Source organism: Schistocerca nitens, chromosome 1 (assembly GCF_023898315.1).
Source record: "Schistocerca nitens isolate TAMUIC-IGC-003100 chromosome 1, iqSchNite1.1, whole genome shotgun sequence".
Lineage (NCBI taxonomy): Eukaryota > Metazoa > Arthropoda > Insecta > Orthoptera > Acrididae > Schistocerca > Schistocerca nitens.
This window is the reverse complement of record NC_064614.1, coordinates 18,091,886-18,236,064: the sequence shown is the minus strand read 5'-3', so window position 1 is coordinate 18,236,064 and position 144,179 is coordinate 18,091,886. Positions and strand designations below refer to the sequence as shown.

At 40.0% G+C, this 144,179-nt stretch overlaps 2 protein-coding genes across 2 annotated transcripts; one reads left to right on the top strand and one right to left on the bottom strand.

The window, feature by feature from the left end:
- The first annotated feature begins 38,070 nt into the window (after positions 1–38,070).
- LOC126234469 (28S ribosomal protein S2, mitochondrial) lies at positions 38,071–40,343 on the top strand. The gene is made up of 2 exons (XM_049943163.1): positions 38,071–38,176; positions 39,434–40,343. Exons 1-2 carry the CDS (start codon positions 38,143–38,145, stop codon positions 40,144–40,146), a joined length of 747 nt encoding a protein of 248 aa, XP_049799120.1. The 5' UTR covers positions 38,071–38,142; the 3' UTR covers positions 40,147–40,343.
- Positions 40,344–52,382: 12,039 nt separating this feature from the next.
- LOC126240685 (alpha-(1,3)-fucosyltransferase 10-like) lies at positions 52,383–112,962 on the bottom strand. Its single transcript, XM_049947944.1, has 7 exons — positions 112,512–112,962; positions 112,355–112,433; positions 106,887–107,014; positions 99,463–99,685; positions 68,923–69,106; positions 63,186–63,360; positions 52,383–54,516 (listed from the first exon to the last, which is right to left on the bottom strand). The coding sequence occupies exons 1-7, from the start codon at positions 112,593–112,595 to the stop codon at positions 54,025–54,027; spliced, it is 1,365 nt and encodes a 454-aa protein (XP_049803901.1). The 5' UTR covers positions 112,596–112,962; the 3' UTR covers positions 52,383–54,024.
- Positions 112,963–144,179: the final 31,217 nt, after the last annotated feature.

Here is a 144,179-nt window from a genome sequence, read left to right as displayed (position 1 = left end):
TATCTCGTAAGTGCGGTATCTAGGCTTGTATGCATTTACGAGCATGAGTAACTATGCCCTGGTTTGTGACGCTGAGTGAGAAATTCCATTAGACGACAACCATGAAATAATTACATCCTTCCTGGTATTTGAAGTAGGAGCCTTATTAACTTGTACAGAGTGCACGCTTGCGTTGTCCATGACAATAACAGAATTCTCTGCAATGTACGGAAGTAGCTGTTGCACAAACCACCGCTTGAAGACAGCATAGGTCATTTCAGAGCGAGAGTCATCTGATTCCTTCGTCTTCGATGCTTTAAATATTAATTTACTCTCTGGTATGAAAGCTGTCTGTGCAGAACCAGTGTGAAGCACAATAAGGCGTCTCCCTTTTCCCACAGGAACCTTCAGGCCACCAACATCGTCACTTGTCTTCCAACACATTGGTCTTGAATGGTTCTGGTGAACGTATGTTTCATTGAGATAATAAATACGTGCTTTTCCGGCTTGTTTTATCTCGTGCATTTCTCTCAAGAATAAAGTTCTTGCTGCTACAATATCTCTTCTCTCTAAGAGCAGTTTTCTTCCGACAATGCTCTTTTTGTATTTAAATCCCATCTCCCTTAATATTCTGAGGATGGTAGATTTGCTGCCGTTGAAACTTTCAGCTTCTTTCATGTAGGAACATAATTTATCTGCCATAGGACATTCACCTTAGCTATACATGTCGAATATCTTGCGCCATAGCACATTCTTTCCGAAATTGTCGGCTCACTTACGAATTTCTTTCGATTTCGGCACTTACCAGGCGACTTAAAAATAGGTGATTCGTTCTCTTCAGTCGATGCTTTGGCTTCGCTGGCGATCCGTTGTACAGTTCTCAAACCGATACCACACGCCTCAGCTGTTCGTTCTAGGCACTTGGCAAGACTAGGCGACGCTTTTTTGTCAGCTGTGGCTGCCGCTTCCAGCTCCCGTCTAAATAACTGATACACGCGAAATATTATTTCTCTCGCCTGCCTGTGTAATACTGGGTGAGATTTGCTGTCGCCACTCATATTACTACAATGCCTTGCAATAACTTCCGAAAGTCGCAGGTTCGAATCCTGCCTCGGGCATGGCTGTGTGTGATGTCCTTAGGTTAGTTAGGTTTAAGTAGTTCTAAGTTCTAGGGGACTGATGACCACAGCAGTTGAGTCCCATAGTGCTCAGAGCCATTTGAACCATTTAACTTCCGAAAAAGCACGACACACAATGCTAAAACCAGCCGTAAACTTGCTCCACACAGAACGACATTAAATCGGTCGCTCGCTACGGCTGACTGACTCCTATTGGTCGGCAGGTCACGTGACTTCAATGCTACTGCGCATCCAGTTCTCACCCGCCAAGTTACATGGCGTCCGCCCTAACAAATAATATGGCTTTTAGGATGTACATGTGTACTACAGTTAGTACACCAGATTTTGGGAACAAGTCAAGGCATGATTCCTTATATTTTGCTCCATAGATGATTCTTATAGCCCTTTTTTGAAGTAGCAATAGGTTATTTAGATTTGCTTTGGTTGTTGCTCACCAAATTTCTAATCTGTAATTTAGGTGAGAGGGAAACAGAGCATGGTATGAAGTCCTTAGGACAACAGTGTCGTTGCAGAACTTGCTAATCACATTTATTGCAAATATATTCTTAGACAACTTACATACTAGAGTGTTTACATGTGTGTCCCATTTTAGACTGCTTTGATTTGTCAGACCAAGGAATTTTACACTAAACTCCGTTTTTACTAATTCATTGCCTATGTATAACTTCATTTCATCATTAAAACTACTGTTGTTAAACTCCATGAGACATGTTTTACCACAGCTAACATTTAAGTGGCTCTCACCAAAGTACTGAGCAATTTCATTTGTCATGTTATTACAGTGGGTCTCTACCTCATTAAATGATTCCTTTTTACAAACAATGGATGTATCATCCATATAAAGAACTATTTTGGAACTCTGAGTGCAATATCGTAGGTCACTTACATAAATCATAAACCCCCCCCCCCCACACACACACACAAGTACATACAACATTTTCAACAAAACAATCAAATATTGACAAAATTATGTAATTGGATTCTTCAAGCAGAAGGGTTGAAGGGGAAGGAAGAAGGGTGAAGGGGAAGGATTGGGGACATCTTGGAAAAGGGGTAGATTTCAGGAAAGTCACTCAAAATCACAGGTCAGGGGAGACTTACCATATGGGATGAGAAGGAAAGACTGATTGTTGAGGACTGCAACAGGCAAGATTCGAAAACCTGAGAGCTTAAATGTGGAAGGCAGGGTAATATGCATCAGAGATTGCTGCTTAACCGTCATGCATGAGTTAATAAGAGTGAAAAGCTAAGTGCATTGTACGTAACAGACGTTGGAGGATGGGGGGGGGGGGGGCATGAAAAATAGATGGAAAAGACAATGAAAGATGTAGAAACCTAAAATGGAATGAAGCAAACAGTAGTTACAGTGAAGAAATGCTGGGACAGAAGAAATTAACATAAATTAAGGCCAGGGGGGTGGCAAGAACCAAGGACATGTTGTAGTGCGGGTTCCCACCTGCAGAGTTCTGAGAAACTGGTGTCTGGGGTAAGAACCCGGATGGTTCCTGTGGTGAAACAGACGCCAAGGTCTTGAATGTCATTTTGTAAAGCATGCTGTGCAACAGGATATTGCGAGTTGCCACTATACACCCTCTGCCTATGCCCATTCATCCTAATTGATAACTTGGTGGCAGTTATACCAACGTAGAAGGACAAACAGTGTTTACATAATAACTGGTATATGACCTGTGTCATTTTGCAGGTGGCTCTCCCTTTGATAGTATATATTATGCCTGCTACAGGGCTGGTATAGGTGGTGGTAGGAGAGTGCATAGGGCAAGTCTTGCGGTGGAGGTGATCACAGGGGTAGGAGCCATAGGGAGATAGGTGCAGAAGGAGCATAGGGTCTGACACGAATATTGCAGAGATTGGGAGGGCGACGGTAAGCTATTCTAATGTGTGGTGGGCAAAATTTCAAACAATGGATCTCATTTCAGGGCATGATTTTAGGAAGTCATGGCCCTGTCGAAGTAGCTGATTAACACATTCCAGACCAGGATAATACTGCGTCACAAATAGTGTGCTCCGAAGCTGTTTTTTGGAGGGATCAGCAGTACCAAGACTGGGTGTGATGGCCTGGGAAATATAATTTTTAACTCGGCTGCTGGGGTAATTATGTGCCGTGAAGGTTGGGGTGAGAATGGTGGTGTACTGCTGTAAAGAGTCTGCATCTGAACAAATATGTTTGTGTCGGATGCCAGGTCGTATGGGAGGCAACATTTGACATGGAAAGGATGGCAACTGTCAAAATGTAGCTACTGTTGTTTGTTGGTAATTGATGTGGACAGGAGTGTGTAGCTGGTCTTCAGTGAGGACGAGATCAACATAGAGGAAAGTGGCATGGGATTCGGAAATGGACCATGTGAAATTTAATTGGGAGAATGTATTCAGAGATTCCAGGAATTTTAGCAGATCAGCTTCACCCTGAGTCCATATGGTAAAGATGTAATCAAGATCTTCTACCTTTAAGCTCTCAGGTTTTCAAATCTTGTCCAATGCAGTCCCCAACAATCAGTCTCTCCTTCTCATCCCGTATGATAAGTCTCCCGTGACCTGTGATTTTGAATGACTTTCATGAAATCTACCACTTTTCCTAGATCTCTGCAGTCCTTTTCCTTCATCCTTCTTCCTTCCCCTTCAACCCTTCTGCTGGAAGAGGGAGCCAATGGCTCCAAAGCTTGACAATTACAACCATCTTTTATGCGTGTGCTCTGCCGCCACTTGGTGAGTAGATATTTTATGTACCCAATACAATATTTTCACAAGCATATAACTTGCAATTGTGATACCCACACAGTGTGCAGTCATTTACACATACTCACACATACAACCATAACAAGAGGTTCATCCAACTATGTTGCACAAGCATCCACTATTTAAAAATAAATTTGCCAGCCACACACTCAATTACTCAATGAATAGCGTGAGTATGGGAGGATACCTGTTCTATTCTGTGTTGTAGTGCAAACATGATTTAAAAACTAGCTTTCAGTTTTTACAAATGTTGTACAATTTTCTGAAGTATGGAATACATTTATAACTTTCTCTACTTTCCTTATGTCTGCGAGACCATTGTGTAAATTAAAGCAGGCTGTTTATCATTATTATTATATATCACTAAAAAAATGTTTCTCTATGTTTTTTTGCTGTATCTACAATGCTACTAGTACTACTATTGATTATCTGTTATCATTGTTATTATGTAAAAATATTTTTTATTTGATGAATTTGTAAGACATTTGTCTATTGTGCATATAACTTTCAAAATGACATGTCTAACATCATTGTAAAACATGTTTTATGGACTAAATAAACTAAGCAATCTATCTTCAGTAATCAAATGGGAACAAAACCTAGAACTTGAACTAAATGCAAAGAAATTTTAGATCTCATCAAAAATTAATTAGTTCTGAGTCACTGAAAAACTGCATCCTATTCTTCTTGATGGAAACCAAGCACCATTCAGAAAATGGGGAAGAACATGAGTGTCATTTTTAATAAGAAGCTAAGCTGGCCAGAAAATACAGTTGTTACAGTTAGAAAAATTTCTACTTGCCCCTATGCCCTCCAAAAGTTTCAGAATGTATTTCCAGAGAGTACGAAACATACAATTGTGCACTCACCTATTCTGTGTTAAGTTTCATTTATCTTGACCTCAAAAATAAATTCTGTGTTTGCCTGCTGATTCTTAATATAATATGTTTGACGAGCGAATGCCATATGTATTATAACTTAAGATTAATTGTAATTCTCTGTATAGAGTTTTACAATTGACTAGTCACCTATGTCACAAACTTTGGTTGTGTGAGTCATGTTATATGATAGTAAAGATCTGGTTTGATATATTTAGGTCTGGCACTTAAATAAAAGTGGAAATCATCATCAGCAAAGAAATGATATTACAATATGACAAAGTAGATGACATCTGATTGACTTATAAGGAGAAGTGGGCACAGGACTGAACACTGTGGCCCTCCAGAGAGAATACTAAAAGCTAAACTGAAGTTTGACAGTTTCAATATTGTGGCCTTACAGTTGTGGATGACATTTCAAGTCACCATATACCTTAATTAGTGCAGTGATTGTGTTATGGAACTTACAAAACTATACAGATATTTGTCGCACAAGTTTAGTTTGTGTAGGTGTTCAGTAATTTGGTCATAAACTACCCTGATGTCCAAAATTAAAGCAACATACTGCTATTTCCCCTTCTTATGTGTAAATCACGATATAATCATACAAACTGTCAACAGATGTCTGTGCAATCGTGTTCTGCACACAAGATGGCATTTTGGTCAATGGAAAACCACACTGATGTCAGGGCATTTATCAAACAGAGTAGTGTTTGCTGGGTAGTACCACATCTACAATTTCTTCGTACACAGTCACAGACAATGCAGTATGGCACAGAGAAGAGCCTACCAGACCCTCTGTGGTGGTGGGCCATAGGAATAATGGAAGTGGGTCAGTCGCAAACTCATATGGCCCGATGGCCTAACCTGAATCCTTCTGTTGTTTTTGGAATGTGGTGACAGTTTATAGAGACCAAAACTGTATCACAAATACCAGGGCAGACCCAACCACTTGTGACATCAGAAAGAGACAACCATTATGCGGCTGTAAGGGCACGACTCTACTGCCTTAGTACTGTGCAGTGACTGGAATCTGCCCTCACAGCATCCACTTGGAGGCAAAGGTGTAGAGAAGACGTTGACAGAGTGGCAGTTATTGTTGGACATGTGTTGTATGTGTGCCTCTGATGCATTTTCAACAAAAAGGAACATCTAGAGTGGAATCATCAACATGCCACCTGTACAGTTGAACAGTGAACCAATGTTGTTTTCACTGATGAGTCACGATTTGGTCTGGAGGGTGGTTCTCGATAGATTCACATCTGAAGAGAATGTGGAACACAATTCTGAGAGCTGAACATTGCGGAAAAAAGGCCAAAATCTAGGAGGATCGTTAATTGTGTGGGCAGGGATTATGTTGATCACTCAAACATCTTTTCATGAAATTGTACGGGTGGATTGGAAAGGTTTAACTAATAACAGGTATCATGATGAGGTATTGGGGCCTCATGTACAGTTGTTGCAAAGTGCTGTGCATGCAGACTTGGTACTGATGGACGAATTGCTCGACCTCATAGAGCACGTGTTGTTGATGTTTTCTTGGAAACGGAAGATACTGCTCATATGATGTGGCCTGTTCACTCTCCCAACTTGAATACCGAGTATTTCTGGGATGTTTCAGGGAGATGGTTTGCATCACAACAGCATCCACCAATGACTCTCTAAGACTTGCGAGCAGTTCTGCGGGAAGAACAGACATTAAGGCCTCAAAATGTTGTTGATGATGTTACTCACAGCATGCTCCATTGTTGTCTGGCCTATATTGTTGCCAGAGGTGGTCACATCCCACAGTGACCACATTAACCAGTTATCGGAATGTGTGTGCAAATCTGTTAAGCTGGAAAAAACGAAAAACAGTTTTTTCTGTTTGTTGCTTTAATTTTGGACACCAGTGTATATGTTTCAGATCAATAGAAACAGCAGATAAGATACTAATTGACCAGCAATCAAAAGGTAATTATGGGTTTTCATTCTTAGGAATAGATTAACTATGTTTCTTTTCCATTGAGTAGAACAAAAGTCATGAAAGAAAAGCCTTTCAACACTAATATCTGCAACTTTCCCTGTCATGCTTATGCTGATACCATCATTGCCTGTCTCTCCAAGAGATTCTCATTATTACTTCTATTGTAACGTTTTTTTTAATAAAAAGTGGAAAACATCATGGTTAGGTATATAATGCAGGTATTCTTGTGCATGCTAGTTCTTTGTAGCATTGGATCTGACCGGTGCTGAAAGAAACTGATGCGATTGATGCACTAACAATTGAATAAAAGTTCCTGATTTTTTTCTTTTCTACAAGCAAGCTACGGTGATTCTTTCATAGAATGGCATGACACAAATCGCTGCACGCAATGAACCGAGAATGCCTGATTTTGGCATTGCATTGCAGATGGCACCGATATAAGAGTGCTGTAACACATCTTAGTCCTCAAAAAAAGGTTAAATTAAATAGTTCATCGTGTCGGAAATGTTCGAAACGCGTCATGAAAGGCGTCTTGTGAGTGAAATGTAACTACTGGCTTCACGAAAAATATGCGAAAGTGAATTTAAAACTCATAAAAGACGATTTTCCGTGGTCGTGTTCACATTGTTTATGTTTTGAGACAGCTTAACCCGTAAGTTTTGTGAACTCAAAAGAAGAAATCATTACTTCAAAGTGACACTGAAGCGCTGAAGGCGGAAATTTTAGCATTGAAATAAAAAAATTCTGAACTAGTTACTCAAAGAAAATCCTGCGTGTGTAGAAATCAACCCATTACTGAACAAAGTGGCAAAAATCCGTTTATGTGTAATACGGCGAATAATGCCACAGACTACAGAGAACTCCGTCAGTGAAATAAGTGATAAGCATACAATTTTCTGTTAATAGGTGATCCTAACTTTAAAATGTTATTGTGCCGGACTGTAAGATCGATGTTCGACCTGGAATTCTATCACATCAACTCAGCAAACATTTTTAAGAGTGTATTGTGCATGAAAAGAAACATGGGCGAAACTGGTAACAAAACTTTAAGTACCGACGATTAGAGAGGTGTCTTAATCCACATGGGCACAAACTCCATGCGCAGTAACAGTGAGGAAGAAATCGTGAATGAAACACAGAATCTGATTATATAGGTGAAAACTGTACACCCAACATCCAGGCTGGTAATTAGTGGAATTATTCACTGAAGATTGGTAAGTGATACGTACATCAACAGGATAAATCCTGGCATTAGGGAACAGTGCAACAGACTTGGTGCAGTATTCATTGACCCAAACAAGTTCTTAAACGATAAGTGTCTGGGAAAAGACGGCCTGCACTTGAATAGATTAGGCTCCGTAAACCTTAGTAAAATGTTCATAGAAGTGTGTAAAATCGTAAGAAGTAAGGGAAACTAATTCATTGTGATAGGGGTGATAAAAAAAGTACTCAAACTGAAAATAATAAGTTTAGGTACCCAACAAAGGATGCACGTTTTTATTTATTTATTTAGCCAGCCATGGACATTTTAAAATGTATGGATGTTGTCAGTTGCATATATTCATATATTTATACAGTTTGTTGTTACATGTAGTTAAACACTGTGACATATCAATCATTTTTGCTACTTATCAAAATATTGTGAAACAAAAGCTATTTACAATCATTTTGTACTAAGGAATTCACTTATAGTGTAAAAGCAGTGTTCCTGCAAAAACAATTTAAGATTTTTTCCTAAAGCGGTACATGTTATCTGCTTCTTTTATTTTCTACGGCAGTTTATTATACAGTTTTACACGTTCATACAAGAAGCTATTTTAAGACATATGTTTATTCTTCCTGTCTAGGTGAAGACAGTGACTTGTTCTTGTAATATAGTTATGAAAACTGCTACTTGTGCTATAATTTTCTGTATTTTTCTTGATGTACACTATGGTTTGAAATATAAATTCACAAGGAACAGGTAGAATTTCTAACACTTTGAAAAGTTCTCTGCAGTGGGCCCACTTGCTGCTTTTTGTTATAATTCTTACTGCTCTCTTTTGCATTTTAAATACTGTTTGTAAATTCTGAGCACTCTTTCCCCAGAAAATAATACCGTAACTGATTACTGAATGAACATAACTAAAGTATACAGTTCTCAAACATTCACTACTGCACGCTGATACAAGTACTCTAAGTGCATAACATGTTGTGGATATTTTTTCGAAAGTTTCATAGCATGTTCATTCGACTTCATTTGGCTGTCAATGTGCAACCCTAAAAATTTTGTTGTGGGTACATCATCTATGGAGATGGTATCTAGTTTTAAATTTAAGGGACTCTGTTTTCTGTTCTTTCTAAAGCATATTGTGTTTGTTTTCTTTACGTTGAGAGTTACTTTGTTTTCCTGAGGCCATTTGTGAACATCCCTCAGCACTTCAGTAGAATTGTCCAACATTTGTGCTTGTGCCTTACTGATGATTACTATGTTGCTGTCATCCGGAAACAGTATCTTCTCTCCATGGCTGATATGTTGCGGGAAATCATTTATATACACCAGAAATAATACAGGGCCTAGTACACTTCCTTGAGGGACCCCAATATTGATATATTGTGGATCAGATATATGTTTCTCAATGTACTTTGATCCACTGGAGACATGTGTGATCTCTAATGACTGTACTCTGTTTTCTAAATATGAACGAAACCATTTGAGAACCACTCCCCTTACTCCTAGTGCCTCTAATTTATGTGACACCTTCTGGTGGTCAACTGTATCAAATGCCTTAGACAGGTCTAGGAAAAGGCCAGTTACATAGCTGTTCTCATCTAGTACTTCTAAAACTGTTTTTGTAAATTGTTCTATTGCAGATGCTGTACCTCTACCAGGCCTGAAACCATGCCGGTCATTGCAGAGGAGGTTGAATTTACTTAGATAGCTCAAAAGCCTGTTTTTCATTATTGTTTCTATCACTTTGGAAAAGCATGACAATAGGGCTATTGGTCTGTAGTTCTCAACGTTTTCTAAGTCACCTTTCTTATGAACTGGTAAAATTTTGGCATGCTTCAGACAGTCAGGGATGCAACCAGTTTTGGAGTATTCATTTATGATTTCTGTTAGTGGAGCTTCGATACCATTTATGCATTTTTTCAGCACACACATTGGGATTTCATCTAAACCTGCCGAGTTTTTATTCTTTAATTGCCTTACAACATTGCATACTTCCTCCTCAGTAGTTGGAAGCAATACCATTGAGTTTGCTATATGCTTCTGTGTTGGTTGATTAGCACCTTTTGGAAAAATTTTCTGTAAGTTCGTTGTAATACTGCTAAAGTAGGTATTCACATAATTTGCTAATTCTTTTGGGTTACTTTCTAAGTTTTCTTTGTTCCTGATTTGTGTGTTTGTACCTCTCTGCTTCACAGATCCTGTTTCTTGTTTCACTACAGCCCATGTAGCTTTACTTTTATTATTGGATAAATTTATGAACCTATCGTTGGCTGATTTTTTTGCAGTGTTGAGTACCTTCCTGTAGATCCTTTTGTAGTTTTTGTATTAGTGCAAGAAAACTGGATCACTATTGTCCTTTTTAATGGAGTTTAGGTATTTACAAGTTTGGGCACTTTTTCTAATTCCTTTAGTAATTCATTTATTGTTGGTGGGTGTTCCAATGGGAATTAATGCTTTGGTGAATGTTTCTTCAAATTTTAATTTAAACTCAGACATAAAATTGGAGAACTTGCTATTCACTTTAGTTTCTATGTATACTCCATCCCAACTTCCATGTGCTAACTTTAAGGAAAACTCTTGCAAAGCTGATGGAGAGTAGACTCTTTTATATACATGCAGTTTTGATTCTTTTTTTACACAATATTTTACTTTTATAATCTGACATAGATGGTCAGACAGTCCCAGATTTTTGACAAGTACATCACAGTTTTCTCTGCCTACATCTGTAGCTACATGGTCAATGGTAGATGATGAATGTGTGGTTATTCTTGTTGCACAGTTGACTATTGATGATAGACCAAAACTATGTAGGATATTCATAAATGTGTTACTGGTGTCATCTGTTTTATTTGTATTTATGTTGAAGTCCCCACACAAAAGGATATTATGTTTCAGAGTCAACGCAAGTTCTACGCTTTGTATAAGTTTTGAAAAGAATATCTCTAAATTACCACTGGGAGAACGATATACACATAATATAGTTAGTTTCTTAGGCATATTTATAGCAACTATCTCTATTGCTGACACTTCAAAGTCTTTCTCTACACTTAGCATGATAATATCATTTCTGTCTTTAAATTCAATGCCATTCTTAACATAAATACATGATCCTCAACCTTTCATTGTGTTTCTGAAATAAGAACATGCTTGAACACATGAGAGTGAATTTATATATAAGTTTTCACTTTCTTTACGCCAGTGCTATGTAATACAGATAACAGTGCTGTCTAAGATTTGTAACTTGACTTCCAGCTGTTGCACTTTGTTTTTTACACACTGAATATTTTGGTGGAGTACTGTTAGACATTTAATGTTGCTTATCTTGGTGGCTTCTTTGTCGTCGTGTCTGAAATTACAAAATCCTTCAGATGGGAAGGAGGTGTCCTTTTCCATCTACTTGCTGCCCCATGGATGGTTGTTTCCATGTCTGCTGCTGCTGCTCCTGCTATTGCTGGGATTTCTGTTGTTACTGCTGTCTGTGATACTGCTGTTGATGGTGATGCTGTTGTTGGCATTTTTGCTTCGATTATTGTTTGTACTGCTGCATTTTGTGTAACTGCTATTGGTTGTGCCTGTTCTGCTGCTTTTTTTGTTGCTGGTATCATCTGCGATGAGATGGCTTCTCCATTTTGAGTTGATACAATAATAGGCATGATGTTGTTTTTGTGTACATCATCTCAGCCATCTCATTTATTCTAGAACCTATGAACTTTTTCCCATTAATATTTAAATGCATAACATGCCTGATGAAATGTTTCCTTTCCAAGAATTTCACATCTAGGAAGTTTGTGTTTCTGTATGCTTTGCATATTTTGGGAAATTTCCTCCTGGCCTTAATAATTTTCTGGTTGGCACATGACGTTTCTATTAGGTCATATCTGTGTGGTATTCCAGTCACTATTACACTTTCATTTTTCACTGTGTCTAGGGTTTTCCGGAGGTCACGTGCGGCACTTTTTAGTTCATTGCAATAAACATCGTTGCACCACCATTTATAACTAAAACCCGATTTTCTTGTGTAGTGTTATCACGCTGTATGTTCCTTATAACTTCGTTCGTAGGGGCCCCAGGTTTTACATAGCTGGTAGCTCTAAGATTGTGTTCATTTTGCAAGAGTTTTGCGAGGTCGCGACCATGACTGTCTGAGTATACAACTAACTTTTGGGGCAATGCTATTTCTATATTTTAGTATATCAGCATCGTCTGTTAGATGGCAATCAGTATCATTAAAGTCTTCGTTGTTTGCTTTCACACCATGTAGAATGGCGAAATTGTTCTGTAGTTTTTTAGACCTAGGCCTGCTGTAAGCACTTCCTGATTCACAGTTTTTGTTTTCAAGAGAATTCCTCAATGCTTGCTTTAGATTTTCCAGAACTTCTACGTATTTTCTAGCTGCATTTATATCACAATAAAGCTCATGTAACACATTTAGTTCAATTCTGCCACTGCACATTTATGTTGCTACTTGGTGACCGTTACACAGTTGACCACAATCGCATGAGATTTTATCAGAGTTTAATTTCACAAAACAACTTGAGTTGTACCATTTTTGCGTCACTGAGCATGCTCTAATACCGTTTTCCACTATAATATCACATGCACAACACCTTACTGATGATAATAAATCAGAATGTACAGAGCAATGTACCACAGTTTGTATATGCGCCGCCATCTTGCTAGTACGTGAAATAACCAAAAACAAAAATGATCTGTTGTTGTACAGGAATATTAATGGCTTAGGGGCAGAACTACTAAATCGTAAATATTCAAAAATCGACTAACTAAAAATTCTGCTTTCAGAATCCGTAAATATTAAAATAATCTGCCTAAACGAAAACTGGTTAACGGAAGATTGTATAAATGTATGGTATTGAATAGTATTAATAATTTTAAGGTAGCTGCTAGTTTTTGTAGAATAAGCAAATCTCGTGCCGGCTCCTGCATTCTTTCCAATACTTCTGTAAGTTATAAAGTAAGAGACAGTTTTAATTATTTAAATAAAGAGACTATGTTTGAAAGTTGCTCTGTAGAACTAAGTGATCTGAACACACTTGTTATAACAATTTATAGAATTCGTGGATGTGTGGTAACAGAAGTGTTCTTAGCAAAATTCGAATGCCTCCTAGAAAAACTCCAGAAAGAAAGTAAGAAAAATGTTCTTATAGCAGTGGACTTCAACTTAAATGTCTTAATTGAAAGCAATGATTCCATAAAATTTCGTAATTTAATTCATAAATCTGGTTTCAAGCTAAACTTTTCTGAAGGCACTAGGGGAAACAGCAGATCAGTGACCTGCAATGATAATATTATTACCAACTACAAATTTGACAATGGAAATAAGCACAAATACTGCCTAGACTTGAGTATTTAAGATCACTCAGCTCTGTCTATTGAGCTCCCAAATGCAAATAACCTAAAGCTTCGAGAAGTGCATATAAAAAGGGATCTCAGTAAAAGTAAAATGGATTTATTCTGCAGTAAATTAAGTATAATACCCTGGGCTGTAGACCACAATAGTTCATATTGATAAACTATGACAAATTCTTAAATTGTTTCTTAGAGGTATTTAATGAATCATTTCCTCATATATCTAAGCAAAAGAAACACGAATAAAAATTTATAGTACCAGAAAGAGAGAGGTCCACAATGAGTTAAAATCTAACAGAAATCCAGATTTTGTTACTTACATCAAACAGTATAAAGCTGTATTTAGAAAAGTTGTAGTGGCAGCTAAAAGAAAGGCAAATAATAAATACATACGAGAAGACAGAAAATAATATGTGAAAATGAAATTACAGTAAACGCAGTTCAGATGTCAAGTTGTTTCATTGAATTCTTCCTAAATGTTGTAAGATCAGATGTGGATATGACATTCCACCAAAGCATCACAAATTTGGAAAACAGCCAGCACACATCTTTTAAACAATTTGAAAAAATCACCCAAAGGGATGTGAAAAAGGAAATATTGTCTCCAAAAAACAAAACCTCACATGGTTGAGATGAAATTACCACATCTGTAATCAAGTCTGTGTAAGATATTATTTCTCAACCACTGTCAATTATTACAAATCAATCTTTCAAACTGGGATGCTTTCCAAATGTGCTGAAATATGCTGAGATCAAGACTCTATTCAGAAAAGGATCGACAGAAGACATGGGAAATTACCACCCTATCTCTCTTTTGCCAGTCTTCTCTAAATTGTTTGGAAAGATTGCAACAAAACAAATTAATAAATTTCTTACTGTAAATGATATAATTTTTAAAAACCAGTTTGGATACCAACAGGGTAAAAGCACTGTGAATGCTATAAATGAGTTTATCCAAAAAATATGCTCCACATTAGATAAGGGTAGAAAGGTCACAGGAATATTCTGTGATCTAACTAAACCTTTCGATTTAGTGAACCATGGATTACTCCTCCACAAATTACAGATGTGTGGAATCGGGGACACTGCTTTAAAATGTTTTAGCTCTTACCTGTCAGATAGCAAACAAAGAGTAATTTTAACTTCAAATTGAACCAGTTATTCCTCAGACTGGAAAACAGTTCCCCCAGGGGTGCCACAAGGTTCGATATTGGGTCCCGGTCTGTTTCGTTTTTACATAAATGACCTACCTCTTGCTGTTGATGTTCATTCAGTCTTATTTGCTGATGATACATCAGTTCTAATTGAAAATGTGGTATCTGAAAGTATTCCAGAAAAAGCCAAAAATATTTTAGAAAAACTTGAATCTTGTTTCTATCAAAACGGACTAAAATTAAAAGTAACTAAAACCAAAATGGTGCAGTTTGAAGCTAAATCAGTAGAAAGGACTGAAATAAAGATAACTTTCAATGACCATGATATCACAGAAGCAAACCACGTGAAGTTCTTAGTCCTAAATCTTGATAAAAATTTAAATTGGAAGGTACACATAGATTACTTAGCAAATAAACTGAACAGCTTGGCGTTTGCAATGTGTATATTTTCAGGTGCCACAAACATGGATACCAGAAAGATTGTTTATCACTGCTACTTTGAGTCAGTTATTCGTTATGGCATTATCTCCTGGGGAAATTCATCAAATGTCACTATTCTCCTAGTATTACAAAAGAAAGTAATTAGAAACATGTGCTGAAAAAAACGGGATCCTGTCGACCACTGTTAAAAAATTTAAAAGTACTATCTATCTCTTCACTTTACATATATGAGGTGGTGGTGTTCTTACATAAAAATCAACATACGCTAGACACTTCCCGTTTTGACCACAGCTACACTACTCACCACAGAGATAATTTCAAACTTCCAACACATCATTTAAAACTTTATGCCCAAACGCCAGAGTACCGGGAGATCAAAAAGTCGGTATAAATTTGAAAACTTAATAAACCATGGAATAACGTAGATAGAGAGGTAAAAATTGACACACATGCTTTGAATGACATGGGGTTTTATTAGAAACAAAAAAACAAAGTTCACAAAATGTCCAACAAATGGCGCTGGACAGAAAAACGTCAGTGACTGAGCATGACAATCGTGTATAAAAGGAGTTATAATGAGAGAGAATCCGATGCGCTAGCAGTCGCAGCATGTTGACATTAGGCGCTTTTAGTGAAGCTGTATTATCAGAATGGGGAATGTGCTAGTTCAGCGTTACGATCCTATCGCTATAGGAAGGGGATTCGAACGGGTAAACGCCCGTTGACAAATGTAGCTGTGGCAAGAATGATTTCGAAGTTCGAAGCCACGGGTTGTTTAGATGATAGACCCCTTAGTGGCCGACCGAGCAAAAGGAGTAATACTGCTGAGAGAGTTCAGGAAGAAATGGAAACTGTAGCGGGTTCGTCTATGCACGGGGAAGTCAGCGCTCGTGCTGTCGCATGTCGCACCGGCATTCCATACACTACTGTTTGGTTGGCACTTAGACTTACCCTCCGATGCTATCCGTACAAAATCCATCGGCATCATGAACTGTTACCTGGCGATTTAGTGAAGCAGAGGGCATTTGCGGTGTGGGCGTTTCAAAAGATGGCGGAAGATTATGATTGGTTGAGTAACGTGTTGTGGACTGACGAAGCTCATTCTGTCAACACCCACAACTGCAGAATTTGGGCTACCGAAAATCCTAGAACTGTCGTGGAAACTCTATAGCAGATTAGATTAGATTAGATTAGATTAATACTAGTTCCATGGATCATGAATACGATATTTCGTAATGATGTGGAACGAGTCGAATTTTCCAATACATGACATAATTAGGTTAATTTAACAACATACTTAAGTTAATATAACAACTTTATTTTATTGTGTTTTTTTTGTTTTTCTTTATTTATTTTTATTTTTTAATTTTTTTTTATTTTTTTTATATTTTTTTGTTTTTTTTCTTAATTTATATCTAAAAATTCCTCTATGGAGTAGAAGGAGTTGTCATTCAGAAATTCTTTTAATTTCTTCTTAAATACTTGTTGGTTATCTGTCAGACTTTTGATACTATTTGGTAAGTGACCAAAGACTTTAGTGCCAGTATAATTCACCCCTCTCTGTGCCAAAGTTAGATTTAATCTTGAATAGTGAAGATCATCCTTTCTCCTAGTATTGTACTTATGCACACTGCTATTACTTTTGAATTGGGTTTGGTTGTTAATAACAAATTTCATAAGCGAGTATATATACTGAGAAGCTACTGTGAATATCCCTAGATCCTTAAATAAATGTCTGCAGGATGATCTTGGGTGGACTCCAGCTATTATTCTGATTACACGCTTTTGTGCAATAAATACTTTATTCCTCAGTGATGAATTACCCCAAAATATGATGCCATATGAAAGCAATGAGTGAAAATAGGCGTAGTAAGCTAATTTACTAAGATGTTTATCACCAAAATTTGCAATGACCCTTATTGCATAAGTAGCTGAACTCAAACGTTTCAGCAGATCATCAATGTGTTTCTTCCAATTTAATCTCTCATCAATGGACACACCTAAAAATTTGCAATATTCTACCTTAGCTATATGCTTCTGATTAAGGTCTATATTTATTAATGGCGTCATACCATTCACTGTACGGAACTGTATGTACTGTGTCTTATCAAAATTCAGTGAGAGTCCGTTTACAAGGAACCACTTAGTAATTTTCTGAAAGACAGTATTGACAATTTCATCAGTTAATTCTTGTTTGTCAGGTGTGATTACTATACTTGTATCATCAGCAAAGAGAACTAACTTTGCCTCTTCATGAATATAGAATGGCAAGTCATTAATATATAATAAGAACAACAAAGGACCCAAGACTGACCCTTGTGGAACCCCATTCTTGATAGTTCCCCAGTTTGAGGAATGTGCTGATCTTTGCATGTTACGAGAACTACTTATTTCTACTTTCTGCACTCTTCCAGTTAGGTACGAATTAAACCATTTGTGCACTGCCCCACTCATGCCACAATACTTGAGCTTGTCTAGCAGAATTTCATGATTTACACAATCAAAAGCCTTTGAGAGATCACAAAAAATCCCAATGGGTGGTGTTCGGTTATTCAGATCATTCAAAATTTGACTGGTGAAAGCATATATGGCATTTTCTGTTGAAAAACCTTTCTGGAAACCAAACTGACATTTTGTTAGTACTTCATTTTTACAGATATGTGAAGCTACTCTTGAATACATTACTTTCTCAAAAATTTTGGATAAAGCTGTTAGAAGGGAGATTGGACGGTAATTGTTGACATCAGATCTATCCCCCTTTTTATGCAAAGGTATAACAATAGCATATTTCAGCCTATCAGGGAAAATGCCCTGTTCCAGAGAGCTATTACACAGGTGGCTGAGAATCTTACTTATCTGTTGAGAACAAGCTTTTAGTATTTTGCTGGAAATGCCATCAATTCCATGTGAGTTTTTGCTTTTAAGCAAGTTTATTATTTTCCTAATTTCAGAGGGAGAAGTGGGTGAGATTTCAATTGTATCAAATTGCATAGGTATGGCCTCTTCCATTAACAGCCTAGCATCTTCTAATGAACACCTGGATCCTACTATATCCACAACATTTAGAAAGTCACGGTATGGGTTGGATTTACCACATCTACCGTTATCGGGCCTTTTTTCTTCGAGGAAATGCGTGATTCTGGTTTTGTAACTGCTACCGTGACAGATGAGAGGTATGCCGATATCTTACAGAATCGCATCATCCCCAGCCTGGCTGATAAACACCTGCTGGAACGTACGATGTTTACGCAGGATGGCGCTCCACCCCATATTGCTAGACACATGAAAGATCTCTTGCGCGCGTCGTTTGGTGATGATTGTGTGCTCAACCGCCACTTTCGTCATGCTTGGTCTCCCAGGTCCCCAGACCTTAGTCTGTGCAATTATTGGCTTGGGGTTACTTGAAGTGGCAAGTATATCGTGATCAACTGACATCTCTAGGATGCTGAAAGACAACATCCGACGCCAATGCCTCACCATAACTCCGGATGTACTTCACAATGCTGTTCACAACATTATTCCTCGACTACAGCTATTGTTGAGGCATGATGGTGGACATACCTGTATTGATCATTTCCTCTAAAGAACATCATCTTCGCTTTGTCTTACTTTGTTATGCTAATTATTGCTATTCTGATCGGATGAAGCGCCATCTGTGGGATGTTTTTTGAACTTTTGTATTTTTTTGGTTCTAATAAAACCCCATGTCATTCCAAGCATGTGTGTCAATTTGTACCTCTCTATCTACATTATTCTATGATTTATTCAGTTTTCACGTTTATACTGACTTTTTGATCACCTGGTACATGGGGTTAAAAATTTTCAATAAAATAAAAGGCAGTAATATATTTAAGATGGAGCTTGGTTCACTGAAAAGATTGCTCTTTAATCTTCTGGTGGAAAAGTGTTATTGTTCTGTCGAAGAATTCATTGAGGACAGTTTCACAGTCTGAACACAGGGATTGTATTACATGTGTTATTTTATGTACTTGTGTAGCTGTAACTTAGAAATGTAAAATATAATGTAAAATTTTCTTTTTATAAACCTTGACATGTCTCCTGTGCATCAAATCAAATGAGATGAATAAATCATATATCACATACATATTTCTTTAGCCTATTTTGTAGTTTTCTATATTCTTCATAACATCTGGTTTCAGATTTGCCTTGAAATATCTGTGAGCAGTATCCCTATCACTCATCACTCAACATAAATCCGTTGATCATCAAGGAGCAGGAGTTTTTCTTACTCATTCTAAATACATAGGGCCTGTTTTTCATAGAAAGCTGTGATATTAACAGTAAATTTATTAATTTTGTCATCTATTGTAGCTCACAGATTATTTGAAGTCATTAGGTTTCAGAGTAATCAGCTATTACAGCATACAGCCCATATGTTTAATGTTCCTACAAATTACTGGAAATGGCCATATCCATGACATTTTCAACACATTAACAGCAATGGGGAGTGGGAAAATACAGTCAGTCTGTATAGGAGACAGTTTGCAAAATATTTGTGCAACCCATGTAACGATATTGTTGAAGTGTTTGGGACCCATACCAAAACGTATTAATGGAGGATTTTGATATTATTCATATCATTTCAGTTTCCATGAATGTAGTGGAAGTTTTTGTCGAACACACTTCCAAACATATTCAAATAAGTCTTTACAAAGATAGTAATCATCTTAATTGTCTGATTGTTGGTTTTATGCAGTCTTCCTAGTACTGAAATGAAAAATAGTGGGGGTATATTACCATTGTCGACACTGCTACTTGTTTAGTAAGGAGAGCACAGGAGAGCACTACTGGTGGAGCAGATATCGTGACAAACAATCCTGCTTGGCTGCTGAAAGTGGGAGATCAGTTCATCATTCAGCTGAGCAGGATTACATCAATCATTTCCCGACAGACAAGTTGTAAATATGGTTCTCGCATGATACATCGGATGTCATTGTGGAAGCTCCACAATATTTCGTTGGTTTACTGACTGACATCTTCAGGTGTGGCGAACACACTACTTGGGCCGTGACTGAAGCCTCATATTTATGGCAATCGCAGAAGAAACTGTGTAGGCGTGAATGCGCCAAATTTTGGTGACCAGTAGTATAGATATGAAGGTTGCTAGCGAGAGAGACAAGTACAATGAATGCAAGGACAGAGGCTGCCAGTCATAGTGTGCATTGCTGATGGCTGCCCCAGCACCCTCTGTTGGGAGCCGCCTGGCGAAATGTGTGTCCATGCTGGCATGTGCCTGTCCTTGCCATTGTCAACCAAATATCTATGTCACCACCTCAGAGTCGTCCATTGTATGACCAAAAGTTCTTTTTTGTGTTTGCTGTGATTTTAATGTGGCCAGCGCTGGATCCCAGGCTCTGCTGAGTTGGTATCCTGTGTCCTTGTTAAGCAAATTAGTTGAGATGCAGATTTCCACTGCTTCTTTAATAATGGTGCCGTGGTTCGAAGACATCGACAAAAGAATTTCGATGTTTTGTATTCCACACAACATCCTATATGCAATGCTTGGTCACTGCAGATTTCTCCAGGTGGTGTAGACATGTGTCTTGTTGACGTTTGACACTTATGTCCACTACGGTGTGACAAGTTTGTCCAGTGTATGACATCACACAGCTACAGGAAATATCATGGCCACCAGGCCTTCTTAAACTAAGATCATCTTTCATTGAGGCTAAAAGAGCTCTGAGTTTTGTTGGCAGACAAAAGACACATTTAACTTTGTGTTTCTCCAGAAATCAATCTTGTTACTTTTTTAAGAAACACCACTGACAATGGCAAAACAACCATTCCGTTCTGTTCATCACTTTCTTCCAGCTCCTCACTTTCTCCAGCACGTGCTGGACGTAAGGCACAGCGAATCTCCTGTGCAGAATATCCATTCTCTAAAAATATGGTATGGGGGTGGCATAGTTCATCAGACAAGCTGTGAGAACCCTATATGACTCAAGCTCTATGTACCAGTATCCTAAGTACAGTTAACGCTGCTTTTGGGTCAGCCTGGAATTGTCGTCCGATGAGGACCCATATGTGCTCAGTTGGAGACAGATATGAAGATCGATCAGCCCAAGGCAACATGTCGAAACCCTCTAGAGCATGTTGGGTTACAACAGTGGTACGTGGGCGAGCATTGTCCTGCTGGAAAACACATCCTGGTATGCTGGTCATGAATGGTAGCACAACAGTTCAAATCACTAGACTGACGTACAAATTTGCAGTCAGAGTGCATGGGGTAACCACAAGAGTGCTCCTGCTGTCATACGAAACTGCACCCCAGGCCATAACTCCAGGTGTAGCTCCAGTGTGTAGGTCCAATGTGTCCAGCCTCCTTGTAACCAAACATGACCATCACTGGCACCGAGAAAACACAACAGACCTCTACCCTACCTTCTGAGCTCCCACTAGACCCCACTGAAGTCATAATTGGTGTCATTGGAACACATACTATACAGCATATGGCTCAGAGATGTCCCTAAAGTATCTGATTTGTAACAGTTCATTGTGTCAATGTCATGCCAACTCTTGTTCATATTGGTGCTGCAGATGCAATAAGATGCACTAGAGTCAGATACCAAACATGGTGGCCCTCTCCCTCGATGATGCCACATGGTCCTCTGGAGTCCAGTCATCTTGTGACCACACGTACCATCACCGCCAGAAATCATTTACAGTGGCTACATACCTGCCATGTCTTTCAACAATATCACAGAAAGAACATCCAGCTTCTCATAGCTCTATTACATGACCACGTTCAAACTGAATGAGGTTAGTTAGGTTTAGGTAGTTCTAAGTCGAGGGGACTGATGACCTCAGATGTTAAGTCTCAGTGCTTAGAGCCATTTGAACCATTTGAACCATTTGAAGCTATGTGATCCTTCCACTTCATACCTCTACAAAGTGTTACACCAGGTATTTGTACGATTTAGCTGATTCCAACAGTGACTCATTAATATTACAGTCATAGGATACTATGTTTTTTTCATTTTATGGTGTGCACAGTGTTACATTTTTGAACATTTAATACTAGTTGCCAATCTTTGCACAGCTTTGAAATCTTATCAAGATCTGACAGAATATTTATGTAGATTCTATCACATAGTGCTTCATTATAGATAACTGCATCACCTGCAAAAAGCCTTATGTTACCATTAATATTGTCTGCGAAGTCGTTAACCTACAACATGAACACCATGGGTCCCAACACACTTCCCTGGGGCACACCCAACGTTACTTCTACATGTGACAATGGCAGTCCATCCAAGATAACATGCTGTGTCCTCCCTATGAAAAGTCCCAGAATCACGTCAAAAATTTCACTTGATACCCCATATGATCATACTTTTGACAGTAAATCATGATGCATTACTCAGTCAAATGCTTTTCGGAAATCAAGAAATAAAACATCTACCTCTTTGCCTTGATGCAAAGCTTTCAGTGTGTTTGAGGAATGTGCAAGTTGGGTTTCACATGATCAGTGTTTCCAGAATCCATGCTGGTAGACATTGAGGAGGTTTTTCTGTTCAAAATACCTCAGTATGTTTGAGATCAGAATATGTTCTAAGATTTTACAACAAATCTGTGTCAAGGATATTGGACAGTAGTTGTGTGGATCACTTCTACTGACCTTCATACAGACAGGTGTGACCTGTGCTCTTTTTAAGGAACTGGCTATGTCTTTTGTTTGAGAGATCTAAAACAGATTATAGGTAGAAAAAAGGCTACATTAGCTGCAAATTCAGTACAGAATCTGACAGAGATTCCATTGGGCCCTGGAGCTTTGTTCAATTTTAATGTTTTCAGATGTTTCTCAACACCGCTGACACTTATACTGATTTCACTCGTTTTTTAGTGGTATGATGATTAAATTGGGTCAATTCTCCTGGGTTTTCCATTGTAAAGGAACATTTGAAAGTGGAGTACCCACATTTATTTTCAATTCCGGTCTCATTCACTAGGAACTGGGCTCTAACATTAGTGCCACTAAAAGCCTTGATTTGCATCCTAACAGTGGCACTACTGTGTTTAAAGCAATACGTAAACTTTGCTTGCAAATCTGCAATAGCTACTTCTTTTTTGAAATTGCAGTTTATACCCTCCTGCAGGGACATAGAACCACTAGTTCTACCATCCCCCTCCTCCCGTAATGTTGCTGCCCAACCACAGCAAGAGCAACTGTATCTTTGCCAGATCAAATGAGTCCTCAGTCCCCAATAGTATGTGCTCTACACTACACCCATTGTGTATACACTGCGTGAATAAAAGTATTCATATTAAATGATGGGAGTGCGATTTATTATTTATTGTAACAATTACCATGCCCGCTCTCCATTACCTACAGTGGTGACCCCGAATTCTCCATCCTGAAGGGCCGTTTCCAATATGTCCACATAGACCTTGGGGGGCCACTCCCAGATTCAAACAGATACAAGTACATCTTGTCAGCCATAGACACGACAACTTGATGGGTGTAGGCCATACCTCTGACTGATATCTCGGTCAACACCAGCTTTCATCACACTATGGATTGCATGCTTCAGCTGCCCCAAGTCCCTGGCAATGGACCATGGCCGGCAGTTATAGTCGTGCCTGTTCTCTGAGCTGTGCCACCTCTGTGGGTGCCAGCGGTTCTATGCGACAGCCTACCATCCTCAATACAACGGACTTGTGGAACGGTGGCACCGCACCCTCAAGACAGTATGCCACAACCAGGAGTAGATGTAGGCCCTCCCCTGGGTGCTGCTGGGCATACATGCTGCCTACAAAGAAGATCTGGACCCCTCACTGGCAGATATGCTCCAAGAGGAACCAATCACCCTCCTAACAGAGTTTGTATCAGAAACCACTGGCCCATAGACGTCAACCTGCCGGATCTAGTAAAATGTGTCAGGGACCACATCTCCCACGTCCACGTCCCACTGCCATTCCACCACGCCAAACTGACCATCTTTGTGCACAAGGACCTCCAATCATGTACACACATCATGCTAAGGACTGACGCTGTCAAACCCACCCTCCATCCTGTGTACAGGGGCCCGTACAATTTGATGAAACAAGGGCCAAACACTTTTGATATCTTGCAAGCTGGAAAAACGAGAAGTGTCACTGAGCCACCTAAAACTGGTGTGGACTACAGCGGACACACCCAGTGTTTACCCTCAATCGGTCCCAGCTCCAGGTCCCTCAAGCCAATTTACAGTCTGTGAGACTACCTGCCAGAAGACATTTCTGTAACACTGCAGGATTCACTACTCTTCACTACTCACAGGCCAGCCACCCTTTACAGCAACCCAGGCACATCATGACGTAAACCACTTGTGGGGGGGGGAGGTGCAGCTCTGTGGGAATGGAGAACCACTGGCTCTACCTCCCAATAATATCGCTGCCCTACCACAGCAAGAACAGCTATATCTTTGCCAGATCATACCTCTGTAGTACACACTCTACGCTACACTCATTGTGTAAACATTGAGAGAATGAAAATATTCATAGTAAGTGATGGGAGTGCAAGTTATTACTTATCACTGTAATTACAATGCCTGCTCTCCGCTACTTACACTCTCTTTATGGTATTCGTCTCTTCCATATACTCCAGTTTTTGTTTCTTGACTTCAAAGTTCTCTTATTCTACAACTGGAGCGCACCCAGTTTGAACAGTCACTTGCAACCATCCTACCATTGTCCCCAGTCACAAAGCAGCTCTCCTGGCAGTCTATTGGCAAAGTTCTGCGTTATGTCCAAGTCTGAAAGGTAATAGTTGTCAACATTAAGCTGTTGCAATATTCCAGGCAGCTCTTGTGTCAGAATACCTGTTCTTATTTTGGCCATTTCCCCTTTATATGGTATAGCCACAGGATTTTTATATTTCTTCAAAATGATTTCCAGTGTCTCCTTACTAATACTGATTTTTCCCAATATTCCTCTTGCTGTTAACTGTCATGTTCATGTAGGAGAAAAGGAGATTTGCCTTAACATTATGTCTTGTAGTGACGAAGTTGGAGAAATTGCTACATAGACAATAATTAAATGATCCACACACATTCTTCTTTAACATTGCTGACCGCCCCATCTCTAATTGCTTCTGACAGTCCACTTGATCACAGATTTTGACAACCGATTGGTTCTGTAATGGGTCTAAGCATATTTAAATTCTTCTTGCTAAGGAACACGCAATTTTTGGCATAATTTATACTACTAATGTCAGTAACAAGATTGTCCAGATATATGTTTGTAGACTTTCATGATCAGTATCATTTTGGATAAAATAATTTTGGGTACTGGGTCACATCATTGCAAACTACTAACTTGCCAACATTTCGATCACCCTGAAGAGGACCACAGCAAGTCGGTCGAAATGTCAGTAGTTTCAGTAGTTTACAATGACACAGCCCAGTACCCACAATTATTTTATCCAAGATAGTCGAAGTTCTCCAGTAATAATGGTTGGTCAGTTTTTCTCTCTAATAGGGATGTTTAGCACTTTGGAGGAATGCAAGGTGTACAAATAAATTATAATTTTTTTTTGAAAGCTTACATTACTGGTGGAACTATAGCTATAAAGACCCATCCACATGCAATGATTGGTTTGTGCAGATATCCATGCTTACTGTAAATCGTTGAAAATGTGGAGAATTCACACAACTCAAGTTCCAATCTCTCCTTGTCCACTTAGGGTTGTGTTAGGATTCCTGACAATAGGAGTACTACGATCTAGAATTCGCTACTGCAATTTTGGAACAAGCACTGAGTGAAACCGTACCTATCACATGCAAATCTTACAATGTGCTGAAAGATGATTTCATCAAAGTAAGTAACGTACTGTATCTCAATATTCTGCCAAATTTCAGATAATATTTTTACAGTTTTAGGGTGTTTGAGATACAGTATATTCTTAGAAGCTATAAGGGATGTTTCAAAATGAATGACCTGATTTCAAAACTCCGTATCTATTGATAAAAACATAGTACAAATACGTGATACATTGCAAAATACTTGAAGTTTTAGATATGCTATTGCATATATTCTGTGTTTTCTCTAGCAGCTTGATCAACTTCTAGACAAAGCTAAATTCGTTTGTTGTCCTTGGTGTCGACATACTGGCTGAAAAATATAGGGGTTAGATGTGCAACTACTGTAAATGATTTAGCCAACAGATGCACAGTTGCGTTTCACAGTGTTTTGCTTTCACTTTTCACAACCGCCCAATAGCATATAGTTATACATGTATACGGCCAATGCATTATTGTTCTAGCTTCCCATAAGCCTCATTAATAGTTAGCAAGCAAACATCCACTTACTGCTATAATAGTTTCCTGTTGAACACCTATGAGCAGTAAAAGCCTAACCACAAAGTTCACAGTTCTTGAAGAATAGAATCTGAAACTCAGCCATGGATTGACTGTCTCTTGACCAAAAATCGGGCCCTTATATATCCTAACAATAATAGGTGCAGAAACTACACTGTGTTCAAAGCTAAATTTACAGAAATTACAATTAAAACTTAACTCATTTAATTAATTGAATACATCGAAAAATTGGTTCCTTTTAACAGTTTCTTCTACTACAAGGGTTAGGCCGAATTATTTGTTTAAATCATGAAATTAATAAATGAAAGTATACAACCAAAATTTTGGACAAAACTGTTAATTACTTTGAAATTAATTAAGGGTGGCTTTGCTAACATGTTTCCGACTTGAGCAAAATATATACTTTAAGATTACTAGTATTTTGTCTTCCAAATGTTTATACTGTACAGAATTTATATTTGTTTATAAGTCAACAATAGAATTTAAGTTATGAAACAATTATTAATTTCAGCTGTAACAAGAGATACTAACTAGGAATAGTCAATTACATACATACAATTAAAAACAAAAGTAGATCTGGTGTTAAATTCTTTAAAACTGAGGGTCAAACTTTCTCACTTATGCTACTAGTAAATAGCTAACAGTAACAAAACGAATTTAAGGAGGCAGATGGCAAAACGAGAGAGGAAGTAAAATTATCCTAGCTGGCTTCATCACACAGTGTCTCAAGGTTCCATGTGCTCTATCCAGGGTGGAGAAAGTGTTTTTGAGAAATTGAGATATATTTTTGTGCCAGTATTGTGGAGTTCCACCATATTGGAAAATGAAGTCATCAGAGTCCCCAGAAAAAGCCAATCCTGTAACATTTGAAGACAGATTAGTAGTTATCTGTCCACACGTTCCTACTTGTCTGCACAGATGTGATTTGAACACACAAATTTGAGTAGTTTCAATGAAACCTGCAGTTTCAATGAAACCTTCAACTCCAAGGTTTGCACACATATCACATAGACCAATTCCCACCGCCTGGCAAGTCAAGTCAATCCAAGTCACATGATCTCAATTCACAGTGCTATCCTCAGTTGTTCTTTCCATGGGAATTGCTATCTTTGCAAGATGATTCTCAACTGTTTTTACACGTGAAATGTGCATACACAATGTGGTATGTAATATACGTGGATGCTGGCATCCATATTTCTACGAAAATGACATTAATTGGAAATTAAATGGTTTGCAGCTTGCAGGGATAGTTTGTATATTAGAGAAAGAAGATACAAGTGGAAAACAACATGAGAAAAATGCTTGGGTCCGAAAAAATTTCGTTAAGTGATACAGAAGGGGAATTTCATACACCAAACAAGGAGCTTGCGGAAGAGGAATCTGCATTCTATACTTTGGAAAGTCAAAGCATCAGTTTTTTTTTTCATTTTTTATGTCAAACTGCATCCAGAACTACTATAAGGAACACAGGCTTACGATCTGCTGTCACATACCATGAAAATTTGTTTTAAGGTTAATAGTTGTTAATCCAGTGCAATTTTTTTTCAATAGTCGTATCTCCCTAAATACATTTCCCTTCCAAGATATATAGGTTTTCTTTACACACAGTATTTGCCATTTAATAGTTCAATTGCCATGTTTTTACTGGGGCTAGATCACATAAATATTGACCACTGGCGCTTGAAAAACTGTTCCATACACACTTCAGATAGATACTTAACAATAAACAGGCCTGCCACAAATACATATTTAAAATAAACAATTTGCAGTGTCTGAAGGTTTTCAGTGCATTTGTTCATGTAACAATGAAAATGCCTGATGACGTAAAAATAAATTCCACTGACTAATCAATCTGATTCTACGCAGCACTTTTGTCACTTGAAGTTGCAACCGTGTTGCAAACCATTTCACTGTAAAATATTAAATACAGTACTGACATGTATCATACTCTGAGCTGAAACATACTGAGGTATTTTGAACAGAATAACCTCCTCAATGACAACCAGCAAGGATTCTGAAAACATTGTTCATGTAAATGTAGTAGAGGGCAAGCAATTTACTATGCTCATATCATACAACTGTCTCACTGCTTCAGTTAATCTGCCATCATTTATTGCCCATTTTAACAAAAGAAATAAAAAAACGAAACAATTTCTAGCAAATAACGAGCAACAATTACTGATATCAACCACGAAAACTAGGACGAAACGAAATATGGAGATCCACACATGACCGTTGTAATGGTCGCCTAGTCGTAGATATTGCTAATTGCTGTAATCGCACTATTTCACTCCCATTTAGGGAGCTTGTTAGCACTTGATGTTAGGTTGGCGCCATTAAAATGCATTGTAGTAATCGCTGCTGCTTGCTGGATCGCTGCTGTGTCTCGATGTTGATGCTGGCTCTAAATCTGGTTGTCTAGGGGTAAAAAGATGAGGTCCCGTGTTTTTTATGTGCTTTTGATGATAAAGAACGAGCGAAACCAACAAATATGTAAACTTCAAATATTTATTACTCTAGTGGCCATCTTAATTCCACTGTCCATCAAAGTAGTACTTCCTTTACATGTTCTTTGCATTGTTTATCCACCTCAAACAATAACACACAAACACACTTTACCTAAATGACATTCCGACTGTGCCCCGACCCTTCTTGCTGCTTGTATTTATAACATTGTCAAAGAACTACTAAAAAGAGATATAGTTTATAAGTCACATGTACATCTGTTATCATAATTTGTGCAGAAACGTTATTAATTTGCATCGAGTGACATAATTTAACATGTTATTAAAATGACAGACAGATTTGTTGACTTGACAGAATAATTCTTTGTTACAAAAAGGCCTTTTTTAGAAGTTTGTCAATTGACTTCTCTAATTTGCATAAATAAGTAAATAACATGAATTATTAAGAATTACATTGGTTTTTGTCTAAAATAGGATTGATTACGTGAATACTGAGTGAAAACGCTCCTAGTGAACAAATAGGTTTCACTGGGTGATTTTTATTTAAGGAGATCCCAAATACCTAAGTTGGCCACTATTTTTCGTACTTCATATTAATTATTTAAGATGAACTTAGTGTTTTTACATGATGACATTTGCTGTATCAGTGATCAAGTGATATTAACTTTTGTGTGGGTCAGTTATTCAGTATAATTTAATGGGTTGACTGTTTATGGAGACATGTTATGCAATCATTGTTAACATACACAATAACTTTTCTATAATCATAAATACTCGTTAAACTGGTTGAATTTGGAGGGTATCGCATACTTCGGTAAAGTAAAGCCTTTAATATGTTCCGTTACACCGTGTATTGGGAGGAAATGAGCTTGTGGATCCTGTGTTCAGCAACAGACGGATGACGTTAGCCGTCAAAACCTTTTCCTCCAGAGAAACCTTGACCATTACAAGACCTCAAGTGACGGGGCAGAATGGCCAATGTGGATGCCACCACTTGATATGAATTGCAGAATGTTTTGACGGGGTGGGATGTGATGTGAGATGACAGCCAGTGTTAAAAGGCTATCAAGACACATCCCGTCCTATCAAAATATTCCGCAGTGCATCCATCCTGGCCATCCCATCACTTCAAGTCTCGTCACATTACAGAACCATCAAAGTTTCTCTAGAGAAAAGTTTTAATGGCTGACGTCATCCGTCTGTTGCTGAATATGTGATCAACAAGCTCATTTCCTCACAATACACGGTCATGTGTGGATCTCCATATTTCGTTTAGTCCCATTTTTCATAGTTGATATCATATATTTGTTGTTCATTATTTGCTATAAATAGTTTTGTTTTGTTATTTCTTTTGTTAAAATTGGCAATAAATGATGACAGTTTAATTGAAGTTGTGAGACAGCAGTCCAAATTTTTAATGACACGAGTGTACTAAATTACTTGCTCTCTACTACATTCATAAAGTTGATTTTTATAGATATTGGTGCCAGACTTAATATTTTACAATGAAATGGACTGCAACTTAGCTGCAACTTCAAGTGAAAAAAGTACTGTGGGTAGGATCAGATTTATTAGTAGGTGGAATTTATTTTTATGTTGTCAGGCATTTTTAGTGTTACATGAACAAATGCACTGGAAACCTTCAGACACTGCAAATTGTTTGTTTAAATATGTGTATGTTGTTAAGTAGATCTCTGAACTGTGTATGGAAAGTTTTGCAAGCAACAGTGGTCAATATTTATGTGGTCTGACTAATGTAACCCCAGTACAAATAAAGCACTTGACCTATGAAAGGCCAAACACAGCATGTAAAGAAAACCTATATATCTTCAAGGGAAAGGTATTAAGGGAAATATGACTGTCACAAAAAAAATTGCATTGGGCCAGCAACTAAAGCTAACCTTTAAAAAGAAATGTACATGGGATGTGGCGGCAGCTCGTAACACTGTGTTCCTTTCAGTAGTTCTGGGTGCAGTTTGACGTAATCCAAAGATAAAGGTAATAACTCAAACAAATGAAAGGATAATGTACCTATATCTTTTAACACCCAAAGATATACGGCTATCAGTAAACTAAAGAGTAAAATGACCTGCGGATTTGATGGTATCCCTGGCAAAATTATTAAATATAGTACTGATAATGTTGTCTCTCAACTTGTGGGCATAATCAATGACTCCTTTGAAACTGGTGTGTTTCCAAGTAAATTTAAACAGTCAACAGTAATACCAGTGGTGACAAGTTTGACATTAAAAATTTCAGACCACTATCATTATTATCGGTATTTTTGAAAATAATTGAATGAATAATGAACGACAGATTGCTACACTTCCTAAAAAAAATAAAAGTCTTGTAAATGCTCAGAATGATTTCACAAAAAAAAACAAATCTACACAAACAGTTGTCTTCAGTTTCCTAAAACTTGTTTACAAAGCTACTGAGGTCAAAGAACTGATGTGTGGGTTGTTTTTGGACCTTCCCAAAGCATTCAAGCTTGTAAATCATAAACTCCTACCGTTAAAACTATAAAATTATGGTGTTCATGGTGTTTCCTACGAGTGGTTCAAGTCATATTTAACTGATAGGAAACAAAGAGAGGAAATTTCTCAGGATGTAAACGTGCACCAGTCTGAATATAAATGAATCAATTATGGAGTGCACCAGTGCTCAGTATTGGAACCAATGTTATTCTTGGTTTTTATTAATGACCTATCATAACAGTTTTCAAAAGCTGATACTATATTATTTGCTGATTATACCAGCTTCATTATAAAAGAAAAGAATGATTATGATTTACAGCAAAAAATCAACAAAACAGCAGAAGTGGCAGAAAAATGGTTTAAAGATAACTGTCTAGTTGTCTATGATAAGAAAACAGTAGGATGAACTTCAGCCATATAAGGAACAAAAATAGGACCAAAGCAAAATTCACATTATCAAATAGCCAAATTCAGCAAAAGCATCACATATGGGAGGATGAGCATCTAAGATGGGAAAAACATGTGGAAATGCTTAACAAAAAAATTAAGCAAGTACTGTTACATATTAAGAATGCTTAAAGATTGCTGCAATACTGAAATAGTGTTAAATGCTAATTACGCATACATGCATAGTCTACTGAGGTATGGTATAGTATTCTGGGAAAATACCTCTTTTGCAAAGTAGTCTTTTAAGCTTCAAAAGAAAGCTGTAAGATTAATAAGTGATGTTGCTTACAGAGTATCATGAAGAGGTATCTTTAAAGAATTAAAATATCATGACCTTACCATCTTTATTTATATTTGAAAGTATTTGCTTCATTAAAAACCATGAAGTTTGAGCTTTGAACAGTGAGATCCACAATTATCAAACAAGGGACAGAGATGACTATCACAGGGATGTACTCAGAAAATCAATATATAAGGGCAGTGCTGCTCACCAACCAAAAATTCTTTACAGTGTGTTTCCAGATAACATAAAAAAATACCAAACACTAATACATTTAAAAGAACTAAAACAAATCTACTAAAAACCAGTAGCTTCTAAAGCATTAATGAGTACCTGGAATTTTGCTCAACTCTGTAGGTCTGATTCATTGCTCTCTAAACAAAAATTCATAATTATTAATCCATTTCTAGATGAAACTAAACTTCTTTTATAATCTAATAAAGCAGAATTATTTTTTTGTTATGATGATGTGTTGATATAAATGATGAGATTTTGTACATGATGTAAATATATAATATTTTATACTGTTTTGTACTTTGACAAGTCCAGTCTCATGATGTGAGAATACGTGCGCTAAATAAATAACAAAAGAAAAAATTAATGCTTTGACTTTACAAAGTATAAAATGCAGATTCCTCTTCCTCAAGATCCTTAGTGCTTGAAATTCCCCTTCTGTACCACGTAATGACATTTTTTTCGGGCCCAAGCATTTTCTTTATGTTGTTTTGCACTTCTGTCTCCCTTCTCTAATATACAAGCTATCCCTGCACGATGCAAACCATTTGATTCCAATAAATGTCATTTTCATACAAATGTGGACTCCAGCATCCTTCTTCTTCTTCTTCGCAGATGGATCACTTAGGACCATGCGTAATCAACATTTGTTGGCCTTCCTTTTCACCCAGTATTCCTTCATAAGCAACGAACGGGCTAGCCTTCATTGCATAGACCACGTATGTCAGTTAGTTTTTCTCTCTTCTTCCTCAAAACCCCGTGTATTTGTGAATTTTCTAATTTCATTCCTGTCATGTGGATTTGGAAACCCTAATTCTCTCAGATCTTTGTAGTTTTGTTCTTTAAAAATGTATGGATTTTTTGCGTTAACTTGTTTGAGTCCATTCTTTCTAAATGCCCCATGAATTGGATTCTTCTAATGCGCATTGTGTTTGTTGTTTTGGAGATATTTTTATATATTTGTACATTGGGTTTTGGATAATGTACACCATCTTTAGTTCTTGGTCCTAGGATTTTCCCCATTACTTTACATTCTTTCACTTATAATTCCCCTTTTAGTGTTCTGTGTTGAAGATTTAGTGTCTTGGATGCGTAGAGAGCTTCGGGTTTAATTACTGTTGTGTAGTGTCGTATTTTGCAGTTCCACGGGAGACTCTTTTTGTTGTAAACGATTTTTGTTAACTGAAACGCTGTCCCCATATTCTGGACTGTTGATCTGACAGGTTTCTTTTCATTACAATTTTCTGCAATCTATTCCCCTAAATATTTAAAATCTTTTACTCAAGGGATGTAGTTATTACCAATTTTGAGATCAGAAGGTGCATCTCTGATGCCAGTCATAAATTTTGTTTTTTAAAATGAAATTTGTAATCCTATGTTTGCTGCCTTCTCATGTAATAATTCTAACTGTTTCTGTGCATCGGTAATGTCTTGGGCGATCAGTGCCATGTTCTCAGCAAATGCTTAACAATCTAATTCTATGCCCTTACGTTTTGGTCCCAGTCTGTGTGCTGGTGCACCTGCTTTTCTCCATTCTTGAACAAATTCCTCCATGATCCCCTATTCAGTGCTTTTGCTCTGATTGTTGCCAGCATCATATTTAAAGCACCAGGGAAGCAGGTTGCTAGCCTTACTTGCCCTGAGTCCCATTGATTTTTACCCCTAACGGTTGAGGGACTAACCGGTGAATTTGGTAGTCTTTGCTGTATGGGTACAAAGGTGACCACGACTCAGAATATGTCCGAGATGCCCAGCCTTATTCCAAAGTAACTGGTATCCCGACTGTCGGGACCACTTACTTGGCCACTCATACATTGCCCGTGGTTCATGAACTAGGACATGACTACAGGAACCCACACCATGAACGACTCTGTGTTCAATTCTCCCATAAATTTTACTTTGGATTTGGTCTCCGCGAGTGTTTCTTTTATGATGTTTGTTGTCTTTTGATCTAGTCCAAAATCTGCTAACACTTCAAAAAGGGATCCTCGGTCTATACTGTTATATGCTTTTTTTTAAAGTCAACAAACGTGATGACATAACTTTTGTTTGAAGTACTATGCAAATATTTCATCGAGTTTTTCAAGCTAAAGATTAGTTCTACACATGATCGACCTTTTCTGAATCCCCCTTGGTGTTCGACTAGTTTTGAATCCAGCTGAGGTTCTGCTCAGTTTAGTAGGGCTTTAGACAGAATTTTGTATGTTATTGACAATAAGGAGATTTCACGATAGTTGTTGGGGTCTGTTTTACTTCCTTTTTTGTACAGAGGATGTATGATTGCTGTCTTCCAATCTGTGGTAATTTTTTCAGATTTCCAGATTTCACCTATAATTTCTTTGAGTTTTGCAATAAGATTTCCTCCTGCATTTTGCCATAATTCTGCGATGATTTGGTCTTCTCCTGATGCTTTGGTATTTTTCAGTGACTGAATTATCTCTTTAATCTACTGCAAACTTGGAGGCTTTGAGTCTGGGTTTCGTTGTGTATGACAGAACTCAAATTTTTCTGCAGCCTTTCCACAATTCAGAAATTTAGAAAACTATTTTGCAAGTATTTCACAGTTTTTAGTGTTGGTAAGGGCAAATTTTCCATGTTAATTTTTGAATTGGAGTGATGGAGGAGAGTACTTTGTTAATTTTTGTTTGAATACTCTGTAGAAATTTCGGGAATTATCTTGAAATCATTTTCCATGTCTTGCAATTTTTTGTCTTCGTGTTGTTTACGGACTGTTCGTATTGTTTTTCTGACTGTTTTCCTGGTATCTTTGAGATCTTCCAGGGTATTTTGTTTTTTGTTGCACAACCAATTTTGCCATGCCTGTTGTCTGAGATTTATCAGTTGGTCACACTCATCTGTCCACCTTGGGTGTTCACGTGTTCTTGTTTGCGATGCTACAGTTTCAGCTGCTTTTAAAAGTCCCGCTTGCAGTTGTTCCCAATTTTGTGGTTTTAAATTTAGTGTTTCTTTTGTAAATTGTTCATTACCATTTATCTTTTGTACATCATATTTACGGTGTGGAGATTTGTTAGTGAATTTTCTTTTTTCTGGAATGACATCTAGGGAGAATTTAAATGGGTAATGGTCGGAATCTAGGTCTAGTCCGTTAAGGACATTAAGTATCATTATTTCTACTGTATTTGTGCGGGAGATCATTACATGATCCAACTGATATTCACCTAGTAATGGATTAGGTGAGATCCTAGTTTTGGTTTTCGAGGCTCTTTTCTTGAAAAACGTTGATTTGAAACATAGGTCGTGATTTTTGCAGATTTCAATGAGTCACATGCCATTCCAGTTGGTCTGTGTATGCCTTGACCATTTACCTACCAAATATCGATATTTCTTTTCTTTACCAATTTGTGCATTGAAATCACCCATAAGGATTTTGACATGCTTATTTGGGATTTTTTGGAGAATATTATCTGATATGAAACTTCCTGGCAGATTAAAACTGTGTGCCCGACCGAGACTTGAACTCGGGACCTTTGCCTTTCGCGGGCAAGTGCTCTACCATCTGAGCTACCGAAGCATGACTTCCGACTACCGAGTTCGAGTCTCGGTCGGGCACACAGTTTTAATCTGCCAGGAAGTTTCATATCAGCGCACACTCCGCTGCAGAGTGAAAATCTCATTCTGGAAACATCCCCCAGGCTGTGGCTAAGCCATGTCTCCGCAATATCCTTTCTTTCAGGACTGCTAGTTCTGCAAGGTTCGCAGGAGAGCTTCTGTAAAGTTTGGAAGGTAGGAAACGAGGTACTGGCAGTAGTAAAGCTGTGAGTACTGGGCGTGAGTCGTGCTTCGGTAGCTCAGATGGTAGAGCACTTACCCGCGAAAGGCAAAGGTCCCGAGTTCGAGTCTCGGTCGGGCACAGTTTTAATCTGCCAGGAAGTTTCATATCAGCGCACACTCCGCTGCAGAGTGAAAATCTCATTCTGGAGATGAAAACCAAATTTCGGTAACCGTTCTTAATACATGTTAATGTCAGAAGGGGATTTGCAAGCCCAGTTAGATACGGCACCTGAAAAACGGCTGTTACAGTTTATGACTTAGTCAGCACAATCACTATTTCTCTTCAATTAGGGGAGGTATAAATAGCTTCAGTCTAATATTTCTGCGTATCCTTCACTGTACAAAAAGCCAGTCCGTTCATATTAGCCGAAAATTTCAAATAGCAAGACGAAATCTGACATCCTATCACGTTTCAAAACCGCTTGCGTTTAAATGGGAGCGTAACTCGATTTTGGGATTGGAAAACCGGCAACCAGAAACAGATTTGAAAAATAGATTTTGATATATTTGCATGGCCAACCCAAGAAGCAGTACTGGGAAATCGGTTTGCGAGATCCAGTTTCGGAAGCCCCATGTAAATGGGTTGAGTGTGAATACACCTTCACGTAACGAAGAGTTTGAGCTGGCCTTTGTCTACGCAAATCTGCCGTTCACTTGCAATGATTTGTCTGTGCAGTTGTGATGTGAGCAGGCAGATAATTGCGTAGGCCTTAAGGCCCGTCCACACGCTACGATCTGTCTGCGCAAATGTCTGCGCACATCACATCTGCGCAGACAGATCGTTGCGTGTGGACAGAAGATTTGCACCAACCTGAGGTGTGTGCAAACCTGGAAGTTGGAGTTGGAGGTTTGAGCGAAATCTCTCAAATCTGTGGGTTCAAACCACATCTGCGCAGACAAGTTGGAGCGTGTGGACAGGAGATCGCCGCAAATCTGGCGCGAAACAGCTGTTTGCTCAGTCTAGTGTTTGTATTTGAGTGCATAGGGCATTAAAATGACTGATACTCGTCAGTGTTCTCGAGAGTTTGTAAGTGAATTCACTGAAATATATAGAAACCACCCATGTTTGTGGAAGATGAAAAGTAAAGAATATAGTGACAGAGACAAAAAGACAGCAGCATACAATGCTCTAATTGAAAAATTGCGGGCAGTTGACGCCTCGGCAAACAGAGAAACGGTAATAAAAAAAAATTCGTTGCAAACTGGCGAAATTATTTGCGGATGGATGTCGAAACTTATAATTATCTCTTAAAGCTTGTAACCCTTCGTATTATGCGAAAAAATACTCGTATGAGAAGGGCAATTCTTCCTCATGAACGGCTGGCGGTAACATTAAGATTCCTAGCAGCAGGAAGGAGCTACAAGGATTTGGAATTTTCAATTGCAATATCGAAACAAGCGTTGAGTAAAATAATACCCAACACATGTGAAGCTACTTACGCTGTCCTGAAGGATGAGTTCATGAACGCAAGTCAAGTAAATTCAGTCTGTCAGCGAACTGTTTACCGAAAAGAGTTACCCAAAGTTCAGAAATCTAGAAGATCTGGGGTAAGAGTAGATCAAGTATACCAGCCAATTTTATGGTATTTTGATCTGCTTGGATTTCTTAGTGATCAAGAAACGCCAAGACGAAGCAGGAGTACAACTGAAGATGAAATTGGAGTGTCAATGTGCCAGGAAATGGAACACGAGGTAATGTAAAACAAAACAGGTTCGCCCTGCAACTCTCGCAGTAAATGTACGTGAGAAAACTGCTTTCGCCTTAGCAACCACTGTCTACACCATTTTGACCGCCTTCTCTGTTTCCTGTGGTTGGTCTGAATGTTTTTTGCAACACAAGTAGCGAACACAGACCACAACAGAACTTCCTCCATTTCTATATTTCAAAATAACTGAATTAAATTTTTTACGTTTACGGGGAGCGTAGTCGCTTGCCACGGATATTTCTTTTCTACACCGACAGGTGGCGGGCGAGTAGTAGATTGGGGTTTGTGTCGTGTGAACACACCACATTTGCAGCGATCTTTTGCATGTACAGACATCTGCGCCAATGTCTGTGCAGACAGATCGTTGCGTGTGGACCGGGCTTTAATTGTGACTGCGCAACCAAAAGTAAGTAAATCGATTCTCTGCAAAATCGTGCTTCGAATATTATCTTAGGCCATTCCCATACTGAATGATCGCACGTTGCATTGTGTATTTGAAGCTCTTTGACATCTGTGAAGTTTGTAAACAAACATGGTACCGATGAGGAGGTTATGGGCACTTGTGGGTAAGATTTTTTTTTTTTTTTTGCGCCCAATCCAAACCTGTTGTGGCCAACATATTATTATTATTATTTTTTATTTCCTTGCTCAGACGTTATGTCTGGTTAAAAAATGGAAAGTGACGCGGACCTTGATCAAGCGTGACTTCCTTTTAACCGTCCGGTATATGTTACATTGCATTTAGGAACTTTCGGGTAATTGGACATGTATCAATAATTACAGATTCTGTATATACGTTTGCATGTAGCTGTATTGCGTTGATGTACTGGTGGATATCGTGTGGTATGACTCCTGTAGTTGATAGTATAATTGGTGTAATGTCAACTTTATCCTGATGCCACATGCCCTTGACTTCCTCAGCCAGTTGGATGTATTTTTCAGTTTCTTCTCCTGTTATCTTCTGTATATTTGTTGTATTTGGTATGGATATTTCGATTAGTTGTGTTAATTTCTTCTTTTTATTGGAGAGTATTATGTCAGATTTGTTATGTGGTGTTGTTTTATCTGTTATAATGGTTCTGTTCCAGTATAATTTGTATTCATTATTCTCCTGTACATTTTGTAGTGCATACTTGTATGTGGGAACGTGTTGTTTTATTAGTTTATGTTGTATGGCAAGTTGTTGATGTATTATTTTTGCTACATTGTCATGTCTTCTGGTGTATTCTGTATTTGCTAGTATTGTACATCTGCTTGTGATGTGATCTACTGTTTCTATTTGTTGTTTGCAAAATCTGCATTTATCTGTTGTGGTATTGGGATCTTTAATAATAAGCTTGCTTTAATATCTGGTGTTTATTGTTTGTTCCTGTATTGCAATCATGAATCCTTCCATCTCACTGTATATATTGCCTTTTCCCTGTGTTGGATGCGTCTTGATCGATGTGTGGCTGTGTTAGATGATACGGGTGCTTGCCATGTAGTGTTTTCTTTTTCCAATTTACTTTCTGCATATCTGTTGTTGTTATGTGATCTAAAGGGTTGTAGAAGTGGTTATGAAATTGCAATGGAGTAGCCGACGTATTTATATGAGGGATAGCTTTGTGTATTTTGCTAGTATCTGCTCGTGCTATAAAGAATTTTCTTAACTTTTCTACCTGCCCATAATGTAGGTTTTTTATGTCGATAAATCCCCTTCCTCCTTCCTTTCTGCTTAATGTGAATCTTTCTGTTGCTGAATGTATGTGATGTATTCTATATTTGTGGCATTGTGCTCGTGTAAGTGTATTGAGTGATTATTATTATTATTGTTGTTGTTTCAGTGGCCAACAATCGACACAGTTTTACTTCCCAAGCTTTGCCGAAGACGTTGGAAAGTGTTAGTGTAGAGGAGAATAAACCTCAACTTTCACCGTTGGAACATCCAGATTACTTTCATGTACATGATTTGTTTACCGTGCGCGATTTATTTAATGCTAGGGTGCATCTCGGCCACAAAGAAGGATCCTTGGACGAAAGAATGAAGCAGTTCATTTTCGGATCACGGCTTGGGCATCTTATTTTTGACCTGGACATTACTGCCTACCATCTACGTCAAGCACTGAACTTCGCAGCTCATGTGGCCTACAGAGATGGCATCATTTTATTCATTTGTCGTGGGGCACAGAATGCTCATCTAGTGGAACGAACAGCAAAGGAGTGCAAAGAGTTCGCTCATACGCGATTTTGGAGAGGTGGTGTTCTAACAAATTCAACCTTTCAGTTTGGTGCTGTTACTCGTTTACCTGATTTGTGTATTTTCCTGAACACACTGAACAATATTCTCACCGAGCACACAGCAGTTAGAGATTGCGCCAAAATGACTATCCCGACGATTGGTATAGTGGACACAAATTGTAACCCAAATTTGATTACATATCCAGTGCCAGGAAATGATGACACTCCCTGTGCAGTGAAATTATACTGCAAATTATTTAAAGAAGCGATTTTAAGAGGAAAAAAGGCAAGGGAGGACCACCTAAAAGGGACAGTCTGAAACAAGCTATAAATTTTCTGTATATCGTTGCCTTAAACTTTATTTGTATTGTATTTGTCAAAACCTCTTTTTGCTGTATTGTTTTCTTGTAAGGAAGTACCTACTTACACCTTGTGGTTATACCATGAACCATTTATAGTAGCAGCATGTCTATCCTGTGAAAAACATTAGAAAATTAAAAAGTTTAGTGACATAAATTCTCTTGTAAATAGTAGTGTCACACGAAATTACCTAGTCTTTCAGGGGAGCCAATAAACATAAAGATGCTTAAATAGTCCTTTTGAGCATCAGAAGGTGTAAAGGAAGAATAGAACTTTGACACACATCTTAGCTATAGCTCAGTTCCCTCGACTTCTGAATTTGATCATGATGTCGTAATTGTCACTGCAGTATTCCACCACTCAATATGTCAAATATTTTTTGTTATACATTTAGTCAGATGTACTACAAGAAATTGATCATTGTTACTTTTAAAATAAACTTTATTCTTCGACAGAAGACTGTTATTAGGCTTATCAGTAGTAGGTCATACTGTAACTATGTGTCAAAATAATATTAGGTAAAATTGGATGAATTTTTTTTTATTTTTATTTTTTACCATTTAGGGGTACTGACTTACACACCTTTGCAAACATCTAAAGATAATAAAAGTTTGTGGAAGAAGGGAACAAGGTAGGGCTCGATTACTCTCCATTAGATCAAAGGATTGTGCAGGCCTGAAACATTTGAGAACCTCTGTTGTAGATAATCAGTATTTTAAATGTGGATCAGTCAGTCTTTTTAAATAACAACAATTCTTGAAGAATATTTCTCAAAATGAACTGTCAAGAGTAAAGGTCTTGTGCAATGTGTTGACACTCAGCTGATCTTCTATGTTTTATGTAAGTCTTCACTGCAACTTTCACATTCATCTGTAGAGTTTTCTCAGGGAGTCCACATTGTGACCACAAAGTTCGCCTAATATTCCATAAGCTCATAGTTTGCTCAGAATGTGACAGTGTGAAATGGTATCAAATGTCTTTCAGAAGTCCAGGAACATGGTATCAGGCTGGGGACTTACTTGTTGCTTATGGCTCACCCAGATAGAACAAGTTGGTTTTCACACGATTATATTTTTAAGAAATCCATGTTGATTTCTACAGGGTAGATTTACATTATCCATAAGGTCATAATGGTAAAAACAGGAATGCTTCACTGCTCCAGATATCTACAACAAAGTACAACTAGATGTGGAGCAAGTTCTTTTGCAAAATCTGTACAGCATCACAAAGGTATTTAATTTCGCCCATTTGCTTCCCTCTGTTTTGTGTGTTGTTTTCTATTTCACAATCACATATTTCAGTAGCCGCCATTTGGGCATTAATGTGATGTTTGAAGGATGGAGTTATTTTAGTCTTCCTCAGTAAAACTGTTTTGGAAGGCCAAATTCAGTATACTATTTTCATGCCAATATGCTGCGAGACTATATAGTTGAGTTTGATCCATTCACTGATTTTACTAGTTATCAAAATTTTACTTCAGTGTCATTGAACTCCACTCTGTGGGATCTGAAGCACCATTTCAGCTGCTTTCACCTTTTATTTGTCAGTTATACTTTGGTTTCATGTAACTTTGCCGTGAAATGTTTTTTACTTTTGTAGCAATCTTGTAAAATGACTGCTGAACCACAGTGAATCCATCTGATTCCTCACTACCTTGATTGACACATTACCATCTAAGTTGTGCTGAACTTTGTTCTTGATATCTCATATCTTCATCCCCAGTAGATGAATGTTGGATGGTGAATATTCAAGTTTACCATCACACTTGCTAAGCAAAAATATTTTTCTTGATGTACATTAACATCTGTAGTCAATGATTTTATAATACCCTTCTGGTCACTGATACCCTCATAGGATAAACCACAGCGTTCAGTTCCACCTGTGCCAGCCGCTGTGGCCGAGCAGTTCTAGGCACTCCAGTTTGGAACCACGCTGCTGCTAAGGTCGCAGTTTCAAATCCTGCCTTGGGCACGGATGTGTGTGATGTCCTTAAGTTAGTTAGATTTAAGTCTAGGGGACTGATGACCTCAGATGTTAAGTCCCATAGTGCTTAGAGCCATTTGAACCATTTCAGTTGCACCTGTCAGCTTTGACCAGTGACATTATGTAAAGGTCCAAGATGCTACATAAACACAATTTCAAATTAGTGACAAGTAACAGTACCTATTTCCATGGCATGTAAATATAAACATCAGATACAGACTCATACAAATTCTTAATAATAAATGTTGATGCTTAAGGGTCAACCATGGTTAATCAGGGATTCTGGTTGGAGACAAATGAAAATCTAAAATAGCAATTGCAAATTCATGATAACAGTAAAATATATTAAATGAAACAACCAGGCAGACACCATGTTCCATTCAAAGGGAAACAGCCAGTTTCCTTCCCTATCCTTTCATAAACTGAGCTTGTGTTCCACCTATAATGACCATGCTGTCAGCATGTCATTAAACTGTAATTTTCCTTTATTTTAACACTACATTAGTGCAAACTGACTGTAACTGGTAACAAACACATTACTTAAAGAGCCGATACCAATTCATAAAAGTCAGTACATATAACAACAACAACAGAAAATCACAGAAATTAAAAAGCGGTATCGAGAATATCAGTTGGGCTATATAGCTCAACTTCAACTGCTGATACCAAATACAGAAAGCCAAAAATAACTATGACTGATGAAAACATTACTTGACCTACGTCGCTTAACTGAAAAGACCATATCAATGCAGAGAACCAAAATCTATGAAAGTAGTTGCACTTGATAGCACTTTGGCAGCAATCTAACAAAGTGGGTAAACAACACAAAAAGATGAACCATAGTGTTAAGACGATTAATCAACATTGTTGTTGTTGTTGTGGTCTTCAGTCCTGAGACTGGTTTGATGCAGCTCTCCATGCTACTCTATCCTGTGCAAGCTTCTTCATCTCCCAGTACCTACTGCAACCTACATCCTTCTGAATCTGCTTAGTGTATTGATCTCTTGGTCTCCCTCTACGATTTTTACCCTCCACGCTGCCCTCCAATGCTAAATTTGTGATCCCTTGATGCCTCAAAACATGTCCTACCAACCGATCCCTTCTTCTAGTCAAGTTGTGCCACAAACTTCTCTTCTCCCCAATCCTATTCAATACCTCCTCATTAGTTACGTGATCTACCCACCTTATCTTCAGCATTCTTCTGTAGCACCACATTTAGAAAGCTTCTATTCTCTTCTTGTCCAAACTGGTTATCGTCCATGTTTCACTTCCATACATGGCTACACTCCATACAAATTCTTTCAGAAACGACTTCCTGACACTTAAATCTATACTCGATGTTAACAAATTTCTCTTCTTCAGAAACGATTTCCTTGCCATTGCCAGTCTACATTTTATATCCTCTCTACTTCGACCATCATCAGTTATTTTACTCCCCAAATAGCAAAACTCCTTTACTACTTTAAGTGTCTCATTTCCTAATCTAATCCCCTCAGCATCACCCGATTTAATTTGACTACATTCCATTATCCTCGTTTTGCTTTTGTTGATGTTCATCTTATATCCTCCTTTCAAGACACTGTCCATTCCGTTCAACTGCTCTTCCAAGTCCTTTGCTGTCTCTGACAGAATTACAATGTCATCGGCGAACCTCAAAGTTTTTACTTCTTCTCAATGAATTTTAATACCTACTCCGAATTTTCTTTTGTTTCCTTTACTGCTTGCTCAATATACAGATTGAATAACATCGGGGAGAGGCTACAACCCTGTCTCACTCCTTTCCCAACCACTGCTTCCCTTTCATGCCCCTCGACTCTTATAACTGCCATCTGGTTTCTGTACAAATTGTAAATAGCCTTTCGCTCCCTGTATTTTACCCCTGCCACCTTCAGAATTTGAAAGAGAGTATTCCAGTTAACGTTGTCAAAAGCTTTCTCTAAGTCTACAAATGCTAAAAACGTAGGTTTGCCTTTTCTTAATCTTTCTTCTAAGATAAGTCGTAAGGTTAGTATTGCCTCACGTGTTCAAACATTTCTACGGAATCCAAACTGATCTTCCCCGAGGTCCGCTTCTACCAGTTTTTCCATTCGTCTGTAAAGAATTCGCGTTAGTATTTTGCAGCTGTGACTTATTAAACTGATAGTTCGGTAATTCTCACATCTGTCAACACCTGCTTTCTTTGGTATTGGAATTATTATATTCTTCTTGAAGTCTGTGGGTATTTCGCCTGTCTCATACATCTTGCTCACCAGATGGTAGAGTTTTGTCATGACTGGCTCTCCCAAGGCCATCAGTAGTTCTAATGGAATGTTGTCTACTCCCGGGGCCTTGTTTCGACTCAGGTCTTTCAGTGCTCTGTCAAACTCTTCACGCAGTATCTTATCTCCCATTTCATCTTCATCTACATCCTCTTCCATTTCCATAATATTGTCCTCAAGTACATCGCCCTTGTATAAACCCTCTATATACTCCTTCCACCTTTCTGCCTTCCTTTCTTTGCTTAGAACTGGGTTGCCATCTGAGCTCTTGATATTCATACAAGTGGTTCTCTTCTCTCCAAAGGTCTCTTTAATTTTCCTGTAGGCAGTATCTGTCTTACCCCTAGTGAGACAAGCCTCTACATCCTTACATTTGTCCTCTAGCCATCCCTGCTTAGCAATTTTGCACTTTCTGTCGATCTAATTTTTGAGACGTTTGTATTCCCTTTTGCCTGCTTCATTTACTGCATTTTTATATTTTCTCCTTTCATCAATTAAATTCAATATTTCTTCTGTTACCCAAGGATTTCTATTAGCCCTCGTCTTTTTACCTACTTGATCCTCTGCTGCCTTCACTACTTCATCCCTCAGAGCTACCCATTCTTCTTCTACTGTATTTCTTTCCCCCATTCCTGTCAATTGTTCCCTTATGCTCTCCCTGAAACTCTCTACAACCTCTGGTTCTTTCAGTTTATCCAGGTCCCATCTCCTTAAATTCCCACCTTTTTGCAGTTTCTTCAATTTCAATCTGCAGTTCATAACCAATAGATTGTGGTCAGAATCCACATCTGCCCATGGAAATGTCTTACAATTTAAAACCTGGTTCCTAAATCTCTGTCTTACCATTATATAATCTATCTGATACCTATTAGTATCTCCAGGATTCTTCCAGGTATACAACCTTCTTTTATGATTCTTGAACCAAGTGTTAGCTATGATTAAGTTATGCTCTGTGCAAAATTCTACAAGGCGGCTTCCTCTTTCATTTCTTCCCCCCAATCCATATTCACCTACTATGTTTCCTTCTCTCCCTTTTCCTACTGACGAATTCCAGTCACCCATGACTATTAAATTTTCGTCTCCCTTCACTACGTGAATAATTTCTTTTATCTCGTCATACATTTCATCAATTTCTTCATCATCTGCAGAGCTAGTTGGCATATAAACTGGTACTACTGTAGTAGGCATGGGCTTTGTGTCTATCTTGGCCACAATAATGCGTTCACTATGCTGTTTGTAGTAGCTAACCCGCACTCCTATTTTTTTTATTCATTATTAAACCTACTCCTGCATTACCCCTATTTGATTTTGTATTTATAACCCTGTAATCACCTGACCAAAAGTCTTGTTCCTCCTGCCACCGAACTTCACTAATTCCCACTATATCTAACTTTAACCTATCCATTTCCCTTTTTAAATTTTCTAACCTACCTGCCCGATTAAGGGATCTGACATTCCACGCTCCGATCCGTAGAACACCAGTTTTCTTTCTCCTGATAACGACGTCCTCCTGAGTAGTCCCCACCCGGAGATCCGAATGGGGGACTATTTTACCTCCGGAATATTTTACCCAAGAGGACGCCATCATCATTTAATCATACAGTAAAGCTGCATGTCCCCGGGAAAAAATACGGCTGTAGTTTCCCCTTGCTTTCAGCCGTTCGCAGTACCAGCACAGCAAGGCCGTTTTGGTTAATGTTACAAGGCCAGATCAGTCAATCATCCAGACTGTTGCCCCTGCAACTACTGAAAAGGCTGCTGCCCCTCTTCAGGAACCACATGTTTGTCTGGCCTCTCAACAGATACCCCTCCGTTGTGGTTGCACCTACGGTACGGCCATCTGTATCGTTGAGGCACGCAAGCCTCCCCACCAACGGCAAGGTCCATGGTTTATGGGGGAAGTAATCAACATTATCAACTCCAAATACAAAATTTAAAACCGAGTAAGGTAACACAGTGGTTAGCACTTGACTCACATTCAGGAGGACGTCATTTCAAACCCACATCCGACCATCCCGATTTAGGTTTTTTGTGATTTCCCTAAATTGCTTCAGGTAAATGCAGGGATGGTTCTTTTTAAAGGGCATGGCTGACTTCCTCTCCCATCCTTCCCCAATCGAATGGGACCAATGACCTCACTGTTTGGTTCCCTCACCTCAAATTAACCAATCAACCAAAATTTGAAAATCATAACTGACATAGCAAAAACAACTTTAACAGAACAAAAAATCCAACTTGCCAGACAAATTTTGGCATGAAAGAGAAAGTAAACGTAAATAAAAACCCCACTGCCACACATGAAACGCAACAAACTTAACCGAAACCTCCCCATCCCCAACTAAAAAGAATCAAAATAAGCACTCACTGCCACCCACTCTCATTTAACTTAAAATCTAGTTGAGGCCTATAGTTTCCTTACTATTTTCATGAGAAATACAGAAACACAGATGAATGCTATTCTGACCGCTGAAAAGAAACCGTCAAATCCATACAAAGACTACATACACTGCATCTACAATATTCTCCCCATTACATCCAATTATTGTAAAAATTTAATAAACTTGTGGTCTCCTGCCACAACATATGACTATTAAATATTAATGAAGGATCCATTTTGCAAAAATTACAGTGTGGTATTGGAAACCAGTAAAACAAAATAATTAAACAAAGAAAAATTTGTTACTTAAGTATAATGCAGAAAATGTGGCTGTCTCTCAAAGGATTTAACATGCTGGGCAAAAATTTTATTTTCAAAAGGGAAATTTGTTTATCATGTAATTAGAAGTCCACATAAATTGTTAGCTCTGTAGTCAGTCTTTATTAGGACAATCAGAGGTAACATTTAATCTCTGAAATTTCAGGAGCCTCAGCTCATTATCAACTGTCACATTGCAGCTTGAAGCTGATGGGTGGTATCAAATGCTCAAGTTGACCCCTCCTCTGTCTTACCTAGTACAAGAAGTCTGGGCCTTAAGTTACTAGGAGACCTGAACATGTCAGTTTTCTAAGAACACAAAGTGATTTGAACCAATCTCACATAACTTCCTGTCCCTGATACCTCTTTTTGATTACATGACATTTCCTTTCTGGCAAGTTGAAATCGATCCTATTACCATAAATGACCAGAAAATGCTCAAACTTTTCTTGAAAGTCTACGCCACTACAGCTTACAAGGCAGGTGTCGAATACGATGTTCAAGCCATCTGTGACACTTTTCACCCAGACTATTTCACATTGAGAGTCTATAATAATCTGACTAGATATTATCAATTTCTGTACAACAACAAATCTGCTGCCACTATTGCCATCTTGTCTAAACTTGTGATGTGTTTTTGAATTGGACTTTAAGATTTTGCTGCTACTAACTTCTTACTTTGACCACATATTTGTATGCAGTACTGTGTGGGCACATTAGTGTTGGTAGTCAAAACTAATTCTGGAACCTTACGACTGGTGCTGCTGCCCTTGACTAATATCACACTTATGTTCTCTCTTTCTGATCTGGAAAGATGAATGTCCTGTTATGTGATTAATGTAGCTGATCATTTTATGCCTCCAGTTAAGATACATAATTCATCATCAAGTCTGGGGGAATTCCTGTAACTTAAAGATCCCTCTGTATACATGAGATATACTCTAGTAGCTGCTTGCACTATGGTGGAGTAAATTGTTTCTCAGTTGCTTCAGAATATTTGCTAAAACAGTTGATCACGAGGCTTGGATACTGTTGATCTGCAGTTTGACCATTTATTTGACAAGATGCACTGTAAGCTTTGAAAGACACCTCAGCAGTCTTGTGGTGTAACAAGTATTCTCATTTTTGGGAATCAGTAACCTGTGTTTACCTGTGAATATCTTCAGTGATCTACGCCTGCACGGCCATGTTAGTCTGATACTTGGCACTTAAAATATTCTGATATTTATGGCCACAATTTTAACAAGTAAAGTAACTCTGATCATGACATTAATAACTTCAGAATTCGTGAGCCTGTTCATATTTATGTTTGGTTAAAATTACTTCTCATTCAAAGCCCATTTTTATTTTTATTTGCTGTGGAAAGTATACACATCCGCAATAAGGTCTTCATTGACTTTGCCCATCTAGGTTCAGATGTTTGCAACAATTTGCAAATGAACAGAAGAACCTCAAATATTCAAGTGACCTAAAGCTAAAATAAGTGAATGATTAATTCATTCAGATCAATTTGTCATGGTGTAAATTTTGCAAAAAATAATAGTACTTACCTTCAAAGGAAAAAATCCAAAAGTAAAAGCAGAATTTTGAAATGTGACAGTGCAAGAACTCTCTTGATGCCTGCCTTGTTACCTCAAAATGTGGACTGTTCAGTGGATTATAGAACTGCCTAGCAAGTGAATACAAAAGTAAATAAATAAAAATGAAGCATCAGTCCTTTTATATATACACTGCTGGGCAAAGGCCTCGTGTGCAATTTTTTATGCTTTATGGTCTCCAGTGCTGTGTGTACATCGTATTTCTGCATGTTCTTCAATATCATCTAGCCACCCTTCATTATCACCTTTTGTCAATCCTTTCTTATGTCTTGGAGTTCGCCAAAAAACTTTCTTGGTCAATCTATTCATCTAATTGCATCATACACTTCTCTGTTCCATTTTCATTACAGTTACAGTGATTTCTTAGATCATGTCTGTTCCTTGATCCATTTTATTACTTTCCCTGTATCTCATGCTAAATTTACTGAGACATACCCTCAGTTTCTGAATGGTTTGTTTGTCAAATTTTATGAGTGGAGCAAAAATATGACTCCATTTAACTGCACAATGGAGTTTTCTCCAAATTTTAATAGCCAAATGAAGGGTAGGAAGGGAACAAATTGGGCATCAAATCATGTGGGTTTGTTTTGGGGTAATAATAATAATAGTAGTAGTAGTAGTAGTAGTAGTAGTAGTAGTAGTTTGAAAGTAATCAGGGTTATTAATTCTCCTGAAAAGGACAGACAAGCATGGTGTAAGCTGTCTTGTCAGTAGACCTGTTCCACTTTTTAAGTGTTCAGCCAATAAATCACAGTCTTTGTTTTTCTTTCCAAACAACATTATTGATGTGATGATTCCAGTTTAAGTTATTTGTAGTTGTAATCCCTAAGTATTTAGTTGAATTTATAGCCTTTAGATTTGGCGATTTATTGTGTACCCAAAATTAGCATATTTCTGTTAATACTTGCACGGCTGACTTCACACTTCTCTCTCTTTTCTCGAGTCAGTTACCACTTTTTGCACCTTAAAATATCTTGTGTGTATTGTTTTGCAATTTGTTTTGATCATCTGATGACTTTACAAGATGGTAAATAACAGCATAATCTACAAACAGTCTAAGAGGGCTGCTCAGATTGTCTCCTATGTCACAGAGGGCCTGTAACACTTCCTTGGGGAACACCAGATATTACTTCTGTTTTAATCAAGGACTTTCCATCTGTTACTGTGACCTTTCTAACAGAAACTCACAAATTCAGTCGTGTAACTGATATGGTACTCCACAGAAGCGCAATTTGATTTGAAGTCTTTTGTGAAGAAGGGTGTCAAAAGCCTTCTGCATATCTAAAAATATGGAATCTATTTGACACCCGATGTCGATGGCACTCATTACTTTGTGAGAAGAGAGAGCTGTGTGTTTCACAAGAACAATATTTTCTGAATCTGTGGCAGACTATTTGTCAATAAACCATTTTCTTCAAGGTAACTCTGTTCAAACACAGTGTCCGTACCAAAATCCTACTGCAAATTGACGTTAGTGACCTAGGTCTGTAATTCAGTGGAGTACTCTTATTTCTTTTCTTCACTACTTGTGTGACTTTGACAACTTTCCAGCCTTTAACAGATCTTTTGGCAAGCTATTGTATCAGTGTACTCTGAAAGATCCTGACTGGTATACGATGTGGACCAGAGAGCTCACCTTTATTAAGAGATTTAAGCTGCTTCACTAAACCGAGGCTATCTGCTTCTAAGTTACTCATGTTGGAAGTTATTCTAGATTTGAATTCTGGAATATTTATTACATTGTCTTTTGTGAAGGAGTTTCAGAAAACCATGTTTAGTAATCCTGCTTCAGTGAACTGTTGTTAGTAACATCACCATTGTTATCAGACAGAACAAATATTGATAGCATCTTGTCACTGGTGTACTTTACACATGACCAGGATCTCTCTGGGTTTTCTGCCAGATATTGAGACACAGTTTCGTTGTGGAAACTATTAAAAGCGTCTCACATTGAAGTTCATGCTAAATTTTCAGTTTCTGTAAAACTTTGTCAACCTTGGGGATTTTGCATTCTTTTAAATTTGGCATGCTTTTTTCATTGCCTCTGCAGCAATGTTCTGAGCCATTTTGTGTACTGTGGAGGATCAGTACCATCTCTCATATACTAGTGCAGTAATTGACAAAACATACAGAGAGACAGTATATGTTTTGCCTGTGAAACAGCCTGTCGTATACCAGCTGTTATGTTATCAGTTAGGATGAATGGGCATACATAGAGGGTGTGTACTGGCAACACACCATATCCTCTTGCGAGAGCATACTTTACAACGTGACGGTCATGACCTCGGTGCCTGTTGCACCACATGTGCCCATCGGGATTCATCCCCTTGACACCAGCTTCTCAGAACACTGCAGGTGGGAACTGGCACTACAACACGTCCATGGTTCTCGTCACCCACCTGGCCTTAAAATATGTTAATTTATTGAGTGTCAGCATTTCTTCACAGTACTATTCCTTTCTTCGCTCTCTTAGTTTTCTACATCTTTCATTTTCGGGCCTGTATTTTTCACCACCTCCATCCCCTTGCACCCTCGCTCTTATTAACTCATGCCCGACATTTTGGCAGTAATCTCTTGCATATAACCCTATTTTCCTTTAAGCTGTCAGGTTGTCAAATCTCATCCTGTGCAGTCCCCACAATCGGTGTTTCATCCCCATTCTGTCTGGTAAGTCTCCCTTGAGGCGGCGTTCTGGTAACTTCTCCGAACTATACCCTTTTCATTAAAGCTCACGAGTCCTTTTTCCTTGACTCCTCTTTCTTCACCTTCAACTTTCTTGCCAGGAGGAGGAGACACTGCTTGCAAACTTAAATACCTCTTGTATGTGCAGCCTCCTGCCACTGCTTGGTGAGTAGATTATTTTTATCTATCCACTTTATTAATTTAACAATACCAGAGAAGGAAAATTGCTACTCACCATATATCGGAGATGCTGAGTCGCGATAGGCACAACGAAAAGATTCACACAATTAAAGCTTTCGGCCATTAAGACCTCTGTCAGCAGTACACACACACACACACACACACACACACAATCTGCAGTTTCAGAGAGCTGAAACCACACTTTTATTAATTTATTTGGTATATACCTCTCATCTGTTGCCAATACTATTTCTTTGAATCAAACCACATCTGCTCTGCACTTACACAGTCAGATCAGGAGGAGTGGGAACTGTCTCTTAGAAAGGTGTCAAGTGAATTTTTATCTGCTTTTTAAAATAGTTGTACTTTTCGTTTATTTTTGGTGTTTGGATGTTATGGCAATCAGTCTTACATCATTCAGGGTGCATCAAATGTTACTCATATCTGCTTGTTTCTAACTTTTATCTAAATCATTCCACAAAACATTTGAGCATTGCTGCTTTTTGCAACAACAAAAATTATGTTCACAGTAAAAAGAGTCCACGACTTAACAGCATTTAAATCAAAAATGGTAATACAAACGAATGGCCTGAAATAAAAAACCCAAACAGTCTAACTTACACAATGCCTAACTACACTGCTCTTCCTTGCTGTTGTGTTGTTATTTATTACAAATAATAACTGATGGGTTGGTTGGCATAACATATTGAATGTTTACGACTACTTCTGAAAACTGTATTTAAAAAAAAAAAAATCTGTAAATTGCATGGTCAAGGGTGTCACATTGTACAAGGCACTGAAGGTTTTTTTTTTTTTTTTTCCATTCCATTTGTGTAAGACACACAGGAAGAAAGATTATTTAAACAAGCTGTACATAGCCTCTTTGCGGTCCCGATCACAGCAAAACGTACACATTGTAGTATACTCCAAGATTTCTGTACTTTGTACATTGGATTTGATGCTTCAGTTAGTGTCTATCTTTAAGCATTTGCCTATCATTTCCTTGAAGCTCTCCTATGAGTCAACCTCTTAACTATTTGTGCTGCCCTTTTTATACATTCAGAACTGCCAGTTGGTTTTATCTGGTGCAGGACCCACATGTTTGAGTAAAATTCTGCTTGAATTTGACAACAAATTATCCCACATAAAGTCCAATTATTTACATATATCCCTTTGTATTAACTCTCCTGATTATAAACACTGAGTGGTATGAAGGGACTGACTCAAGTGTTAAATTTTCCCCACAATTTCTCCTTCAGTCTTTTCCCATGTATGCAAAACTGAAAAGTTAACTATATTCTGGTGCCATTTGAGGAGCTAATTGAAAAGGTGCTATAAATAATAGTACTAAATTGTCCCACAAAGGAAATTTACACTCTAGGGTATAAATTATATTAGGGAAGCTTAAAAGTGATGCCAAATATAGCTGAAATCCTGGCAGATTATACTGCAGGACCTTATACAAGAGTTAAATTGCAAATTATCAGTAAATAGGTATCACAGATATTCTTGATACCTTTTGGAAAGTACAGGTGGTCAAGCTCCATTTTGAAGTGTTTCAGATTTGTATGCCTGTGACAACACAACAAAGGTGTTCTCCAGATATACGAGGGTTGTTCACAAGAAAAGGTATGAAAACCACTGTGGGTGTCATTGAAGTCTTTATTTTAATGTAATCATCAAAGGCCTGATCACAACTATCCCACTGTTTCACGGACCAAGGAATTCCCTGTTCTCTGAATTCCTGTGGCTGGGACAGGAGCCAGTCGTCCACTGTGTCTTTCAGGTCACCCTCCTAGTTGAAACACTTCTCTTTGAGATGTTTTTTCTTAGTCGACCAAACACATGGAAGCCACAGGGTGACATGTCCTGGCTGTAGGGAAGACACTCAAGTTGCTCCCACTTCAATTTTACCATAACACTTTTTCATCTTTGAGATGCGTTAACACATGTTATCGTGGAGTAGAATCACTCCGTCTGAACAGCCCAGGCCATTTACTCTTTATAGGCTACAGAGTGTGTCACAATAAATGTTACTATTGATGGTTTTTCTGTGTTTGAGGAATTCGTTTAATATCAGATGTAGAAAAAGGCCAGGAATTGAATTTAAAAAAAAGGCTTATTCATGATTTTCAATTGTGATGGCATTCACTTTAGAACTGAAGTAAACAGCAGCCCACACATTGTCTTATATTATATGAACTGCATGAAAAACCATTTTCTATGCCCTGTCATTAAAAACCTGAGTACTTAATAACCCTCCTTAATCCTCAATGTTTGTTAGCTAACTGCTGGTGTGTCTTCCCCACCCTCACTATATTGCAAATGAATTATTGTAGAAATGACAGATTAATCTGAGAATGGGAGGCCACAGATGGTGGCACAATAGTGATAAAAATTGACATTAAAATGATAGAGTATTACACCACAAAGATTTTTGTTCAACAAATTTTATCAAAAAACATTTGATCCATTTTGTCATTAAACTCATCGTTTGTAAAGTGAATTACATCGCTGTCTATATAATTGCGCAGTATTTCAGCTTCACATCTGCCGCTGTACCACTGCTCCAGCCAGAAGTTGCTCTTATTTTCTTGTTTTGTAAGAGGAGAAATAGGACGTGGACAGTAGTAGTGATGTATGTCTACTGGTGGCAGTGGTGGTTCTTTATCCATATTTTCACATACAAAACATTCAAATGCATCCACCATATTCGTTTTCTCAAAATCGCCATCGATACCCCATTCCCGCTCCGTCATTGCTTCTTGAAGTTTTTTGTTTGTAATTCTCCGTCCTTTAGGGCCTATTTTATGTTGGAGAAATTCTTCATACTTCTTTCTGTCTCTGTTTACTTCTTTCAAGTAATCTGCTAGTTCTTTTGGAGAACTGAAGTTTTCTACTAGTATGGCAGAATTGTTGTTTGGCAACCAATCCTGGAAAGAAGAGTTGTACAACAGTTTACTAGTATGTCATGAAGGATGTATACAATTTTGCACGAGAGACTATACATATAGTTTGAGAGTTACTTAGAAAGCCTCACTATAAGTACAGACACAAAATCATGATGTTGCATGCCCAAAGTTGACACCCAACGAATTTGTGAAGGATATGTACATTACATCAACAGATAGTTTTACAGGAAAACAAAAAATGGCACGTATTACTGACAAATTTTCTGGTTTTTCATAAGTATGAATTTTATTTTTACCGGAGCACAAGAAAAGTAACATATATTGAAATTACGTACAGCCCAAAGTTCATTTCACTCAACTCAGCTGTATATTACAACAAGAACAACAACAACAAAAGTATTTCTAGCTTCTCCAAGATTTACACATGTAACTACACAACAAAGGAATTACATCAAAATAAATGTAACAACTTAACTGGCTTTGTGAATCACATGTTACTTCAGAACCTCATGTTTGCTAGAATGGTATGCATGATTAGCCAGTTCTGTGCAGAGAGAGAGAGAGAGAAAGGATAGATTTCACTGTTGTTAGTCTGCACTCTATCTTACCATATCCTAAAAGATTTAGAAATGTGTGTCATCAACAAGATTAATTCTTAATCTAACAAAGCCAGCTCAGTATGCAGTAATATGTGAAATTCACATATCCCAAAAATAAATATTGTTTCTGGTTGCTACATAAAACATCATGTGTAAACTTCCTATGTGTCCAAATGGGCTACAGTGTAATGTCTTAACTGATACATATAAGTTATCTCATTTATAGATTTCTTCACAAAGTACTGCACCCAAGTTAATTCGGGTGTGTGTTGATTTTGTAAATTAGTGTTTCTGTACTTTATTCCAGTTTCAAGTGTCAAGTGGAATGTTGTTTGCATCAGTATTTTTACAATTTCACCTAGTATTATTATCTGACAACTGACGAAGTTGCACTGGATGTCCTTCATGATTTAGGCAGGAAACGTACTGTCAGCAGTGGCCTTTGAGTCTTATGTACACATTCATTAAGTGGAAGGTGAAGAAAGAAGGTGCATTTTGATCAACTATCACAGCTATGACATGAAAGCATCAACAAAGACTGAAAATTTCAAGAACATCTGAGAAGCTAACAGGCACACAGTGGGAGGTGCAAGGTAGAGCACATCAGAGGATGTCAACATATCCAGGTCAAAAAAATACAGAGAAGTGCTACATTAACATTTTTGTGTGTGTGTGTGTGTGTGTAATTGGGCAGCCTGTAATTTATGTAAGCTTGTAGGATTTTTGTATCTGGGATTTGTCTGTAATGTATGAGCAATCAGGCAGCCATAAGACCAGATCAGACATGCCCTGCAAAGGTGACTATAATGAAATACAAAGAGAGTGTCATCCCTCCTGCATGTCATGACCACTTCAGTTATCAATACTGAACTTTGAAAATCCATACATCCAACTAGGGTAGCTAACTGCCCATAAACAGCCATTGATGATATCTTTACAGAAAGGTCTAACGAACAACGATACATCACAAAACCAATAGCAATGGCGTCTCAGATAAGGACATGCAGTTTCTTTTGTTAAAAGTTAATATTGAATTGGATATAAAAGCTATTAAATCTGAATTCATAAGGTAGTCAGTAAGTCAAAAGTTGATAATTTTAGGAGACCCCTAAAAAGACAAACTGGAGTGATGCACGCAGTGCTCATGGCATGAATGAAAAATACATTTTTGTTAATGAAGTGCCTACATTATTTGAATACTGTTTTCTCTCAAAACTAACCCAGATTGGTCTACAAAGAAGCCACAATTACTCAAGGAATAAAGATGTTTTGTACACAAAAAAGAAGAGTAAATGATACATTGGTAACATGTTCAGTGTCGTAAAACTTTGTAACAAGCATTTCGTAACTGTTACTGATACGATGGGGTTGTCAGGTTCAATAGATGCTTTCATGGAGAACCTCAGACCAGTCATTACACATAACTTCAGTAATATGAATATGACCATTATACCAGTAGAAGTAATAAACACCATAAAATCTTTAAAATAAAAAATCTAGTAGTTATGATAAAATTTCAACAAAGTTCATTAAAAAGTGTGCTTACAAGTCTCATAAAATATTAAAACTATCTGTGTTACCAGTCATTGATCACTGAAACATTTCCTTGCTGAAGTTAAGCCTTTGTTTAAGAAAGAAGATACAGAAATGCCATCAAATTTCCATACAATTTCACTTTTGTCAGCATTCTCAAAAATTTTAGAAACAGTAATATACAACTGACTGTAAATAATATATTGTTAAAGTCACGTTTCAGATTTCTAATGGGTTCTGATATTAGAAGGCTAGTGAAAATGTACTTAATTCATTAGACAATAAATTGCAAGATACTGGAGTATTTTATGATCAATCAAAGGCATCTGACTATGTAAATCACAATATACTTTTATATCTAAAAACAAAGATGATGTGACTTACCATGCGAAAGCGCTGGCAGGTCGATAGACACACAAACAAACACAATCATACACACAAAATTCTAGCTTTCGCAACCAACGGTTGCTTCATCAGGAAAGATGGAAGGAGAGGGAAATATGAAAGGATGTGGGTTTTAAGGGAGAGGGTAAGGAGTCATTCCAATCCCGGGAGCGGAAAGACTTACCTTAGGGGGAAAAAAGGACAGGTATACACTCGCACACACAACCATATCCAACCACACATACACAGACACAAGCAGACATTTGTAAAGGCAAAGAGATTCAGCAGAGATGTCAGTCGAGGCAGAAGTACAGGGGCAAAGATGTTATTGAAAGACTGGTGAGGTATGAGCGGCGGCAACTTGAAATTAGCGGAGGTTGAGGCCTGGCGGATAACGAGAAGAGAGGATATACTGAAGGGCAAATTCCCATCTCCGGAGTTCTGACAGGTTGGTGTTGGTGGGAAGTATCCAGATAACCCGGACGGTGTAACACTGTGCCAAGATGTGCTGGCCGTGCACCAAGGCATGTTTAGCCACAGGGTGATCCCCAATACCAACAAACACTGTCTGCCTGTGTCCATTCATGCGAATGGACAGTTTGTTGCTGGTCATTCCCACATGGAAAGCTTCACAGTGTAGGCAGGTCAGTTGGTAAATCACGTGGGTGCTTTCACACGTGGCTCTGCCTTTGATCGTGTACACCTTCCGGGTTACAGGACTGGAGTAGGTGGTGGTGGGAGGGTGCATGGGACAGGTTTTACACCGGGGGCGGTTACAAGGGTAGGAGCCAGAGGGTAGGGAAGGTGGTTTGGGGATTTCATAGGGATGAACTAAGAGGTTTCGAAGGTTAGGTGGACGGCGGAAAGACACTCTTGGTGGAGTGGGGAGGATTTCATGAAGGATGGATCTCATTTCAGGGCAGGATTTGAGGAAGTCATATCCCTGCTGGAGAGCCACATTCAGAGTCTGATCCAGTCCCGGAAAGTATCATGTTACAAGTGGGACACTTTTGTGGTTCTTCTGTGGGAGGTTCTGGGTTTGAGGGGATGAGGAAGTGGCTCTGGTTATTTGCTTCTGTACCAGGTCGGGAGGGTAGTTGCGGGATGCGAAAGCTGTTTTCAGGTCGTTTGTGTAATGGTTCAGGGATTCCGGACTGGAGCAGATTCATTTGCCACGAAGACCTAGGCTGTAGGGAAGGGACCGTTTGATGTGGAATGGGTGGCAGCTGTCATAATGGAGGTACTGTTGCTCGTTGGTGGGTTTGATGTGGACGGACGTGTGAAGCTGGCCATTGGACAGATGGAGGTCAACGTCAAGGAAAGTGGCATGGGATTTGGAGTAGGACCAGGTGAATCTGATGGAACCAAAGGAGTTGACGTTGGAGAGGAAATTCTGGAGTTCTTCTTCACTGTGAGTCCAGATCATGAAGATGTCATCAATAAATCTGTACCAAACTTTGGGTTGGCAGGCCTGGGTAACCAAGAAGGCTTCCTCTAAGCGACCCATGAATAGGTTGGCGTACGAGGGGGCCATCCTGGTACCCATGGCTGTTCCCTTTAATTGTTGGTATGCCTGGCCTTCAAAAGTGAAGAAGTTGTGGGTCAGCTGGCTAAGGTAATGAGGAAAGAGGTTTTAGGTAGGGTGGCAGGTGATCGGTGTGAAAGGAAGTGCTCCATCGCAGCGAGGCCCTGGACATGCGGAATATTTGTGTATAAGGAAGTGGCATCAATGGTTACAAGGATGGTTTCCGGGGGTAACAGACTGGGTAAGGATTCCAGGCGTTCGAGAAAGTGGTTGGTGTCTTTGATGAAGGCTGGGAGACTGCATGTGATGGGTTGAAGGTGTTGATCTACGTAGGCAGAGATACGTTCTGTGGGGGCTTGGTAACCAGCTACAATGTGGCGGCCGGGATGATTGGGTTTGTGAATTTTAGGAAGAAGGTAGAAGGTAGGGGTGCGGGGTGTTGGTGGGGTCAGGAGGTTGATGGAGTCAGGTGAAAGGTTTTGTAGAGGGCCTAAGGTTCTGAGGATTCCTTGAAGCTTTGCCTGGACATCAGGAATGAGATTACCTTGGCAAACTTTGTATGTAGTGTTGTCTGAAAGCTGACGCAGTCCCTCAGCCACATACTCCCGACGATCAAGTACCACGGTCGTGGAACCCTTGTCCGCCAGAAGAATGACGATGGATCGGTCAGCCTTCAGATCACGGATGGCCTGGGCTTCAGCAGTGGTGATGTTGGGAGTAGGATTAAGGTTTTTTTTAAGAAGGATTGAGAGGCAAGGCTGGAAGTCAGAAATTCCTGGAAGGTTTGGAGAGGGTGATTTTGAGGAAGAGGAGGTGGGTCCCGCTGTCATTCATGTGTGTGTGTGTGTGTGTGTGTGTGTGTGTGTGTGTGTGTGTGTGTTAAGAGGAGGCCTTTTGGCCAAAAGCTCACATACATAGCAGTTTTTTTGTTGTGCCTCTCTGTGAGTCAACATATCCTCTATATAGTATGGTGAGTAGCAATCTATCCTTTTCATAATATTGTAGAAATAAGAACATTCTTCACAAAGATTCAAAGTCATTTACTTTGTTCCAAACAGGTGTCCACTATTCAGGAACACACATTTTCAATAACTTGCCAACAACCATAAAAAGTTTCACTACCATTAAAGTTCACTTTAAGGGAAGTCTAAAGTATGTACTGGTAGCCAATTCCTCTTACTACACACGAATTTCCGTGTTGAACCAACTGATGGATATATATTAATAATAATATCAAATAACGTATTAGTACACTCTAACTTATAAACAAATTCAGTGCTGTAATGCGATCATTGTAAATGAAATTAAAATTATGAAGAATGTAGCAACCAGTCATAATTTATTTATCTTGTTGCAAGTTGATTTCGACTGATATCAGTCATCATCGGTGCATTTTTCTAACCGATACATGCCATAAGTAGAAGTACTGTCCTTGGCAGATTTCTTGATAGAATCTGAAATAGAAGTCAGATTTCTTTATAGAAATCTGCCAAGGACACTACTACTACTTATGGCATGTATCAGTAAGAGAAATGCACCAATCAGTCGAAATCAATTTGCAACAAAATAAATAAATTATGTTTCCGTGACTGGTTGCTACATTCTTCATAATTTTATATTTCACAGTTGCTGCACAGAAAGGGGGCCTTATGGAGCCCAACATTCACTGTAAATGATTTGTTGTAAAATGATTTTTCAGTTTAGTATTTTTTATACTTTAAATGAAAATATTTTTAACATTTATTGATTCATTCCACATCTGTGACGATCTTTTTACTTGACGATCTGTGGAAGGTACATTAGCATATTTGTTTTTCATTCTAAATATTTATTGTCAACATAATGGAAATGTATAGATAAAAAAATCTACTCACCAAGCAACAACAGCAGAAAACGCACATGAAACAGTTTAAGTTTTACAAGCTTTCTGAGCCAGTGGCTCCTTCTTGCAAAAGAGTTGAAGGGGAAGGAAATGGAGTGAAGGGAAGGGAAAGAACTGGAGAGGTGAGTTTTCTGAACTGTACCCCTTTCCCTAAAACTCTCCAGACGGAGCCACTGGCTCCGAAAGCTTGTAAAAGTTAAACCCTTTTGTATGTGTGTTCCCCTGCCGCCGTTGGTGAGTAGATTTTTTTATCTCTCCATTTATGTTATATTGTCAATAATTATTTTCATTGTCATAAATATTTATTGCATATTCTTGTTTTTTCTGACATGTTGTACATCCTGAGGAATCTCTTCACTATGGATCAATTGAAATGAAAAGGACATCTAATCCAATCCAATCCAATCTCCTGTTCTTTTTTAGGAATAATCTTCTGGAGCTATGTGTCTAGAGTTAATATATTATATGTTTTAACGATTTCCTCATTTTGTAAACATTGAGAGGCTGTTGGGTGTTTAACTGTGTGGTACTGCTGAACCTTTGCAATAATGTGATTGAGCACCTGCTCTTCATCTGCAGGGGGTGCAGTTAGTGTCAGCATAAAACTGCAATACGGAGTTAATTGTCACGAAAAACCAGAGAGCACAAGTGCTGAGCACTGGTCTGTAATTCAATCTCCTGATGACAGTACACTCTCTTCATGTTGATGTAACATGGACAGTGAAAACTGGCCACAGCATGGACCATAAAAGGGGAAGGCAGATAGTAATAGACTGATTACTTCCGTTGTATCTGCCGTTAGCATGATTTTGTCACTTCAAGTGCCATATTCGACACTATGCCAGGAACTTGACTATGAACTGCAGAGTAATCATGTTCATTTAGAAATGTCCCTGTTCATGAAATTATCAGCTGTGCAGATATGGACAGCCTCTTTGAAAAACCTGTCATAGAAAAAAGAACCAGTAGGGAGGGTGTTGACATTTTTTGTAGCCCATTCCATGTTCTGTATTCATACAGTGCCTGGCTGTAGGCACCATAAACAATTTACTTGCAAAATGCTAATCGGGGCACATAAGTGACAGATTGCTATTCAGATTGACAGGGACTCTGAAAGACGCTTTCATGATAGCCACGTGAAAGCTGATTAATCGTGTACACTGCATTAAGTACTCAAAGTTACTAAGAAAATTTGTACATGGTGGATCCATGATATAGGTTCAAGAGAAACAACATCTGCCAGTGTTTCACACTGCTACACGATGGAAGGGGAGGAATTTTTATTACCCACTGTGGCAGATGATGTGACTTGGACTCACATCTCTTAAGTAGCCAAAAGACAGTCAGTGGAATCCTGCCATTCAAATTCATGAATAAATATTAAACTAAGAAGTGTGTCATCTGTATGAAGGACAGTGACTTGTCTTCTGAGATACAGACAGAACATCAATAGTCATTCTTATTTAAACTACCGTTTGATGTCATTCTTTCGTACAGCAATGCAAGAGAGATAAAATTTCCTAGAACATAGTACATAAAGATAGAGTACCGATGGCAGCTTTAACCACATTTGTCATACGGCCAAAAGCTAACTTCAACACCTTGAACTGTTAAAGGAGTCTCCAGGTACACAGTTTTTGGAATGATAATACAATGAAAACTGTATCAGGAAGAGGTCATACCATGGGGACATGCATAGCCTAGTTAAACAATGGAAAAAAGTACAATAATAAATTACTTGGAGATAATGTGTATAAAGACCATTTTTGTGGGCAGTCAGTATACAACAGATGAAAGTTATGAACATGATTTTTTTTAAGCTGTGCTTATAACATTCTTTTGTGATTTATCAGCTGCCTGATGCAAGTCTTCTGCTCTGATATCACTTGAGCAGTCTGCATGCAACAATAATATTTCAGTCATAAAAAATAAGGTTATCTGATGTAAGTAAAAGATGTTCCAAACTGACTAAGACCTTACTGACTTATAATTCAAAATAACCAAACTATTGTAAACATTTGAAGGTTAAAAAATAACATGTACTTTTTTGATGATGTCAGAAATTTTGGGTAAGAAAAATATTTTTTGAGTATTATTAATCAACTCAACTTTGTATCTACTGGTGCAAATTTAGTGATTCAGAGCCTTGTTCCACAGTTTTACCTCTTCATTACATTAGCACTTTTTTTCTCATCTACTATGGAAGAAGGAATGAAGGGAATGTTTGCTTATAAATCTTCATTTTTGGACTGCAAAACATATTTACTGCCTAAAATACCATGCAAAAATTTTTATTAGCACAAATATTTCATACTATCTATCTTTATGTAGTTCTAAATATATGCTTTACAGATTTGTAGCACAAGGTATGAGTCATTCAAACAGCACGATCAACACGACTTAAAAATCTGTTGCTATATGCACCAGGATCAATCTTTTTCTCTTGAAGAAAAATGCATTTTGTACACAGGGTGCCCCAGGTTTTCCTGCTGAGAACATCATTGACATCCCAGAGAAGTTGAGTTAAGTGGAACAGTTTTGTGTGGTAATGGAGTAACTATTTTCAAGGAGAAGAGATAAGTGGCATTACTACTTCTTTTATTTTGTCCATCATTGGAGTTTGTAACTGCAAAAATCGCAACATTTTTCCTACACCAGTGTTGTCTAAATACTGGAATACAGATCTTTGGCCTCGCCAAGTTTTTAAGGGCCTCATATATTGCTATTACATTTAATTATAATTACTTCACATGTGTCAATATCTTACCATTACAGAAGGTGATCCCATATACACAGGTACAGAGCCAACTATAAGCGTTCTCCACAACTTTTCTGTTATGTAATCTTCACAAACTGCATTTTCAAATGCTAAGGTAAATTTGTACTGAGCCAATATGTGAAAAAAATCTTCTGCATCCATCCCAGTGATAGGCTCTGAAAGACTGGTGAAACAATTTGTTACTTTCAGTAATACCATCTCCTGATTTAAAAATGGCAAGAAACAGCAGGGAACAACATAATGATGCAAAAAAATCTTTTAAAAATTAGTGTCACTGAAATTTTAATTTTTTAAAAGGAGGTGAAGACTCTGTGTAAGCTTCAGATTTTTGTAAAATATAAATATACATGCAAAATTGATATCTGGTTGCTTCAAAGTGCAGTTCGTAAATGAACTTAATACATTTTTTTATTTAGAAAAATTCAAAATGAAGGTAACAGTATGTTACACAAGGATGTAACTGTTCTACTTTGCAACTCACGGATGAAATATTTAGAGATGGGAAAAAGTGTTTGGTTCCCTTAGTTCTGAAACAACAAAAGGAAGCTTTCAGAATGGTTATCTGAGAATTGAGATGGTAACCACGAAGACAGAGTAAGGGAGCAGTAGTTGTAGGAAGGGACAGAGGGGGAGGGAGGGGGATAGTACAGAGTTAGACCACTCAGGAAACAGTGTGAAAAGTGGCATGGAAAGAGAGAACAATATCACATAACATAAACTGAGCTGGGAAAATTAAGAAATAAAATTAGGGAAGGGGAGGAAGGGGATGCTTCCACAGAAAAAAAGTAGGGGACAAGAAAGGCTACAGAGACAAGTGGGGGGAGGGGGGGGGGATTGATAAAAAGTTGCATGGTCACAGTATGTGTGTGAACAAAAATTTCTCACTAACAAAATTCGGAAAAGATAGTTCTTTTGAAAGATCCATGTTTAATGACTTGCAAAATTTGGGATGAGGCTACAGTTTAAAGTTTCATCAGAGATGTAGCACTAGATCATTTAGCTGCGGAAGAGGGAAAAAACTGACCACAACTTTGTTTCATAAGCACACTCGTCATTTGCCATGTCACACAGGGAAACCATGGCGGCTGGGGATCTGAGTTCTGCCTCTCCCAAACACGAGACCAGCAGCTGCTCAGTAGATGTGAGGCAATTGTTTAAGCTGACCACTATATGCTCAGCACCCAGTAGGCAGGCAATCAGTAAGTGTCCCTCCAACACCATCTGGATGGCTATATTATGTCAGTGAACTGCCCCCACACCTATATACAGGGTGTCCAGCGAAGTAATCCCCGATTTCAAAACTGGATATCATCATGTGCAATTACACTCATCCTCTGCAAGCAGTATTTGCAATCACATCACAATCTTTTTGAAATGTTCACCACTTGCAATATAGAGGTGGTGCAAACAAACAAGGAAATTTGCCATCACAGACTGTGGGGTTTCAATAGTAATCGATTCAAAATGGCATAAGAAATAGGAATCAGGTTGGGTGAATATGGAGACAAATCCATCCCTGCAGCAGTAAATTTGTAATAATCAATCCTGCAATGCTAGTTGTGTGGTTACAAATTTTTCCAAAATTTTAATGAAACATTCACTACTAACTGTCTGTCACACGGAAAAAGGGCCATAACCTCTCTGCTGCATACCACAGAGCAAACAGTAGCTTTGGAAGAATAAATTGACTTCGCTTCACACAGACAGTGATTTTCAGAACCCCAAAAACACTAGTTTTGTTTATTCACGACTCCATTAACCTGAAAGCATGCTTCATCTGTGAACCAGATGCAGCCAACATAAAAGCTCTCATTATCAATTGCTGTGGGAATATGGATTGTTGCAAAGACAGCCTTCTGTCACACAGAAGTATGGCCTTGTGCTTTGGATTTTGAATGGAAATGTGTAGGCTCTGTCTCACCGTTTTCTGCATGCTGGAATGCTTCAAACCAGTTCTGTGGCAATTCTTCACATGGATTTCATTGGATTTTGCTGAATAATTCCAGAAATCATGGTGACAGATAATCAGCTATGCTTTGTGTCTGTTGGAATTTGGAAAAGATCCTGCAAATATTTTTCACATGCTGTCCTTTTACAATATTAACTTGTGTTAGAAAACTGAATTGTTTCTGTATGGCCATGTTCTCACCTGTGGTATTCCAGTACCAGAAAACATGTTATTCCATGAAATACAAGATTTCAACCTCTTTCTTCAGTACATAAATCAACTTTCATGTTTCAACGGTGGAACTGATTGCTCTGAGCTGCAGTGCACTATTTACAAATGCTATATACTTTGATTACATCACCATCTGTTAGCAACATTCCAAACTATTTCAAAACTTTTGTATAAATTTATTAGTATTGATCTTGGTTTTCGAGATATTTAATTTTGGAAACAGGGATTCTTTCACTGGACACCCTGTAGAAAACTGTGTAGTAGATGCAAAAAATTCTGTAAATGCCACCTTTCTTCTAATAGGATTGGATCTGCCAATGGAAGTACTTGAAAGGCAATAGTTGGGTAAGCACACTAGACAAGCCTTGGGGCATGAGAGTGGAAGTGGCATAGAGCTGAGCATGAATAATATACTGTCTGGGCTATTTTTGATCCTCTGTCTGGGATTACCACTCAATCAAAACAACTCAGATAAAACTGAAATGTCAGAATATCAAATGAATTTTAATACTGAGGCCTCTGTGTGATCTTACTAATTGTACATAGACAAAAATCTTTTTATATTATAAAATTGTATGAATGGATGTATGTATGAATGTTCCAAATCTTCTCCTACACCACACCAAACATGGTACACACATTACTTGCTACCTAGAAGGAAATACTGTGGTGTTAAGAAACAGCAGCCTACTATTCTGGTGGGGGTGATACCACGGAGAGCGAAGAGGTGGAGGAGTGTGCAGGAAGTGGGCACGAGGGCGGCGTTGGGTGAGAGGGGCACATGGACAGGGAGAGGGGGGGCAGCAGAGGAGTGGCAGACAGACTTGCAGGTGGGGGAGGGGGAGTGGTAGACGGACATGTGGGTGGGGGAGGGGGAGTGGCAGACGGACATGTGGGTGGGGGAGGGGGAGTGGCAGATGGACATGTGGGTGGGGGAGGGGGAGTGGCAGACGGGCACGTGGGTGGGGGAGGGGGAGTGGCAGACGGGCACGTGGGTGGGGGAGGGGGAGTGGCAGACGGGCACGTGGGTGGGGGAGGGGGAGTGGCAGACGGGCATGTGGGTGGAGGAGGGGGAGTGGCAGACGGGCATGTGGGTGGGGGAGGGGGAGTGGCAGACGGGCATGTGGGTGGGGGATGGCAGACGCACACATGGGTGGTGGTGGTGGTGGTGGTGGTGGTGGTGGTGGTGGTGGTGGTAGTGGAATGACAGACTGACATATGGGTGGGTGTGGGGGAGGGGAACGGCGGATGGACAAAAGGGGGGGGGGGGTAGCGGCAGCCAAAATTGATGGGGAGGGGGGCGAGGAGAGGCAGACTGGCACGTGGGAGTCAGTGGAGGAGTGGCTGATGGCCCCAGGTAGAGTAGAAGCGGTGGACAGGCACGGGAGTGGAGGTGGGAGTGGAAAATGGGCACGGGGGTGGGGGGAGGAACAGTAGATGGGCACAGGTAGAGGGCTAGGTGGAGTAAGTAGAATAATTAACAAAGGCTGAGGCCAGGAGGGTTATGAAAACGTGGAACATATTGCAGGGAGAGTTCCCACGTGCACAATTCAGAAATTCTGGTGTTAATGGGAAGGGTCCAGATGGTACAGTCTGTGAAGCAGTCACTGAAATGAAGACCATCATGTTGGGCAACATGCTCAGCAATGGGGTGCTCCAGTTGTTTCTTGGTCACAGTTAATTGGTGGCCATTCACATGGACAGACACTTGTTGGCTGTAATGCCCATGTAGAACACAGCATAGTAGTTGCATCTTAACTTATAGATCACATGACTGGTTTCATAGGTAGCCCTGCCTTTGATGAGATAGGTGATGCTGGTGACAGGACTGGAGTACGTGGTGGTCGGAAGAGGTATGGACAGACAGATCTTGCATCTACGTTTATTATAGGGAATGAGCCATGAGGCAAGGGGTTGAGAGAAGTGGTTGTGTTGGGATGGACAAGGATACTGTGTATGGTCGGTGGGTGGCGGATTTCCACAGTTGGAGGGGAGGGAAGGATAGTGGGTAGGGCATTCCTGATTTCAGGGCATGACAAGAGGTAGTCAGAACCCTGACAGAGAATGTGATTCGGTTTCTCCAGTCCTGAGTAGTACTGAGTCACAAGGGGAATGCTCCTGTGTGGTCGGATAGTGGGACTTTGGGATAGGACAGGAGATATGAAGCATGGGACATCTCCAGTGACAAGCAGTCCCTCTCAAAACATACCGATATTCTCAATGAGGCCTTCAGAGACCATACTTACTCCCCCAACCTTGTACACAAACAGATCTCCCATGCCTTTTCTCTCCAATCATCCGCCCCTTCCCTCAGACCCAGTGACTGGCCACAGAGAGACAATCTCCTCGTGACTCAGTACCATCTAGGACTGCACAATCTGAACCACATTCTCCACCAGGGTTTCAACCATCTCTCATCCTGCCCCGAAATGAGGAATGTCCTACCCACTATCCTTCCCACCCCTCCCGTAGTCGTATTCTGCCACTCACTGAACCTAAGCAACATCTTCGTCCATCCCTACAGAACCCTTGCTCCCAACCCCTTGCCTCATGGCTCATATCCCTGTAATAGACCTGTCCCATACATCATCTACCAACACCACCATCACCACCTACTCCAGTCCAGTCACTAGCATCACCTATCTTATCAAAGGCAGGGCTACCTGTGAAACCAGTCATGTTGTCTACAAGCTAAGCTGTAACCACTGTGCTGCATTCTGCATGAGCATGACAACCAACAAGCTGTCTGTCCACATGAATGGCGACTGAAAAACTGCAGCAAGAATGAGCTGGACCACCCCATTGCTGAGCATGCATCCCCACACAATGTTCTTTATTTTAATGACTGCTTCACAGCCTGTGCCATATGGATCCTTCCCAGCAGCACCAACTTTTCTGAGCTGCCTACGCAGGAAATCTCCGTGCAATACGTCGCACATTCCCGTAACCCTCTTGGCCTCAACCTTCATTAGTCATTGTCTTTACCCGACTAGCACTACGCCTCCATCCACCTTGTCCCCATATGCTCCCACAAGCAACACTTTACCACCTTCCTCTTATTACCCTGCTATCCCTCCCCCTGCCCCCCAGCCTCCTCCTTAAACCCCACCAACCAGTTGCTACTCCCATGATGCGCTGCTGCTCCCAGTCTGGCCTCAGCAGCCAGAGACTGTGATCGTGATTCATGATTTTTTGTGTGTGTGTGTGTGTGTGTGTGTGTGTGTGTGTGTGTGTGTGTGATGAAGGCCTTGTTGTCTGAAAGCTCATTTGTTGACAGTCTTTTTGTTACGCCTATCTGCGACTTAGCATCTCCGCTATACTGTGAGTAGCAACTATCCTTTTCACAAATTTCATTCAGTATTCACTCCAAACTAGATAATGATATGAAGCAATGTACAATCATATGTTTGTCAAAACAGATATATTAATGATTTTTTACAATAGACACATCTGTCGCACACTTCACAGTGGTCATCAAAATACAGTAAAACCTATTCCATTAATCTGTTACGAAGCATGTATTCTTTTACGAAAGAAAGTACTTACTATTCTGGCAGCTTTTTGTTCTGTAAGCAGGCACCATACGAATCTACTTTAATGTATTTCATCAGTTCTGCAACATATGTGTCACGTTCAAGTGGTGTGCTGCAGTCTGAATGGACATACACAACTGGGGCGAGATTATCTAGTAGCACATCTTTGAGTTCTACAGGCAAGTAGTATTTTGTACCTGTAAAGAGAAAAAAAACTGTAGAAGAAACTTGAAACCCAATTCTACTGCTGAACAAAATGGTGATTACTGCTAAACAAAATCGTTTAAATGATTAATTTTTAACAATATAGTTGGTGGTAATGTGCTAGACTATGGATCCAGAGGCCTTGGGTTCAATCCCCACTTGGCACTAGGATTTGTCTCTTGTCACTTATTTTTTTCACCTCTGGCAATGTTTGTTGATGTGAAAAATGCTGAGCAGCACCATGGTTCGTGGTCCACATTCAGTTGTAGGTCCCACTATAACTGGCTGGGTAAGTAAGTTCAAAATTTGGAGGAAGACAACAGCATGCCACTTTTAACAGCACCATCTTTTTAAGTGGAGGTGATATTCCATCAGACAAAACCCACTGTCTAAAGACTCTAGTATTTGTGCTCAGTTTTCAGTTCTGCATTATAGTTAGTGTACATAAATTTTATTTTTATGAACTTAAACATTATTACAAGTGCTCATTATTAAAGTTAATAAAAAAGTAACTAACTCCAGAGGACCATGTGACAGTGACTGGCCACTGTATCATCTTATATCATATGGCATCATCATGTGGTTGTGGTACTGAGGGCCATGGGGCCAGCATACTGTTGTCTCGGCCATTACCGGTTATCCAAGCCTTGAAGTTACAACTTCTCATTCAGGTAGCTCCTCAGTTGGAATCACAAGGCAGAGTGAACAGCGTTAGATTCCTCTCACCAAGGAATCATCCCTGACAGTACCAGGAATTGAACCTGGGTCCTTAGCATGGCAGTCAGCCATACCAACCACTCAGTTACAGAGGTGGCATATAATCCTACAACCACCAAGCATGGACAAAAATTGCTTGTACATTTTTCTTTTAATAAATTTCATTTGGTAACATCGAATGCGAGTTTTACAGTGCCTTGTTGAGAATCTTATTGTTGAGTTTCATTTTCATTGTTGATTACTAACCATTATTTTAGCAGTTTGTCACAGTAGGGCAAACACCTTTCTTGTGAAGTAGATTTTCTAAAATGAGCTTTATACGCTTGAGGAACGCAGAAATTCTTGCTGCACTTTTAGTAGATGATGAATTATCAGATTTTGGCGATTTTGAGTTAGATCACACAAGTAGAAGAAAATTCAAATGGCGAAGCGGAGGACAGTGAAGAAACAAACTGTGCAGGTAACGCTTCACACAAATATGTTTCCATTTCTGGTAGAGTGTACCTTGCAAAAGCTCCAAGGCATTGTAAAAGGGATTTTTCCAACATAAATCATGAACATCAGGGAATAACTACTGCTGGGAAAGTAATAAGTGTATGTGACTCATCCAAGAAGTTTTTAACTACTGTGATAGTACAGAGAATTGTTGACCATACAAATGAAGAAGCTGAAAGAAAAAAACATCTCCTGCTAGCATTTCTGAAATATATGCTTTGATGGGAATTTTATTTCTAATGGGCATTTACCAGAGCACCAATATTTTGTTATCTGATTTATGGTCAAATTTATTGGGAACTGAGTAAAACATGAGCATATCAGCTACTGAAAATTCTTTGCTATTATGACACAGGCACCAGGGCACAAAACATGCAAGGACAAATTTGCACCACTGCGTGAAGCATTTGAAGAATTAAATGGAATACTCCAAGGTACTTCAGAAATGAACGTCACAATACAATTGATGAAATGCTACGTCTTTTCAGAGGGTTTTGTCCTTAAAAGTTTTCCTCAAAGACAAATCTGGAAAATATGGTATACTTGTTAGAATTACACTGTTCGACATGGGTTCTATTTCTGATATTAAAGTTTGTGCTCCTAGACCATTTTACCATGGGAAATTCAAATATGTAAACAAAATATCGTTGTCAGGGATACTTTTTATGTAATATATATATATATATATATATATATATATATATATATATATATATATATATTCACAATTTAAGGCATACACAGAGACGTAGAGAAATACGGGTATGTTGCCGTATCCAATAGTGATAGAACGTGATAATTTCTTGTGCAACAGCAGGTGGGAAGAATCAGACATCATTAGGTTATCCCCCGCCACACCTATGTCATTAAGACCACCTAAAACATCTCATTAACTCGAACCGGCGACAGCCGGTCGCTGCCTCGGCAGTAAAGCTTCACGCCTCCTAGGGGCAGGTGCATCGAGTTTACAACAGTGGTGTTTGCCGCAATTTGTGTCAGTCTTAACGAGTGGGTGTTTTGGCTGACAAGTAACTGTGTGTCATATTTCCAAGCACTGTTGAATCTTTTAGTTCCTTTGTGTAAACTGATTGAGCCTGGTGCTGAAGGTAAAACGACTGCTTGTTTTTACACATCAGCATTCCTCTAGTTCCCTACTATTAATTTAATACAGGTGTATTACCAGAGTGGCATTTTTAAATTTGCACAAATGCCACGTCGTCGTGGATGTTGATATAAGCCGGACTACTTCTGCTACATCTGTGGGAAGTTCTCTTTTGCCAGAAATAGGAAGAAAATTTCTTCAATCATAAAGAAAGCATACAAACATTACTTTGGAGTAGAGGTAGGAGACCAAGATGAATGGGCACCACATTTCTGTTGTGCTACATGTTACTGCAAACTAATTCAGTGGTGGAAAGGTAAAGAGAATGTGGCGTTGTTTGCTGTTCCCAAGGTGTGGAGGGAGCCAAAGGACCATGTTACTGATTGTTATTTCTGTCTAACAAAAATTCAGGGTTTTACAAACAAAATGTCGAAGAGGCACATTGTTTACCCAGATCTGCCTTCAGCGAGAATGCCAGTGCAGCATTCTGACAACCTTCCAGTACCTTCAAGAGCCCGAGGTCAAATTCCGAGTGACAGTGAAATAAGTAGTACTGGTGAAAGGGCTGAACTTCACTTATATTTCACAGGAGTGGAGACTTTTCATAGATGCACCGAAAACAAGTCTGAAGGGTGTTTTGCTCCACAACGGAAATAAAATACCCTCTGTTCCAGAAGCTTACGCTAGTTTGACAAAAGAGAATTATGAATTCGTACAAAGGAGCTAAATTCAGTAAAATACAATGAACACAAATGGAAAATATGTGCAGATTTCAAGGTAATTGCTATGGTACTGGGAATGCAACAAGGCTACACAAAGTATGCCTGTTTTCTTTGCAAGTGAGATAGTCGAGACCGAAATTCTGACTACGTGAAAACGAAATGGCCTAGGTGAAGATGGAAAGTTGGCGAAAAGAATGTACAACGTGAAAGTCTGGTAGCTCCTGAATATATACTACTTCCACCACTTCACATCAAACTTCACCTGATGAAACAATTCGTGAAGGCCATGGATCCAACAGGCTGTGGGTTTGCATATCTAGCTACCAAATTCCTCCATTTTTCAGCTGCAAAAATAAAGGAAGATGTATGTGTGGGCCCACAAATCAGGGAGCTGCAGAAAGATGCAAATTTTGAAGCATGTTTAACTGATAAAGAAAACACCGTATGGGACTGTTTCAAGATGGTGTCGGAAAACTTCCTTGGAAGAAGAAGAAGAAGAAGAAGAAGAAGAAGAAGAGCTACTAACTACAAAGCAATGGTGAAGGATATGATCAAAGCATATCAGGATTTGGTGTGCAATATGTCTTTGAAGGTACATATGATGGACTCTCATCTGGACTACTTCACAGAGAGTTGTAGTGACTTATCGGATGAACATGGGGAAAGATTCCATAAAGACATTTCTACCATAGAAAGGCGCTATGAAGGGAAGTGGGTACCTTCTATGTTAGCAGATTATTGCTGGAATATCATTCGAGAGAAGAAAGATTCACAATACAAGAGAAAAAAGTGATGTGCATTACAATGCAGTGGCTCATTGTTTGTCAATTTTCTGTAATTTCTCATGTCAAATAAATGCTTTAATGTGTATACACAAAGGTTACTTTGTTATATGTTAGATCCCACCCTCCATTAATGTGATGAACTTATAACATCATAAAGATGTGCATTTGTTTGTCGAATTTCACCTCACGTTTGCTGCACTATATCAGGAACTGAAAAGAGAAATAAAATTGCGATTACTCATAAACTATCCCTGACAGAAAAAAACCAAAAACAGTTTTCAATTCAGCACTCACAATACAACTAGGATCACAATATTTTTTATCAGAAATAGAAAAAAAGGTTTTTTTTTGGTAGAACAGTGTTATTAGTAGTGCAAGTGAACAATATAAAATAAAAATGGAAGCGTATGCTGGAAAAGACAGTAGAGCTACCTGTGAACAAGGCCCTCTTGATATTGTGAAGAGGCTGGTGGAACCAATAAAGAATAAAGTCTACAATATCAAAACTGACCGTTTCTACACTCCTGTAGAATTGGCAGACATTCTGTATGAAGATTATAATCTTACACTGGTTAGGACACTCAAATCCAACAGAAAACATATACCACAAGAACTTAAGATGGCAGCAGGAAGAGAGCTGTACTACCACAAATTTGCATTCACAGATACAACTACTAAGAAACCTCCAGTAACATCTTGTTGACATTGCCAACACAACATCATGATGCAGGAGCAGAAGTTGATATACCAAAAAGAAAACCCTGAATAAACCTATACCACAATTCCACTAAGGGAGGAGCAGATGTCATAGATCAAATGGCTAGGGCATACTCTACATGAAGGGGTACGAGAAGACAGCCACTGTCAATGTTCTACAGCCTACTTGATATAGTTTCAGTTAACTCACACACACTGTTCAAGAAAAATGTACCTAAGCGGAACAAATGGATATTGAACACCAGAGAACTATCTCCCTGAATTAAGCCTTGAACTTTTGAAACAATATATAGAAGAGCAATCCAAGGACTTTAAAGGACTCCAGTTGCCTATTATTTGTGCAATTGGAGACGTCCTTGGAAATAAACTAGAAGTAACCAAAATTGCTGCAAATGAAGAACCAACTAGGAAAGCAAGATGCTACACACGTCTAAAGAATGCAAGTAACCACGGAGCCAGAGAAAACATCAAGAAAACCAAGTTAACATGTGGAAGCTGTGATCCCCATCTGTGTAAGAGTCATTCAGAATCAACCATTTTGTGTGCAGGAGGTAAATGTCATCTGTAAATGACAGCATTCTCTCCAAGTGAAGAAAGTTTTCAATGTACCATAACCTTACAAGTGTTTTTATTTCTGTTTTTGAAACTTTCCATCAAGGAGAAAACTGTATTATTCAGTTATCAGATCATAGAAACTTTGGACAGTCTGTGTACTCAAGTACAGACTTTATGTCTCTATTGAGGGTTGAATAACACTTAGGCTTTTTTTTATTATTTTTATGAACTAGTTTCAGCTTATTAGGTCATCTTCAGATAACTACTGGCTATTGTTTACATGGAGCTTGTGTTCTTACAAACCAAACATTCTGGACTAAGATACAACACACTTACATACAATCTTTAGTAGTGGAATTGTCTTTGGAACTGTCAAATGGGTCTTTTGAGTTTTTGTTCTGTGAAACAGTTCTTTAACATAATAAATCACATTTTATGGTTTGTCAGTACCGTGAATGACAACAATCTGGTGGGATTACAAGAGGGTCATGACTGATACTGGGCTATTTTCTGGACACTGACTTGGACTCTGTTATTCCCTACTGTCAACATTTGTCTTGCACATGGACAGGCACATTTTCTTAACATGGACCTGTCTCTCTTCTCTTCTCCATTTGACTGCATGTTGCACCTACTGTCAGAGCACTAACAATATGTGCATACAACAAAGGAGTGGTTTGTATTACAGTGCTTCCCAGCCTGACACAGTTACTGTGTTTTCCAGCCCTAATGTTTGAGCTATCGTCTAAATCTCCAGAGTACTTTAACTGCCAAGAGGTAACAATCTCGAAGTCTGTTTCTGTTTGGTTCAAGAAGTGCCAGGATCTATAATTTCATGTGATTTATTTGTACTTAACTGGTGTGAAATAAAGCCTGTGTTGTTGAAGAAGCAGATATACACTGTCCTTTATTGTACACACTCACTATCCAATATTAGTCCTATTTGGTATGGGTCACACAAGTGTTTCGTAAGCAGTCTCTTTTATAGACTGATTGCGTTTCTCTAGTATTCTATCAAATGAACCAGTCTGTCAACTGCTGTACCTATGAGTGAGCCTAAATGATCATTCTGTCTCATATCCCTACACCTAAGTATTTGTAGGTGTCTATGGATTTGAATTGTGACATGGTATTGCAATCATAGCATACTGCATTTTAAAAAGAATGCTGCACATACTAAAACAGCCATACCACATATTTAACACACTGGTAGATCTTACTGCCACAGAAACAGTCATACATTATGGGCAAATACCTTCCTTTTCTGTTAAGCAAAAAATGCTGTCCACTGATTGTTTGCTTACTCATTACATGAGTGGAACACATTCTACACCGACAACTTAGGGTATATGAAACAGCAGCATTTGGTCTAACTGGCCAGTCCTTCAGATAAAATATTTCTATAATCCAGTCTGCACTGGTACCTGGAAGACAGCAGCAGTTCCTTGTAATGTCTTCTTGGGCTCCAAGGCACATCAAGTTTTTCAAACTCCAGTGGCTTCCAGCTGGTGGACACTGTTAGGAGATACGTACTGACTGCCATGTGGCTAACAGCAATAGTCACATACGGGGTATCTTAGAAGGAATGGTCAATATTCAGTGATAACAGGAATCATCATTTGAAGCAAGAAAATTTAGTAATAATTTATCTTCATTATTGTGAAACAAATATCTTCTGCTGCAACCTCTTTGCTTCCATATTTTGAGAGGAGGTAGTTATGTACCAAAACAAGGAAAAAATTGTCTAGTACACATCCACTTTACGATGCATACCTTAAGAGATACGAGCAGCTTTTCAGTAGAAGAGTTGGGTTTCACAGCAGCGAAGATGACGAAGTGCTCACAGCTTGTGAAGTATGCACCTTTGAGCCCATGTTTACTATACTTTTTTACTTCAGATGATTGTTCCTGTCATGTCCCTGAAAATTGACCATTCCTCTTGGGACACCCTGTATACAACCATGCTACAATCTCTGCCATCAGTGGTACCCAGTCCATAGTTATAACCTATAAAGCCATGTCTCCCCCCCTCCACATCTGGAGCCTGTTGGATCCTGCAGAATACTCAATTGCAGACCTTCATCTTTAACAGGTGTGTTCTCTGAGTATTCTGATTTCTACAGCTTCACTCACTATGCTATCTCAGACACCTATTGTCCATGTGGCAAATCAGGGTATCAATACATACAGTCCAATGCCAACTATCTTAGAGTGTGTTCTGCTGCTGCCTGGATCTCACGATCTACAGATACATGCAATTGTCCCTGCCTGTACTTTGACAAGGTGCCTCTGAGTCCACAGTCATCATCATTCTCCAGCTTCTCTCCATCTTTCTTCCCTTTGCCACTCCCTTCCTCTCCTCATCTCTTTTGTGTTCACCCTGCCTGCTCTGTCTAGAACAAGCATACTGCTAGGAGAATGAATCAACATTATTCATTAACAAATAAGTATCTGCTTACACTAGTTTTAAACCAACATTATAAATCCAACAGGCTATTTTGTAAACAAAACACATTTATATCACAATTCTGCTTATATTAAGCAACATTAAGGTTTCTTTCCAATATACTACTCATTTTTCTTCACTACTACATACATACTGTCATATTTTAGCCATTGACATTTAGCCCACAACATGCCAATAATATCAGGAAACTTGATCTGAACTTCGTTTCCTTTTGGCTAATACCTTAAACTTTCAAAACTGATATTTGTAGATTTGTCTACGTAAATCTGAATTAGTCTGTAATGTGCATGTTATGTCTCCAGAATGAGATTTTCACTCTTCAGCGGAGTGTGCGCTGATATGAAACTTCCTGACAGATTAAAACTGTGTGCCCGACCGAGACTCGAACTCGGGACCTTTGCCTTTCGCGGGCAAGTGCTCTACCATCTGAGCTACCGAAGCACGACTCACGCCCGGTACTCACAGCCTTACTTCTGCCAGTATCTCGTCTCCTACCTTCCAAACTTTACAGAAGCTCTCCTGCAAGTTTGGAAGGTAGGAGACGAGATACTGGCAGAAGTAAGGCTGTGAGTACCGGGCGTGAGTCGTGCTTCGGTAGCTCAGATGGTAGAGCACTTGCCCGCGAAAGGCAAAGGTCCCAAGTTCGAGTCTCGGTCGGGCACACAGTTTTAATCTGCCAGGAAGTTTCATGCATGTTATGTGTTACACATTTTTTCAATTCCTTGGTTTTATTGCTTGCCAACAGCTTTGCTGCAGTGGCAACACTGTTTTCCGTCTGATCACCAAAGTTAAGAGCTGTTGGGCTCTGCTAGCCAGGAGAGCCATGTGCTGACCAAATGCCCCTCCATATCCACATCCAGTGACACCTATCAGCTGAGGATGACATGGCGGTCAGTCGGTAATGTTGGGCCTTATGAGAGCTGTTTGGGTGGAGTTAATACTGTCATTGTTTAACGCTACCATCCTTACCATAGGAGTGCATTTTTATGGAAGCTCACTTTCTGTACTGGTTTTGTGCTTTAGGAAACGTTCTGTGTGTTGTTGAACCTAATTGCCTTACTTACCACGTACCAAGATTCCTTTCTTCAGTTTTTTACTAGCATGGCAGTATTGATCTCCAACAGTATTCATTTATGTTCATATTTTTTATCTGTTTACAGTCAGAACTGCAATTTTGGTATTAAAGTTTGTCTTTTGGGTGACAGCTGCTGAAACAGTCATCACTTGTTAAAATGACTTCTACTGAACTGTTGTGTGTACTGCGGCACAAGTAGGTGCAGGTGCAAGTAAATCTTCATTTCCTTTGGCCACGATCAGACTGTAATATGTTTGCTTTCCAAGAAGTACACTACGTATCCTTGGGAGAAACATGGCAAAACTACTCCACATGGTATGTGATTGTTTTGCTTGTTCTGTTTGTTTTAGTGTGCAAAAACAACTAATATCATACACATCCATGTCAGAACCATAGAACATGAACATGAAAAAAAGGAGTTGAAAATGACTACATGTTAAGCCCAATCGACAGAAGGAAAAGACAGTTGAAAACTGGGACTTTGTGAAAGGTCCATAAAACACACCACAGAGATATGGAGGTCCAGAACTAAAGATTAAATGTCCTTTGCCATAGTGCTAAGACAGATAAAAAGCAAACCTGGTCAACAGCCTGAGAGTCATTCGCTAAAACAGCCGATAACTCAGATGACAAACGTAAATGAGAACATAAGTTGTTAAAAAAACGGCAATCTGTCAGGAAATGGCAAACAGTCAAAGGTTGAGGGCAGTAAGCACAAAGTGGTGGGGGAGTACCACTTAACAAATGGTGATGGCTAAAAAGACAGTGCCCGATATGCAACCTAGCTAAAGCAGTCTCTTCAAAGTGAGAGAGTCGAGAGGAGGTCATCCAAACTACTGGGAGAGGTTTATTTCCCTGGAGTTTGTTCCATGAAGGGAGGACCAGTGGTGAAGCCAAAGTGACACCACCTGTTGACAGACGGCAACACAGAGATCGCTGAAGAGAACGGAAGAACTAGTGGGCCGAGGAACAAGCACTGCGGCCTTGGCAGCAGTGCCAGCAGCCTTGTTTCCTGTCGGACCAGTGTGACCAGAGCCCCACAAAAACATCACAGTGGCTCCATCAAGAGTGAGCAAATGACAACTTTCCTGGACCCGTTGCACTAAGGGATGGACAGTGTACAGCATGCAGAGGCTCCGAAGGGCATCGAGAGAGTCGGAGCAGATGACAATTGAAAAGCCTGTGTCGCCGGATGTACTGCATGGCCTGATAAAGGGGGAAGAGCTCCACTGTAAATATTGAGCAGTGTCCCAAAAGCCGATACAACAAAAACATCAGTGCCAGCGCCATCAGTGTACACAAAGGTACTATCATGAAGTTCTGTGCAGAGGTCAAGAAACTTATGGCGACAGAGCGAGGCTGGAGTAGGGTCCTTAAGAAACGAATGAAGTCCAAGGTGAACGTCGGCCGCTGCATAAAGCCAAGGTGGTAAAGGATTCACAGCCATTGGGAAAGCGGCAGGTAGCATGAAGTTAAGCTGTTGGAGCAATAGGTGAAAGTAAACTCCAGGAGGTAACAGAGAAGAGGGACACGCCCATACTGGCTAAAGAGGCATAGGAAGGGGGGCCACACATGGGAAGCAAATGGCATGCATATCTGATGAGGAGAAAATCATGGCGGTATGACAGTGGTAGTTAAGCATCTTCTGCATAAAGACTCTCAACCAGGCTAGCGTAAAAGGTGCCAGGGGCATAACAGAAGCCACAATGGTGAATAATATTAAGACGGGGTAAGAGGGATGGACGTGCAGATGCATAAACGAGCACCCATAGTCTAGTTTCACACTGATAAGGGACCAGTACAAATTGAGGAAGGTAGTCTGATCCACTCTCCAGGAAATACCACTGAGGACACACATGACATTGAGGTATTGCATACAGCAGGTGGCCAGGTGAGACACAAGGGAGGACCAAAAAAATTTCCTATTGAGCATGGGCCCTAGGAATTTCATAGTTTCAATGAATGGAAGAGCAAGAGGCCCAAGATGTAAAGACAGCAGAAGAAACCAATTCCGCCAGCAGAAATTCAAACAAACGGTTTTGTCAGTGGAAAAGAGAAAGCCATTGTCGATGCACCATGTGTAACACAAATTTTGGCGGGCATTCACTTTGAATGTAGTGGACTGACAAGGCAGCCAGTCCACAGTGACGGGTAACCGAAAGGCACGCGTACACACGCGCCGACTGGCGTTAAGTCTGAAACAGGATACGTGATGAAAGCTATAAAGAAAAGAATGGAGCTTCTCGTATACTTAACTTTAATTTATTGTGGTACATTTCTCTTGATAATACAAGTGAGACTCTCTCCAGATATGGTTAATGGCGCCTTGCTAGTGTTAGAACTTCTAGTTTAACAAGTATATTCAGAAATGACACAACAACACATATATGTCACTGAGTAAGTTGACATGTGAACACGTTAGCGTTCAGATAAGCACTGAGTCTCAGTCTAGCGGCCGCTGCTCGGCTGGCCGCTTAGGTGGCGCCGCTGCTGCATGGCTGGCAGGCAGACAGCGCCGCACGTAGAGGACGTGCGTAATTGCGCAGCGGCACTTTAAATGATCGGCGAGTCACAACACTTTTCCCCCCTTTGAAATTGTTGCACTGGTCTTGATGGATGTGTCCTGGAGATGGCTGACGTCCATAGGCGTTGTGTGACTCGACGTAAAGTCTCGAGGAGGAGGCTTCCCGTACGGACGGAAGTGTCCCCGATGATAACGGGTCGAGATGACAGGAGACATAGGGGTCGAATCAGCTGGGGCCCCACGCACCAATCTGCCCGTCGCGGCAAGTCCAGTTGATATGACAGGAGACATGGGCGATGCGTCAGCGTCCGTTGGAGGAGGAGGCGAGCAGATGTACTCTGACACTGGTTGGTCCTCCGGTTCCCGCATGGGCACGTCGTCTGGTGGCATCCGTTCTGGTGCTGGCATCGCGATGACGGGTAGAGGGCGGTGTTGTGAGTATGGAGATGTGCCAAGATCCCGAGCATCAGGGAGAGTCAAGGGTGGTGTGGCGGCATTCGGAACAGGTGTTGTTGGCACCCGAGGCCGAAGCTGGTCTGAATGACGCACTGCAACACCTGTGTCCGTCTGGATTTCATACAGGCGTCTGCCACGGTGTCTTAAGATGCGGCCCGGGCTCCATTTTGGCCGCCTGCCATATCCCCGTACCCAGACGAGGTCGTCGGCGGTGAACCGGCCAAGTGACGGCACCCGCGGCCGGGAGGTGGGAGGCCGCAGAAGATGAAGTAGAGTGCGGGGCTGTCGGCCATGTAAGAGCTCAGCCGGGCTGTGATCGCCCATGGGGGTGAAACGGTAAGACGCCAGGAACTGGAGAAGCGCCTCATCAGCAGCAGAAGAAGTCAGAAGTTTCCGCATTTGAGCCTTAAACGTGCGGACCAGTCGTTCAGCCTCACCGTTGGATTGTGGATGGAACGGCGGGGCCGTGACATGCGTAACACCGTGACGAGCACAAAAATCCGCAAAGTCAGAAGAGGCAAATTGCGGACCATTATCAGTAACAAGAGTAGAGGGGAGGCCTTCCAAAGAAAAAATGCGGGCGAGAGCGCTGGTGGTTGCCGCGGTGGTAGGTGACGTGCAACGGACAATGAAAGGAAAGTTAGAGTAGGCGTCAATTACGAGGAGCCAATAAGTACCTAAAAAGGGTCCCGCAAAATCAGCATGAATGCGCTCCCAGGGCTTCTCAGGCGAAGGCCACGGTGACAAAGATGACTTCGGGGCAGCGGCCTGTGACGCACAAGGGCCGCAGGCAGCGACCATGTGTACGATTTCAGAGTCGATGCCAGGCCAGTACACATGACGGCGCGCCAGAGATTTGGTGCACGACACACCCCAGTGCCCCTGGTGAAGGAGGCGCAAGACCGAAGCACGCAAGGACGCGGGGACCACAACACGCGGCGAAACATTGTCAGTGGAGAGGAGGATAACACCATCCCTAGCCGTGAGGCAGTAGCGCAAAGGGTAGTAGTTCCGCAACGGATCAGAAGTCTTAGCGGACGGGCGATCAGGCCAACCCGTCTGAATACAGCGTAAAACCCGGGAGAGGGTAGGGTCAGAACCCGTAGCAGCCGCCAGCCTGTCCCCAGTGATGGGGAACCCGTCCACAACCCGCTGCTCGGCAACATCCAGGTGGAAACACAAAAGTTCGTCCCTATCGAATGCCTGATCAGGGCCCATGGGGAGGCGAGACAAAGCATCAGCATTCGCATGTTGAGCCGTTGGCCGGAAATGAATCTCATAGTTGAAACGGGACAAGTAAAGAGCCCAACGCTGGAGGCGGTGTGCAGCCTTGTCGGGAAGGGACGTTGAGGGGTGAAACAAGGAAACAAGTGGTTTATGATCCGTAACAAGATGAAATTTTGTGCCATAGAGAAAAACACCAAACTTATGAAGAGCATAAATGATGGCCAAAGCTTCTTTCTCAATCTGAGAATACTTTTGTTGGGCATCCGTGAGCGTTTTGGAGGCATAAGCAATGGGTTGTTCCGAACAGTCAGAAAAACGGTGCGCAAGGACCGCCCCAACCCCGTATTGAGAGGCGTCTGTTGCAAGGACAAGATGTTGGCCAGGTCGATAAGTAGCTAGGCACGGGGCCTGTATCAGCATAGTCTTCAATTTCTGGAAAGCCGCGTCACATGACGCGGACCAGTGAAAAGGCACGTTTTTATGCAACAGGCGATGCAACGGCTGAGCCACCGACGCTGCAGATGGTAAAAACTTGTGATAGTATGCTATTTTCCCCGAGAAGGCCTGCAGTTCCTTAACAGACGTAGGGCGAGGAAGGGCATCGATCGCAGCGACAGTTTGTTGAAGCGGACGAATACCATCCCGAGAGAGTTGAAACCCCAAGTACGTGATAGATGCCTGAAAAAATTGTGATTTCTGAAGGTTACACTTAAGACCTGCAGTCTGTAAGACAGTAAAAAGTGTGTGGAGATTTTGAAGATGTTCGTCAGTGGTGGAGCCCGTGACAACAATGTCGTCCATGTAATTGATACACCCAGGGACAGGGAGCAATAATTGTTCCAAGAATCGCTGAAAGAGAGCAGGGGCGCTAGCAACCCCGAATGGCAGGCGTTGGTACTGATAGAGGCAGCGTCGAGAGGAAGTTGATGATAAGCTTCTGACAGGTCAATTTTAGAAAAATACTGCCCTCCAGCGAGTTTAGTGAACAGTTCTTCAGGACGGGGCATAGGGTAAGTGTCGATGAGGCATTGAGCATTTACCGTGGCTTTGAAATCGCCACAGAGACGAATAGCACCATTGGGCTTGGCAACTACAACGACAGGAGAGGACCACTCACTGGAAGTGACAGGAAGCAAGACCCCTGAAGTAGTGAGACGATCCAACTCCTGTTTGACCCGATCACGAAGGGCCACAGGAATGGGCCGAGCCCGAAAAAACTTAGGCCGAGCAGTGGGTTTGAGCGTGATATGAGCTTCAAAGTCGTGTGCACGGCCTAACCCAGGAGAAAAAATGGACGAAAAGGTCGTCGACAAAGAATCCAGTTGAGCATAAGGAATAGCGTCAGAGACAATATTGACAGAGTCATCTATGGAGAACCCAAAAACGCGGAAGGCATCGAAACCAAAAAGATTTTCTGCGTTGCCCTGGTCGACCACAAATATGGGAACAGTGCGAACGACGGATTTGTAAGATACCTCAGCATTAAAATGTCCCAAGAGAGAAATCTTCTGTTTATTGTACGTCCGTAATTGCCGAGTGACAGGGGACAGGAGTGGAGAACCCAGCTGAAGATACGTCTGAGAATTAATTATAGTGGCGGCAGAACCGGTATCCACTTGCATGCGAACATCTCGACCAAGGATTTGGACAGTGAGGAATAACTTCCCTGAAAGGGAAGAAGTGCAATTGACAGACAACACAGAATCAGAATCAGCGTCATGTTCCTGAACATCATGTATGCGGTCGGACTTGCAAACGGAAGACACATGACCTTTCTTTTTGCAATTGTGACACACAGCCCAACGTTGTGGACAATCCTCGCGTGAATGTTTCGTAAAACACCTTGGACATGAAGGAAGTTGCCGGGGATTTTGCTGCAGTTTCTTAGGGGTTTGTTTACGGCTTGGCCGAGGCTGCGCGTGGGAGCGCACTGCGGCCACGTCGGCCGGCGGGGGCGCGCCGCGCGTGTCGTCAACAGCGCACAGAGGTTGTATTTCCCCGACGTCGCCCCACGCTTCTATTTGTGCCCCAGCGGCGCGAGAAATTTCAAAAGACTGCGCAATGGAGAGAACTTCATCTAAAGTCGGATTCGCCAACTGAAGGGCACATTGCCGAACTTCTTTGTCGGGCGCCGACCGGATAATAGCATCCCGTACCATGGAATCGGCATAGGATTCTTTGTGAACATCAGTAACAAAGTGACACTTTCGACTGAGGCCGTGAAGTTCAGCAGCCCAAGCGCGATAGGATTGATTGGGTTGTTTGTGACAACGATAAAAGGCAACACGAGAGGCTACCACATGCGTTTGCTTTTGAAAATAGACCGACAGAAGTGAACACATTTCAGCAAAGGACAAAGACGCAGGATCCTTCAAAGGGGCCAATTGCGACAACAACCGATACATTTGAGGCGAAATCCAGGAAAGGAACAGAGACTTACATGCTTGTTCGTCCGAGACATAAAATGCCAAGAAGTGCTGTCGAATACGTTTTTCATAATCCGACCAGTCTTCTGCCGTCTCGTCGTAAGGAGGAAAAGGCGGTACAGCCAACGACGAGAAACGGCCCGCATTTGACGCCGCGACGAAATCGCGAATCGCCGCCGTTAGAAGCGTTTGCTGTTCAAGGAGATTTTGCAAGAGTTGCTCGACAGTAGCCATGGAACCCTGTGAGTCAACGGTGAAAAGGAAAAATCCCATCCTCGTTGCCAATTGTTAGAACTTCTAGTTTAACAAGTATATTCAGAAACAACACAACAACACATATATGTCACTGAGTAAGTTGACATGTGAACACGTTAGCGTTCAGATAAGCACTGAGTCTCAGTCTAGCGGCCGCTGCTCGGCTGGCCACTTAGGTGGCGCCGCTGCTGCATGGCTGGCAGGCAGACAGCGCCGCACGTAGAGGACGTGCGTAATTGCGCGGCGGCACTTTAAATGATCGGCGAGTCACAACAGCTAGGTCGTAGCCATGGACTTAGCTGAAGGCTATTCTAACTGTCTCTCGGCAAATGAGAGAAAGGCTTCGTACTTGTAGTCGCTAGCAATGTCGTCCGTACAACTGGGCGAGTGCTGGTCCGTCTCTCTAGACCTGCCGTATGGTGGCGCTTGGTCTGCGATCACACAGTGGCGACACGCAGGTCCGACATGTACTAATGGACCGCGGCCGATTTAAAGCTACCACCTAGCAAGTGTGGTGTCTAGCGGTGACACCACATTGAACATCTACATCGATAAAGGTTATTGAACAGTTTCGTTATCCAGGTATAATTGGATCCGTGCAATAGACTCTGAACAGCTCTGATAGTACAATAACTGATATGGGCAATCATTTGTCTGGAATTTTACACTTTATCATTTTCAGAATATAGTGAAAATTGTTATAGTAAACTATATTTTCTATTAATCCCAGACATCATCATAAACCCTCAGAGTAACGAACTTCAATAATCAATAACTTTTATTCTCCATCATAGTGGGCACAGTGAACTTTAATTGCGGCATCACGTTTTTGCTAATCACTTTCTGGTTGCCAACATTGTAGTTAGAGAGCCTGTGTTGAGAATGGCAATATAAACAAAAAATAACAAAATTTTCCACCCGTCGCTCCACAGACTGCAGAACAGCGTGCTCGAAATCCACATTACAAGACTCTAGCCACTGTGCCAGCCAGGCATGGATCATACATTCCCCAACCTTGCAAAAACAGCTGGTGAGAGAAATGGAGCGATAACTAGAAGGAAGGTGCTTGTCCTTACTGGGCTTATGTATGACAGTGGCTTCCTGATGGCATCTGGAAAACATGCCCTCTGCCCAGATGCCATTGTACATATGAAGGAGAAAGTACTTGCCCACAAGAAAAAGGTTCTGCAACATCTGAATGTGAACATCGTCTGGCCCTGTGGTGGAGTATCAGGATGAAGTGAGAGCATAATCTAACTGCCTCTTAGTACAGGCAGCATTGTAACACTTATGATTCTGGGAAGAGAAAGGTAACACCCGAGCTGCCTCCACTGGTTTCCGACGGAGGAAAGCAAGGTGACAGTGGGTGGAGATAGCAATAGGGTCCACTATGACATCATCTGCTACTGTCAGGATGGAAATTGAGGGATGGACCTTGGTCCTAGAGAGCTGTTGGAGGTTGACCCACACAAAAGAAGAGTGACTGGAACTGTTAAAAGAACTAGTAAGTGAAATCCGGCTATCTTTTATGCTACCACAAAGAATACGACAACACTGTGTGCAACTGTTTATAACAAATGCAGTCTGCTATCATAGGATGATGGTTAAAAACATGGAGAGCATGTCTTCGCATGCAAATTGTATTGCAGCATGCCTCAGTCCACCAAGGGACCAGGATAGCCTCAGTCCACCAAGGGACCAGGATACGGCACAGTAAAGAGGAAGTATGAGGAATGGAACATTTTGCGGTGGTAAAGATAATGTTTGTAAGATATTCTACCTCGTTGTCACAACTGATGAAATGTTGTTCATCAAAGGTCGCCAGGGAGGATTAAAACCTTCCATCAGCCTTACAAAGCTGTCATTTGGGTGTAAACTTGGGTGAGGTAGATGTCAGCAAATGAGTCAGAGAGATAGGACCACTCAAGACAAATGGGCAAGCTGGGCAGTGCAGAAGGAGAGGTCCAATTGGGAATAGGCGCGCATGGAATCTGTAAGGAATGTGGCCGCTCCTGTGTTAAGGCAGACAAAGTTAAGTTGATGGAGAAGATCAGCCAAGAGGGCACCTCTCTGACAGATTCTGGGAGAGCCCCAAAGGGGATGGCACACATTGAACTCACCTAGCAGCAGAAAGGGTTTTGGGAGTTGCCCAATAATCTGGAGGAAGTCCATCCTGGTGACACTGAATGATGGAGTGATGTAACTGGTACAAAGGAAGAAGGTGATGTGAGGAAGGAAAATGCAGAATGCAACAGCTTGAAGCTGGGTAGTCAGGGAGATGGTCTGACTATGAACGTCATCCCAGATGAGCAGCATGACTCCCCATGATATGGAATGCCATCCTCAGGGGAAAGGTCAAAGCGGACTGGGAAGAAATGCGAGACCTCAGAGGGGGTATGAAGACGCAATTTAGTTTCCTGGAGGCAGATAACAAGAGGATGCTGTGAGTTCAAGAGCAGCTGTTAAGTCCTCTTTGTTGGATCTAAGGCCACAAACTTTCCATTGGAAGAGAATCATGACAAGGAAAGGGGAGGAGGGAAAAATGTAGGGGTGACACCTCAGCAGCTGCCGACTGCTAGCCTTTGAAGACTCTCTGCTACACGGTACAGAGGCTGGAGGATCCTGCTCAGTGAGATCTACAGAGGCATTGGTATTCTCCCTCTGTCAGTCTGCGGTGTCCAGGGCAGAAAAACATTTGGCGGTGCGCACCAGGGACATGGAAGTCGACCAGGTGAGGGTATCACATGGCAACACTGTCAAAGAGGATCTCCAAGTCGGCAAGGGAGAGGACTGTTTGACTTTGTTTCATTTCTTGGAGCCTCTCTGAGAGGTACAGGAAGACTCATATGTGTGTTGGCTGGAGGGACATAAGAAGTCTTTGCAGTAGTATTCCTTCTGTCCTTACCGACCTGCCTGTTGTGTGGCAGGTGACTTCATGCCACGAGGCGAAATTCTAGTAGTTTGTTGCACAGCTGGAGGGGGAGACAGGGATGCTACTGTGACAATGGGTGACTTTACAACTGCGGTGCTGAATTTGAGGTTGCATGTCTGTGTGGCCAGTCCTTCATGGAGTGAGGTGTAGCAAGAACAGTAATGTAAGTGGATGGTAGAACACAGCCAACAACTTGCGAGCGACCAGTAAGGCACCTTCCTTCACCCAGTTCTTCTGGACGGCCTGCTCATCGAGATACACAGGACAGTCTTGGGAGGAGGCTGCATGGTCGCCATTGCAATTGATACAGCAGGGAGAAGAAGGCAGACAATTGCCCTTATGAGTATCCCTACCACAGGTTACACATTTGGCTGCATGTCGACAGGACATTCAATTGTGATTGTAAAGATGACACCGATAGCAGCACATCAGGTTTGAAACGTACAGTCAGACTGCGATAACTTCATAGCCTACTTTGCTCTTTGACAGAAGTACCACTCTATCGAAAGTGAGAAAAGGAGTGCATGTGGGCACTACGGACACATCTACCTATTTCATCACCCAATGGGCTGCAATGACACCCTGATCAGAGAGGTACGTTTGGATTTCTGCCTCGGTCAGACCATTGAGCAGCCTAGTGTAAGTCACACCATGGCAAGAATTCAGTGTTCAATGGGCTTCAACACAAAAAGTGTCAACACAAACAGGATAGTTATGGAGGAGCAAAGCAGTAAGTAGTAGTTGTGCTTGAGAATCAGAAGTAGGCTCCAAAAGCAAACTGCCACTGCTTAAACGATAGCAGGAATTCACAGGGCCGGGAACCCGGCAACCGCATCCACTCCTTTCTGAATAATAAATGGATTTACTGTAGCAAAGGACTGACCTCCTTCATTACATGAAATCACGAGAAACCTTGGTGCAGTTGGGAAGGTCTTCGAATTGTGAGATTCATTCTGTTTACGTTTAGTAAGTGTTGCCTGTGAAGAAGACGACTGTCTCATTGCAAGAAAATCCCCATGATCGCCAGCGTGTCTGATGACACACTCTTTCCAACTAGGCCCCCCCCCCCTCTCCCTCAGAGGGGACACACACGCCTTAGGTGATTGTTTGCACCTCAGGTCACACCTCCTGAACACCTGAGGACAAATTGGCAATTTGGGAAGGTAGCAGCTCAGGAAATCACCCCTCCCTGGGCATGGCCTGTACCAGGGGGTACGTGCGAATCCTATCAGTTGACCTGGGGCTGGGAATTACATGTTACCCAGGCTCATGTTACATGTCATACACATGAGCCAGCCTTTAGGAGCACACAGGGAGGAAGAAGAAGAAGAGGAACCTCAAACGCCAAAGTGGAGGAAGAATAGGATAAGGGGAATAAAGAAAGAAAAAAGGAACGAAAAAAGTTGAGAGACTGTTCTGATGCTGGGTACTGAAAATGCGGAACACATTCCTAAAAACATTCCAGACATGTTCCCCAAGGGAGGGGAAACAATAGCAAGAGGATAGACATGGAGCACTGTAGATGGTGTATACAACTAATACCAGATAGTGATTTGACCCTCCACTGCTGAGTTCAGTCATGGCAGTAAAAGGGTATCGGTAGCACAAAATCAGAAGTGAGGTGAGTTAAAGTTGAGACATAACAAAAAGGAGCTACCTTGTTCTGATATGCCTGTAACTACACCATGAACAAAGTTGCTGTTCGTCAGGATAGAAGTCAGGAGCGGAGGGCGTTGTAAAATGAAAATTAATTGAGTGGAATGGACCCAGTTTATTCTTGTAATGATGGTACAGTGGTGCCTACGTAGGGCCGAGCAGCCCCAAGAGGGGTTGCCGTCTGCTCATCAGAGAGGCAGAGACTAGAGGAGCGACTACTCGGGGCCGAGGTCAGAAGCTAAGAGAGCGCGGAGCTGTTTCCAAGCCGCCCTCGCCGCTCCCGGCCGCGTCCCCACGTGATCACACGATTAGTCTCCGATTGGAGGATTGATTCCGCCAACGCGCCTTGCTAGTAGCGTACCCCCGTCAGCGCAACCAACCCGTGGGACTTGAGTCTGACCGAGGAGCACGTGGCAGGAATGTGCCGACCATGGTCTTCCTGCCAGCACCTTCCACCACAGTATGCCCAAGCCGGCTACGGCCGAACATTATGCATTAAAAATTTATTTAAATAAAATTTTGTCAGCAATGATCCCTCTTGGGGGGTCTCCTCCCTGCACATTGCTCAGTATGTTGGTATATTAACACAGCCTATCAAATCTAGAAGCTATGGACACCATTCGCAACAACATAACACAGTGCAAGAACAGTGGTCGTAAAAAGATCCATCTGACAGAGACCATAGGTGAGTGTCATGCCTTGCCAATGACAACTGATTTCAAACCCAATAACAATTGCTGCAGTCAGTAAACTTCAGTAAATATCCATCTCAATCAGTTTCCGAGCAAACACTGAGGAGGGGACTGGAGTCTATGATTATTTTGAGCCGAGGACCTCGCAAAAAGCCACTGCTCACAGCGACACAATGGGCCAAACAATACAGAAACTGGGCAGTAGCTGACTGGAGGTGTGTAGTGTGGTCCCACAAGTCATGATTTTGCTTCTTTCCAAATGCTGCAAGGCATCAAGTGCACTGACAACCCAAGACAATGTGGAGAGTTAAGATGAGGCTGGAGGTGGTTCTGTGATTTTTTTATTGTGGCATGACTAGGGCCAACTCATTCAGGTTCCTATGAACATGAACGAGGATTTGAACATTCTCAGTCACCATGATGAGTAAGCTGTTTGTTTATTTATCTGTCAGGTTCCACGGGACCATGGTAATGGAATGAGTCACTACACAGTTTACAGAATGCTGACTAGAAATTCTCTAAACAAAAGAAATGAGAGAGAGTACATGAATAAATAACACATTACAGAGAAACGTTTTCAACTGCTGTGAGGAACTTCTGTACAGAGGAGGAGTGTGCCACAAGGACGCATTTCAACCTGGATATGAATAAATGGGGTTTATCATTCAATTTTTTCAGATCATCTGGAAGCCTACTTCAAATGAAACCTGCTGTATAGTGTAGACCTTTCTATACAATGCTTATGGAAATATTACACACGTGCATGTCGAGGACAGCCCTGTCTTCCACAATGATAACAGCACATTCACAGGGCTGCGTGCATACGTTCCTTGCTTGACAAATACTATGGCACCTTATTGTACCTCAAATGTCCACTAAAACACCCATTCTTAATCCCACAGAAAATGTCCAGGAATATTTGGAATAGCAGATGAAACATAGTAATTGACATCCCTGCAATTTGGTAATTCTTGTGGGTTCTGATCATCAATGAGTGACTTCAGCTGAATACAGTGTAAAGGAAGAAACTTATGAACTCTCTTCTCCACTGAATTGTGAACTGAGGACATTATCAAAGTCAGAGCTGGTGTTAAATGGTATTGGTGTGATGTCTTCTGGGTGGAGGAGGTGGTAATAATCCAGTTCCAGTTACAATGAAGTCAGGCACTGACAAGTGTGAATATTACTGAACCATCAGTTTAATGTAAAATATTATCAAAAATTGCTACAGGACAATGGAAAGACTGGTCATCCCCGGACTTGGATAAGATCAGTTTGTGTCCCAGAGAACACAGGGGTATATGAGGCAATATTGATCCTATGACTAATCTTAAAAAATATATAAATAAATAAATAAATTTTCAACTATGACTGCTGAATACACCCTTAGTAGGTGTCTAAACCTAGGTCAGTGTAACAAATGGTAATTCACAACCAGATGGCTATGTTGAAACAAATAATTGGTTGCTGGATAACAGCCATGTTTAAAACTGTAAAATAAATAAATGAATAAAGGAACAAATTTGTGGATTTCAAGAAAAAAATTTGACAATGTTGGCTGGAATAAATTTCTCTAAAATTCTGCAGGCAGCAGGAATAAAATTCTGGGACTGAAAGATTGTCTACAATTTGTAAAAAAATTAGATTGCAGTCATAAGAGACTTAGGACATAAAAGAGAAGCACCAGATGAGAAAGGAGTGAGACAGTGCCGTAGTGTATCCTCCACCTTATTCAGTCCGTTCATTGAGGAAGTGAAAAATGGAACCGAAAAGGAACTGGTAAAGGGAACTAAAGCTCAAGCAGATGAAATAATAGGCATTTTGCTAATGACACTGTAATACTGTCAGAGATGGCAAAGGACTTGGAAGAATAGTTAAATGGGATGGTTAATGTCTTGAAAAGTGGTTAAAGACAAATATCAACAAAATAAAGATGAGGATAATGGAATGTAGACAAATTCAGTTGGGTGATACTGAGAAAATTATGCTAGGAAATGAGACCCTAAATGTAATATGGGAGTTTTTCTACTTGAACAGCAAAAGAACTGACACTATCTGAAGTAAAGATGATAGAAAATGTACAAGGGCAATGACAAGAAAAGTAATTTTGAAGAAGAGAATTATTTTATCATATAATTTAAATTTAAGTGCTCAGAGGACTTTTCTAAAAATATTTGTCTCGGCTATAAGCTTTGACACAACTAAAACATGCACAATAAACAGAAATGTGGTGCCACAAAAGAATGCTGAAGACCAGATGTGTAGAGAAGATAAATAACGAACTGATACAGAATGTGCTTCAGAAACATTTGCAGCAACATCAATACGGTTGCTAAATAATTTTGTGGCCACTCAATACGAGAGAAGGAAAGTTGCTACTCACCATATAGTGGAGATTCTAAGCCGTGATAGGCACAATAAAAAAAAAAATTCGCACAATCATAGCTTTTGGTCATTAAGGCCTCTGTCAGCAGTACACACACACACACACGCACGCACGCACGCAAGAGCGCAACTTGCACACACATCTGCAGTCTCAGAGAGCTGAAACTACACTGTGAGCAGCAGCACCAGTGCATGATGGGAGTGGTGACAGGGTGGGGGTAAGGAGGAGGCTGGGGCAGGGAGGGGGAGGGATAGTATGGTGGCGGATAGTGAAGTGTTGCAGTTTAGACAGAGGGTAGGAGAGAAGGTGCGGAGGGGGGAGGGAGTAAGTAGCGGAAAGGAGAGAAATAAAAAAAAAAAAAAAGAAATTTAAAGACTGGATGTGGCATTGAAATGACAGCTGTGTAGTGCTGGAATGGAAACAGGTAGGGGGCTGGATGGGTGAGGACAGTGACTAATTAAGATTGAGGCCAGGAGGGTTATGGGAACGTAGGATGTATTGCAGGGAAAGTTCCCACCTGCGCAATTCAGAAAAGCTGGTGTTGGTGGGAAGGATCCACATGGCACAGGCTGTGAAGCAGTCATTGAGATGAGGGGTATCATGTTTGGCAGCGTGTTCAGCTACAGGGTGGTCCACTTGTTTTTTGTCTACAGTTTGTAGGTGGCCGTTCACGCGGACAGACAGCTTGTTGGTTCCAGAATGAAATTTTCACTCTGCAGCGGAGTATGCGCTGATATGAAACTTCCTGGCAGATTAAAACTGTGTGCCCGACCGAGACTCGAACTCGGGACCTTTGCCTTTCGCGGGCAAGTGCTCTACCATCTGAGCTACCGAAGCACGACTCACACCCGGTCCTCACAGCGAAAGGCAAAGGTCCAGAGTTAGAGTCTCGGTCGGGCACACAGTTTTAATCTGCCAGGAAATTTCATATCAGCGCACACTCCGCTGCAGAGTGAAAATCTCATTCTGGAAACATCCCCCAGGCTGTGGCTAAGCCATGTCTCCGCAATCTCCTTTCTTTCAGGAGTGCTAGTTCTGCAAGTTTCGCAGGAGAGCTTCTGTAAAGTTTCTAAGGTAGGAGACGAGATACTGGCAGAAGTAAAGCTGTGAGGATCTGGCGTGAGTCGTGCTTCGGTAGCTCAGATGGTGGAGCACTTGCCCCCGAAAGGTAAAGGTTCCGAGTTCAGGTCTCGGTCGGGCACACAGTTTTAATCTGCCAGGAAGTTTCAGCTTGTTGGTTGTCATGCGTACATAGAATGCAGCACATTGGTTGCAGCTTAGCTTGTAGATCACATGACTGGTTTCAGAGGTAGCCCTGCCTTTGACTGGACTGGAGTAGGTGGTGGTAGGAGGATGTATGGGACAGGTCTTGCATCTAGGTCTATTACAGGGGTATGAGCCATGAGGTAAGGGATTGGGAGCAGGGGTTGTGTGAGGATGTATGAGTATATTTTGTAGGTTCGGTGGGTGGCAGAGTACCAAGGTAGGAGGGGTGGGAAGGATAGTGGGTAGGACATTTCTCATGTTAGGGCACGATGAGAGGTAATTGAAACCCTGGCGGAGAATGTAATTCAGTTGCTCCAGTCCCAGATGGTACTGAGTTACGAGGGGAATGCTCCTCTGCGGCCGGACTGTGGGACTTTGGGAGGTGGTGGGAGACTGGAAAGATAAAGCACGGGAGATTTGTTTTTGTACAAGGATGGGAGGATAATTACGGCCAGTGAAGGCTTCAGTGAGATGCTCGGTATATTTAGAGAGGGACTGCACGTCACTGCAGATGCAGTGACCTTGGGTGGCTAGGTTGTGCGGAAGGGACTTCTTGGTATGGAATGGGTGGCAGCTGTCGAAGTGGAGGTATTGCTGGTGGTTAGTAGGTTTGATATGGACGGAGGTACTGATGTAGCCATCTCTGAGGTGGAGGTCAACATCTAGGAAGGTGGCTTGTTGGGTTGAGTAGGACCAGGTATAGCAAATGGGGGAGAAGTAGTTGAGGTTCTGGAGGAATATGAATAAGGTGTCCTCACCTTCAATCCAGATAGCAAAGATGTCATCAATGAACCTGAACCAGGTGAGGGGTTTAGGATTCTGGGTTTTTAGGAAGCATTCCTCTACATGGCCCATGAATAGGTTAGCATAGGATAGTGCCATGTGGGTGCCCGTAGCTGTACTGCAGTTTGTAGTTAATGCCTTCAAAGGAGACGTAATTGTGGGTGAGGATACAGTTGGTCATGGAGACTAGGAAGGAGGTTGTTGGTTTGGAACCCATAGGGCATCTGGAAAGGTAGTGTTCGATAGCAGTAAGGCCATGGGCATTAGGAATATTAGTGTACAGGGAGGTGGCATCAATAGTGACGAGCAGGGAACCGTGTGGTAAAGGGAGAGGAACTGTGGAGAGTCAGTCGAAGAAATGGTTGGTATCTTTTATATAGGAGGATAGGTTCTGGGTAATACGTTGAAGGTGTTGGTCTATGAGAGCAGAAATTCTCTCAGTGGGGGCACAGTAACCGGCCACAATGGGGCGTCCTGGGTGGTTGGGTTTACGGACTTTAGGAAGCATGTAGAAGGTGGGAGTCGGGGAGTGGTAGGGGTAAGTAGAGAGATGGACTCTGGGGAGAGGTTCTAGGATGGGCCTAAGGATTTGAGTAGTGACTGGAGATCCTGCTGGATTGCTGGAATGGGATCACTGTGGCATGGTTTGTAGGTAGAAATATCTGACAGCTGACAGTCCTTCTGCTACGTAATCCTTGCGGTTCAAAACTACAGTGGTGGGGCCTTTGTCTGCAGGTAGGATTATAAGATCGGAATCAGTTTTTAGATGGTGGACAGCAGTTCTTCTCTCCTTCTCCCGGGCCCTATAGTGGAAACACTTTTTCGCCACCAACCCGACCAATCAGACTCAACCAAAGACCAACATTACCTAACTCAGTTCACTCCTCCATAAAACCGTGATCCACCCCTATTGGCTCCAAACCACCCCCTGTTAACTTTCGAGAATTTCTTATCCTCGAACCTTGCCTCACCATCATTCCCCAAATCCCTCAACATACATACTAACCTTACATCCGCAGAAAGAACCGCAGTCTCACCCCTCCCACCGTGGTATTCCACCGTCCACCAAACCTACAAAATATACTCGTCCATCCTTACACAACCCCTGGTCCCAATCCCTTACCTCATGGCTCATACCCCTGTAATAGACCTAGATGCAAGACCTGCCCCATACATCCTCCTACCACCACCTACTCCAGTCCGGTCACTAACATTACCTATTACATCAAAGGCAGTGCTACCTGTGAAACCAGTCATGTGATCTACAAGCTAAGCTGCAACCACTGAGCTGCATTCTATGTAGGCATGACAACCAACAAGCTGTCTGTCCGCATGAACGGCCACCGACAAACTGTGGACAAAAAACAAGTGGACCACCCTGTTGCTGAACACTCTGCGAAGCATGACATCCCTCATCTCAGTAACTGCTTCACAGCCTGTGCCATATGGATCCTTCCCACCAACACCAACTTTTCTGAATTGCGCAGGTGGGAACTTTCCCTGCAATACATCCTACGTTCCCATAACCCTCCTGGCCTCAACCTTCATTAGTCACTGTCCTCACCCATCCAGCCCCCTCTCAGTTCCCATTCCAGCACTCACAGCCGTCATTTCACCGCCACACCCAGTCTTTTAATTTCTTTTTTTTTTATTTCTCTCCTTTTCGCTACTTACCCCCTCCCCCCTCCACACCTTCTCTCCTACCGTCCGTCTAAACTGCAACACTTCACTATCCGCCACTCCCACCATACTATCCTCCCCCTCCCTGCCCCAGCCTCCTCCTTACCCCCCACCCAGTCACCACTCCCATCATGCACTGGTGCTGCTGCTCGCAGTGTAGTTTCAGCTCTCTGAGACTGCAGATGTGCGTGCAAGTTGCACTTGCATCGTGTGTGTGTGTGTGTGTGTGTGTGTGTGTGTGTGTGTGTGTGTGTGCGCGCGCGCGCGCGCGCGCGCGCGCGCGCGCGCGCGCGCGCGCGCGCGCGTGTGTGTGTGTGTCTATTGCTGACAAGGCCTTAATGGCCGAAAGCTTAAATTGTGTGAATCTTTTTGGTGTGCCTATCGTGACTCAGCATTTCCGCTATATTTTACGATCCAGTTACGCGATTAAGAATTCAAAAGGATCTTATTTTGTGAAACAAATTGCACTGAAATTTTATGAACTGTTTGATGGTTATGAAATCAAACAAGGTGTAATGACGAAATTAATCATTGTAAAACATTCAGATACACTGAATATGTTGTCACAACTGAAAATGTACACCAAACAAACTCAAACTCAGATTGCCTGTTTTTCGCAAGCAGTTGCCTTAACAATTAGGTTATATGATCTCAGATACCCTAATGGTTAACATGACTGCTTGTAGAATGTAGGACATCAAGGTTTGAGTCCTGGCCACACACAAAGTTTCAGTTGTCACAAAATATACATCACACTGCAGATTCAGCATCTCTAAACAGTTCGCATCGATATTATTGTTTTGTACTTCACTACAAACAGCATATATCAATTTCTGGCTACAATCTCTCACTGACTTACATTCTGCAGATAATGGTAGTAATGAGATAGATAGATAAACTGATTAATTTGTTCATTCACTCACTCATGTTCTGTACATTCTATCACGGAAGAGACCCTTCTGGGATATGGAATGAGTCAAGGTACACATAAACAAAAGCAAACAACTCATAGAAACTAAATCTATACACACTGTTAACAACAAGATTTCCTGTACAGACTGGTATACTAGCATAAGTCAGCTAAATGTATCTTACTAAATTAGGGGTAGTGCCACTAATCTGAAATAGGCTGCTGTTTCCTCTGTTATATTAAATAACTTCTACTTGTCTCATATTGGCATCTTAACATTTATTTTTACACTGATATTTTTCAAAGAAAATAGTCACTTACACCTTGAACAACAGAGGCCTGTTTATAATACACTGCTCACCACACAGCTTTATCATGAACAGTGCTACTTGTCATGCAGCTCACAGGAGTTTCCAATCCTTGAACTGATAATCATCAGTGATGGGGAACAAATCAAAGAATGCATTAGCAAAGACATCAAAAATAGTAAATAGCTTTTGAGTGTTCTAAAATCATATAAGTGAGAAAATACATTACAAAAAACTCAGAATTTGGTAAGTCCCAAGCCTACCAACTTTTTTCAAACAATGGAAAATCCAGGATGGAAGGTAACAATGTTATGAGAAGGAAAGTTGCTACTCACCATATAGCGCAGATTCTGAGTCGCAGATAGGCACAACTGCCTATCTGCGACTCAGCATCTCCGCTATGTGGTGAGTAGCAACTTTCCTTCTCATAATATTGTTACTAACTTTTTAGTTACCTATGGGACAGTTTCAGTCATGTGCAATTGTTTTAGTAACACTGTCAAAATTTCTTGCTGATAATAAGAATCAGTTTCAGTTACACTGTAATTTACACAACCACAGTACAAAGCACATAAATAATTTCCATGGAGGCTTCATCTCTTTGTTCTGGGTGGAGATTGTTGTTCCGTATTCTGATTGAAAGTCTTCAACAAACTCCCATCTGACACAAAGCAAAAAACTGAGAATCTTTATAGATTCAGAACAAATTAAAACATATGTCCTCTATAAATTACTGTTACCTAGATTCAAAGATTGGTGATCTTTGTTAGCTTTGCTGGGAGTGACACTGTTTGTGTACAAGGGCGTCTTCTGCTTATAGAACAGAGGGAAGTGTTGTTCTATGATGAAAACCATTGTGGCCGTGCAGATATTAAGCTAGCAATAGGGGACAAAAAGCAGCTACTTAACAGAATCGAGGAAGCAGCAGCCTTTTTCGAAGTACCAACACCCCTGTTCACTTTACTGTTATGGATTTAGCTTGAGTAAGCACTGGTATTTTAGAAACATTTAATGATTATTCACTCATTAATGAAAGTGGCTGCATAAATATTCAGCCCGATCCTATTAACATTTCAAAGTGGGGCTAGGATTGGGAACTTTCTTTAAATGATCAGAAATGTAAAATTGTGCACTTAGCAAAATGAAAAAACATAATATCCTATGACTATAATATCAATGAGACACTGCTGGTATCAGCCAACTCATACAAATGCCTGTATGTGGCACTTTTCAGGGATACAAAATGGAATGATCACATAGGCTCAGTCATGGATAAAGCAGGTGGTACACTCCAGTTTATTGGTAGAATACTGGAGAAGTGCAATCAGTCAACAAAGGATCAGCTTACAAATCACTTGTTCAACTGGTTCTAGAATATTGCTCAAGTGTGTGGAACCCATACCAAATAGAACTAACAGGGGATATTGAACAGATGCAGAGAAGGGCGGCATGAATGGTCACTGGTTTGTTCAATGAATGGGAGAGTGTCACAGAGATACTAAAGGAGCTGAACTGCAGGGTTCTTCATGGCAGATGTAAACTATCACGAGAAAGTCTATTAATGAAGTTTCAGAAACCAGCTTTAAATGACGACTGTAGGAATATACTACAGTCCCCTATGTATCGTTCACATCGAGATAATGCGGATTACTGCCTGCATAGAGGTATTCAAACAATCATTTTTCCCACAGACGGGAAGAAATCTTAGTAACTGGTACAATGGGACGTATCCTCGGCCATGCACCTCACAGTGGTTTGCAGAGTATTGATGTAGATGTATATTAACACATTTTCTCAAAACTGCTTCACTAAGTTAATGTGAAACTTGACTCTTTCAGTGTACCTAAAGTTTCTTCTTCATGATGGGATCTATGAAACACAATAAATTAATAAAAGAAACATGTCATTTCAATAATGTATTTTCTTTACAAATTTGGTAATGGAAAGTCCTTGGTATAATATAAAGAATGGAAGGTTTTTATTCAAACTGAAAGTGGTCACGGAAGCCTCATTTATGTGCATATATGAAGCTCAGCAGTCAGTTACTTGGTAAGTTGTTGCCTTTAGTCCTTCCATTATTTATTTTCCTTACAGTCATTCATGTCATTCAATAACTATCTTCTCTTTACAATCAAAGTTAAAAAATCTAATACTGACATCAATTACAGATATAACAAATTCATACAAGAAAATTATGACTTTATATAACTTACCAGTCAAGACATCCAAATCTTTTAAGTACTGAAAAGTCAAAGGAAAGTGACTGTGCCTGCTAAATGTGGCAGTAATATTAAATAGTGAAAGTGCCTTTGAATGTGAAAAAGCAGGAATATTTTTTGGAGATTCTTCGTGAAATAAAGCCCAACTGTATTCCTCCCAATTACGTGGTAACGGAAGATCAAACATATCAAAACGGGAACCGTAGAAAACAAATGCCTGGAGAAAAAAACAACAAAAATAGTAATTAAAATTAAAGTAAATAAAGAATGAATACTAGGAATGCAGGAATAGAAAAAGAATGTTCTAGATGCAAGCTGCTGAAAGAGAGATCACTAAGTGAGGACTGACAGACACCCAGTTTAAAAATTTTCAAAAATAGCTTCATTAAGAGAAATGGAAAGATAGGAAACACAGTAAGCTAAGGCAGGAAGTACAGGTCCCGAAGGGAAAGGAAAGGCCCTCCAATCTTTGTATTAAGACACACTTCATGCAAGTGAGCATTCGAAAGTCTGACATTACTGTTTTGCATTATATACAACAATGAACTGATCATTAACAATTTATTAAAATAAAAAATCATTAATCTGGATGACAGGACAAAGATTTGAACCTCACTCCTCTTAAATGAGAGACCCATGGCTTGACCACTGAGTCATCGGACTGTAAAAATGTGCATGATACATAGCTAATTTATGCAGGTAATGTTTACAGATAAGGTGTCCACGCATACCAATGAACTCACTTTTTTAAATATATATTATGAGCTTTTGAAGATGGTACATTCTTTCTCTGTCATGAAAACCAGAAACCTCAGCCAGTGGCTGTGGTTGCTGTTTGCTTGAAGAGGGCAGTTTCAAGAATGAGTAATATTCTAATATTATCCAGTTTAATGATTGGAGGTAGCAATAGGGTACTTTTTTTAAATGCAATATAAACTTCACTAAACTAGAAACTATGGAGGAACAAATGCAAATATTAACATTAATAAAAGAAAAAATAGGAGTCAAACCTTTCCATCTATTTTTGAACTATTAGCCAGGACTCTCACCTGCATTCATGTTGCATTTATTTGTTTGTTTATTTATTTATTTATTTATTCATCTATTTCAGACATTGTCATGGCTTTCGTTCACAGATACATATTGAGATACAAGGCTGTACTAATTAACTTATTAGTAAAAAACAAATGCATACATTACATAAAAATAAAGATCATAAATTATCAGTTTCTTTTTTTTATTAAAAACTGATTACACATTATCCTGTGTGGAGTTGCTAGCCTCCCAGCAGATGCCTCTGGAGGTGGCAGACGGAGAATGTCTGCCAAATGTGGTAGGTATGAGGGATAACAAATACCCTAGCTGGACCAAAACTAGCAGTGTTACCTTGAAGTTTTAGATTGGGTCATCAAATGTGATAGGAAAAAAATCTTGAGAATAAATTAAACCAGTCCTCCAGATTGGAGGACATAAATAATGAAATTCTAAAAAGCTTAACAATATGATTGGAAAAAGAGAACTTTTGGGTGACAGACTGACAATGGAGAAAGGAAACTGACATCTGAATGTTGAAATGTGCAAGATATTTCTGCTAAACTGAATGTGTTACCCATAGAATTTGACACATTCAAAATGGATGCTTTGGTAGTTACAAACACATTTTGAGTCCAATATCCAAAGCTGTACAGGCCAGAGCAGGAGTACCCATTATGATACAAGAAAATACGGAAGAAAATAATCACAAACTGGGAATTTATCAGGAAAAATACTATTCTTGCTGAAGTGAAACCATTTGCCAGGGAAAATGTGATTATTAGAGTATATGCATCCACGAAGAGTACAAATGACCAGGAGAAATATGCTTTGTGGACAACTCTCTGAAAGATCATGGAAAAATTCCAGGAAGGAAGAAAATAATTATTATGAGAGACATGAATGCAAGAGTAGAAATCAGGGACTCATAGGATAGCAGGAAAATGCAGAGAAGCAGTACTAATCATGATGAAGAACAACTGATTGAAATTTATCAGGTATTTGATCTAAAACCCAACAACACATTAACACAAAAATATTCATAAACATTCTTGGCAATAGAATGGCAGGTAACCAAATAACAGATCTATAATAAGACTACATCGTAATTAGACAAAAAAGTACCTTCAGTGTGGCTGATGAAGGGCTTATACAGGAGCCCAAAGTTAATCTGACTGATACATAATAAAAAATGAAACTTTCTGGCTGTTGAAAACACTAAGGAAAAATAATAATGCTGCTATAAAAATGAAGCATACTGGAAGGATGAAAATAAACATTATAACAATAACTTCCAAGATGAATGTATAGGAACTTTATTTGCTACCAGAATAGGGAGGATATTGGATGAATCATTAGAAGGAAGTGCTGAAGAAATTTACGAATATATAAGATCAATATTAAAACACAGAGGAGTTTTAGTGCCAGCTGGACATACAGGAAAATAACCACAATCGGAAAGCAGAATGGTGATCAAAAAGAGATAAAACAGCAATGACAGAAAAGCAGAATGCAGTAGCTGAATGATAAATCATAAGAAACCAGGGTAGTCTATAAGGAAAACAAGAATTAAATGGAATGAGACATGTGAAGGAACATGCATCAATGTCAATAGTTAGTTACAATTTGGGAGAGCAAAAGAAGTGTTGACATTATTAGAAGGACTGACTAGGGAACCTTCTGATCTCAGAAATTCAGTTCGGGATGAGGCTTTGCAGTTTACTAGTATGCCTCAAGGATGTCCACTCATGTAAGTCTTAAAGTGTACTATCCAGGGAGGGGGGGGGGGGGGGGGGGAAGTTTTAAACATAACTCATATATGGTCATAAATAGTTAGGCAGCAGATAAGTGAAGTAGCCCAGCCAGTAGTGTGCTGGATTGCCATGCAGCTGTTGTCTGTGGAGTCCTACCTACCTGCCGATACGGTTTCATTTTGTTTTAACCGTTTTAAAATTATAACAACGGTTGTTAGTGACCTAAAGTATTATCAATTAAATCATAAATAATTTTATTTTGTTTATGAATGGCTGTCACAACTACTTAAAAAGTGATTTACACTTTTCAATATTTCCTTTTTAAAAAGTTGAATAATTTCAAATGTATTTTTAATGCAAGAGTAGGTTTAATAATGAATAGGAAAATAGGAATGCGGGTAAGCTACTATAAACAGCATAGTGAATGCATTATTGTGGCCAAGATAGATACGAAGCCCACACCTACTACAGTAGTACAAGTTTATATGCCAACTAGCTATGCAGATGACGAAGAAATTGAAAATATGTATGATGAAATAATAGAAATTATTCAGATAGTGAAGGGTGATGAAAATTTAATAGTCATGGGTGACTGGAATTAGGTAGTAGGAAAAGGGAGAGAAGGAAACGTAGTAGGTGAATATGGATTGGGACTAAGAAAAGAAAGAGGAAGCCGCCTGGTAGAATTTTGCACAGAGCATAACTTAATCATAGCTAACACTTAGTTCAAGAATCATAAAAGAAGGCTGTATACATGGAAGAAGCCTGGAGATACTGACAGGTTTCAGATAGATTATATAATGGTAAGACAGAGATTTAGGAACCAGGTTTTAAATTGTAAGACATTTCCAGGGGCAGATGTGGACCCTGACCACAATCTATTGGTTATGACCTGTAGATTAAAACTGAAGAAACTGCAAAAAGTTGGGAATTTAAGGAGATGGGAAATGGATAAACTGAAAGAACCAGAGGTTGTACAGAGTTTCAGGGAGAGTGTAAGGGAACAAATGGCAGGAATGGGGGAAAGAAATACAGTAGAAGAAGAATGGGTAGCTTTGAGGGATGAAGTAGAGAAGGCAGCAGAGGATCAAGTAGGTAAAAAGACAAGGGCTAGTAGAAATCCTTGGGTAACAGAAGAAATATTGAATTTAATTGATGAAAGGAGAAAATATAAAAATCCAGTAAATTAAGCAGGCAAAAAGGAATACAAACGTCTCAAAAATTAGATCGACAGGAAGTGCAAAATGGCTAAGCAGGGATGGCTAGAGGACAAATGTAAGGATGTAGAGGCTTATCTCACTAGGGGTAAGATAGATACTGCCTACAGGAAAATTAAAGAGACCTTTGGAGATAACAGAACCACTTGTATGAACATCAAGAGCGCAGATAGAAACCCAGTTCTATGCAAAGAAGGGAAAGCAGAAAGGTGGAAGGAGTATATAGAGGGTCTATACAAGGGCGATGTACTTCAGGACAATATTATGGAAATGGAAGAGGATGTAGATGAAGATGAAATGGGAGATACGATACTGCGTGAAGAGTTTGACAGAGCACTGAAAGACCTGAGTCGAAACAAGGCCCCCGGAGTAGACAACATTCCATTGGAACTACTGACAGCCTTGGGAGAGCCAGTCCTGACAAAACTCTACCATCTGGTGAGCAAGGTGTATGAAACAGGCGAAATACCCTCAGACTTCAAGAAGAATATAATAATTCCAATCCCAAAGAAAGCAGGTGTTGACAGATGTGAAAACTACCGAACTATCAGTTTAATAAGTCACAGCTGCAAAATACTTAACGTGAATTCTTTACAGACGAATGGAAACACTAGTAGAAGCCGACCTAGGGGAAGATCAATTTGGATTCCGTAGAAATGTTGGAACACGTGAGGCAATACTGACCCTACGACTTATCTTTGAAGCTAGATTAAGGAAGGGCAAACCTACGTTTCTAGCATTTGTAGACTTAGAGATAGCTTTTGACAATGTTGACTGGAATAGTCTTTCAAATTCTGAAGGTGGCAGGGGTAAAATACAGGGAGCGAAAGGCTATTTACAATTTGTACAGAAACCAGATGGCAGTTATAAGAGTCGAGGGACATGAAAGGGAAGCAGTGGTTGAAGGAAGTGAGACAGGTTTGTAGTCTCTCCCCGATGTTATTCAATCTGTATATTGAGCAAGCAGAAAAGGAAACAAAAGAAAAATTCGGAGTAGGTATTAAAATCCATGGAGAAGAAATAAAAACTTTGAGGTTCGTTGATGACATTGTAATTCTGTCAGAGACAGCAAAGGACTTGGAAGAGCAGTTGAACGGAATGGATAGTGTCTTGAAAGGAGGATATAAGATGAACATAAACAAAAGCAAAACGAGGATAATGGAATGTAGTCGAATTAAGCCGAGTGATGCTGAGGGAATTAGATTAGGAAATGAGACACATAAAGTAGTAAAGGAGTTTTGCTATTTGGGGAGCAAAATAACTGATGATGGTTGAAGTAGAGAAGATATAAAATGTAGACTGGCAAAGGCAAGGAAAGCGTTTCTGAAGAAGAGAAATTTGTTAACATCGAGTATAGATTTAAGTGCCAGGAAGTTTATTTCTGAAAGTATTTGTATGGAGTGTAGCCATGTATGGAAGTGAAACATGGACGATAAATAGTTTGGCCAAAAGAGAATAGAAGCTTTCGAAATGTGGTGCTACAGAAGAATACTGAAGATTAGATGGGTAGATCACATAACTAATGAGGAAATATTGAATAGGATTGGGGAGAAGAGAAGTTTTTGGCACAACTTGACCAGAAGAAGGGATCAGTTGATAGGACATGTTCTGAGGCATCAAGGGATCACCAATTTAGTATTGGAGGGCAGCGTGGAGGGTAAAAATCATAGAGGGAGACCAAGAGATGAATACACTAAGCAGGTTCAGAAGGATGTAGGTTGTAGTAGGTACTGGGAGATGAAGAAGCTTGCACAGGATAGAGTAGCATGGAGAGCTGCATCAAACCAGTCTCAGGACTGAAGATCACAACAACAACCATTTTTAATGGAGGTAAATTAATTACCACTGTCACAAAATTCTGGGTGTAGTTTCAATTACATAAATTTTTTTACACTATTATGTTCATTTGCCAATTTTGTATTTTATAGGCAAGCACCAGAATAATAATTGTCATAAAAACAATGGAAAAACATATTTTGGCATGTTGGGGATGGGTCTACATGAGATATGCAGTTTTCACAGGTGGTTACCTGTATGTCCTCCTCTGTTATGGTTTGTGAGAATGTGCTCAGTTGATGTCTGCATATCTATTGTTAATTCTTGTAGGTCTGGTGTTTATGGGGTTATAGTTATAACATTAGTGAGTTGTCATAATGTGAATAACTAATGCTAGTTTGTAATGAGACTCCATTGATGTATCCAACAAACAAAACTTCCTTTAGACACTGAATTTTTTCCCCCAGTAAGTCCTCTCGACAAATTCTTCAGTGGTGCTTCAAGGTGACCTCTAGAGGGATGATATAGTCGGGCTGTTTTTCCTTAGCTGCAACCTCAATTACCATTTCAGTACTCAAGATTGTTGAACTATTTGACTCTATCACATGCTGTATCATTTGTACTATAAATGCCTACTGCACCAAATTTCAGCATTTTTCTACAGAACAAATTTATGAGTTTGTAGTTACTTAGCCTGGAGCCATATGCTTCATCTTCCTTGCAACCCAATTTATTCACTATGAGGAAATGTGGTTTAGTTTCATTTAGGTATATGCCCAAGAGCCTTGTTTTATTTGCTATATACTGAACTTTCTGGTAATTTATTTTAACTTCATTTCCTAGAGTTTCACAATCACCTGCACGGATCAATTTGCTACGCTGTATTCTAAAAAAGCATCCCTACTGTCTGTGTTATAAAAACTACTGTGATGAAATGATGAAATAAATAGAAGCACAATACCTAATTCTTCTTTTTTTGTGTGTGTGTATGTATCCTTGAATGGCATGACATGGGGATGTCATGTGATCCAACTTTCAAAATCCCTTCTGAAGTTCTTAATGCCATATTCCATTCTGAGAGAGAGGTGGAACTCCACTAATATTCTAATCTGCATCCGTTAATTTTTTTTTTTTTTAAAGAAGAGAGATAACTCAATAACACACACAAATTACAAATACAGTGAACAGCTAACATTTATTGTAGAAACAGAACAAAAAATAAAAGAATCTCATCTACTGATGTCTCAGTTTATTATTTATTACTGATAATGAGTAAACGGCAGGGACAACTTACAGCATATTCTATTATGCAGACAAGTGTGAGCACAACTACAATATAGTGTACTACAACATAGGATAGCATGTTTATTGTGAGACACAAACCTGACACGGAAAGAAACGATGCAGCTTTTATTATGCTGAAAATTATGTGAGACAGAAAGAAACTAACTTTGTATACACAAGTTCAACAGTACTTATGAATACACTCATAAATTTTGACAAAAATTCTTATATACTCAGTATGAATATGCTATGAACAAATACAAAGACAGTACATACATGAAACTACTACACGGAGCATGAAGAAACTTCAAGGATGACAAACCCAATAAATGAGTCAAAACAAAACAACATATACCTTTGTTAATGGATGGTTCTGAAACCTCCTGTCTTGTGTGAAGAAGCATCGTTTGTTTCCACACTGTTTAACAGATCCTAAGTCTCCGGTGAATGGTGTCCACCAGAGTACAATCGGATCTTTAACATCTGAAATTAATATTTGCACTTCTCAGTTATTGACAGTATGAATACACTATACTGTGGGGTCAACTTAGAATCAGGTAAGAAAAACAAAAGCATTAAAAAGGACACTTAACAGAAATAAATCTGACTTCATGTTCATTCGTTAATGTATTACAGCGATGAATCTGGAAAAAAAAAAAAAGGTAATAGCATACAAAAGCTTTCTTTTCCCTTTCATGTAATGTCTGTGAATGCAGTAGCTTAAGGATGTTACGTGATTCAATTTTCAAAATGTTGTCGCTATCACCCTGGGAGGTCTGAGTGACCTACCCTCACCCCTCCCCCCTCCCCACCTCACCTCCTCCCTTTCAAGCTTCCACAATGTCTCCTGCTTTCCACCCTGAGAAACAAACTTAACACTTCCAAATACTAGGAACAGATTTTTCACTTTTCAATATGTCTAATCAGTACTAAGAATTTGCTTCCTTGAGGTAAATAGCAGCCAGCCATTCCACCTCTTCAGTGTAATTTTATAGCTCGTTCATTCATTTACATATCATGTTCTGTAAGCCCATCATGAAAAAGAGCCTTCAAGAATGTGGAACAAGTCAAGTTATACATTAAGAGCCAGACAGTCACTGTAGGCTACTTCGGTAAAGATACAAACGATCTATTACAACAAGTGCTAATCTGCTCAGACAGACAATTACGTGACTTTTTTACAAAAAGTAGCTTCTTTTGAAAAAAATCCATTGCTCTTTATTTTACACTGATCAGCTGCTGTTTATCTAACACTTAATATTAAGCATATACCTAACTGTCCTAATTTATCATAACGTTACCAGCTGTCTATACCTGGGAATGTTATGTTGCTTTTATGACCATTAAACTCCTGAGGCCAAATATTCTGACAAATTATGGACGAACTGGTTAATAAGGCATTCTTATTTTTAAGTCCAAAGATTTTGGGATTTGCAGTTTCCTCACTTAACACTTCCTTCTTTTCTTGTTCCAGTCATGAGCGATTTTCAGGAAAACGATTGCTGGTAAGTCTCTAAGTGAGCTCTGATCTCTCTAATTTTACCTTTATGATATTCCCACGAGATACACACAATAAGAAGCAATACACTTTTCGATCTTTCCGCAAATTTATGCTATTGGAACTTTGGCGTAAAGCAAAATGTGATGCAGCACAACTCTCTTGCAGCACCTCCCACTTTCACTGGCCGAGCATTTTGTGGTGCTGTTGCATTTGCTAAATTAACCTGTAACAAATAGTGCTGTTTTTCTTTACATTTTCTCTATTTCCTCTATTATTCCTATGCTACTTGCCGATGATGGAAAAGGAGGCAAGACAGATGATCAGCATATGTTATGGGAAATGTTACGGGAAGAATGTACAAACAATAAACTTGTGTACCCCTTTGCACAAGAAGAAATTACGTAAATAATTTTAAGATTGAAAAAGAAAAATCTCCAGGACCGGTCAGGATTCCTGCCCAAGTAGACAAACCTTATATTATCAATTAGATAGTTACTCTCTTGCAAGGAAGGGTCCCTGCTTCGTGGAAAAACACTGAAGTGGTAATAATTAGTAAAAGGCAAGAAAAGGATCAAATTATACTCAAATCCTACAGACCAGTTGTCTTTTGAACGTTCTCAGCAAGATATGAAAAACTATTGTGCAAATAACAACAAGATCAAAGACTGCTACACAGAGTGAGCCCTCGCCAGTATGGGTTTAGAGAAGGCAAGCCAACTGAAGACACAATTAATAAGGTGATCTCGCTAGCGACAGATATTCATTCTACGTACGCTCCAGCAATGATGACTGATATTGCTGACACTTTCGATAACCTATGGTGGCTGTATTTCTTTGGTCACCTTACGGATTTGGAGTGACCAGAAGCACTGTATAACTGCCTGAAAGATTATTGCCACACACCAAATGCTGCTTTAACATGACCAGGAAAGAAAATAATGAAGACAATAATGAAATGTTGTCTGCAAGGGTCAGGGTGTGGTCTGAAGTTTTGGGATGTAGCACTGGGGCCCTTATTACAGAAGTTATATGAAGTGGAAACATATGGGGACTGGTGGCATTTGCAGATGACGTGCTGTTCATTGGAAGTGGTAACCCCAGAAGAATTACAGAAGACAAATGTAATGCAGCCCTCCACAACCTTGAGGGCTGATGTCTAAGTGTTAACTTTTCACTAGCACCTCACAAAACCAGATACCTCCTGCTGAATGGGAACCTAATAAGAAACCCTAACATAAAATTAAATGATTTAACAATTAGGAGGAATGCAGTAATGAGATATACTGGGGTATTTCTGGACAAAAATTGTAACTTTGCACATCATGTACAGGAAGCAGATAGGAAAGGTACAAATCTGATGAATAAAATTATAACCATTGTAAATAGGTAATTTCGGCTTCCCTTGAAGACAACCATACCACCAGTCTATATTAGCAACAGTCTTAGGATATGGTGCAAGCATTTTGGCTCACAGGCTGCAGTTAGTGAAGCCAGCCTCAGTAGTGAGAATAGTTGATTTGTTAGTAATTCTAGGAATATGACCATTGGACTTGGAAGTTAGGAAAAAGGGAGCCTTCTACTGGTTAAAGAAAGGTAATCAAATTGAGGTATGAAGGATGCTTGGAACTGAGGTCAATTTGAAAAAGGCAATGAGAGATACATATTTTTCTCCCTAACATTAGGGAGAGATTCAAAATGAGATTTCTTAGCCCTTTGAGTGGGTTAATACATTACCTGACTGACCACAGCTCTTATGCCACATATCTGTACAAAACCAGAAGACAGATGAATTATAGCTGCGCCTGCAGTAGTATGTGTTGTGACTCGCCGATCATTCAAAGCGCCGCCACGCAATTAAGCGCGTCCTCTACGTGTGGCGCTGTCTGCCAGCCATGCAGCAGCTGCGCCACCTAAGCGGCCAGCCGAGCAGCGGCCGCTAGACTGAGACTCAGTGCTCATTCGAATCCTAACTTGTACACATGTCTTGCTTGTCAACTTACTCTGTGACTTATATGTGTTGTGTCGTTCTGAAATATATGTGTTAAACTTGACGTTATAACAGTATGGACACACCAGAACACACATTGTGGGACTGCACACTATGAAGATGCAGCAGGTAATGGATGTCAGATATTAAGGAATTCTATCCCAAAGCAGCAATAAGGAGTTAGTCAATCTGGCGCACCTTTGACGACACTGCAGCAGCAATATCCAAGAAGACCAACGAAGATTTCACAAGGCATTCAACCGTAAGTCATCACACTGCCACCCAGGGTAAACAACATACTCTCCACATGGAGAGAAGGTAACCGAGGTTGGCAACCACTGAATGAAACCCTGTCCCAAGAACCTACATTGCGCTAGTGCCAATGATCATGGAAGTGTGGACTTTAAGAAGTAAAAGTGATGGGTGGAACTACTTGCAGTAGTGGAAGTACATTCAGAAAAGTCCATGCTTCTATGGCCTTAATTAGCGTGAAAAGTTTACGTGTTACAATTAGTGAATAATGTAAAAATTTGATTACAGAAAGAAAAAAATCTGAGCAGGCCTTACAGCAAAGCAGCACACAATAAGCTTGTCATTACTGTGTATGTTATTCTTAAATGATAAAGAAAAAACTTTCTGTTTCTAAATAAACTATTTCCTTATGTGACCCTGTATGTGACTGATTCTTGTATAAAACTTAACTTCATACTTAACTTTGACAAAGTGAAGTGCGTGAAAAAATACTGAAAGGGAAATAAAGATTCTGATTCATTCAATGCATTTTTTAAATTCCACGCATTTCGTATTCACAAAATAAAAAACTAGATACAAACATTTTAACTAAAGTAAATCGTATAAAGAAAAATAAATGTTCTTTTGAGGTAGGAAAGTTAGAAGAAATGTATGCAGTAGGAGCCTACACAGTCCCACTTGCAGAGTAGAATTTCTTTAATATAACAACTGATAAAAGTTGTCAAGCATCCAGTTTCAATCATCTGAATCTGGTCATTGAAACAAATTCTATTGTGCAACAGAGACTGTATAGAGCTACTACAGATAGATATGGGCTACTGTAAACTGGCAACGGTCTGTAACAAGAGCTCTTTTATTATATGGGGAAACTGGACATCCCTCCTGAAGGTTTCAGCATACTGTTAGGCATTCTGTTGCAAAGATCTTTAACAAGCTACTACCAAACCTAGGAATTGGAACTCTCAAGAAATTAAAAAAGAACAAAGGCCTCTATCTTATTAGATGCTCCATTCTTACAGCAAACTGGCAATACTGAACTGCAAAAGTCAGTAATCAGCCACACTTTTTGATGAATGCTTTATTTTTACAAATTCCACATTATTCTGGTTGGTCTTATAACAGAATATCCACAATTTTCTTGTTCAGGAAAGCTTTTACATTATATATAGGATCTTTACACTTTACTTACTTGAGAAATGGGTTTTCTTTATGCTTTACAATATCCACCAAAAGGTGTGGCCGGTTGCAGTTTTTTCTCCTCAATGATATTTATGAAAACAACCATGGTATTCTTAGCCCATTATAGATAAGATAATGAAATTGGTAATGATTTTTCTTTGACAATTACCAATACAGTCAACTGATCTAAACATTAAACAAGTCTATCGAGGAGCTTAGTTGTATGTTTAGTACACTTTGTGTGTTACATGTAAACAACACATGGTACCATGCTAAGTAGTCTCTGCTACCCACTTCAGACTAGTTTGCAGAATATTTATTATGGTGCATGTAGTGCTTTAACAAGTTTAAAAGTCTTTGTCAATGTGAATTGGCCATTTTGGTTGTGAGGCAGGAAATCCTCTAGTACAGACTTGAAGAATAGCTTACTTAAAAATAATCAATTCTAAGTGAAACTGCCATCAGCTTTCCTCCATATATTGCAAAAGCAACTGTCATCAATACATCCATAATTCATGTTACTCATCTGACAAGGCAGATCATGATGTTAACAGCTCTTTTTCCTTGAACTGCAATCAAAATTCATTTTCACGAGATATATTTGAAAACATTTTTCAGTAGTCAGATCTATGTACAGTTGTCTGTCCAATGAAAGAATATAATTAAAGAGATAAACATGTTCTACGTATATGGAAACTTGACTAATTATACAACAGTGTTTAGGCTGTGATCTAAAGACTGTCATGAGGCAAAATCTGTCATCTGGAGGGCGAATGAAAGGAAATACATACAGGACTGCGTTCTATTTCTGCTGCTGACTTTGACTCGAAAGCAATCGGATTTAATTCGAAAGTTGCATGATATTTAGAAAAGAATATACTATTATTTCATGAACACATCCTACCATGCAGACTGATCCTCGGTACGCTGTTGTCCAATTGAACATATTCTTTCTCAGTGGACTTCCGTACGTCGTGAAAACCCTAGGCAAAAACCACAAGATCACTCTCTGCAAGAAATTACACGCAGAATGCGACATCGAATTAAGTAGGGTGACGCACCACCAAGAATAACTGTAAAGCTGTTAAAAATATTAGTAGTATAAAACAAAGATAGAAAATCACAGCGTATTTTAACCGGATCATCACTAACTACTGGAACGATAAACGCTCCTTATTTTCATTTACTGCCCATTGCTTAACAAATGTCTTCTGTCAGCTCCAGGGCGCGTCTACATTACACTGGCCTGACGTACAATCTTCTCTGAGAAACCCATTAGAAGTTATCAACAGGATATGACAATTCATATCCACGTTTGCTTCGAACTTCTGCTTCCTTAAGGACTCGTAACTGAGTTTACGACGTTGTAAACAACGCCCTCTTAAAAAGAGTAGAGTTCGCTGTCGCAAGACTCTCCTTTAATACGCGTATTGCCACTGCAAACAATGAGAATACAGCAAGGAAGCAACAGAAAGGCAGTTTCTCCCTCACACAACTCTTTAAAAACTTGTCTAATAAAATAAAATGCCCATCCTCATGATCACTTGTTGGCTACCCTGGATAGATCGTCAGACATTTCACTTGTTCACTGCAAAACAAGGACATGTGACAAGTGTCGTCTGCGTAGTTTGCGACTTTGCGGTGAACAGTTGGTTTGTACGTTATGGGTTGGGACGCTTGTTAAAACACATTAGCGTAGCAATGAAAGATATTAAGAAAACATTAAACCAAGCACAAAGATAGAGAAATGATACTTAGAGCAGACTTCGGTCTTCCAATAAGGGATTGGGATAATTACAGTGTTGGAAGTGGCAGGTGTGACAAGACAACACGCGAAACTATACTTACGCAAACACTTTCTGCGAAAACTATTTTTTACACATAGCTCGGAAGCCCATTCAAAACGATAGTATATTGGATATATTGGCGGCAAATACACTTACCTCTTTGAGGATGTCCACATTGAAATAAGTACCAGTGACTACGATACAGTTGCAGAAACAATGATTATCAACAAAATATAAAGGGGAAACGAAAACAAGATTTACATGTACCGTAAACTAGTTAGGAGGCTGCAGTGACATGTATCTAGGAGGAACGTTAATCATTTAGCTGTGGGCTACATGAGACTCGTGTTTACAAGAATGGTTGAATAAGCACTGGATAGCAAGACTTGTAACTAGTGGAACGGTTGTTGACAAGAAAGACCATAAATGGTGTACAGTCTCTGTGGTAAAGAATCGCGTAATGAAACTGCTACTACTTCACAATAGATGTAGAACAAAGCACAGGGCTATTGAGAGGTGTTAACAGAAATTTGTCAACTGAAAGATCTCGCAAAAATTAAAGAAATTCTGGTCATATATTAAGACTGGCAGCTGCACAAAAGTTGGTGCCATGACACAGGAACCCTAAGCTGAGGGCAACAAAGCAAGAGTAGAAATGCTGGACTCCATTTTCAAATCTTTAGAAGAAGATCCAGGAGTAATGACACAGTTTGATTTTCACACTACTGCAAAGATGTATGATTTAGATAGTAGTGTCAGTAGCATCAATAATATGTGCCTAAGTATCAACACCAAAAAGACAAAATTGATGAGTCACTCACAATTCAAACGAATATTACAATGTGGAACTAATGCATAAGAGCCAACCCACAGAAAGGGAGTATAGATTCAACTACTTACATATGTGGTTATGCGAAAATTGGTCATCCGACATGGAAATCATATACAAAACAGAGAAAGCCCACAGAGCATTCATGAAATTTAACAAAATTTTTACAAGCACTGACACTGAGCTTAATCTTAGAGTAAGATTTATGAAGAGCTATATGTGGTCATTGCTTTTGTATGGCATGGAAAGCTGGATGCTGAAAGTAAACACTATGAACAAGTTGGAAGCATTCGAGATGTGGTTATATTGAAGAACCCTTAAAATTCCATGGACAGCAAGGAAAACAAATGAAGAGATCTTGAGAATAGTAAAAAGAGACTAAGAACTGCCAATAATAATCACATATAAGGAAACAGTTTACTTAGGTCATGTAACACGAAACAAAAGGTATCGCTTTGTGCAGCTAATAATTGAGGGGAAGACTGAAGGCAAGAGAGGAATTGGTAGGAAGAAGATGTCATGGCTCCACAACGTCAGACAGCGGACAGGAATAAGAAATGCGGGGGACTTGATCAAGACTGGGCAAATGTGATCACAAACATCCATTAATGGATATGCAACATAAGAAGAAGAAGCATCAAGAAACAAAAGAAATCACTAAAATTGAACGAAATCCCCCACAATTTGTGGCTGAATTAGCCTCTTTGTTAATCATAGCAGAACTGATCCACAAAACTGCTGTATGTACAATATTATTGATGTCTACCTGTCATAGAATCTTATAACATATTCTGAGCTCAAATATAATGACTTACCCCAAACAGAATTAGTGCTTCCACAACAACAGTGTGCATTCTGTAAACAATGGTCATGTGAAACCCATCTTACACTCTTCTCACACGGCATCCCAGAAGCCATGAATCAAGACAATAAGATGGATGCAGAACTTCTTGACTACCAAAAACGCATTTGACTCAGAACTACACCAGCATTTATTAAAGAAACTAGGCCCTACAGTCAGGTTGTTGTTGTTGTTGTTGTTGTTGTTGTTGTGGTCTTCAGTCCTGAGACTGGTTTGATGCAACTCTCCATGCTACTCTATCCTGTGCCAGCTTCTTCATCTCCCAGTACCTACTGCAGCCTACATCCTTCTGAATCTGCTTAGTGTATTCATCTCTTGGTCTCCCTCTATGATTTTTACCCTCCACCCTACCCTCCAGTACTAGATTGGTGATCCCTTGATGCCTCAGAATACGCCCTACCAACCGATCCCTTCTTCTAGTCAAGTTGTGCCACAAATTTCTCTTCTCTCCAATTCTATTCAATACCTCCTCATTAGTTATGTGATCTACCCATCTAATCTTCAGCATTCTTCTGTATCACCACATTTCAAAAGCTTCTATTCTCTTCTTGTCTAAACTATTTATCGTCCATGTTTCACTTCCATACATGGCTACACTCCATACAAATACTTTCAGAAACGACTTCCTGACACTTAAATCTATACTTGATGTTAACAAATTTCTCTTCTTCAGAAACGCTTTCCTTGCCATTGCCAGTCTACATTTTATATCCTCTCTACTTCGACCATCATCAGTTATTTTGCTCCCCAAATAGCAAAACTCCTTTACTACTTTAAGTGTCTCATTTCCTAATCTAATTCCCTCAGCATCACCCGACTTAATTCGACTACATTCCTTAATCCTCGTTTTGCTTTTGTTGATGTTCATCTTATATCCTCCTTTCAAGACACTGTCCATTCCGTTCAACTGCTCTTCCAAGTCCTTTGCTGTGTCTGACAGAATTACAATGTCATCGGTGAACCTCAAGGTTTTAATTTCTTCTCCATGGATTTTAATACCTACTCCAAACTTTTCTTTTGTTTTCTTTACTGCTTGCTCACAGTCAGGTGGGGTATCGAAAGAAATTTGAGACCTGTTTGAAAATTTCTTAGTAGGGAGGACACACCACATTATCTTGGATGGAGAGAAAGCAACAGATGCAGAAGTAACATAAAGTGCACCTCAGCGAAGTGTCTTGGGGCCCTTGATGTTCCTGTCGATACTAATTATCTAGCAGACAATAGTAACCTCAGGCATTTTTCAGGCGACTGTGTAATGTAGTACTATCCAACTAAATCTTGATAAGATTACAAAGTGGTGCCAAGACTGACACTTTGCTTTAAGTTCTGAAATGTAAAGTTACACATTTCATAAAACCCAAAAGTTCAGAATCCTATGGCTACAGTAACAGTGAGTCATAATTGGAATTAGTCTACACCTACATCTACATACACACACAGCAAGGCACTATACAGTGCATGTCAGAGGATGTCTTGTAACAGTCCTAGTTATTCCCTTAGCCACTCTACTCACAAATGAAGCATTCAAGCTCTAATTTCTCTTATATTGTTTTCAAGGTTCTTATGTGAGATGTACATTGTTAGCAGTAGAATTATTCTGCAGTCAGTCACAAATGCAAGTTCTAAACTTTCTTAATCGTGTTTCACTAAAAGAATATCATCTTCTCTCCAGGGATTCCCATGTCAGTTCACAACACTTTTCTGTAATACGTACTGATGAAACCTACTGGTAACAAAAAAAGCAGCACACGTATGAATCACTTTGCGGTCTTTCTTTAATCCAACCTGGCGGGGATCCCAAACACTCAGGCAGTACTTAATAATGGTTGTACAAGTGTTGTAAGCAGACCCCCTTTATAAATGAGTTACACTTTCCTAGAATTCTCCCAATTAACCAAAGTCAACCATCCACCTTACTACAATCAAACTTGTGTGTTCATTCCACTTCATATCACTTCACATTATTACGCCTAGATATTTAATCTATGTGACTTTGAATAGCAGCAAACAACTAATATTATATTCAAACGTTACAGGATTGCTTTTTCTACTCATCCGCAATAACTTACATTTTCTCTGCATTTAGAGCAAGCTACCATTCATTATACCAAAAAGAAATTCTGTCTAAGTCATCCTGTGTCCTTCTACAGTCACTCAACAACAATACTTTCCTGTATACTACAGCATGATCAGCAAACAGCTGCAGACTGCTGCTCACCCAACCGGCAGACTATTTAGTATATAGAGAACAAGAGCAGTCCTGTCACATTTCCTTGGGGCACCTTTGCCTCTGATGAATGCTTGCCATTGAAGGCAATGTACTGAATTCTATCACATAAGAAATCTTTGAGCCACTCACATATCTGGAAACCTATTCCATATGCTCAGACCTTCAGCAACAGTCTACTGTGGAGCACTGTATCAAACACTTCCCGGAAATCTAGGAATATGGAATCTTCCTCTCCCTCTTAACCATCATCACTATGATGACATCAAGCTCACTAAATATTGTTCCTATGCTGACATTGTCAGTAAGTTCAGGTATGCTTGTAGCTACATAATCATACAAATACTTGGTGCAACAATTAGTGGCAATATGAAATGGAATGATCACAAATGCTCAGCCATAGGTTAAGGAGATGATAGACTTCAGTTCATTGATAGGATAGTGGGTAAATTTGCATATTATTTTTCACTTCGTGAAGAGTTATGACCTGGTAGTTGTTTCAAATTGTCTAGCTCAGTGCTAACAGCCTTTTCAGCAGACCCAATCTAGTCACCCATAGTTAGTGGATGTCAACGTGTTCATCATGTCTACTTACTTGTAAACTAAAGCTGACACTAACACACAGAATTAGAGGTCACAGAGGTGTTATATGTAACTGAATTTTAAATGGTTTAAGTTCATTAGTAGCAACTGGAAACAAGTGAATATTGGTTCAAAGCTATACACCTTCTATTGAAGCATCTCCTGTCAGCCATGCCTATAACTCTTCATAAAGTGAATGATTTTAATAATTCATATAAATATGCAGACACTTCAAAAATAGGTGCAGTCAGTCTACAAAGGAGACTGCTTAAAAACTGTCATGCGATCTGCCCTAAAATAATGCTCAGATGTGTAGGTCCAATACCACATAGGACTAACAAGGGGTATCGAACATGCACAAAGAAGGCCAGTGCAAAAGTTCACAGGCTTGTTTCATGTCTAGGAGAGTGTCACAGAAGTGTTGAAAAACCTGAAGTAGTATAAACTCAAAATTTAGTGTCAATTATCCTGCAATGTTTCAAGATCCAGTATTAAGTGAAGAATCTAGGAATATACTAAAGCCTCCTATGTATCAGTCCTGTGGGGACAGTATAGGTAAAATTAAATTAAGTACAACATGCACAGAGTAATTTCAGCAAACAATCCTTCTACACTCCATATACTAATGAAATGGAAAGAAATCATAACACCGTACAATGGGGGTACCTACTGCCATACACACAGTAGTCTGCAGAGAATGGACGTAGATGTAGATGCAATGATGTCTTTCCGAACTCTGGAACACATCATCCTGGTGAAGAATCTATGTAGCAGCACAGGGTTTTATTATTCTGTGATGAAGAACAGCTGATAATATTGTGTACCTACATGTGGCTAGTGAAAATATTCAGTTACTGTTTACTAGAATTAAACTTAGGAGATGCTTCAACCAAAGTTAACATTATTATTAACACATTAGTATTGAAATAATATTTCCAATTGGTTCCCAAGTCTTAAAAGGTTCTTATGTGAAAGGGACTTCTCGGTACAAAGGCAGGTTGGCTGTGTGGCTGCAGGAATTGGCAACTGTATTTAGGCATTAGCATTTTTCTCTGTGACTGGTGGTCTTCCACAAATATATAGATTGCACGGTATCAGTTTTGTCAAATGGCCCTGTAGCAGCATATCTGTGGCAGCAGGGGCTGTCCAGTATACTTTGATTACAAGTAGTGTAAAGTTTGTTCCTGGTAGTATCTCAACCATATCCTGATGAAGTAAACTGTTTCTCGCAGGAGTAGTTTTCACAGCGCAGAATAAGATTGGTCTTTCCACTGGCTTCATTCTGACCCAGATATCAACCTCACTCTAAATGATGATGGAAGAGAACACGAAATGGCCTTCACCAATTCACCATTGCTCTCTAGGAAAAACTGTCAGAAATGTGTGCTTTATTGGCTGCTACACACACTCTCTTCCTTGTAGGACACAGATGATTATTGAAGAGGAGGTAATATGTGACACTCACATATGGTGCTCTTATGAGGGTCAAAATATCTTAATAAGAACTGTCATCTGTGTACCCTGTCAGTTTGGAGTTCCTGCAGATGAAACAATGCAGCAACTCAAAGAAAATTACCTCAAATGGGATTCAAAACAAACATTAGCTCCTAACCTGTCAATTAACCAACTCAGCAACTGATACTTAATGGTAAACACTCAAGTATTTCTTCACTTGCTATGTTCTGTTGTCTATTAAGTAGTGAAGGTTAGCTTTGAGTAATAATAGCTTCTAGTCAATTAATTGGACGGGAAGAAATGTTCACATATAATACAATAAAAAGTACACTCTACAAATAATATCATCTATAGGCACATCAACATAGATAAAAAATTTGATCATCATAAATAATTCAAGGTCAAGAAAAATGTTTGATTAGTATATTGAAGAGAATAAAGACACACAGGTGAAAGTCAGTTTCTCTGCCTTAGAGACCATACTTTCATAAAAACCAACAATTTTTATTTTGTGAGTATTAACATAAGTGACACAAATGGCCATACCTTTTGACTGAATTGATTTAGAAGCTTAATTTTTTTTACACTGCTGAGGAACTGTAGACCTTAGTATTTGACATACATTTCAACTTGATACCTCTTCCCATTCCCGAGAAAAAGGGATCTTAAAAGACAGACAGATGGACAACAATGTGACTGTTTAAGGATTCTGCTTCTATCAATTGAGGTAAGAACCCTAAATAAACTTGAATTTGAACCACACTCCAGTTTGAAAGTGGCTCTGGTGCTGCCTGACTTTCTGATTCACTCATACATTAAAAGCCAAGTGCTGAAAAGTTTCTGCTAAAAATGCTGCATATACATGGTCATAAAAATTATGGCTGTCATAACGTCTTGTACAGACTGTCCTTTTATGAATATCATCATCTCTAAAACCAGAAGCTGTAGAAAGGAAACCTTTATTACTCCAGGCGATCATAACTCTATATCATAAATGGAGATGATAAGGGATGCTTTCTTGTCCAAAGCCAGTCTGTATGCAGATGGGCTTATCGCTGCAGCATATAGTGAAAAAATTGTTTTGGCGGAAGACCATCAAAGATGCAACCTTAATCAAACAAATTTCTGGTAGCATACCAAAAATTGTCTCTTTATTGAAGATAAAATCATGCCTGATGACAGTTTGTTGTTCTTGTTATTGAGATACATGGGTGAAACTATATGCCATGTGCATGGGAAGGAAATACTTGTGGATAAATTCTAATAACTTGGCTTTTATTATTTTCAAGTGAATTTCTTGCAAACAAAACGTTTTTGTTACTGATGCTAGTGAAATCCATTTCCGCCAAACAGTGGAAACATTTGTCACCTTGTTTTCCCTAAAAACAGTACGTCAGTCAGAGTAAGGAGTTCTCCACAGTAGTCACAGTTTGTTAATGATTTCTGACTTTAAAGCATTTTTTTTTTATTTTTTTTCCCTCCAAACTTATCTCTACATCTGGAATCTTAGCGTATTCATTTAAGCCATCATACCTACTTCCACATTGGTGACTCTGCCGACAAACTGTTTTCGTGTTTTTGTATCGTCTTTTGTTGCTACACCATGTGGTCTTTCAACAGCCAACAGCAGATACCTTTCCCTGCAGCAACTCAAGCACCTTACTTATCAGTGAACAAGATTCCATTGCAGCTTCCAGCCATACAACCAGAACTTCCAAACACGAACTTTCATCATTTTTCTACTGTGCCTGTTAGTGCTATGGTTAATTGGATCCATGCGGCCACCACCATATTGCCTCAGACTGTGCTTTCGTACATGTATGAACATTCTGATCCAGAGAGTGATGTATCATGAAGCGTGCCTCGTGCTCCGATATGTACTGCATCTGATTTCGTACAACATGGGTTCGCTGACCTATGCCATCTTGCCTCGGTCAAGGTCGAGTCCATCGCGCCACAAGTGCCAGCCACATTTCCGACCGAATTACAACCCTCTCCCGTGCCTACCACGAATTCCAAGCAGTGAATTATTGATATGGCCGATGCTACTACCTCACCACAACATTTCCTGATGCCCTGTCTCCGACAGGAACCTCGCCTGCCTGGTCAAGTTTCTGAGACAACACGTACCCCTCTCCCCAGTTTTATCACTACCAAACAAATAGTTACTGGCAGCCAACCCCCAAGTAATGCTGTGTCATCGGATGTCAAGCACGCCAAATTTCCGAAATTGCCTACATTTGTAAAGGACCAGCCATACACCTGGTTTGCACTGGTGCACTCTGTTTTTCGTGCTACTGGTGTCCACTTCGAGGAATCAAAATTCGTGTGACTCAGCAGCCATTTACACAACCATTTGGACTTAATCAGTTACATAGTGGTGCATCCGACACCTTCCCCCCCCCCCCTCCCCCCTCCTCTGCAATACACAAATGCTAAATGAATTATTTGTTAACGTTTGTTGCTATCTTCTGACGAGATCATTCACCACATTATTCACAAGGAATATTTAGGCGACCCCACTCCCTCCACACTGTGGCATCATCTACGTGCCCTTGCAACACGTGACTTTCTGCCAGATGTAGCACTGTGCTCAAGTTTCTGGGACCCCACGTCTGCCCCCTTCCTACTGAAAACTATTTCTCTTGTAAACGTCAGATATGTGAGATTGTTCTGTTTCGTGGATAGAAGATCTTTTAGGTCCTGAACTGATATGTTGTTAATGATACGATATGGAAGCTCCCTTTGAAATGAAAGAAAATGGATGATATGATATGAGTATTGCTGTCTATCAATGTATTCCTCCACCAGTGCTTTATCACATATTGCTTGAGCAGAATCTTCATAGTTCTTCCAGTGAAACTTCAAACTTAAACTGTCAAAAAGAGGATATATGCAGTCAATTACACTACTGTCCCTTCTAGGCAGATACTAATAATTTCTTTAACTCCAGCTCTAAAATTAGTATTTAATGCTAACAATTCATTTCCAGTTCATAGCCAAGGTTTTTCTGTTGTAGAAGTAACTAACAAGATGTATCTATAGGTTTTTTTTTTGGGGGGGGGGGGGGGGTGAGAGGCAGCGGACCGACCACATTGACGTATACATGTCTGAAGTGACACGCCCAGCATGGAGGGCAGTCCGGTGGAGATGCTGTTCGAGTTTGACCACATGAGAAACTTCTCGATGGTACATCTACATGCCAACACCAGTTCAGCAAGGATGTGCAGGTATTCTCACATGCGAAGGCGTTTGTGAGGGTGTCTGAACAACAGCATGTGTCCACGGAGCTGGTGGCCTTCTGGTACGTGGCTGACCTGCTCACGGAGCACCCACATGATGTCACGGTCAAGCTGCACCACCTCGTTGGCCTCTTCCAGCATCTGCAGCTCTACTTTGCCACCTCATGGCTTCTCCTCAACAAGTTCTCTTTTGATTCAGCTGTGGTGGCAGGCAACTCATTGCTAGTGGAGGTGCCTTCAGAGGACGCTCCACAGAGGAAGTTTGCTCTGTTGGATTTGTTCCTCTGCCAGCACTCGCACATTAGGTCATATATATTCCTTTCTGACAGTTCTTTGGCGGAGGTAGGAACATCTGCTGTCCATCGTCTTGGTAGATGTGCAACACATTTGCTATCACTTTGTCGCCACACAACTCTTCAAAAGGTTGCTCTCTAGCAAATGTTAATATTTCCCATAGTGTGACAGCAAAGGACCAAATGTCACTCTTTGTAGTGAACTTACCCATCAGAATACTTTCCCAGGCCGTTTATCTTATGGGCAATAGTGCCCATTCTTCTACCTTGTAGCAATCGCTGGTGTATATACTTCTACACATCGCACTGCCAGAAATTTTTATTTCATAGGACAATCTGACAACACAGTTTCTTGCCACCAAATCTCTGTGATGGAAATTGTGAGATTCTAGACACTTCAACCCAGCTTCAATTTGAGTAGCCATGTATATCAGGCATCAGTAACTGAGGGTGCGGCCGCGACAAGATGGTGGCGGCAAGGTGACAGTGTCGGCCAGGTGCTCCTGCAGAAACTGGTTGAGGTCTCTCAGCTGCGAGTACTGCACCACCAGGAAGGCAGGCGAGTACTGCGGTGCACTGGTACACAGCAGCTGGCACAAGTTGGGATGCCGCAGTCGCCACAGCACACGCGCCTCTTCCTGCAGCCGAAGTCTTACAGCTTCCAAAGCATTTGGATGCAAGAATTTGACAGCTACTGGTTTGCACGTGCAGAGATTCTTGTCGAGAACTTCTGGAAACTGCTTTACTTCACATAAGTATAGGTCCCTAAAGTGGCCGACGCTGAGCATCTTGATGACATGCAGGTGTTCCCTGGGGAACTGTGGCAGTGGCTGTGTGCCTGCTGCAGCATCATGCTGCTCCTCTTCGTCGTTGTCACCGTCCTTGTCCTCAGTGGCCGTGGTCAGCTTGTCCAGGCCCGCAGTGTCACCGCCCGTACGCGTGGCGTTATATGAGGTTTGTCCGGAAAATACGTATAAAAGTTGAATGATGTCTTTATGTTACAAGTTGCAGTCACTGCCAGGTGGGACTACTGCTGTAATCAATCCCATCAAAGCTCAGTTCGAGTCAAAGCACTCTGCATGAAGGCGGGAGTGTGCAGCAGCTTGTTGACAGTTACCCTTTTCACCTGCTGTCGGCATGGAGCTCTCTCTGATTGAGGAACAGTGCGTCAACATGAAGTTTCTTGCAAAGCTAGGCAAGAATGGCCGTGAGATTTTTGAGTGTTTGAAACAGGTTTACGGAGACAATTCTCTGAAGGAACCAACCGTCAACAAGTGGTTAAAAAGGTTCCGGGATGGCCGAGAAGAAGTGAACGATGACCCTCCCCCAGGATGCCCATCAACATCGAGTTCCAATGCAAATGTTGAATGAATTCGGGCTTGTGTTGTTAAAGACCGTAGATTGACAGTCAGAATGATTGCTGATGAGCTGTCAATCCCCAAACAATCGTTCACGAAATCCTGACACAAAAACTTGCAATGAAGAAATTGTGTGCGAAAATCGTACCGAAGGTCTTGATGCCAGAACAGAAAGCAAAGAGGGTTGAGTGCTGTGAGGATTGGTTGGAAGCAGAGGAACCAGGGGCTTTCTCAACCGAGTCATCACTGGAGACTAGTCCTGGTTTTACGAATTTGATGTGGAGCTCAAATCTCAAAGCAAGGAATGGAAACCAGTAGGAGAACCGAGAACAAAAAAGTCGCGAAAATCAAGGTCCAATGTGAAGACAATGTTGTATGTTTTCTTTGATTCTAGGGGCATTGTTCACAAGGAATTTGTCCCTCCCGGCCAGAGAGTGAAAGGAAATTTTTACGTGGAAGTTCTGACACGTCTCACAGCTCGTGTGGCCTGAGTTCGACCAGAGTTGGCAAAAGGGGGCAGGTGGATCCTTCATCACGACAATGCGCCCGCTCACACGTCGCTCGTTGTGCGTGAGTTTTTGGCCCGAAGCTCAATCACCGTGACAGACCACCCGCCTTTTTCACCCGATTTAGCCCCGTGTGACTTCTTCATGTTCCCGAAATGCAAAATGGTGCTTCGGGGGTGGCATTTGGGAGGTGTGGAAGTCATCAAGGCGGAAGCGACAAGTCAACTGAACAACATCACAACTGAAGACTTTCAGCAATGTTCTCAACAGTGGAAACGGCATTGGCAGAAGTGTATCGCATCTCAGGGCGAGTACTTTGGAGGAGACCATATTGTAATACCTGAATAATTGTAAAATAAAGTTATTATTCAACTTTTATACATATTTTCCGGACAAACCTCATACAATAAGCCAGGCAGCAGTGGGAGCAGCACTGGCAGTGGCAATGACTCTCCACCCTTGCATATTTCGGTGACGGCGTAGTACTGCTCTGGCGGCAGAGGCACGGGTGACGGCCCTGAGCCAGCAAAGGGTAGCAGGTGTCACGACCATGGCAGCGTCTGCCTCACTAGTGGCACCACATACTCATGTGACACCACATCCGGAACACCCGTATTATAGGGTGCACCATTGAGAGGCAGCGGCTGGCTGTACGGCGGCTGTTGGTAGTGCGTCAGTGCTGGTGGCTTGTGGTCATCCAGGGACAGCTGCCCATAAACCCTCACATTGGCCACCACGTTGACACACATCTGCAGCCCCTTGAGGCCTCCTGTCTTATCTTTGGGAGAAAAGGCAGCTATGGCTGAGTCATGCGGGGGGGTGGGAGCGGGGAGGCTTTGGCGGCAGTGGCCTTGAGGTGGCGGTGGTGCAGCATCATGAGTAGGATGGAGGTGGCCAGATGCACGATCACAGTGGACAGCAAGCTGATGATGGGCCTGATGTAGATGGGGGACGCCACCTCCGGCTGCGGCTGTGGCTGCCATTGGCCAGCGGAGGCAGGGGCGGTGAAGGCAGGCCGGGGGCGCGGCCAGTAGTGATGCGGCTGCTGCACCTCATCCTTCTGTGGTCGGTCCTTCGAAAGCACCTCCATAGCGACGAGTTGCCTACCACCAAGGCTGAATCGAAAGATATCTCGCTGAGGAGAATCCATGAGACGACAAAGAGGAACTGCAGATGCAGGAAGCGGCCGATGCAGTGGTGCAGCTTGACTGTGACATCATGTGGGTACTCCATGAGTAGGTCAGCCACATACGAGAAGGCCACCGGCTCCGTGGACTTGTGATGTTGTTTGGACATGCTCATGAACACCTTCGCATGCAAGAATATCTGCACATCCTTGTTGAACTTATTGTTGGCGGGTAGGTGCACCACCGAGAAGTTTCTCACATGGTCGAACTGGAACAGCAGCATATCCACCAAACTGCCTCCCATTCTGGGTGTGTTGCTTCAGACATGTACACCTCAGTTCATCGTCTGCTGCCCCCTCACAAAACTATAGATCCATCTGGTCAATTATCGATAAAGCGACCTGTTGGGTGGAGGCTACCCCTATGGTGTACATTTCTGTAGACTCTGTTGCTCGTTCTTTTGTAGCCACATGGATTTCTGGCTTTGGCTGTCCATCCTATGTTACAATAGGTCAAGGCCAGCTGTTTGAATCTATACTTTTCTCCAAATTATGTGAACTCTATGAGGTGACGCAATTCCAATCTAATGCCTACCACCCCCAAAGTAACGACCTCGTGTAGCAGTGGCATCGGACCTTAAAAGCTGCCCTCATGTGCCACAACTCCTCGTGGTCTGACACATTACCCTCGGTTCTGCTGGGTATCTGTGTGTCCTTCAGGGAGGACCTCAAGGCTTCCCTGGCCGAAATATTGTATGGCAAACCATTGGTCCTTCCGGCCCAGTTTGTTGAGGACTCACCTCCGCTTTCAGAAACTGAATTCCCTCTCCTAGTAGAGCAGGTGCGCTCCCATATTTCTCAACAGCGTATACCACCTCTCAGTTCTCACTCCACTCCTACTGTGTTTATCCACAAGGAACTAAACAAATGCAATTATGTGATGTTACACAATGACTCAGTGCGTGCAGCTTTACAATGCCCATATTCCGGCCCTCATAAAGTGTTAGCACATGCGAAGAACACATTTGACGTCCTCCTACATGATCAACCTCTCACCATTTCAGCTCATCGACTGAAGCCAGCATGGACTGTTGCAGGTGACGTTGTGGATGAGCCTGCCCCTGTCGAGCCACCTATATCACCGCACAAGGTCTCTGCCGACAGCAATGTCTCACTGCCAGATGCCTGCTCAGCACTGGCTCCAATTCCTGCCTGCCCGAGTCTGACCCCTGGTGGCAAGGATTCCCCTTCCTCACCACTCCCCCAGTTCCCCCCCCCCCCCCCCTCAACTCTTTCACCTTTGAAACAGATGTGTCTCATTTTGCTCTGGATGACATCTCTCTACAGGTATGTGGCAATTTCATTTTCATCCTTCACACTCCTCCCTGCTCAGCCGACGACCCTCCCACCTCTTCCATTTCTATCATCAAACACCTCCAACTTCCCACAGGTGTGGAGATCAATGTGATCTCAACTTTCATCGATGCTACAGGGTCCTAACTGTCACCATCCCACTCACTCCATCCCCCCAACCAATCCTAATGATCCACCCCACTCACATGCGGGCCGCTTATTATGCCCACCCATGTGGGATAAGGACTATGTCATTCCTTCCCCTCCCTCCCTTGTCCATCACCAGTGACTCACACGGGCCCTGCCTACATACACAAATGTATGTACAGCTCCTGGATCTTCACCTGTGTGCAGTGTCCCTGATGCCTCCCTCCCCCCCCCCCCCACCCCACCCCCCCAACATAATGCCACAAGTGCTCCACACTGCTGAGAGGGGGATCTGTGGTGGTATACAATTTGTCAAGTGTCCTATCTTTGGACTGTCATCTTTGAGGTTTGCGACCGATAGTGCGTGGACCTTCAGTTCGTTGCGACACTTTTGAATTGGAGTGACTGTGTGTTTATGTATAGCTGCATGAAGCTGATCATTTAAGTCCTTATCTCTACATGTGGAATCTTAGCGTATTCATTTAAACCATCATACCTACATACAGCCAAGATAAACTTACATGGTTACCAATCCAAATAATTGGCCCATACATGAGATTGGATTGACTATTTCCTTACAGAGGCCCTACTATAATAAGAGGGTGTGCTTTAGTGATCCATGGTCGATGACATTAAAAGTCTTCGGGTATTGCTTCTATGTCATTCTTGCAAGATCTTATGAGTCAACAGTTCAGCCTTCTTCTGGTAAAAATCTGTTCATTGTGGCACATTGTACAACTTTCAGTAATTTAAGGACAATATTCTTCACATTTATTGCAGTGGATATTGATGATTGGCTATTGAATGTCATTGCAATGATTGGTGGAAGTGTTCATACTGAAACATAAACAATGCACCGCTCACATACAGTCTTGTGGCCACCAGTACACCTATGAATGCTTCCACTAACCATGACAAGGTTACTCTGTAGCATATCACCAACATCTATGGCAATAAATGAGGTAAACACTGTCCATAAAATAGCACAAGTTTGACTGTGTGCCATTTCGTACAGCCTATTCCCAGAAGAAGGCTGAAATGTTGATTTGTAAGATTTTGCAAGAATGCAGTGCACCAGCACCCAAGACCTTCCAACAATGGAACACAGAATACTGTTCTAAATAAGGATATATTGTTGTCATCAAGGAAAATAAAATGGGACCATTGCCTACTCATAGCATTTATGTCAGTCACACAGAAGATAATTGTGATAACTCTCTGAGATTCTTCACATGCAGTGCTGTTGGATACAAAAATGAAATTGACACCAACATCAATATGCATTCATCTTTGGACTCTAAGCATTATCTTTGGCTGTCCCGCCATGTTCAGTTCAGTTCTTTGTGATCCTTGTATGTGTTAAGGTTAATAAATGAACTATTGCTAAATGGGTGTGATTATTGGTGCAAGCAACCTGGTAATCCTCCTCACATTCATGAAACTTTATTTTAGCACATAACTTACTTCAAGGTGAAAAGTATTATTGCCACATTCTATCTACTTGAAATCTCTGCAGTAATGATGATTTACAGTAAATTTCTTTATCAGATGGTACTAAATTAAAAGACAGTATAAGTCAGTCACATGCTCTGTATTATTCACCTCTACATGAGTCACGATTATGAAATGTACATGTATTCAAATACAATATCTTATATTAATGAAAATGGCCTTCTAAAAGGCACTTAATGTGGATTCAGAAAATGCTAATCATTCAAAACCCAACAGGTGCACTTCACAGCAATGTTCAGTGTGATTTTGTGTTTCCTGGTTTTCAGAACGCTTCTGAAAGAAAATCTGCAAGAAGTTTCTAACCAGATTTGTTACTGGATCAAGAACTTTGTGACTTGCAGGGTATGTTACATTAAGCTGGACACACGGTCTGAGGCGCCTTGCCACGGTTCGTTCAGCTCCCCCGTCGAAGGTTCGAGTCCTTCCTCGGGCGCGCCTGTAAGCCTAGAGACAGATGATCTCAGCAGTTTAGTCACATAGGAACTTACCACAAATTTCAAAAAAAAAAAAAAAAAATTAAGCCAGAATAAGTGTCATCCACAGACAAAGAAGCACATTTTAGGATGGCACAAAGAACTTTGACAGAAACAGTACTATTCACCTTATGCTTTTATGGACAGTTGAGTTACAGGTAGCTGCTGTTTTGGGGAGTGAGAGCTCCTAATACACAACAAATGGAACACTGTCACTGGGATGTCAGATCTCATTACTGGTCATCAGCGAGACAGTCCAGCTTCACATGGGCAAGATGTGTGAAATCGGTGCATTTTATCGTGGCCTCATCACATGTAACAAAAACTAGTGTCACACTCCTTGATCAGGTATGTGTAAACATGGACAAGTGTGCATCAGAAAACTTTGATACTGGCTATAGTGACCACCTTTCATAATTACTGACCATACCTGTAAATCACATTTCGACCAGTATAGAAAACGTCATCCATAAAAGAATTTATAGTAGGAAAAATATTGAATACTTCCAGTACCTAATCAGCGAACAATCTTGTAGAGAAGTATATGATACCTTTAGTACCAACGAAAAGATGGAAAATTTTTTTAACATTTTGAAGCATAACTTTGACATAGCCTTTCCACAAAGGAAAGTGATTTCCAAAAGCACAGATACATTCGAAAACTGGATTACATCAGGCATTAGAGTATTTTGTAAAAGGAAGTGGGAACTTTTTCTGCAGTCAAAAACTCACAGCAATCCAGAATTTATTAATTATTTCAAAAAATACAAGTTAATTTTGAAACGGGTCATAAAAGAGTCAAAAATTAAGGAAAATGACAAATATATTATGAAGTCATCCAATAAAACTAAGTCCATGTGGAAAGCTGTGCAGGATCTTACGGGGAAGAAGATAACTCAAAAAAATAATGTGATATCACATGATGGCAAGAATGTCACTGACCCTAGGGCAGTTGCAAACAGTTTCAATTCTTATTATGCAACTGTTGCTGGAAAATTAGTGAAGGAAAAATTTGGAAATCCACCTAATACAACATGTAAAGAACTTTCATCTATAAAAATAAATAATATATCCATGTTCCTCAGTCCAGTAAGCCAAACAGAGCTCCTAAATACCATTAATTCACTGAAGAATAAGTATTCAACTGGTATTGATGATATTCCAGATTATATTATAAAAATAACAGCAAGACAAATACTTTCGCCTTTATTGGACATATGCAATTCATCCTTATCATGTGGTGTCTTCCCTCAGCAACTGAAAATGGCAAAAGTAAGACCCCTATATAATAAAGGTGATCATCAATGTATGGGTAACTATAGGCCCGTGTCTCTATTGTCAGGGTTTTCAAAAATTATTGAAAAAGTGTTCCTTTCAAAACTAATTACATTCTTCGAAAAGAATAATATAATTTCTGGATGTCAACATGGTTTCAGGCCACAGCGATCAATTGAAACAGCCACTTTCAGTCTGATAAACCATGTCTTAAATGCAGTGGACAACCATAGGAATATCTCAGGTTTATTATTGGACCTAACAAAAGCTTTTGATGTGATTGATCATTCTATACTCCAGAGGAAGCTTGAGTGGTATGGTGTAAGAGGTGTGCTAAATCAGTGGACTGAATCATATTTGGAATATCACTCTCAGGTAACTGAAATTAAGTACACGGAAGGAAATGAACTCCAGGTACACCTTTCAGAACCATGTGGACTAAGCCAAGGTGTTCCACAGGGCTCCATTTTAGGTCCCTTTCGTTTTTTGGTCTACATTATTGATTTCCCATCACACGTTAGGGATACTGTACCAGTACTGTTTGCAGATGACACCAGTCTATTGATTGAAGGGAATAAAGAAGAAAATCTTACTGCACCTGCAAAAGATATTACAAGAAGAGTGTCTGAATGGTTTACCAGAAACAGGCTAATAGTAAATCCCCAAAAAACGGTACTCATGAATTTCCACACTGATCAAAATAAAAATCCGGCACAACCTGTAATATGTATAGATAACCAAAACATTAGTGCTGTCAATGAAACTAAATTTCTTGGGATTCATATTGAGTAGAATCTTAAATGAAGCACTCATATCACATCCCTAAATTCAAAACTAGCAAAAATGAGCTATGTAGTAAGAATTCTTTGCAACAATACTCGTGTAGAAACAGTTAGGGCTGTACACTTTGCTCATGTACATTCAATACTGAAGTACGGTATCATTTTATGGGGAAATGTAAACCAGGCCATAACAGTTTTCAGGAAACAAAAGGCTATTATACAAATAATGAAATGAGTGAGCAGCAGAAAACCATGCAAACCTTTCTTTAAAGATCTAAAGATCCTACCCCTTCCCTGCATTTATATACTGGAAGTAGTCATGCATGTCAAAAAAAGCATGTCAAAAAAAGCATACTTAGAAAAGAAAACCATTTTCCTCAAAACAAAAGTGTCCATGATTACAGTACCAGGTCAGACAGTGACATACATGTTAATCATTGTAACACAACATTATGCCAAAAAGGCGTATATTATGCTGGAACAAAACTTTACAACAGATTACCAAGACATATAAAATCTCTTCCTGAACTACAAAGCTTTAAAACGTCTGTGACAGCCTACCTTCTGAAAAACTGCTACTATTCAATCTCACAGTATCTTATGGAAGAAAAAATGTAATTTGTATCTTTAATTGTAGAAATGAGTGATAAATATACAGCATTTCAGAAATTTGTAATTATTAACTGTATAGATCCAATTTGTCATAAAAATTTAAACCATGTATGTCTGACGTTTGAAAACCAATAGCTAAAAAAGGTTTTCTGTCCAATATCCTGTGTACAATATATGTACTGAAAAAGAGATTTATATGGACATATAAATAAATAATGCCTGCTGCATGCCATGTCAACAGAGAAGTACACAAAACAAACAACTGTATCATACACCCTTGTTCACAGTATGATAATTGTGACTTTATAAAAAATGGCTCTGAGCACTATGGGACTCAACTGCTGAGGTCATTAGTGTGACTTTATAGATATAGTCAATATTGATTAGTCTTTGCATACCAAACATGGGCTACGTTTAATTTACAAAGGGAACTTTTCTTTTGTGCAAGCAAGTTAACAGAATACTTGAGAAAAAACTTGAAACAGATGCAACAATGAGTTCAACAAATCATACAGTAACGGAGGATCTAGTCTCTTTTTTTATAGAAGATAGTAAAAGTTTAATTCCAGAGTCATCACAGAGTACAAATCCTTCATGTAAAGAACAGGTTGCTAATTGCTTAGAGAGAAAGCAAAACAAATGCAGATCGCTTATCCTTATGCAAGTTAACATTCGCAGTATTAGGAATAAATTATTAGAGTTGGAAAATTTTTCTAAGATAAAAAAGTGATGTGTTGTTTGTCTCAGAACACTGGCTTACAGAAAATCAAATAATTTTTTTCATATCTAATGAGTACATTCTGACAGCTGTAAAAACATTAGTATTATTTTTTTTTTTTTTTCAAATTTCATTTCAACTTTTTGCACTCTGTTTGACAGATATGATTCTAAATATTGATAAGCAGTTCCTCTCACACCTTTAATAACTAACTTTCTAATGAGTGTGGCATGGTCAGTAACATTAAAAGCTTTCGACAAAGCTACCAGTACTAATTTAATTATTATATAATGATTTTAAGGTTGTATTAAGATATTCATACACTGCTGTGGTTGTTGTTGTAGCTTTTCTAAATCCATGCTGGTGCTCTGATATTAAGGAGAGTCTGTTAATAAAACTTTAATCTGGTGTACAGCAATTTCTCAAATATTTTTGAAAATGTCATGAGCTGTGCTACTGGCCTGTAATTATGTACATCATTTTCTGGTCCGTTTTTGTGGAGTGGAATAACTTTAGCAACCTTTAGGAGGTCAGGAAAAATCCATTACTAAAGGATGCATTAATTACAGGAGTCAATATATTCCCAACAATTCTTTACAGTAAAATCAGGTATGTTGTCACTGCCTCTGGAATATTTATTTTTTAGTCTTTTTATAACTGCGAGCACTTCCTTGGTTATGGCTTTGTGGAGAAACATTGATGATTTAATTGTTTCAACATGTGTTGTGTTGAGTACTGGCTCTATGGCAGTTCTTCTTTATTAGGTTTTCAGCTATTGTACTGAAATAGTCATTAGAAGCATTTACGATTTTTTCTGGTTCTGATGTCAACTCATCATTCAGATTCAGTTTCAAAGTTTTGTTTATAGCATGGGGCCTGGTGTTAGTTTATTTTTTTCACAACGTTCCAAATGAATTTAATTTTATTTTTAGATTCTGTTCTTAATTTATCATTATATAATCTTTTTGCTAGCTGAATTACTTTACTGTAGAAAGTATAGTAGGACTTAGAGCTTAGCTCTAGAGCTAAGCTTGTCGTCACTTCAAGGTGTTTAATGTAGCACACACTCTCTCTCTCTCTCTCTCTCTCTCTCTCTCTCTCTCTCTCTCTCTCTCTCTTCCCCCCCCCCCCCCTCCAACACCATTCTTTTTCATGTGTCCCCGACCAGTAATAGTCCTTAGAAAATAATTAAAAACTCTTATGTTTTCATAATGAAACTGCCTTTATTTTTTGCAGTTTAAATTCACTGTTAGCATCTGGGCTTCATGGTCACTGTAACCTGTGTTAATGATTCCAGTTGAATAGTATTGTGTATCTACGTTTATAAAGATCTGGTCGAGTGCTGATTTTGAGTTTTTGTTGACCCTGGTTGGAGTTTCAACAGTTGGGGATAAGTGGAATGAATTAATAATATTTAGAAATTCATGTTTTGCTGTTTCCAGGTTTAAGGAAGTCAGTATTAAAATCTCCATATAGTAGCAAAATTTTATTGAGTGCTTAAGGTCTATTTAGTAGTGCTTCAAGGGAGTGACTGAAAGTCTGTATATATTCAGTGGGTGATCTATCCACATTCAGTCTCAGTATGTCAGGGTCTGTCAAGACAATTAAAGAAAATTCAGACTCTTTTTCTATTAGTGTAATATCGTACTTTGTGAGGTATGTGTACTTCACATTCTTTTTAACATAGAAAGCTGTACTATCTCCTTTACTTTCATGTTGACAAGAATAACTAGCTACATTATATTCTCCAACTGGTGTTATTTTAATTTTTATCTTTTATTAGCCAACACTCAGTGATTCAGACAATGTCTAATTGTAAATTAGTTTTCATGAACAGAAAATCAAAGATGGAATGTAAGAATAATATGAAAGGAAAGTTGCTATTCATCATATAACAGCGACGCTGAGTCACAGATAGGCACAACAAAAAGACTGTCACAAATAAATAAAGCTTTCGCCATTAAGGCCTTCATCAACAACAGACATAAACACGCACACACAAACACAGCTCACACACATGACCGCAGTCTCAGGCAACTGAAATCACACTGCGTGTGTTGTGTGTGTGTGTCTATATCTATTGTTGATGAAGGTCATAATCGCCGAAAGCTTTATTTATTTGTGACAGTCTTCTTTTTGTGCCTATCTGCGACTCAATGTCTCCACTATGTGGTGAGTAGCAACTTTCCCTTCATAATATTGTTTTCGTGGATAGATCTATTTCTGACAATTTACTAAACACTGATTGCACATTATGGTGTAATATTTTAAGAGGTACTAGTGTCTGTGTTCCCTTGGGACAAATGGCTTTTTTATGTGCTTTAGGCTGTAGATTAAGTTTTGGGGCACAAGTCACCAAATTCTCCTCTAATGTATGTTTATGGAATTTATTTTCTGCGCCAGTTGTATTTTGGTGGGTTTCTGGCTGGGAGCTGTTATTGTTCCTGCCCACAGAAAATCATAGTTGTAGGCTGGAGGTCTGCATTGTTGTCTGGAAAATCTTGTAACAGCTTTCAATGATGCTGATCCAGAGTGTAGTTGCATATTTCTTCTTGTTGTACCTGGAACATCTTTGGATGTGGAACTTGTTTGAGTTGCTATTTTTTGGCTAGATGCTGTTGCTGGTATCACATCCTGATTTGGAATTTTACAGTTTTGTTTTGCTGCAGCTTCTTTGAGTGATGAGTGTGTTGGTTCTGTGTGTCTTCTCGTTTTTCTTTCATCACTGCCGAATTGGATAAGTCCATTTTTCCTGTGGTTGTTTCTTGTATTTTCACTTCCATATTTGCTGAAAGGAAGTCACATTGTATGTTTGTTAGAGCTGATATTTGCAGACTGGTCTCAACTGCTAGCTATAAATGTCTACATAATTTCTCTTTGCTTCAATTCATAAGTAAGGCCATGCTTTGTATAATTTCTTCTGCTGAGAAATGTATTGATCTCCATTACCTTTAAATGCTCATAATTTTTTGCAATGCTCATTGAGAATTTGTTTGCAGCATAGAGCTTCTTGTTCAATTTTTGCACATTGTATCTATATGGAATTGTGCACAACAGTCCTTTTCTTGGACTGTCTACACAAGGAATAAAGATTTCCTGTAAGACAAAAAGGAAAATGTATTTGTCAACCAAGAATAGCTCCAATGCTGATGATTTAGCTAAATACAAGGAATACTGTAAAATATTAAAAAAAGTAATTCACACATCTAAACAAATGCACTACGAGAAGAAGATAGCAATGCCAGGGAACAAAATAACAACAATATGGGATATAGTGAAAGAGGAGACTGGTAGAACCAGAAAGGAACAGGAGCAAATAGCATTAAGGGTAGATGACACATTAGTAACCGATGGGCATAGTGTGGCAAATCTATTTAACAAGTACACTATATCCGTTACTGCTAGAATGGGACTGTCAGGATCAGTAAATAATGCCCTTGAATATCTGAAACTATCCTTTACAAATATCTTCAGGTACATGAATATGTCACTCACTTCACCAAAAGAAGTAACTTCCATAATAAAAGCCGGCCGAAGTGGCCGTGCGGTTAAAGGCGCTGCAGTCTGGAACCGCAAGACCGCTACGGTCGCAGGTTCGAATCCTGCCTCGGGCATGGATGTTTGTGATGTCCTTAGGTTAGTTAGGTTTAACTAGTTCTAAGTTCTAGGGGACTAATAACCTCAGCAGTTGAGTCCCATAGTGCTCAGAGCCATTTGAACCATTTGAACCATAATAAAATCTTTAAATACAAAGCATTCTAGTGGTTACGATGAAATATCAACAAAGTTAATTAAGGCATGTTCTTGTGAGTTTAGTAAAATTCTAAGTTGCTTGTGTAACCAGTCAATTATAACTGGGATATTTCCTGACTGGCTAAAATATTCAGATGTTAAGCCTCTATTCAAGAAAGGGGATAAAGAGATACCGTCAAACTACAGACCGATTTCACTTTTGCCAACATTCTCAAAAATTTTAGAAAAAGTAATGTACAGGCAGCTTCTCCACCATCTGACCACAAATAACATATTATCAAGAACACAGTTTGGATTTCTGAAGGGTTCTGATATTGAGAAGGCTATTTAAACCTACAGTGAAAATGTACTTAATTCATTAAATAACAAATTACAAGCAGCAGGTATTTTCTGTGATTTGTCAAAGGCATTTGATTGTGTGAACCACAACATCCTTTTAAAAAAATTAGAATTCTATGGTGTCACGGGCAGTGCTGCAAAATGGTTCAAGTCATACCTCGCTAACAGGAAACAAAGGGTGCCAGTGCAAGGGACTAGGGAATTAACTCATCAGTCATCATCAGAATGGGAAGAAATTACATATGGTGTCCCACAAGGATCCATCTTAGGGCCATTTCTTTTTCTTGTCTACATTAATGACCTCTCATCGGTTACACTGCCAGAAGCAGAGTTCGATTTGTTTGCAGATGACAGAAGTTTTGCAATACATAGTATGTCAAGTGTAGTTCTAGAAAGATTTGAAAATGATATTTTCATGGATATTAATAAATGGTTTAAAGCCAACTCACTGACATTAAACTTAGAAAAGACTCACTCTATGCAATTCAGAACCTGTAAGAGGTTTCCGCCCAGCATATACATAAAGTATGAAGAAGAGCAGGTAGAAGAGGTTGACAGTCTTAAATTCCTAGGATTACAACTTGATAACAAATTCAGTTGGGAGGAGCACACCACAGAACTGCAGAAACGCCGTAACAAATCTGTATTTGCAATTCGAGTGTTAGCAGACATAGGCGACATAAAAATGAAAAAGCTTGCATACTTTGCCTACTTTCATTCCATAATGTCATACGGTATAATATTTTGGGGTAAGTCTTAAAGTCAAACAAAAGTTTTCAGAGTCCAAAAGCGTGTAATACGTATTATTTGTGGAGTAAATTCACGGACGTCCTGTAGAAACCTCTTCAAAGAATTGGGTATACTAACTACTTCCTCTCAGTATATTTACTCCTTAATGAAATTTGTCCTAAATAATATATCTCGTTTTCCAACAAACAGCTCAGTTCATTCATACAATACCAGGAACAAAAATGATTTGCACAAGGACTTAAAAGCACTTACTTTAGTTCAAAAAGGGGTCCACTACTCAGGAACACTCAACTTTAGTAATTTGCCAGCAAAAATAAAAAATTTAGTTACAAATAAAGATCAGTTTAAAAGGAGCCTGAAAGACTTACTAGTGGCCAACTCCTTCTACTCCATTGACGAATTTTTTAATAGAAACAAATGATGTATTGTATATACTCATACTATTAGTATTGTTATTTCAGCTTTAAAAAATGATGTATTGTATATACTCATACTATTAGTATTGTTATTTCAACTTAAAAAAAAAAAAAAAATTGGCATGTTCCACATCCACGAGGATCTCCTCAGCACTGATCTATGGAACGAAACACTAATCTAATCTTGAAGAGAATCAGTTAGGGTGCGTTTGAAAGCCTCAAATTTCTTTATGATGTCATTTTCCCCAGCTAGAATGATGACACTGTCTTTTTTTGTATAATCTTTCGTCTTCCTTCTTTCATCTTTTAACTGAGCAATAGGTTTTATAGCAGAAGAGACGTAGTGTTTTGGTTTTTGAAAATTGATCATAATTTTAGCACAGTGACATCTATGACTGTCAGAAAGAATTAATACATTCTGACTCTTTGTTTTCACTGTGTATCATTTTTCGGGGTACTGGACAGTCACTATAAAAAATGTTTCCATTTGTATTAACGCTGTTGCTTTTATCAGGGCATTTCATAAAACAAGCGCTTGAGTAAATTGCTGTAGCATTTTTGCTTCTGATCCTTTCTTTCTGCGTTTATTTCTCACTATTTAGAATTTTTGTAGGTTTCATTTTGAGCAGTGCACTTGATTCCAGATAACTTAACATCCAGTATTTTCATTTTGAAGTTTCTTAAATCATTCTTCGAAGTATGAATCAGTGATTGCATATTTACAATGCACTCTTTTAAACATTCAATATCAGCTACATATTTAGGACATGGCATATTTTCACTTTCACTGGCTGTATTTTCATTTGGAGGAACATTGCGCACATCACACTTAGGAGCCAGGCCTATATCATTGACGTCAATCCAATGTAGGATCCTGGAACACGTTTTATGCTCAAGAATTATGACTTTTTGGAGAATGAAAATTTTCTCTATAAAAATTAAAATGGATTCTGCAAATATCTTGCAAAACTCAGCTCACTCTGTGCCTCCATGAGAATCATAGCGCTGTAGACAATGGCGTTCAGGTTGATACTGCATTCCCTGACTTCAGCAAGGCATTTGACACTGTGCCACACTGCCATTTAGCGAAAAAATATGAGTTTACTCAGTATTATACTAGTTTTGTGAGTGGACTCAGGACTTTTTTGGTTATAGAACTCAACATGTTGCCCTTAATGGAACAAATTGTACAGAGAGAAAGCTAATTTTCAGAAAAAGTGGTTCAAATGGCTCTAAGCACTATGGGACTTAACATCTGAGGTCATCAGTCCCCTAGACTTAGAACTACTTAAACCTAACTAACCTAAGGACATCACACACATCCATGACTGAGGCAGGATTCGAACCTGCGACCTAAGCAGCAGCACGGTTCCAGACTGAAGCACCTAGAACTGCTCAGCCACAGAGGAATTTCCAGAAAAACCCACGGAAATGTGATAGGACCATTACTGCTTACAATGTATACAAATGATCTATCAAAATGTGTTGGAAGCTCTTTAATACAGTTCAGGGATGACACAGTTGCCTATAAATGAAGTAGCAATGTCAGAAGATAATGTCAGTCTGCAAAATGACCTACAGAATACTGATGAAAGGTGCAGTCTCTGACAGTTCACCCTGAACATAAATAAATGTAACATATTGTGCATCCATAGGAAAAGAAATCCACTGCTGAACAACTACATTACTGATGGCAAGAGCTAGGATTTTTGCATATTTGCAAGATAGTGCATATAAATGCATATTTAAGGTGTTATTGCATATATAAACAACTTTTGCATATTTATGCATATATTTTACTTTTGCAGCAATGATTCTTGAAATACAAGTATTTCACCACAATAGTTTAAGAAGAAGAGTAAGACCTGAGCAAATTTGTCTTTTATTGTTCTGTTTGTGTAGAATTACTTCTCTTTCATATTTATAAATCCATAAAAGGGCTCCTAAAAATGAGGCGAACACAGCAATCAGGAATGAGCCGTTCCTGTACTATAAAAATATGTCTCTCGGCAGCTTAACAAAAACTAAACAGCGATCAACAATCATGTGGCAAACCTTTAAAGTTCGGTCGGCCACCGCATCATAAAAGTCAGTACGGTTTGTATTGTGTAACAAACGAAGCCGCCGCCGCCAACAATGACATTTCCAAGAATGAAAAAGTTCCATTGTCAGCTATTTGTCTCCTTCCCAATTTCCGCAACATCATTGTCAAACCCTATGTTCCTTCTGCACCCATCTTCCTACCCTATGGCACCTACCCCTGTGACCGGTCCCACTGCAAGACTTGGCCTATGCACCCTCCTACCACCATCTATACCAGCCCTGTAACTGGTAAAACATATACTATCACAGGGAGAGCCACCTGTGAAATAACATGTCATATACCAGCTGTTATGTAAACAGCTGAAAGCAAGGGGTAACTACAGCCGTAATTTATCCCAAGAGCATGCAGCTTTACTATATGGTTAAATGATGATGGCGTCCTCTTTAGTAAAATATTCCGGAGGTAAAATGGTCCCCCATTCAGATCTCCGGGTGGGGACTACTCAGGAGGATGTTGTTATTAGGAGAACCACGACTGGCGTTGTGCGGATCGGAGCATGGAACATCAGATCCATTACTTGAAGGTTAGAAAATGTAAAAAGGGAAATGGATAGATTAAAGTTAGATATAGTGAGAATTAGTGAAGTTCGGGGGCAGGGGAACAAGACTTCTGGTCAGGTGAATACAAGGTTATAAATACAAAATCAAATAGGAGTAATGCAGGAGTCGGTTTAATAATGAGTAAAAAAATAGGAGTGTGTGTAAGCTACTACGAACAGCATCGTGAATGCATCATTGTAGGCAAGACAAACATGAAGCTCACACCTATCACAGTAGTAAAAGTATATATGCAAACTAGCTCCACAGATGATGAAGAGATTGAAGAAATGTATGATGAGAAAAAAAAATTAATCAGTTAGTGAAGGGAGACAAAAATTTAATAATCGTCGGGGACTGGAATTTGATAGTAGGAAAAGGAATAGAAGGAAAAATAGTAGTTGGGGGGTACTGAAAGAAAGTGGAAGCTGCCTGGTAGAATTATGCACAGAGCAAACTTAATCGTAGCTAACACTTGGTTTAAGAATCATGAAAGGAGGTTCTATAGATGGAAGAGGCCTGGAGAGACTGGAAGGTTTCAGACGGATTATGTAATGGTAAGACAGAAATGTAGGAACCAGATTTTAAATTGTTAGACATTTCCAGGGGCAGATGTGGACTCTGACCACAATCTATCGGTTATGAACTGTAGATTAAAACTGAAGAAACTGCAAAAAGGCAGGAATTTAAGAAGATGGGACCTGGATAAACTGAAAGACACAGAGGTTGTAGAGTTTCAGCGAGAGTATTAGGGATCAATTAACAAGAATGGGGAAAAGATATACAGTAGAAGAAGAATGGGTAGCTTTGAGGGATGAAATAGTGAAGGCAGCAGAGGATCAAGTAGGTAAAAAGATGAGGGCTGGTAGAAATACTTGGGTAACAGAATAGATATTGAATTTAATTGATGAAAGGAGAAAATATAAAGATGCAGTAAATGAAGCAGGCAAAAAGAAATACAAATGTCACAAAAATGAGATTGACAGGATGTGCAAACCAGCTAAGCAGGGATGACTAGAGGACAAATGTATGGATGTAGAAGTATATATCACTAGGGGTAAGATAGATACTGCCTACAGGAAAATTAAAGAGACCTTTGGAGAAAAGAGAACCACTTGCACGAATATCAAGAGCTCAGATGGAAACCCAGTTCTAAGCAAAGAAGGGAAAGCAGAAAGGTGCAAGGAGTATAAAGAGGGCCTATACAAGTGTGATGTAATTGTGGGCAATATTGTGGAGATGGAAGAGGACATAGATGAAGATGAAATGGGAGATATGATACTGCATGAAGGGTTTGGCAGAACACTGAGAGACCTCAGTCGAAACAAAGCCCTGGGAGTAGACAACATTTGATTAGAACTACTGATAGCCTTGGGAGAGCCAGCCCTGGTGAAACTCTATCATCTGGTGAGCTAGATGTGTGAGACAGGCAAAATACCCGCAGACTTCAAGAACAATGTAATAATTCCAATCCCATAGAAAGCAGGTATTGACAGGTGTGAAAATTACCGAACTATCAGTTTAATAAGTCACGGCTGCAATATACTAACATGAATTCTTCACGGACGAATGGAAAAACTGGTAGAAGCTGGCCTTGGGGAAGATCAGTTTGGATTCTGTAGAAATGTTGGAACACATGAGGCAATACTGACCCTACGACTTATCTTATAAGCTAGATTAAGGAAAGGCAAACTTACGTTTCTGGCATTTGTAGACTTAGAGAAAGGTTTTGACAATGTTGACTGGAATACTCTCTTTCAAATTCTGAAATGGCAGGGGCCAAATACAGGGAGCAAATTGCTATTTACAATTTGTACAGACACCAGATGGCGGTTATAAGAGACAAGGGGCATGAAAGGGAAGCAGTGGTTGGGAAGCGAGTGCGATAGGGTTGTAGCCTATCCCCAATGTTATTCAACCTATAAATTGAGCAAGCGGTAAAGGACACAAAAGAAATATTTGGAGTAGGAATTAAAATCCATGGAGAAGAAATAAAACCTCTGAAGTTTGCTGATGACATTGTAATTCTGTCAGAGAGAGCAAAGGACCTGGAAGAGCAGTTGAACAGAATGGACTGTGTCTTGAAAGGAGGATATATGATGAACATCAGCAAAAGCAAAACAAAGATAATGGAATGTAGTCGAATTCAATCAGGTGATGCCGAAGGAATTAGATTTGGAAATGAGACACTTTAAGTAGTAAATAAGTTTTGCTACTGGGGAGCAAAATAACTGATGCCAGGAAAGCATTTCTGAAGAAGTTAAGTTTGTTAACATCGATTATAGATTTAAGTGTCAGGAAGTCTTTTCTGAAAGTATTTGTATGGAGTGTAGCCATGTATGGAAGTGAAATGTGGACGATAAATAGTTTAGACATGAAAAGAATAGAAGCTTTCGAAATGTGGTGCTTCAGAAGAATGCTGAAGATTAGATGGGTAGATCACATAACTCATGAGGAGGTATTGAATAGGATTGGGGAGAAGAGGAGTTTGTGGCACAACTTGACTAGAAGAACGAATTGGTTGGTAGGACATGTTCTGAGGAATCAAGGGATCACCAATTTAGTAATGGAGGGAAGTGTGGAGGGTAAAAATCGTAGAGGGAGACCAAGAGATGAATACACTAAGCAGATTCGGAAGGATATCGGTTGCAGTAGGTACTTGGAGATGAAGAAGCTTTCACAGGATAGAGTAGCACGGAGAGCTGCATTAAACCAGTCTCTGGACTGAAGGCCACAACAACAACAACAACAACAACAACAACAACAATAACAGCAGCATGTAAACGCTTTTCAGCCTTTTACATTGGCATAACTGCCACCAAGTTATCAGTTAGGACGAATGAACACAGGCAGAGAGTGTATACTGTCAACACACAATATCCTGCTGCAAAGCAACTCCCACCTCTGTTACATACAATGTACTTAACTTTCCACTGTTATTAACTCATGCACAATGTTTTAGCAGTAATCTCTGCCTTGCATATTACCCTGTCTTCCACCTTTAAGCTGTCAGGTTTTCAAATTGCCAACAGTCAGTCTTTCCTCCTTATCCTGTGTGGTAAGTCTTCCCTGACCCACAGTTCTGTGTGACTTTTGCAAAATCTACCCATTTTCCTAAACCTCTCCAGTCCTTTTGCTTCACCCCCCTTTCTTCTCCTTCAGCCCTTATGTCAGAAGAACAAGCCACTGGCTCCAGAAGCTTCCATAAGTCCAACCTTCTTTTATGTGTGTAATCTCCTGCCGCTGATTGGTGAGTAGATTTCTTATCTATCCAATTACGTTAATATAACAACGAAAAATATCAATTTTTGACAAAATAATGTAATTGGATAGATACAGAATCTACTCGCCAAGCAGCAGCATAACACACACATAAAAGAAAGTCATATTAGGCAAGCTTTCGGAGCCTGCAGCTCCTTCTTCATGCAGAAGGGTTGTAGGGTAAGGAATAGGGGTGAAGGAAAAGAACTGGAGAGGTTTAGGAAAAGGGGTAGATTTCGGGAAAGTAACACAGATCCGCAGGTCAGGGGAGACTTACCAGATGGGATAAGAAGGAAAGACTGATTGTTGGGAACTGCATCAGATGAGATTTGAAAACCAAAGCATTACATTAATAGAGTGGATAGTGTCTTGAAGAGACATAAACAAAAAACAACAATTAGATTAGATTAGATTAGATTAGATTAGATTAA

Excerpts from the sequence above, each read along its gene's own strand:
- LOC126240685 (XM_049947944.1), bottom strand. The coding sequence starts at position 112,595 with ATGATCCGGTTAAAATACGCTGTGATTTTCTATCTTTGTTTTATACTA. Across the intron at positions 69,107-99,462 it reads AGATTTGGATGTCTTGACTG|GTACAAAATACTACTTGCCT; the intron begins GTAAGTTATATA and ends TTCTCTTTACAG. Across the intron at positions 63,361-68,922 it reads AACAAAAAGCTGCCAGAATA|TCTTTCAGAGCCTATCACTG; the intron begins GTAAGTACTTTC and ends TTGTTTCACCAG.
- LOC126234469 (XM_049943163.1), top strand. The coding sequence starts at position 38,143 with ATGGTACCGATGAGGAGGTTATGGGCACTTGTGG. Across the intron at positions 38,177-39,433 it reads GAGGTTATGGGCACTTGTGG|TGGCCAACAATCGACACAGT; the intron begins GTAAGATTTTTT and ends TTGTTGTTTCAG.